Source organism: Pinus tabuliformis, chromosome 3_2 (assembly GCF_031772625.1).
Source record: "Pinus tabuliformis cultivar Carrire ecotype Pingquan chromosome 3_2, CPIR1, whole genome shotgun sequence".
Lineage (NCBI taxonomy): Eukaryota > Viridiplantae > Streptophyta > Pinopsida > Pinales > Pinaceae > Pinus > Pinus tabuliformis.
Genome location: NC_142302.1, coordinates 1,228,610,660 through 1,228,754,838, shown reverse-complemented (window position 1 = coordinate 1,228,754,838; position 144,179 = coordinate 1,228,610,660).

Here is a 144,179-nt window from a genome sequence, read left to right as displayed (position 1 = left end):
ATATTATGTTTTGGTTACAAGTTAATATCATTCACTACATGTTGTATAGGTCTCTCCCACCAAGTGCTTCACACTTTACACTCCCTTAAATCACAATATCAATAACTTCGCCATATTGATTTGCGGAATTAGAAAATCTATTTAAATTACATTAATAACACAAAATACCACTTGCGGTGGAGGGAGGTCAGTCCTTGTCACTTGAAGTGGGAGGATTCTTAGATTCCTTAGTGAATGTCTTCTCAGGTTGTTCTTAGCTACCGGGACAATCCGAGAACCAACATTCTGCTAGCATCATTTTCGGGGAGAGAATTCTCAAGGTTTCATTTTCCTAGTGACTACATTAATCAATTAAGTTTGTAACCTACTGGTGAATAGGATCACATTTGTATGCAACTTAAACATTTTCAAGCATATATTTCTTTGTTTTAACCTAGAAATTCCTAAATACTTATATTATTTTTATTGTTTCAATGGGTTTGTATTGGACTTTTGTGGTATCCAAATTATCTGCTAACATACCTAGTTTATTTCATGTTCTTGATCATGATAACATTGATGATTATAAAGAAGGAAACTTTGAAGGAGAATTAAAGCTATTTGAATGCAAAGAAGAAAGAGGTGTGTGATAGTGTTTTCATTAATTCTAATATTGATTCATTTAAGGTTCATCTTGATTACTCAGGACAACCTATGTATGATGAGTACGATGATAATTATTCAATTGTAGGTTTAAATTCACAACTATCGTATAACTATGATGCTTTTCAAGTTAATAACCATGGCAAACATAACTATGTAACTAGCAACAAACTTGTTTATGATGATTATGCACATGATAATGTTATGGTACATGGAAATGTAAATGAACTAATTCTAAAATTTACTTTAACTAATACACCTTTATTTATTGCACCATATATACATCATCCCTTTAATAACACCATCCAAACTACACATAACTATATAAAATATTCTTTTTGTTGTTATGATGAACATGAATTTCAAAAACATTTAAGTTGCCACATGGTTTGTCTTGGCATGTTCTTAGATTTCCTGAGAGGCGCATAAATTGTGAATGTATTCCAGATACGTTTATGTTAGAAATTTTTTGTCATTTAAATAATCCCACAAAGTATCATGATTTTATAGATGATGGGATTGAATAGGTCTTTAAAATAAAATCATCTTATCATTATATAGATATCAACTCCTTCCTAGCGAGTAAAATGAGTGAAGCATCTTACCCTTTCTTACAATTCCTTAACATATTACTATTTTCGGAACATAGAGGTAAGAGTAGTTGAGTTGATAAATTATTGTTATGGTTACATTGGTTGTTTGATTTCTTTGAACAACTTAAATCTTGAAAATACTAGTGTATATAAATTATTTTGTATAAATAAACTCCTTTTATTACACATAACTTTGATGTTCTTAGGTTTAGAATGAATAAAGATGAAATTATGTTAGACTTTAAGTATCTGTGGTAGATTTTTGGAATAGAATTATTTACATCTTCAAGAATCCTTATATGACCATAACTGGAATAGAACATGGATATATGAGTCCTTAGTATACAACATATTAGCGATTTTAGAATACATATTTAAAAGACATTATTTATAAATTAAGGTTGAGGAGTAACAATCTTTCTAAAGGGCTCAAATCTCAATCTCTCTAACACTTTCAACTTCATATTGAGCATTTTTTACCACATCTTTCTTTTTCTACTACTTACACCATAAATACTATCATGGATTGCATTCATTCATAAGTACTTAACTATAACCATAAGGCTTGGATTTCAAAAAGTATAATTTAAACTCTAGTGGAACTAATTAGTTACAATCTTGCATGAGACCTTCCCTAATCACCAAATTACCCTAGGGACAAGAACCTATGTTTTATTGGGTGGGGCATGTTAGTATCTATATCGAGGATATAGACGCTTGCTCGCAGTGGAGAAAAATCAGTGGTACCAGCTTAAAATATAGCGTGTGATCCTCCCACTCCTTCTGTTCAGGTAACTTCTGATGGGGCATGATAGTATCTCCGTCGGGGCTATAAACACTTGCTAGAAATGGAGTGAGGTCAGTGGTGTTGGATTACTTCCAATGCGCAACCATCCCATCCAGTAAAAAAAAAATATTTCATAAAATAAATTGAAAGAAGTTCTCTAACATGAAGAGTAAACAAGAATGTAAAAAATTCCTTATCTTAGGATAATGGATGACTCCACCAGGGTATTGAACAGGCTTCATGGTAGCAAAGTGATATATAATTATGGAAACTCATGTTATGCAAACAAAAAGGGAAACAAATCCTTGATAACTAGTATCCATAATTTTAGTAAAACCTTATTATGAAATGAAAGTCATCCTTTTGAATCATAATTAGTACTATGACTTCTACAATCTCTTAAACATTAATTGTAAGTATGTAATATTTATATATGGCGTGGAATTCTCTTATGAAGAATGAAACAAATATCAATATTGTAACACCCTCCTCCCACATCTACCCAAGCAACTGGCCAACTGAGGTAAACATGTGACGAGAGGCCACTATGATATGATTCGAACTCCTAAGTCATGTTAAGGAATTAGAACTGATGAAAACACACCATACAGACATTAATCATCAGCTACATGACCCTCAGGAACCAATCCAATACTTTAGATAGCTTGCCTTGGGTTTCCACTGAACTTTTGGAAAATTTAAGGCTTAGTCGCTCCCATGCTATAGGCATGAGTGTGACCAGCAACCTAAAGTCACTATCATAGGCTTGTCTACGAGTCACCAGAGACAAAAATTATCACTTATATGCTAGAAACTGTGGGATTGGAGACACTTTTTCAAGCCGAGAGCCGAGGTCACTTCCCATAACTGAACCATTTCTTCATATCAGTAAAACAACATGGAAATGATAGTACTAAAGAAAATACTTGTTCAAGACCTTGACTAGACCCCTACTAGCCATAACAAGAATTTTGTCAAACATATTGTAAATGTGTATTCCACTGGTGTAATTAATAGTTTGAGAATATGGGTCTCATACTTAGTCGAGAATCACTAAGAACCATTGATGCCTCAACAAATCAACTTCGATTCCATCCATTAGGTCATAGATACATTGATCATTCAATTACAAGTAAAAGCATGATGAGAGCCATACATGGCTAGTCTCATAAAATACATACATCACCAACATAATAGAAAAAGAAATACTCATGGAAGTACAAACATATAGACCACAAATAATCCATCAAAATTCTCATAGAAATACAAGGCAAAATACCCTTTCATTAATGATGCAAAATCCAAACCTGAGATGGGACTTCCACATTCCACGTGACTGTAGAATGTATAAGCCAAATATCTCTTCATCCATTCACCCTCGTGCCATATTCCAAGCATGAATGTGGGATCTCATAGGACACATCAATAAAAAACCATTTGGGGCTTCCATAGGTGATCCACCTCAACCCCTCAAATAGTGACACACATCACGGTAGGACATCGCAAAACCATCATTAGATCAGTCTCTATCCAAGCCTTCCAGGGCTCGAGAGTGCTTTTCCAGCCAAGGCTCCAAGACTAGTAACTCAACCCAAGTTGTTCCAGGGCTCCAGAGCATTTTCCGACCAAGGCTCGAGGACTAGTAACTCAACCCCAGCTAAGGAAACATGAGAACCAACTAAAAACGCAGAAATGAAAAATAGACCCAAAACCACCATGTATATCAAGGAAATGGCAAGGCTAGGCAGTCCACTGTCAATCCAGACCATCCTCTGTGCCAATGATAGATCACAACCAAAAATCCATATGCATATTCCATGCATGCCAAAAATAGTGAAGGAAACATACATGCAACTTGGTACCTGCAAGAAAATCTATGTAGTTGTTAATCCTGATTCCTTCTTGCACTTTCTTGCTCTTCCTTTGCTTTCTTTCTCTAAGAATCCATGTATGCCACACCCTCCAAGATTTCTCCAAGAAAAATCTAAGCCTCCAAGAGTATGAGAGAGAGAAAGAGAATAATGAGAGAACTCCAAAAACTAAACTGACAAAAGGTTCCTAACTAATCCTAAGAAGCCTTTTTGTGAATGCGGCCTCTATTTTCTTCATTTTCCATTTTCCTTCATTTTACTCCTCACATGCAACATATAACCTTTCACCTCCCTTTTCTCCTGATTTCCATTATTTTCGTAAATAAATGTGCCACAATGCCCTTTTTCCTTTCCAAAGCTTTAGCCATTGCCTTTGCCAATTTCCTTAGCCATAAACAACCAAATTATCACCCCCAGGATGTCTTGCCCAGCATTCAACTTGGAATAAGTGTCCCATCACCTGTGGTTATTATTTTCCTTTATTTACTTTTATTACATGGAATTTTCATGAGGATTGTTATGAAACAACCCCCCCTCCCTTGGGGGATACCATCCTCAGTGTTAAATCACGCATATAACTCATCAACCTATTGAAAGAAGACATACTTCTCATGGAGCTTTATAACATAGCTCGATGCAGTATTTACAATGAAATATTTTCTCAAAATAAAACATCATGACAACATGATAACATACCGCATAATGGAGATTTATAACATAGCTCATCTTCAATGTGATTTTTTCTGAAAATATTTTATACATCAACATAGCTCATGGTTGTATTGACATCCATATACATGTGTAAATATAACAACAATACCAAAAATATATACCAAAACATATATCAAAATATACACTAAACACCCTATCTATGCATATATCAAAACATCATATAGCATATACGAAACCATCATAAACCATATATAAACCACCATAAAGCATATACCAAACCACCATATCAAAGATTCTTTTCCTCAACTGCAAAACAAGGAAGGATACATAGCCCGCATCTGATCTGCCATCTCCCATGTAGCTTCATCGTGTCGAAAGTGCTTCCATTGCACTTTAACTTACTCTATTTATTAGTTATGAAGAATGAGCACCTTTTTCTGCAATATAAACTAAGGCTCCAACTGGAATTCTCCATTTTGTTCCACCTACAATAAATACTAGTTAATAATATGATCAACATCCTTAACATACTTCTTAAGCAATGATACTTGGAAAAATCATGGAATTTCATTGTTGGAGGCAGTGCAAGTCTATAGGCTATTGGCCCAATCCTTTCAACAATGTTGAAAGGTTGACAAAAGCATGGTGCAAACTTGGCACAATATTCAATCTGCTAGGAGCTCTTCTTTAGTTTAATGCGCAAGTACACCTGTTCCCCAACCTAGAGCTCCTTGGACAACTTGTTCTTATATGCATAAATATTTAACCTATCCCATGTTGCCTTTAGATTCTTCTTGATTACCTGCATTTCCTGTTCCATGTCTGCCAACATATTTGGTCCAATCAACACCTTGTTAACTGTATCACTCCATCTAAAAGGTGTGCTACAACTCTACCCATACACTGCCTCAAAAGGACTCATCCTCAATGAATCCTGATAACCATTGTTGTATGCGAACTCTACCAAAGGGAGATACTCTTCCCACTTCCCTTGTTGATGCATCACATACATCCTCAACATGTCCTCTAATATCTGACTGACCCTCTCTATCTTTCCATCTATTTGCGGATGATAAGATGTGTTGAAGGCCAACTCTATACCCAAATCTAAAAAAAACTCCTTCCAAAACTTGGAAGTTAACTTCACATCCTTGTCTAACACAATCTTCTTTGGAACACCATGCAATATAACCACATCTATGATGAATACCTATGCTACATCGCAAGCTGAGAAGGTAGACTTCACTTGAATGAAGTGTGCAACCCTTTTTAACCTATTGACAATGACCATGATGTAATCATGATGTCTCACTGTCTTCAAAAACCCTGTGATGAAGTCCATGGAAATGACCTCCCATTTCCACCCTGGAATCACGATCGATTGTAGCAGTCCATTTGGATGTTTACACTCTGGTTTCACTAGCTAAGAGTCGAAACACCTCGCCACAAACTCTGCTATTCTTCTTCAAATTCGGCCAATAGTAGAATCTCTTCACCACTATCAGTGTATTCTGATAACCTAGTTGACTTGAATAATTTTTCCTGTGAAACTCTCTCAATATCACCTTCTTGAGCTTACTGTTATTTGGTACATATATCCTGTGTTGGAACCTGAACAACTCATCTGTTGTAAGAAAAAAATCCATACCTTCTGCACCTGCACCTGTAGCTGTACCTATACATGTACCTGTACTACCACCTATACCTATAGCACTACCTGTACCTTTACTTGCACCTGTACCTATACCAGCATCATGCTACAACCTATGCATAATATCCATATACCTAACATCCTACTGACCTACCTGCAACATCCTATCCTATAAGTTTGTCCCATAGGAGCTCATAGCTACCAAGTGATTTACTTGTACCCGTATTCTAAGAGCATCCACCACCCTATTCTCTTTGCCTTTGAAGTACATGATCTCGAAATCAAACTTTCTAATTGTGGCCAACCATCTAGCCTGCCTGGCATTCAAATTCAGCTTCTCAAACAAATATCTCAACCCAATGTGATCACTCATAAGTACAAATCTCCTGCCAAGAAGATAATGTCTCCACATATTTAATGCATGTATGATCACTACTAACTACATATCGTGCTAGCAAGTTCTTCTCATTCTCGTTTAGTTTCTGTCAATCATAGTGCTATCACTCCAAAATTTCTTCTAAGTTGTTTAAAAAAAGAAATGATAGAGGTAACCACAAACCAACTTTGGAGATGAGGATCTAGCCTTCCTAATCTCAGAGAGGGCTCTCTCTTTTCTATTTAACTATGTTTTAGTTAATTGGTTTTAGGCTAGTTATGATTGTGGTTGGGTTTTTGATTTTAATTTTGGTGGTGGGATTACTTACTTATATGAATAGAGGGTTGCTTTTACCATTGGGCTATGGGGTCAGCATGCTAGACAAACAGGATTGATGGTGGAATGGTTTCCAATCGGATCCAGGGATCAATTAAGGGTTCCTTAAGCTGGAATATGAAGAGAAATGAAAGAGGTCAACCGGGATGGGAGAGAAATTAAGGGTTCTCAAATCCGGATATCAAAGAAAAACATATAAATGATTAATTGTGCAAAACAGAGTGTACTTAAAATTTTTTTGAGTTAAATTTCTAGTTAATTCATTCAAATTCAGATAACATTTAAGTTTATCAAACACATAAGAAAGTAACAAAATCAGACAAATTAGATACTTCACTGGAATATCTCATCTTATGAATCCTGTAGTGCAATTTTTTTCTTGCTCTAGTTTGTTGACTTGAAAATTGGTACAATAACCCTTAGATTTAAGATCAAAATAACTCTACAAATGTATAGCAATCCACACTCAATACCTCGAATTAGGAAGTATTTATACACAAATATTATACAAAATATCCCAAACTGTCTTGGGAACTAATCTAGAAGAAAGAAATATCTTCATGCAAGAAGATAGAAACAACTATTGAACTGCTTCTTGATGTCCCTGTTATTTAGGTTTTGTTGGCTTTGATATTTTTCCCTTTAATCTGCTTTGTTGTTTAGTCTTCATGCTGGATTTTATATTCACTTTGACCTTTCATCTGATACACTTTCATATGATACACTTTGACCTTGCTGACCTATCAATATCCTTTTACTGTGTCCTTTTACTTTTATTGTACATTTCATATTTTTACTGTACATTTCTAAAGTAAATCATTTAGCTTCGCCCATGTCTCAGAGTCTGGTAATTGGTTATTGAGCATTTTTCTGTATATCTCATTTGCCTCTGTATATTTGGCAAAAGTAGGCTTATTTACAAAATGGTGTTTTACCTCATGCTAGAGGTAATTTGTTTTTTCAAAAGTTTGATACAATACTTTTCTGGTTGGTATTCCATTCATGTATGAAGTTTTTACTTGATCTTTGGCTACTTCCCTGATCTTCTTATTATAATCTTCGTGTGTAATTATCTTATCATTTATGACTAAGGGATTTGGTAAACTCTTTTGCCTCAAAACTTCAAACTTCATCATGAATCTGTCAATGGCCAACTGCATAGTTTGGCACTTATCCTCTAAGTTCAACATCAAATTCCTCTTGGTGAGGACTCCTTTAACTTCCAAAACTGTACATGTTCTATCAGGCATCTCCAATTCTTGTAGCTCGTACTTGTTCTTAGAGTTGAGGAAGTGAATGATTCTTGCAGCTTCCTTTGGCATGCCTACAAGTTCTTCTTTAACCCTCCAAATGGCTTATGTAGCCTGCTTTATCAAATCAATTTGTTCAAAAATAACCTGGATGGATAGCCAAATATCATTGACAGAGTCAATGATATTGGCCCACAGTCACTCCTTAGCCTAACCTAGAGGTTCATTGAGTGTTAGTTCCTTCTCAATGCTTTTGATTCTTTCAGTCATTCTTGTAGACTTCTACTGTTCTTCCTTGTGCATGATTTTGGAAAGTCTATAATTTGTCTCCAGGCTGGTCACTTTCTCCTTAATCATGTTCATCTCAGTGGTCTGAATGAACATTTCTTCCATTACCTTGACCAACCTGTTTGCTTCATCACTTGCTGAGCTTGTTGTTGTAGATCCTGTTGCTGATGTAGTTGGTGTAGATGGCAGTGGTGTTGTGGCCATTGGAGCCGTTGGGGCCAATGATGCTGCCAACGTAGAAGGTATAGTAGTGGTAATTGTTGGGATGAAAGTTGCAGGAGAATCATCAAGAGTAGCATGTTTGAGCTGAATCAAGCTATCCAATTCTTTTTCCATCTCCTTTAGCTAATCATTCAGCTGCAGCACTAGGTCCATAATCTCTTCATGATTGGTCTGACTCTCAAGGACCTCCTTTGTCTATGGGTGTTGTAAATGAAGCAGCTTAAGCTGTTTCTTGATGGCTGCTATGTCATCATTCTTCTTTTTGATCAGTTGTTTAATAACCTTAATGTCACTTGGATCATGCCCCAACTCAATGACCAAGTCCTCTAATGACTTTATCCTGTTGTCTTTGGCCTGTGAAGTGGCCTTCTCCAATTTGTACTGAGCTATCACATTGTTCAGTGAATCTTGCAGCTTGTGGGTAGCCATGGCCTCTCCTGTAAGGGTGGAGTAAATCATTTCTCTGGACTTCTTGTGGAACTCTATCTGGTCAATGGGATGAACATCCATGGCCATCACCTAAAAATGGTCTTCTTATAGTCAGTCGAGGTCTTTGGTTGCTGCATAGTGGGCTGCAAAAATGACACCTGCATCTTTCGTACTTTGATGTCAAAGGCTAACATCAATCTACTTTGGTTGGATGGTGTATGTTTGAAGTATTGGGCATATTTCTTTGCCTTCAACTTCTCATTCCTCATCTTTATTTCTTTGAACCTGTCTTTGATATCCTTTTCCCTATCATTTGGCCTCACAAAGGAAGAAACCTCAACACTTTTTTGTCTTTCAATCAATTGAGTGTTGGAGGTTGATGGCTGTTGTGTTTCACCTGATGTAGTTGTGCCTTTGCTCATTTGTCCCATTGTTCCAGTGTCAGTTATTTCCACTGATTCAATGTTCTCCTCCTGTTCAAACACAAGATTCAACTTGGGCCTTTTCCTGGGCTCAAACTACTCATTTGTAGTCTCCATGGCAGAGCTGGATGCCTCTTACCTATTCCTCTTTGTATTTTTCTCCTCATTGGTTGGGGTTTAAAACACGTGAGGATTAGTCATTGGTTCCCCTAGCTCTGGAACCTACAGGAAATATCTCTGGTGAAATTGTTTTTCAAGATCAATCAGTGTGTTTTCAACATCCACAACTATGTTGTCCATATCAATCAATGTGTTTTCCACCCACTCAAATTGGTTGGAAAACTGTTCAATGTCAGGTCTTGGGTGGTGGATATATGGTCCCAACTTGATCCTGAGTCTAGGTTTATTTATAACTCCATGAGGGTCATACTTCCACATGAAGCTGTTGCTGAATTTCATCTGTTGTAGTATTTTGTTAGCCTCTGGTCTAGCCTCTCTATTATTGCAAATTAATGGGCCCAATTGGTTCTTCATCTTAAACTAGGTCTTCTTCCTAGAAAATAGGAAGTGGACATCATCAGAATTAATGATTTGTCTGAAGTACTCAAGTGAAAATATCCTCATAGGGAGGTATTTGTGCAACTTATAGAGGGCTAATTGGCATCCATAAACTCTAATTTCAGTGTGGTTCTGGTACAAGTACTAGTCCCCCACCTTGCTATTCTTTGCCAATTGTAGCACCCTTTTGATCTCTTAGCTAATCCTAGGTTGAGTATTAGAAGTCAGCATGTTCATAACTAGGTATACAAACTTGGAGTCTATGAAGTCTTTGTAGGTGAATGTTGTGGAATACTTCTGGACCAAGGGTTTCAAGTAGACCAATGATCTCTCGTTTCCCTTGGTGTCCAAACTCTGGATACTTACAGGAACTTATCTATTTGGTAATACAAAACCATATAAAACAACAGTGGAGAGTATTTGAAGTATCTTTCAGTGGGAAGTTTGGTGAATTGTTAATGAATTATAGGGAGCTTATCTATTTGGTAATACAAAACCATATAAAACAACAGTGGAGAGTATTTGAAGACTCTTTCAGTGGGCAGTTTGGTGAATTGTTAATGCATTATGTCTGCAATGAACTGAGCATAATTGTACATGATAGCAGGAGGCTTTCTTGGAGTAAAAATGGTCAGGAAGGCCATGATGACCTCATCCACATGCTCATCTGAAGTGTATCCAAGGATGCAGGAGAGCATGGTGATTATGTGTCTAGCAATTTCTGAGAAAATGGTAGCAGCATAGGGTGGAGTATCTATAGGAGTATGATGGTCTTCAATGATGAAAGTCTAGAAGATTTTCTTTATCTTAACCAAGTCTATTATGGTGTACAAGTAAAATAGGTCTCCAATGGATAGAGGGGTCTGATTAGGGCTAGGTTGGATTTGTAGCATTTGGTTGATGGACTCTGGTGTGATGGTAAATAAGAACTGCTGGTTTGGGGCAACAATAGCCCTTTGGCTAGGGATATAATAGGCATGAAAAAAATGTACTATATCAGGGAATCAATGGACTTTTGGAAATGTGTATTTGGGTAAATTGGATTCCCAAAGTTGGATGTCATCTGCAAGGTTTAGAAATCTATCCTTCAACAGTGGATCTTTGGAAGGTTGGTTGGGGTAGCAGTGTCTTTTATTTGGAAATCCCTGTCTGCTAGTGCCAAATGGTCGATGTCTAGGTGAGGGGTTGATACATGTCTCATGTCGAAAGAGGTATGAGCAGCGATTTTTAAGGGGAAAGGTGTGAATTAGGCTTATACAGGCTATGGAAGTGAAACTTTGAAAACTCTGGTGGAGTAAAAGGGTAATTTGGAGTTTACAAAATAGGTATTTGGGTGGAAATAATCTCAAATTCAGGGAAAATAAATTAAATTAAATTAATTAATGTTTAAATTGACTGTACGTTTTCAAATTTGAGAGGGCCATTCTAGTTTGTTCTCAAAAAACCTGGAAAGTGGTGGTTTGGGCTACAAACTGGTTTCAAAGGTGACTGTAGAATGTACGGTTTCTTTTGTTGTGCACTAGATGGCTGAATTTGGTGTCTGGAGCGTGTTCAGAAGGTAATTAGCGGTCAAATTCAGTTGCAGAGGCTCATGGTGGCGTAGGAAGGCTTAGGTAGCTTTTACAGTGAAAATGAGTGAAAAGAGTCAAAATGGGCGTCTTTGGCCTTTTAACCAGCAACAGTTACAATTTGGTGGGGAATTCATAATGAATAGTGGATGGTTTAGCTTTGGGTAGGGAGGCGGTTTCAGGGGCCATCGCACCGCTTTTGGTAGTTGGGTGGCATTTCTCCGAGAGCACGCGATTTCACCTGGAGCTGCCACGTAGCTGAATGGGGGTCGAGAAAAACCGTCAATCTCGCGTGCTCTCCAGCTGGTAAAGATCGGAAATGGAATCAACACGATATGGATGTGCACTGTCAGATCTGGGGGTGAAAGATCTAATGGTTGTCACGTGGTAAAACAACATAGAGGGAATATGGTTGGAGATTTGCGGGGCCCAGGGAATTAATTACAATTAATTGTAATTAATTAATGAATAAAGTGGGGATTAAAATACAATGACTGGGATTAACAAAATGGGACCAGGGTTGAATGTGGTGGGGTTTTCTTAACAACACCAAGGGTGGTGGGTTAAAAGGGTTTATGTTTGGGAGTTAATTAAATAATGCGGGGGGGGGGGGGGAAAAACTTAGGATAAAGGGTTTATATGGGTTTTTAGGGAAATTAATGAGGGGGAAGAGGATTTTTTCAATGGGGAGTGGGTTTCACACTAGGGAAAAGGGGTTTACGGTAGGGGGATGACCTTTGGAGGGTAATTTGCTAGGGAAATGTGTGAAACCTAGGGGTAAGGGTCAAAATGAAGGGAAAAGGGTATATTCATAAGAAATGATGGGATAATGGAGAAATTAGTAAATCTGTAGTGGGGGATAAAATGAAATCAAGGGAAGTTAATTAAATCAGCTTGTGAACATCCTTTCACTTTCATAACTACTCCTGCACACTGAAACATAGGATTAAGCATGATAAATGTGCTTATGCTTTAACAACCTTGTACTTTTGCAACCTTTCTTGTACCTACCCTTTACTTACCCTAACATTTTTTCTTCACTTTATTGGGTGCATTTAAGCTAGCAAACCCTTTCTTTCCTTTTCTTTTGACAAGTAAACTATCTACTTCTAACCTTATAACTTCCAATGGCTCAGATTAAGCTTATGAGCACAATTTTATTTCTCTACCTAACTACTGATTTGCCAAGATTAAATAGTTTGGCTAGATATTTATTCTCTATATATAAAAATGAAATTTAAAGCATGAATTAGTTAAGATTAAGCTATTTGACTATCATGTGTTGTGGCATCTATGACAAGCTGCACACAACCACTATTTTGCACATAAAAGTAAAAGCAGTGGCACTTGAATTTGCACACATTCATTATCTGTTTTTGTTTAGGGTTCATATTTTTCACTTTTTTAATCTTTTCTTTTTATTTTTGTCCTTTGATTATTCTTTTAGGACATACCCTCTTTACATTTTTTATTTTTTAATATGGAAAACATTTTTCATAAAGAAAAAGTATGTACACTATTAGAAGACTAAAGATATTCAATTCAAAATTATGAATCCTATTATTATAGGACCCTAACACATAGCATACTACCTATCCATCCTGCATAAGGACTTCGCCAAGTCCTCTCTTGCAAGAATATATGCATACTACAAACGCTTTGTTCAGATTCGCAATCTGTAGCACTGGTGCATGCATTAACAATTGCTTAAGTTGTTGAAAGCTGCCTCACACTCCTCTGTCCATTCGAACTTCTTACATTTCCTTTGCAATGATGTAATAGGATATGCAATATGCAAGAAGTTCCTGATGAATGTCCTATAGTAGCCTGCCAAACCCATGAAAGATCTCACCTCATCAACATTCTTAAGAGCTACCCACTCCATGATGGCCCTTATCTTCTCTAGATCAACTCGAATGCCTTCCTTGGAGACAACATGTCCCAAGTAGTGTACCTCAGTCTAAAAGAAACTACACTTGCTGAGCTTAGCATACAACTGATGATCTCTCAACAACCTCAACAATGCTACTAAGTGCTTGGAATGCTCTTCCTCATTTTTAGAATATACTAATATATCATCAATGAACACAATAACAAACTTATCCAAATATGGATGTAACACGCTATTAATCAAACACATAAATGTAGTTGGAGCATTATTTAATCCAAATGGAACAACAACGAACTCACAATGCCCTCACCTAGTCCTGAACACATTCTTGTAATTGTCCTCCCCTTTGATCCATACTTGATGGTATCTAGATCTCATATCAATCTTAGAGAACATTTCTTCTCCCTTCAGATGATCGAAAAATTCATAAATCCTCGGAAAAGGGTACCTATTCTTGATAGCCACTTTGTTCAAATTCTTGTAATCAATGCATAATCTGAGAGTACCATCTTTCTTCTTCACAAGAAAGACGGGTGTTCCCCAAGGTGATACACTTGGCCTAATGTATCCCTTGTCTAACATTTCCTTTAATTACAACTTTAACTAAACCAACTCAGGTGTGCTCATCCTATAAGGTGATTTTGATGCTGGAGCTACACCTGGCACTAACTCAATAGAAACGTCTACCTCCCTATGAGGTGGAAACTTTGGAATGTCCTAAAGAAATACATCCTTGAACTGTTGTAAAACTTGGTACCTACTCAACACATCCATATCTCAACTTCCTTACCCTTATCACTAGAAATGTGCACTGTGAATAACTTACACCCTTTCTTGCGGCTATTCTTTTCTTACATAGCTGTCACCATCCTAATTGATGTATATTTATTATTACCCTGTAAGATTCTTGGTTCCCCATTATCATCAACATGTTCAATGGCTTTGTCATAAAAAACTACATTGGTTCTATGAATATACAACCAGTCCATGCCTAACAACATATTGTATGAACCCAACAGTAATACATTCAAATGTGTTGCGGTAGGCATACCATTCAAATAAAATACACAATCTCTTATCCAATGATGAATTCGCTTCTTTGTACCTATAACCAAATGCACTAACTAGGACTCTGCATGAAATTCCTTACTCAAACCATACTTATCCACCAAGTTAAGACTAAAATAGATATAATTAAATCCAGGGTCAATAAAAATAGAAATAACTTGATCACAAAACTTATCCATTTCAATGATAGATGTCTGATGCTCTTCCTGTTTATTTTCGAATTCTGCGTAAATACGTGGAATACTCTGACCAACATCTCCAACAGTCTGTGCCTCCTACGCACTATATATATTAAGTCTACCACTCTCGTACTATGGATCATGTATGAATCATGCAATTCACCCAATCCACATTTAATTGTCAGATCGGGGTTCTACCAGTTGTTTAAAGGCTAACGTGCACTGTATGAGAAGACCAAATTTTCCCTACCTAACATTGAACATTAATTATAAATTCATCAATGTGTAACAACAAGCAATACTGTAACAATAACAAGAGCAACAAAAAGTAACAATTGTATGAACAATAATAGTAACAACAATTAGGACTCACAACAACACACTAAGAAAACCCAGTCTACTTATAAAAATCGATTCATTGATATTTGACCAGTCCCAATTTAACCAGTTCCAATTTGAAACTCGACTTATTAGGTGTACCACTCTGGTCACCAGTTCCGATGTTTAAATCTATGGTTAAGACATGCTTCCTTTTACGTAATCTAGATTATAGCATATAATATGATTTTTCTTATTTCAAAGATAGGCGAGTAGGACATGCATTTCTAGACCTGATATTTTAGAACTAAGTGAAATAAGTAGGAAATGCATTTATGGACCTATTATTTTAAAAATCAAACCTATGTAACTTCTTTAGGAAACAAGAATTAATGTGAATAGAAGAGAAGAATAATAAATTGCACCCATTTCAATGATGCGACTACAATGCCATGGAGACTCAATTGTTAATGTTGTAAGAAATTACAGTGAAAAAAATGATATTGACATCCAAGAGGCTTTAGAGTCCATGGCGGCTTTTGAAGTATTTAAACTCATGTTTTGCAATGATGATAAAGGTGTTTGGGGGTACATTGATAATTTCATAGGAGTAGCAATGACTATTTATTGTGTGATAAGGTTGTGCAACAAGCATGAGATTATCATGGGTGATTTTGGTAGTTGGTTGTTTATATGGATGGGGAGTTTCAAAGGAATAAATGCATAGTCTTAGGGTGCAAGTTTCATATATTTTGGTTTTAGTAGCTCTACTTCTGCTTACTTTTTTAGCATTGGTTTTATTAGCACTACAAATGATATATGATTTAAAATGCACATATAGAAATAGAGCATAAAAGGTTTGAGCTAGGACTCAAAGAATATTTCAATCAGATCTTGATGAATATGCAATAGGTACATTGCAAAACAAATACAAAAGGCCATGTCTAATATCATGTGAATTTCATGTAAGAGCATGGCCATCATAACTCCATTATGAAAGCCATACAATGTTAGCAGACATGGAGAAGCAACCAAATTATTGCTCTCTGCTACCTATCTATCATATTCTACAACAATCTACAATTTGATCAAGAGATATCATCAGATTAGAGGTAGATAACCATGAAGCTAAAAGAATTGTAAGAATAAATCATTGAGAAAGAAACAACCCCAATAGCACTATTATTGCCATTTTTTGGATGACATGTATGAAACTCCAATTGGAGATATAAATGTTTGACAGGGAAAAGTATTTTGTGCATAATATTCAACAGTTGATCCTTCAGCCGTAACTGGGGATGAATGGAAATCAAAATAAATTATGTAGCACGAGAAACTTCCAAGAATGTTTCAAGTTCTATTGAAGAGGGTGCAGTTGATGTTATGGGTTCACGCTCTTACATTTCCTTAAGAATTTCCTTATTAAAATTTATTGGAGGGAGCTACTTACTTAGAAGAACTCTATATTAATCATCCTTGAATTCCCCCCCGATGAAGATTTCTTCCCTTCCATTCCTCCATAATGAACCTTATGATTAAACTTATTAGATGACTTACGTTAAAGCTTAACATCTCCAAGAGGGCCTTGGGCTTGGCTTGGAATTCTATAGAAAGTATTTAATTTTTTTAATGTCCATTTTCAATTTGAAATTGATGCATTTTGTAGGCAACAAGAGTCTCAAATTGTCTTACACCTTTGAGACAAAATTTATAGAGAGGAGGAACTTTAAATCATTATGCCATAAAAAAATTGTAATAGTTTTCTTAGCTCTATCCTTTCGATAATATGCCAATATTTTCTAGCCTAAATACTGTCAAGTTAACTATGGATGTCATCCTCCAATGTTAAAAAATAATGAGAAAAATAATCAGAACAATAGGCACAAGGCAAGTTACCTTTTCTCAGGAATCTCAAACATCCTCCGCATTGGATTTTTTATTAGTGAGACATGTTCCAATAGGGTCACAACAATGACATTTGGTACCTTTAATTGCCACAAAAGATCTGCTTCTACGGAATCACTTTTCAGATAGCCATCCCTGCTTCTTGCATCAATTTCAGCCTCTAAATCATCAGTAGTTGCAGCTTCATAGGGAGTTTTTCGCCCACCAAATTCACATTTTTTTTTCTAATAGGTCTTCTTCTTTTAATTACCCACTGCATCTCATGAATCTGTTTCCACCTACTTTTTCATAGTACACATTGTTGTAGTTCCCGTCCATAAACAAAATGAAGTCCTCTGAAATCAATAGGATGATAGAAAACATTAAAAGTTTGAAATTTGAAGTGTGTGCTAAAAAGAAGATGAATATTCTAGACATATTTTAAACATTGACAACAAATGATTTTGTGCTAGAGCTTAGAAGCATTAAGCATATCACTTGCATAATTTATAAAGTAATAAAACTGCAAAACATGCCGAGAGCTATGAGATTGTAGAGGATTAGTAACCTTTGCTCACTAAGTGTTTTTCCTCCATGAAAGGTGCTCAACCCATAACTTCATGGGTTCAAAAATACTGAAATACAAAACAACCTTACTCATATACGAATAATAAAGAAAAATTCTTGTAAGAAAGATACAAGGAAAAAATATGAGGAAAACAAAAGTAATATACTAAAGGGTTCATTTAAGTAATTTTTTCTTCATTTCAAGGTCTCCAATAACATTGATATTTAAGGTCTCATTTACAGGTCATTCTCTCTGGCTATGGATCTCAAATGAATTACAGAATTGAACTTTAACATGGGTTTCCATTATGAAACAAGTTTCATTTTCCTAACAGATGTTGAATGAAAGTATTAGTACAAATATTCTTCAAGCTAACATCCCACTCTACCTCCACTACAAAATGACATTATTTTGAATTTAATGAATCGAATATTAACCAGAGATTAAATCAGAGAAACCCTAACTCATATTCACCATTAATACAAGTACAACATTGAGCCAAAGAGAAACAGGAAATGATTGTAAACATAAATATGGAACAAGGAACCTTCAAGTACATTTCAAGGAAGTTAAAATCTATGGAGGATTTCAAACACTATCCCTAATCATTTTTCATTGTTATCATTTTTTATATCTTTAAAAAATCCTAAAAAATAGAGCCATGATTTTTATACTTTTGATTTCTTTGATTTCTTGAAAATAAAGAAACAGGGATAAAAATTGGAATTATTACAACCAATAGAATATTAATGGATACCCAAGTCTAAGATACTCATATATCATCAAGAAACTTGGAAACAACCATCACACTAGTTATTTGAAGTCTATCTACATTCCGAGAAGTAATCGAAAACCTTGAATTGAGTTAAAACAAGCGGTCGATATACGCATATGAAACTACAAAAACGAGGGGAATAAAATGCATATACTTAAAAAGTTTCTCCAATATTGCTCAATGTTGATGTCTAGAATTCAAATGCCATGGAAAACCCACAGCCTTGGTGGTGATAAGCATTGACTTGAAGATGTTGATTGTCTCTCATTCCTTACCACAACGGGATGAGAGGATGGAAAGGATATAAGGACTAATTGGTTCTGCATAACTAATATCAGAAGCTAAAAATGAGTATATGTCATATCGAATCCTTCTTAGCAAGACGTGCCTCATGACAAGAGCCATTTGTGTGAAAATATACAAGAATTTATGTTTCAAAGGGATTATGCTAAGAACAATAAAACATGTAAAGGATGATGGCATCAAAATCTCCCTACATACCTGCATTGTTTCTGGCAAACTTCACATCCATGTCTTACAGAAGTGCACAATCGACCTCAATCACTATATTTTCCTTTCAAAGAGACCAGACATAGTCAAAGTGGTTTTCTATTTCTGTGAGTGGACCTAGAAATACAAAAAAGAACTAACTTGAATTGTCTTCCATGGATAGATGAAATCATATATTTTTGTTTTACCAAAATTGGGGCAAGATTGCCCACAAAAGGGTTTCTTATTTTTCAACTTGTCATTAGAATGAAACCCAAATGGGATTCAACAAACCATCATAACTTCAATAAAATACACTAAAACTACAACTTATGATGGATTGAGAGAGAGATTTTAATAAAGTACCCATGGGTTTCCCAATGGTGGCCTGGAAGTGGGTCTCTAAAAGCTTGGAAACCTCATTACAAGCTCTTATAGATTAAAAAAGTATTCATACAACTCTCAGACCACTACTCCAAATCCTTCCGGGTCCTTGAAAGAATCATGGCCAAATATGAGTCTTTGGTATACTAGCTACTGACCATGGAGGAGCTATCATCCGTCTGAGGTTTTGGAGACTTTTCATTCTCATGATGGACCCTCTCGTGCTCATTTTCAATATATGTGGTAGTGGTGACAGTGGTGGTATCTTCACACTCCGGCACCAACTCCTCCATCTCAGCCTCCCATTCCTGCACACGCCCACACTCCTCCTATGAAACTTTGAACCTCATTAGCGTTGTTGCTTCCCTAATTTCCCTCATTTCCCTCCTTTGCCGGTCAACAAGATTTTGCACACGACTAATTCTCAAGGCCTTTACCAATGGACATGGAAAAGGGTCGTAGACTAGGAATATGTAAACATTAATATTCTTTGTATAATAAGAATTAATATGAGGGAAATGCATAATAAGATATTATAAATATATAATACTAATTAATACGAGTGAAGGGCATAATAAGAATTAGCATGATGAAAATTAAGATGAAGGAAAGGAAAAAAGCTTTTTATCTCTAAAATGAATCTTGTTATGTTTAAGGGTTATGAATTTGGCATTGAAAAATGACATAGATCCTCTCTAAATAATCTTAGTGGTATATGGGATATCAATTCTATTAGGAATTTTTTCACACATGTATAGGAGTCAAGGAATGTACCATGAGTAGGGGAGGTAAATAAGGGCATTGTGCCCGATAAGAAGCTTTTTAGTATCAAGGGTTATGAGTTAGACTTAAAAACCACATAGATCTTCTTTGATGGATATTTGGTCTTAAGTTGAGATATGGGCACCATATGAGGTATTTCTCACTACACGTGGGAGTTAGTGTCTATGTTATGGTTAGGAGAGGAAAACAAGGGAATTAGTCCCTAAATTAATCTTTCTCATGCTCAGTTGCCATGAAAAATACCTCTAGTTGGGAATATAGGCATTCGATGTGTTTCTCATAATAAGAATGGGTCTCCTGGCCTTTATTATGGCCAAGGAAGGAAATTAAAAAAAGGGAATTAAGTCTTAAATAATTAGTGGTTGTTAAAATGGTTTCAAATCACCACATTAATTATATTCTATAAGGGAAATTCATTCTTTTGCCTCTAAGAGGGATGTGTCTACCATTCAAAGCTTTTACACACCACTATTTATTCTTGGAGCCTCATCATTAGACCTTAATGAAATTAGGAGGCTTTCAAATCACATATGATTCGTACAAGTGTAGGCTTTTTTCAAAATAGGAACATAAGGGGCTTATGCCTTATTTGAATATTTGATGATTAATGTTTGTGAAGTAGTTCTCAAAGAACCACACATGACCTATGTAGGGGATCTTAGGCCTCTATGGGGGATCTTTAGTGAAATTACTATGTTTCACATAGTAATAATGGGTCTTAGGCTTATACCATGGAAAGGGATGAAAGCAACGACCTCAAGCCAAAAATGAAACTTATTTGGCTTACACTACATGAAAAAGACCATAAATAACAATATAAATATTCTTTGAGGGATTTTAGGTCTCCATCTAGGATAAGGGTTCCATTATGAGGTTTTCCACATCGCATATGGGAGTTAGGGCCTATATCTTGGCCAAGGAATGAAAAAGTGCCTTAGGCCTAAAACACGTTTTTCTCATGTCTCATGTCCATGAACCAGATATTAAAATGAGAATATGGGCATAATTAGTATGTTTTGCATAATAAGAATGGGTTTTATGGCCTCTACGATGGATAGGGAAGGAATACAAGATCCATAGTCCCTAAACAAAACTTCTCTAGTTCAATGCACGTGAATAAGGCCTCAAACCATGACCACAAATATATTATCTAAGATATATCTGGTCTTCACGTGCGTTATGGGTGTTATTTGAAGGTTTTTTGTGCCGTAGTTGGGTCTTGGGGCATCTAAGTTTGGCCCCAATATCATTAGAAAATTTTTTGTACCATAAATGGCACTTGGGACCTTAACCACGGTCAATGTAACACTTTAATATCAAATTGCAATTTTCCATTTTTAGAGTGGTACAACTAAAAATGACTAGCATAAATGGCTAATTCATATACTTGTTTTACTTGTTAGTCAGTCATATTTTTCTTCTTAGACTATATTAGTCATTTACATTAGTCACTTTTAATTTTTCCACTTATTATCAAGTCATATATTTTAGTCCTAGACTAAATTATTCATTTAAGTTAGTCATTTTTAGTTGGGTCACTTATTATCTAGTCATATATTTTATCCTTAGACTAAATTAGTCATTTAAGTTAATTGTTTTTTGTTGTGTCACGTAAAATTGGTCAAATTTAGTAGTAATTCACTTGAAATAATTGTGGTGACTAACATTTTTAGTCGTGTAGTCACCAATATCTCATTTTGTACTAGTGACGATTATGCTTTCTGATCCTCCATCCAATGAACATGATCAACATCGATGGAGAATCCAAAACATTGTTGCAAATCCATGTCGTGCATCTCCATACATCCATTGCAGGTTCACAATATTCCTAGAAGAAGTCTTATTAGAAGGATTCCATGTAAAGGAATACTAGTATAGGTATTACTCTACCATTAATTATCTTTCATCCTCTATTTACAATAATTAAATGCATAAATTTTACTTACTCCCTTCTATTTCTCTCAGGTATGAATGGAAGTATAAAGGATCTACACATATACACGGCATTCTATGGCTAGAAAATGCACCTAATAAGGAAAACCTTGATTGGATGAATGAATACAGTGTTGTCGCTACAAAATCCTCGTTCGCTACCTATGTTACTGCTTGGAACCCTTGAGATATCCATCAAAGAAACCTAGGGATACATCAATCTACATTTAGTGATCCATGTCTCCTTGCAACAAATGATATCCTTGATTCTATCTAGCTCAAAGACTATGAGGAGCTTTCTGACTATGTCCAATGCCACACACATTTTCATTCCTCTACATGTCTTCACAAGAAGAACAATATTGAATCTTATCAGTATGGGATCCCCTGGGAGCTACATGAATCCTCTTCCATGCATATTGATGCTTTTGGCAGGAAAACTGATAGCTCTGCTAGAAATGATTATAGGCTTAACAGCCACAACCTCACATGCTTACTATTTGGAGGGCCAACATTGACTACCATCCTATCTTCTCACACCATATTGTTTAAAATACATTTCTAAATAAGCAGAGAAAGAAGAAACAAAGTTTGAAAGTTACCACCAAATTCTTTCATGCATTGCAAAAAGTACTCCGTTCGATGCCCCTACTGTCACTATTGTACGTAAGATATTAACTGAAACAATTTTTGATAGGGACATCAGTTCACTAGAAACATGCCACATGATTCAAAAGCTCTCCCTAACAAAATGTATTCATTATTTTTTCTCCCTAAATGTCAAGTGAACTATCTTTAGACGTGTTTCACATAACATTGATGAACAACTTCCAACAACACCTTTCATCATTTCGTACATGAAAAGACATCCTTCACTCAACTCATTGTCTCTTATTAAAGTTGCACGTTCTTGGAGGTTCTACTCTCGTCGGAAAAAAATGCCATGGAAGCATATCTTTCCTTCCATGGTCATGCGTGTCTTGCCTCAATGCACCTCCATTCTATGCCATGATGCAACCTTCTACGCAGACTTTTGTTGGAGTGAGCGCATTTTGTATTTCCATTTTTGTAAACTACCTAATGACATTGACATAACCGATGATGAGATTTTTGGACATTGGCAAAAAATAAAAAACACATATCGTGTATGGCATGTTCATCGTGCACCTGAAGAGCCCCTCCCTATTGACTCGGATGATGATTCTTTTCCTATAGTCCAATCCCACCACTCTATGGATATTAAAGAATGAAAATTCCTTTCTCAACTCCACCCAGGTAACAACATCCTCCTTGATGAGCTAGATATGCTTGTCCATTGTGACTTTAATGCAAACCATAATTGGGTCCATTCTGATATCCCTTTAAATTTGCAAGAGATAACCATTCGCTTCATAGAATTCAATTTCTCCTTCACACAACTTTGCGATCTCTCCCCTCCAAATTCTCACTCCCTTGCTTCATATTCCCCAAGCCAGAACTTTACTTTCAACATCATTTTTAATCACTTTTCAAGCAATTCCTCCACCACACTGCTAAAATTGATCATCGAAGTTATTGTTGGGACATGGAAGTCTTACCTAAATTGTTTCCTCAAGAATATATTTCTCGCCAACTCTACCAGTGGGAAAATCCCTCTACTCATGCTTGCTCCAACACGTGTTGCAACCTTCAACATAAATGCACTAATAATACACTCTAGCCTTCGAATTATTGTATCCTCCATTCACCCTTTAGAAGGCGAGTCCCGCCTAAAGCTCCAAGAACAACTTTGACTTTTCAAATACATTCTCATTGATGAAATGAGCTTCATTGGCCTCAAAATGCTTGCTCAAATTGATGAAAGCTTATGAGAATATTTTCCCTCTAATTGAAACACCCCATTTGGTGGTCAATCTATAATCCTTGTAGGTGACCTTGAATAATTACCACCAGTAAAGGATACACTAATATATATGGGCACATCCCGTGGGAATGCACTTTGGCAGAGTTTTGATATAGTTGTCACATTCTCAACTGTCTTCCACCAACAAGGAAACAGCCCTGAGTAGATTACATTTCACCAACTCTTCTCTAATATTCAAAATACAGTCCCTATAACGGATGATTGGAAATTTCTCATGTCACATACAAAATCCCTTCTTGAATCTGAGGAGAAACAAATGTTTCAAAATTCAATGCACCTTTATGCAACAAATCAATTTGGTTGCAATGCAGAATAAAAAAACTTGAATATGCCAGTTGCATGTTTCTATGTTGATCAAAGAAAAAAACATACTTCCATTACTCAAGAGGATGAATAACTTGATTCAAAATTGATAATATGCATTGGAAAACAAGTTATACTTACAAGCAACTTATGGGTGGAAGCACGCCTCGTTAATGTAGCGCTTGGGAAAGTTGCTGCAATTTATTAAACAATTAATTCTGGACCCCCCCAATTTCCATCAATTTTTGTGTTCAACTTCATTAAATATAAAGCTCTGCCATGGGATGCTTCAAATAAAAATATGTGCCAATCCCCCCATAAAAAGAGGCTCTCATACACAATTTCTAGTTCACATGGCATGGGAATTGACAATTCACAAATCATAAGGCATGACTTTGTAGAAGACAACGATCGACCTTGGCAATGTATATCGCCAAGGGCTAACTTTTACAACCATATCTAGAGTTAGATCATTGTGTGATCTTTGCATTTCTCCGACTTTTTCTTGCTCCTCGTACTCACGCATGCAAGAAAATCCTCATGTGAAACATAGTCAACACAAGGAAGCATACATTGCATCTAAATCTATCTAGAAAACTCTATGAAGACTTTCCCTTGTAGGTAAATCAACTTCCTTAGCATTTAACTTCAAAATGTTTCATGTACTCTATCATTCAAATACATTTAAATGTGTATACTTATTAATCTACAATTTCATCTGCATATCTTTCATATTAATTATCTACTACTAATTTACTTCCATGTTTTCCATTTTAGTTAATGAACTTCTAAATATTTTCTAACACCTTTTCTTTTGTCTTGAAACAAAAAAAAAACAGATGGATACAAACTATCTCTCTATGCTCTATGGATTTTTCCACGAAATACATCAACAAGAGACTTCACTTCTGGATATACAAACAATATTCCTACGCCCTCGTAGAATACCTCTATATCGCATGTGTCTAGCTCTCTAACTACTTGCATGACTTTCATTTGTTTCCTCATCCATACACATGAAAGAGATGCAATTAGACAAATTTGAGTAGATTGGAAATTACACAATCCTCACCATTTTCCAGTAATATCTTCTACACGGTGTTGCACATGCCATTCATCGATATATTTTTATGATTAACTTGTACCTCATGTGCTTCATCCACATACTCTACATTCCACTATTTGCCTGTACTTTCTTTTTATAGTTTCCTTTATATAGTTTGTAATTTTGATAGCTTTTGCACTCCCAAACAATGTCACTCTAATGTTGTACCTATCCAATATAGAAGGATTTAAATAGATTAAAATAAATGCCATGATGTTGCATATTCAAATAATGTATAACATTGATGGTTTTTATATAACAAAATATGAATGTAGCATCTTAAATATTCTATTTAAACATATTACAACAAAAATATTCAAACTTTGATTTGTTTTTTGGGTGGTTCCTTCAAATTTTGACCTATATATACAGTTTCGATAGATTTTTCACTCCCAAACAATGTCTACTCTAATGTTGTACTTGTATGATATAGAATGACGTAAATAGACTAAAGTAAATTCCATGATGTTTCACATTCAAATAATATATAATATCAATGGTTTTTACTTCACAAAATATGAATGTAGCATATTCAATATTATACTTAAACATATTACAACATAATTATTCAAACTTTAGTTTGTTTTTTAGGTACTTCGTACTAGAGAATCCTAACCATCTGCCCAATTTTTAAAAGTTAAACGAGCCTTAAAGATTGCACCTCATTTCTTATTGAAGAGTTATTTGTATTTTTCCTGCAAACATGACATCGATTTTTCCTCACATAGGTTTATCAATTTTCTGTTTACTTTACAAATGGGAAAAATAAACCAATAATGCAATGAAATCATACAAACTTCATGTTTTAAAATCGATGGAATATAATCGAAAATTCATGTCATGACATTTTTGTAGAGCTTGTGTGGATCACATAAATCCATTCTTGTACCAAATAATCATTTTTACATTTCCTAACATGCACATTGACATATTAATTGAGTCAACGATACAATTAATATACGATTTGTATTCCATTGTTGAGTATTCAACCATTCTACTTAGAAAACTACCAAATATAAACATGAATTTATAAACAAAATAAAACAAACTACAATATTTTCCAACTTAACTATCCTATGGCATGCATTTGAACCATTTTAGAGCATTTGCTAGTATTAATGTTACTTATATGTCATGTACGCAAAATTTTTAATTCAAACCAAATCAAACCAAGCAAAAGAGATTATATATCTTATTCAAGTTTAATGATCTCTTAGTGTAATGTCAAATTTTATTACATTAGTTTCAATATATATACTAATTTCAATTTATTTTATTTTCATTTTCAATTTATATGTTAATTTTTTTTTTTTATATTAATGTCAATTATTATCAAATTATTTACTTATTCCTCTTGAATTTAAATATTTTTTTATCAAATACATTATTTATATATTCATATTAAATTTTTAATCCAAAATATATTATTCATTTTATTTATATTAATTTTCTAAAAACAAAATTAAAACATATTTGATTTTTTTCATATTAATTTATATAAAACTTTGTATAATATAATTTAATGTTATTATTATTTTTAAAATAATATTAAGTATATCCACAATCAAATTAAAAAATAACATAATATACATTATAGTTTTTTTAAATACAAAATAATAGGAAACTATGATCTTAGATTATAATTTTTTTAAATACAAAATAATAGGACATTATGGTATTTTAAAGTAGATTTCACAATAGAAGTATGTTTGGTTGATTGGTGTGTAATCACATAATCAGATTTATCATTAAAATATACTAGTCAAGAAGAAAAAGAAAGGAGAACTAGACCAATATAAAACTAGAAACCTAATGAAAGAGTAGGAAATGAAAGGTAAGCTAACAGTTAAAAAAAAGAAAAGGAAAAAATATAATATTATAATATAAATAATTTAAACAACATTGCATAAATACTCAAAAGATATTAAAGTAGTTATATAATGGATAGGTAAATGATAATTAAATTAATAAAATTTGACAATATAGTATATATTAATTAAGACAATAAATATAAAAATATTAAACACTAAAAATATTTTATAATAAGGGAAAAATGATATTTTTTTTCATTTTTTCTAAGTTTTGGATTTTTACATTTTTGGGTTGAATTTTCCTTTCCTACCCTCTCATTTTATTTTAATCTTGTATTTATTTCTTATTCTCGTTTTTTCTTTTTTCTTTTTTCTTTTTCCTTTTTAAATTTTGGCTTTTTATAATTTTGAGTTGAATTTTCCTTTCCCACCCTCTCATTTTAATTTAATCTTATATTTATTTTTGGTTCTCTTTTTTTTCTTATTTTTTCTTCTAAATAAATAATGAACCTAGTTATTTGATTAGAAAAATAAATCTAAATATATCTATTGTAAAATTTATTCTCAAAAATCATAATATCGTAACTCATTCTCACAAAAATCACATCAATAATTAAAAATAATATAATACATATTATAATGCTTGAAAATAAAAGAGATAAAACTAATAATTAAATAATTAAATAATTTCTATAATATATTTTTAATCAGCCTCATCCCTAAATAATTATTTAACCATGAAAATATATGAATTGTACTCTTAATTCGCATTATAATTATATCATTTAAAATTATATGCTGTTTTTACTTAATAGAAACAAAGTTCTGTTACACATTTAAAATAATACGTTTTTATCAATAGAAGCAAAGTTCTTTGATAGAAGAATGGTTGATTTTTTTCGCAACCTTCGTTTTGATGCACCAACATTTTCAATTATATTAAGGAAATTTATTCTTTTTCGCATTATTTCAAACATACATGTAATATATATTTATTTATAATTATAAATTAATTTTTAAATTTATGCATGATAATATTAATTGTGCTTTTGCACGTAATTTATTCACTTAAATTAAAATTCAATTCTCATAAACAAAATACTTTTCATATAAATGTTTATCAATTTAAATTTGGGATTAAGATACATCAATATATAATGGTGTAATGTGTAATGGTGATTAGGTTATTTTTATTTTTTATTTTTAATTATTATTATTATTTTTAATTAAGTTTATCACGTAGTTATATGAAGGACTATGCGATGATTTGCAAATTCATAGGATTTTGGCCAATGGAGAAGGACCTGATCAAGTGGATCCAGCAGAAATGGCAACCCAAAGGCCATATAGAACTCAAGCTGGGAGCCAGAGGCTTCTTCACAGTAATCTTCTCAAACCTGCAAGATAAGGAAAGAGTATTTGAAAACGACCCATATTTTCATTATAATGCAGGATTGTTCATGAGATATTGGGAAGAATGCTACAATCCAGATAAAGAGAAATTCCTGGCAGCCCCAGTTTGGGTACAACTCTTCGGGCTCCCAATGGACTTCTAGGATCTAGAAATATTGGAAGGAATCGAGAACACAATAGGAAAATTTGTCAAAATAGATGAAACCACAAAAAGGGGCCAATATACCTCATATGCTAAAACCTGTGTGTATATGAATATATCAGAGCCCATCCCTGAATCAATCAAGCTAGAATATCATGAAAAAATCTGGCAACAGACCTTGGACTACGAGCATATCCTGTTCAGATACCGAAGGTGCCATGAATATGACCAGTTATTTAAAGAATTCCCGTTGAATCAAGAAGGGCCAGATCTAAAAGAAAAATAAATGAGACCCCCACAAGAGGGTAATGAGGGATTCTAATAAGTGAAGCATAAGAGGAGGAACCCAAAAGGATCACATAACCCAGAAACCATCAATGAAACACAACTAAGCAGTAAAAACAGATATGAGGTATTGCAAGAAGAAGCAGAAATAGAAAATGAAGCAAAACTCATGGATTACCAGGAAAAAGGAAAAGAAAGCAACTAAAGTAAATAAAAAACAATGCCAAAGAGGAAAGCCCAAATAGATCTTATAGACAAAGAAGAACAGGTAGGAATGGATCTCAAAATAATGGAAGTAGATTCAGGAAAGGGTGTTATATGTAATTTGCATCTATGCATAAACACATTTTCCCTAGGTGGGTAGCTACACCTCGAACAACAGAAAGAGAGTAGTTTAACCTTTTCTTATAGTAGATATATGAGATGAAGGAACTTACTTGTAGATTTTCGATTCCTTAATCCCCTTTGGATTGCTCTCGTCGCTCCCACTTGAAGTAAACCTGCTCAATTGGTACCTATATCAACAGAAACATAAATAAAAAATGATCAAAGCACATGATCTATCTACTATAAACCAATGGAATCGAAGACATTGAAACACATAATCATCATAGATATGAACAAGAATACGAGAAAATGAATAAACTCTTTATTAATGTAGAAGGAAGAGTTTCACCCAACATAGTGCGATCCTGTGCCACTCATCCAGCTTCAGTCCAACCCTCATCACATCAAAAGCACACCAATCTAGTAGCATAACATTTCTTTTCATGAACTCAAATCTCAAACCAACATAATTTCTCTACAATCTTCAGATTCTAGCCCCTTGATCACTATGATGAGTGCTCAATGTTGGCATTATGATTCAAGTGTTGTCCTTGATGGCAACTCACTTAGAGGTTGGTACAGGTGCTCAGAGACTGGTACAGGTGATGGCAACTTAACTAGTGGACAGATCTCAGTACAGCAGGACAAGAAAGAGATATACGCAGGTTTAGCAAGGAGAATCAGCGTGTACACGCAGGTTGGCTTCAGTAAAAGCGCGTACATGTGAAAACGTACCTTTGGTCAGTGGCAGTTAGTCCTTGGAAGTTGTGCCTATGGTTTTGGACCATGGTGTCTCGACGGACGTGTCGATCCCTAGTTTCGAGGTTGATGGTATTGTGTTACTATGGTTTTGGCTCTTGGTATTGAGCAAGGCCTAAGGCTATATAAGGAGAAGATCACTAGGCCAGAGTGAGTGTGTGAGTGGTGAAGATCTGAGGAAGTGTGAGATCCAAATGCTGGTTATGGGTTGGTGATCTGAACCAAGGTTTCACTCATGTGGAGGATGATGAACGATGGAACGAGATCTCAAGGCTTGGAATGATTATCTTCATATGGGTTGACTGTGAATAGACTAGATCTATTGACGCATGTTTATTGTTATGATCTGGGTATGTTTTGATGTCTGATATAGCTGCGGAGTTTTAAGTTTGAATTTACAGATCTGTACGCGGGTTGTCTTTTGTAAAAGAGCATATACACGCAGGTTGGGTTTGTCAAAGTAGCGTATACAATGTGAAGTATGAAGATGGATTTGGATCTGGTTGTTGTTATGTTGTCTGTGCTCTTGACAGGGTTTCAGTGATTCAGTATTGGGTGATTCAGAGATTGATGATGCAGTTTGTTCTACAATGGTGATTATTTCATGGATCCAGTATGAAAATGTATGAAACGTGGTCCCGGGTAGCTCGTAGGCCGGCACCTACGTACTGGTAAACATATCAGCCAGTACAAGAGCCAGGGGGTTGTAGCTCCCTTCCACTAGCAGCTGGAAAACGAGTAAAGAAGCATTCTGTAGGTAGGCACCTACGTACTAGTAAATGGATCGGCTAGTACAAGAGCTAAGAGGGTTGTAGCCCTCTGCAGGTTGTAGCCTGCGTGCTGGTAAAGGACTGCACCAGTACATTGTAAAAGAAGTTCTCATTAAAGAAGAAAGAGACAAATTGCAGCAGGTGGTTTTCACCCACATTGGGTTTCCACCTTATATCATGGTGTTCATGTGTGTGGCTTTTGTGTGATGATCTGTTCTGTTATACTGCACCTGTTTACTATTAATACGCTTAATAATGTTCTGATGCATTTACTGAAGATAAGATTAACTGAATCATAAGATCTCTGGATATACGCTAGTTTCATTAGACACAGTCGCGTGTACACGCGGGTTCACTTAACTGAAGTCGCGTATATGTTTCTGAGCACGAAATTGAAAAGTTTTATCTGATCTGATAATACTGATTCACCCCCCCTCTCAGTATTATTTCCAACAATTGGTATCAGAGCAGGTCCTTCAGAGAAGCTTGATCGCTTGAAGGAGATTCGTAGAACAATGGGGAAGAAAGCACGTCAGAAGAAGAAGACAGCTCAAAGGAAAAATGACAACCTGCCGTTGAGTGGAAGCAAGTGTTCAGATCCTGAAGCATCTCAGATTGAAGATGGACAAGCAAATGAAGCATCAGATCAAATCATAGATCAACAAGATCTACCTAGCAAAAGGGAGAATGCCCTCAAGGAAGAAATCATCAGATTAGAAGATCAGTTAGAATGTGCCTCCAGAATTCGAGAAATGCTGCTAGCACTGAATAAAGAGCAAGAAAACGAGATCCTCAAACTAAGGCATCAGTTGGATGAAGGAAGGAAAGCTGAAGAGACCTTGGAGAAGCAATGTCTTGAAAAGGAAGAACAACATCAAGTTGAGGTAAATATCCTGAAAGGTAAAATAGAAGAAAAGGATAAGCTTTTACGATTTCAAGATAGTACTAAAGTCTTGGATGATATTCTTCATAGTCAAAGATCTCCTGCTATCAAGACTGGTCTTGGTTTTCGTGGATATGTTGAAGGTGAATCTAGTTCACAAGGTGAGGCAAGAAACTCTAATGAGAAATCTGAAATGCCCAACAAGGAACAACCAAGGAAAGAAATTCCTCAAGGAAGATTCTTTACTCCTAACTATGGACGTGATAGACGATTATTTCCTCCACTGAATAATGTTGAATGTTATGTATGTCATAATCTTGGACATGTTGCAGCCATATGTAGAAGAAGAAGGTTTCAAGACCATCATGCAGAAAGATCATCACATTCGAGGTACTTTAATGGATATTGTTTTTCTTGCAATATGCTTGGCCACAAAGCTGCTGATTGCTACAGGAGGAATATGAAACATGTAAGATGCTATGCATGTAACAAGTTTGGACATAAAGCAAGAGATTGCAGGAACAAAGCTCATGATAAGAAGAAATCATCAACATGCTTGAAGATATGGAAGAAAAAGGAAGTTCAGTCAGAAAAATATGGCACAGCACAGGGTACTCAGCACAGCACAGACATAACAAACTCAGGGGGAGCTGAAGGTGTAAAACTTCAGTGTTCTAATTCTCATACGCAAGTTTCATGAAGGAAAGCCGCGTATATACGCGAGTTACAGGCTGCAAAGTCGCGTATATGGAGAAAGGGCAGCAGAACAGACCCAGGTTCAGTCATGGTTGGCTCAGGCTCAGGGGGAGCAGAACAAACTCAGGAAATGGTTCAGACATGGTTGGCTCACACTCAGGGGGAGCAGATTCTTCAAATAATTCATTGTTGGCATTATGGTTAGAAGTTGTTGATAAAGTCTATGAAGCTAAATGATACATCTTGCTGTTTAGGAATGGTATTGCAGGCTGATGCTTATGGTACAGATCATGATGCTGCTGGTGGCTTTCATAAGTCTTGGTCTAGATATTTCATCACTATGTCATGTATCTCTTTTATGATGTCAAGGTCATGTAACGGCCTATGTTGGTTTCCCCACTATGCAGGGATGAATGATGAAATGTTCATGTATTATCATGTATCTTCACATGGTTAGGTGGATGAGTCAATATTGGTATATCCCCACTAGGTTGGGTGATGAATGTATGTTGAGTCTTTTGGTGATAGGAAGGTCTTCTATGATGTATAAGTCTTTGTTCTTCTTGAAGAACATCTTTTGCAGATCTTGCCTACAGTCAAGGGGAGCATGAACAACACAATTCAGCAAGAGCAGGATGGATAGATTGGTACACTTTGGCATACACAAAGGGGGAGCACATTTGGAGATTTCAGCATGTACTCAGGGGGAGTATGGACAGCAGTATGGACAGGTATACCAAAGAAGAGAATATCTTGGTCCACCCTTTGCCCTTGATGTCAAAGGGGGAGAGTGACTTGGTGTGGTGGTTGCCATCAAGTCCAAAGGGGGAGATTGTTGGCATTATGATTCAAGTGTTGTCCTTGATGGCAACTCACTCAGAGGTTGGTACAGGTGCTCAGAGACTGGTACAGGTGATGGCAACTTAACTAGTGGACAGATCTCAGTACAGCAGGACAAGAAAGAGATATACGCAGGTTTAGCAAGGAGAATCAGCGTGTACACGCAGGTTGGCTTCAGTAAAAGCGCGTACATGTGAAAACGTACCTTTGGTCAGTGGCAGTTAGTCCTTGGAAGTTGTGCCTATGGTTTTGGACCATGGTGTCTCGACGGACGTGTCGATCCCTAGTTTCGAGGTTGATGGTATTGTGTTACTATGGTTTTGGCTCTTGGTATTGAGCAAGGCCTAAGGCTATATAAGGAGAAGATCACTAGGCCAGAGTGAGTGTGTGAGTGGTGAAGATCTGAGGAAGTGTGAGATCCAAATGCTGGTTATGGGTTGGTGATCTGAACCAAGGTTTCACTCATGTGGAGGATGATGAACGATGGAACGAGATCTCAAGGCTTGGAATGATTATCTTCATATGGGTTGACTGTGAATAGACTAGATCTATTGACGCATGTTTATTGTTATGATCTGGGTATGTTTTGATGTCTGATATAGCTGCGGAGTTTTAAGTTTGAATTTACAGATCTGTACGCGGGTTGTCTTTGGTAAAAGAGCATATACACGCAGGTTGGGTTTGTCAAAGTAGCGTATACAATGTGAAGTATGAAGATGGATTTGGATCTGGTTGTTGTTATGTTGTCTGTGCTCTTGACAGGGTTTCAGTGATTCAGTATTGGGTGATTCAGAGATTGATGATGCAGTTTGTTCTACAATGGTGATTATTTCATGGATCCAGTATGAAAATGTATGAAACGTGGTCCCGGGTAGCTCGTAGGCCGACACCTACGTACTGGTAAACATATCAGCCAGTACAAGAGCCAGGGGGTTGTAGCTCCCTTCCACTAGCAGCTGGAAAACGAGTAAAGAAGCATTCTGTAGGTAGGCACCTACGTACTAGTAAATGGATCGGCTAGTACAAGAGCTAAGAGGGTTGTAGCCCTCTGCAGGTTGTAGCCTGCGTGCTGGTAAAGGACTGCACCAGTACATTGTAAAAGAAGTTCTCATTAAAGAAGAAAGAGACAAATTGCAGCAGGTGGTTTTCACCCACATTGGGTTTCCACCTTATATCATGGTGTTCATGTGTGTGGCTTTTGTGTGATGATCTGTTCTGTTATACTGCACCTGTTTACTGTTAATACGCTTAATAATGTTCTGATGCATTTACTGAAGATAAGATTAACTGAATCATAAGATCTCTGGATATACGCTAGTTTCATTAGACACAGTCGCGTGTACACGCGGGTTCACTTAACTGAAGTCGCGTATATGTTTCTGAGCATGAAATTGAAAAGTTTTATCTGATCTGATAATACTGATTCACCCCCCCTCTCAGTATTATTTCCAACACTCAATTTATAGGAAATGGAGGTGGTTTTTCATAAATGAGGGCACTGAATGGCCTTCCAAACTTGGAATTAGTTTCCATGGAGCAAGGGATGAGAGGATAGGAGGTTAATGGATCCTTAGCCTATCCAGTTTCAAGCTCATAGGAGGAGATAAGAGATGGGATCCTTCTAGAATTATCTATAATCAAGGAATATTCCCAAAACCCTATGCAAATTTTGTTCAATCTCGCCTAGTGCAAACAAAAAGGGCCTAAGTTCACTACAGTGCAAGCCAAAATGGACCTACCTGCTTTGCAGCATGGTTACCCATGACCAAGGCTGTGCTAGTGCCCCAAGGAGGCATTTCAGCAAGGCTTTAGGCCAGGAAACTTTCATGGAAGGAAGCATTCAATGTGATGACTTGTCTAGGGCATGTAACAACTGAATTAAGGTTTGATGAGCCCTAATTGTACTAATCTGAATATTGAGAGTGATGTGCCCAAATAGACATGTAATAGTTTCCCCCTAAAACATGAATTCGAAAATGATAATGTCAAGTGATATGTTTTATGATGTGATGGGGAGGACCTAAAGCAGACGACAACTTGCATCGATTACAATACATAACATCATGATATTTTGAACTTTTCATGACTTGCTGAGGGAAGGCATACCCATACTTAGCATATAAACTTTTCATTGCATGTACATATACAATCATCTATAGATATAGACCCATGATAGGATGACCATCTGTGTAAATCCATTGTATAGATGATTTAGTACTCCCCTGAAATCTGATCTGAATTTGAAACTACTTGTAAATTGTTTGCAAGGTATTCCATTCAGAAATATACATGTTTAAAATATTTCCATGTCTTGCAGAAAGAAAACAAATAAAATTTTCAGCTGTTCATGACCCATTTCAGCATAGCAGATTTATTTCCTTTTACTGTTTAACACACTAAAATGAATTTTTTCTACAAAATAAATCAACCACAGATGCAAAAGAAGTTGATAAAGTAGTTCACCCCTCCTGGGCTACGTCTGCTGGGTCCAAAGCCCCCAAATGGGCCTGTCCTTGTTTTAATTAAATGCTCAAATTGAATATACAGCTGAATAGAAGCATCTACAGGTGGAATAGATGGTAAAAATGGATTCAAAACACTTGAATCCTTCAGGATTGACTATTGGATCACCTCCAATGGATACCTGCAACCCTATACAGTCTTCACAAAATTGGGCCCTAGTGGCTCCTAGAACTTTCACGGCTCCAAAAACTCTACAAATGACCTCAGACGGCTGTAAGACCTGCACCAATGGCTTTAGAATGTCGAAAACACCCAAAATAAAAAAACAATTCGTCCAAAACCGCCTTTCCTAGCCAAAGTTATGGCCAATTAAAGTTTTCCTCCAGTTATGCCTAGAAACACTCCAGCTAACTTTAGTTGGAGTCTAGCTAGGCCCGCCAATTTTGGCGCTCCGCCAATTCCACCACCAGTCTGACTGTAGTTGCATTAACAGTGCATGTGACCATTTCCCCGGATTCCGCGCTGGTGGTTAGTGCTGGCGGTTGGGGCTTAAGCCCTTGGTTCTGGGCCCGCGTTCATATGGTATGGGGGGCTGGCCCTTAGGGGCTGGCCCCCTTTGGTTTCCGCCCAACTGAAGTTTAGACTTCATATAAAATTATGGCGCCATCCAAAATAAGAACTGTCGTGTGGTGCAATGGTAAGGCGTGGGGCTTGTTGTCAAGAGGTCGCGGGTTCAATCCCCCATCCAACCAAAATTTTAATATGCACCCAACACTTGCTGACGTCATCATGAAACACGTGGCAGCCTCCGGGCCTACCACGTGGCAGCTTCTGATTGGCTGTAAAAAGGGAATATTCCTCAAAATATTCCAAGGAATATTCCTTTTTTAATTTATTTTTTTTTGAAAAATTACAATTTCCAATGTTATTGACAAATTCTTCTTTTTGCCATAACTTCCTCATACGGCGACCATTTTTCGAACCGTTTGCGGTGCCAGAATCAGGGGAATGAGAACATTCCTGTTGTTTAACTTTGAACTAGTTCTGAGCATTTTAAATTTTGAGCATTTTACGACACTTAGGACATGAGCACCTGATCAAAATCGCAACCCAGATGGATGAAACTAGATCCGGGGTCTTCTCTCTCGTTCAATTGTTCACTCAAGTACGAGTATAACCATGTGAAAATGTGATTTGAAGTCGAACATGGGAAGACACCATATAATTACTAGCCAATGATGTAAGTCGTTAACGGACGTGAGAAAGATAACCAATAATGATAATTATTCTCAAGGTATTGCAGTACATTATGCATGGTGTGAATAGATGTTTTGATGTCGAACACCATACAAAGTCTTTTGGTCGAAGGCCAGTGATGTCAACCTTTTGCTGGAAGCAAGAAACTTTCCATTGATGTATGCAAGCCTCAAGGTACTGAAAGGGGGTTTCTAAGTAAACTTCTTGGAAAAGGTGTTGATGTTGACAAGAAGCGAATCATCGCGGGAGGGCCTCGATGTATCCCCCATCAACGATAAGAAATGAGTGTAATAATTTTGGAGACAAAATGTGACTGATGACACAAGGTTCAAGAATGGTGGTCATGAAAATGAAGGTTTATGAGTATTGCAAAGGATGAAGTTTACAGAGTGACTTCTCTTGAACATGTCGGCGACACTGAATGAATTGGAAACATTGACCCAAAACCAAAGTGATGGATGGTGTGATAGACCATAGGTATGATAATGATCAAGCAGATAACCGAACCCAAACAATCATGGAGATGAAGTGAAAGTGTCATGTTCAAGAGAGACATGCCGCCATAAAGTGATTTACCCCTTTTCCCATTTTTCCGAGTCAGTGTTGACCACTACCTCTTTATTTTTTAACAAGCTTGAGGAGGATAACATATGCTTGTAGTATAATTCCACCCTTCGAGTGAATCCATCACTATGTGATGTTTTAACGAGCCTAGCGAAGGTGAAACTCAGTCTTGTCATGATGGACAATTTTGCCACTATTTGACTTTTAAACGAGTTTAACAACAATGAGAACTCGGTCCTTTTCATGTTTAGAGAGTTTGAAAAGGGACAAAAATAAAACTACACAAGTTATTTTTCGTAAATTTGTCTCTCAAGTCCGAAAAAGCATAAAATAATACAAGATAGAACCTATTGACGATGTTCGATCAACGTATTCCTTTTTCGTAAGTAATCTATCTTAGTCTGGAAAAGGGTTAAACTTATATTGAGTAGATGTCGTTTCCAATCTATTTACGAGCTGAAAAGGACAAGTGCTCGACAACCTTTTCATGTTTAAAAAGTTGGAAAAGAGCTCAAAGAGGACTCCTCTTAGAGGAATGAGTGGTGTCTAGGACAACAACTGGTTCTGGCGATGTTGGAACATCTCAAAACATGTTGATATGTGTGAAGAGGCTTGTTAATAAGACCACTCATTACAACTGTTCGCCAAAAAAGGGTAAAACAACCAAGTGAAAGTGTATGATTGGCCAAGAAGATAGTGACGATGGAAGGTGAAAAACCAAGGCTCATCTTACGGAAGAGGCTAATAGAATGGAAATCACGAGGGTTAAAATGGAGATGGGTTCATTTTTTACAAAAGCTTGAACGATAGGGAACTATGTTTGGATTAAGTTTCATGTTTACACAAGCTTGAAATGAAAAACTATACTTAGATTCAGTTTCATTTTGCACAAGCTTGAAATGAAAAACCTATGTTGGGATTGGTTTACATACCCCCAACATGATGACTCGATTCTAGGTGCATGCCCCCCAAGCTTCATTACATTCACCTAAGTAGACTACTCGTGGCTATCACGTGGATGGAATGAAGGTTCATTTATGATATCAGGTGAAAGACTCAACTGGGATTTTATGAGATCTAATCAAAGACTCGAATTGGAACTTTACTCTAGGGGACCTTGTTTCATTTTTTAATGAGCTTGACACAAGACAAGGAACTCTGCTCAGATTCCTTGTTTCATTTTTTAATGAGCATGACACAAGAAAAGGAACTATGCTCTCGGACCTGTTTCATTTTTTAATGAGGTTGACACAGTAAAATAACTATCCTCATATTCCTTGTTTCATTTTTTAACGAGCTTCACACAAGGCAAGGAACTATGCTCATACCCTTTGCTTCATTCTTTTACGAGGTCGACACAAGACCAAGAACTATACTCATATTTCTTGTTCACAACCCATAGGAGGTCATGACTTCTAAGAGGTTCTCATCACATGGGAGAATAATGCTCTGGAAGGGATATGTAGCAAGGAATCCACTAAAAAGATCTGGTTCCCATACCCCTAGTTCATAATGCACAACATCACGGAATTTTCAATTGATGTAGGTATGGAATGGGTTGCCACATAATTGATCCGTGGTGGGGAAGATACCATTGGGACAAAATAACCATTTAGGGAAGATGGTTAACTGGAAGCCATATTTGGACAGGGAAATGAAAGCTAGTCAACAGTGACAATTCTACCTTCATGCGAGAAAAACATCACTCGAAAGAGTGTTGAAACAATAGCTCCCATGTCATAAACATAGTCGCACCCAAGAAGTAACTTGTAATCTAAAGGGCCTGGGACTACCATCACATTGAGATAAAAAAAATTTCCTCCCAAAATAATAGGCAACTGAGGAAGGATCCCTAATGGTTGACTGATTCCTTTGTTAAAAGAAAATAGATTCTGGATAATAGGCACAAGTGGTGCAAATCAAGCACTTTCCAAGCAGTGGAAGAAAGGGTACTCACAGATGCACCTTCATCTATAATAGTGCTAGATACAATCATATAATAAACTTGTATTATGATCTGGAAAGCCACATAAGAAGGAATACGACATCCTGTGAGTCGATTCCAATCAAAGGAAGTGACCAAACTACTTGGAGGGGGTATCGTAAGAATGAGAGAATTACCCCCTTGAGTTACGAGAAAGGGAGGATTGTCCTCCTGTCTTGATGGAATAGGAGGGTTGTCTCCAAGCTCACTAGAATCTGAAGAAATGAAAAGAACCTGAGTGGTATCATACTCACTCTCTATGGGAAAGGTAGGATTAACTGAAGGTGAAATCATGTCAACTATTTCCTCGACTTATGATTGGCCAGGTATAGACTCATGGGATTCACATTCAGAGAGAGTGGGTTTTACTGACGGTTGATTTGGGTCAGTCACTTCATCAACTAGTGAAGGATTAAGGGAGAGTCTCCTGTAACTAGATAGAACTCGCTGTGGAAAAGCAAGATGGTTAGCGAACACTTTTTGGGATTCATTTAGATAGGAACAAAGGTGAATGGGGTGATTCCCTTCGCACGACCTACAGGGAAACTTAACTTTACCCTTCTTTCCATGGACTTTACTACCACCAGTTGATGGTGTGTCACCAGCATGATATCCAAAAGTTGATGACACAGGATGATGTGAATGAGAAGACCATTTTTATAAAATATCAGGAATACCAGAACAATTTCGAAGAATATGGTCTCCCGTACAAAGTTTGCAAGGATATCGAAGTTTGTGAGGCTTATACGAGAATTTCTCATTATAAGTTGCATTTGAAGTAATGGTTGCTTGGTTTCCCCCTTCTGAATTTTCTTCTTCTTCTTCTTCTTCTTCTTCTTCCCTTTCTTCTTCTTCTTATCCACCTGGTTACTAGTGTCAATACTTTCACCAGGCGAAGAGGAAGAAGGGGAGGAAGAAACAGATGAGGAAGAAGGTAAAGGGTCAACTTTAGGATGAAATGGAGGTTGATTTTGTCCAGTTGTAGGAATATTTACTTACGGGGCCAAGGAGGTTGAGAACAACCATACTGGAAAGCCAATGGTAAGTCCCGGAAGGGACAATGTAGCCATATAAGGAGCACTAATATTTTCGAAAGGAGTAAAAGGACTAGGATTCACATCAAAAGGAATTCCTTAATCGGTAGAATCCATAGTTGTTTCCATATGTCTCAACCTAATATCAACTAAGGAGTGATGTGGAGGATTTTATCCACGGTCAGTTAATTAAGTGGTTAAGAATTTAAAATTGTCCAAATATTGTTCCATTCCCTTTAATTAACATGGGGCCATCATTTAACTAATTTAAAATGTTATCTATTTAAAGAAATTTCTTATTATTTCATCAATTAACATGTTTTATTAGTTATTAGGTTATGGTTCTTTAATTAAATTAAACATAACATACTATCCTTTAAGTTAACTAACTAACTATTTATCTATTTAATTTTAATAAAAAGGCCTAATAATAGATTATTAATACTCTAGCATATGGTAATAAATATAACTAAACAAACTTAGAAATTAATCAAATAATTGAATTTTCCTCTCCCTATTCCTTGGTCTTGGTGCCCAGTCAAACTTAGCCATTGCTTAGTAGCCATTGGTCTAGCCTAGTTGACATGTCAAATTTAGCCAGTTATAACCATTTGAGGACTTGATCCCTCTATTTAACATGTATCCATGATCTGGTTCTTCAACTTGTCCTGATGATGAACCACACTCCTTGGTTTGAAATGCGTCGAAAAATGAATTATGATGTCATTTTCGTTGAAGACTCTTCTCATAAAGAAAGAAAGTAGTTTAACCATTTCTCATAGTAGATATATGAGATGAAGGAACTTACTTGTAGTTTTTTTCTTCCTTAATCCCCTTTGAAGCGCTCCTGTCGCTCCCACTTAAACTAAAACCGCTTAATTGGTACCTATATCAACAGAAACCAAAACAACAAATGATCAAAGCATACATGACCTATCTATTATAAATCAATGGAATAAAAGACATTGAAACACATATTCATCATAGATATGAACAAGAATATGAGAAAATGAATAAACTCTTTATTAATGTAGAAGGAAGAGTTTCACCCAATACAGTTCGATCTTGTGCCACTCATCCAATTTCAATCCAACCCTCGTCACATCAAAAGCACACATATCCAACAGCATAAAATTGCTTGTAATGAACTCAAATCTCAAACTAACAGAATTTCTCTACAATCTTCAGATTCTAGCCCCCTTGATCACTATGATGAGTGCTCAATTTATAGGAAATGGAGATGGTTTTGTCATAAATGAGGGTATTGAATGGCCTTCCAAACTTGGAGTTAGTTTCCATGGAGAAAGGGATGAGAGGATAGGAGGTTAATGGATCCTTAGCCTATCCAATTTCGAGCTCATAGGAGGAGATAAGAGATGGGATCCTTCTAGAATGGTCTAGAATAGAGGAATATTCCCAGAACCCTATGCAAATTTCACTCAATCTCTCCCAGTGTAGGTCAAAGAGGGCTTAAGTGCACTACAGTGCAAGCCAGAATGGGCATGCCTACTCTGTAGTGCAGTTAGCTCTGACCAAGGCTACGCTGGCATCCCAAGGAGGCATTTCAGCAAGGCTTCAAACCAGGAAACTTTCATGGAAGGAAGCATTCAATGTGATGACTTCCGTAGGGCATGTGACAACTAAATTAGCGTTTGATAAGCCCTAATTATACTGATCTAAATGTCGGGAGTGATGTGACCATATAGACCCGTAACAAACGGGGAGGAGTTAAGCATGGAAGAGGAATTCCTAAAAAAATTGTTAAATGAATGGAGGCACTTGGATGAAAGATTTATCCTAGAGGATCAAAAGAAATTGTCCAAGGAAACCTTCCAGCAATACAAGGCCAACCAAGGGTAGAGACAAGTAGAGATCACAGAGCAACTGGGCAATAAGGAAAACCCCAGGAATATCAAAATAGAACAAAAGGAGGGAAGAAAATAGGAAGGAGGAATATAGAAGAATCAATCCAAATTATGGGAGAAATGTTGGTAAACACTAGAAGGGTAGTATTGCTATCAGAGGTATTCCAACAACTCAACAAAGTTACCTAATGATAGTACTATCTTGGAACATAAGGTTCGTAAACAACCGGGGAAAAAAGAGATACCTACTAGATCGGTTGGAAAAGGAAAAGCCTCAAATAATGCTTCTCTAGAGACAAAGATAACATGAGAGAAATTAGAAGAGATTCTAAGGAGAATGAAACCAAGATTTGAAGTAGTTGCCGTGGACGTGAAAGGAAGTGCAAGGGGCATAGCAATCATTTGGAACCTAGCAGAGGTAAAGGCATATTATTGGATAAGAATGCCGAGAATCCTCACAGGTCGATTCCAGAATATAGGGACCAAATAATGGTTTATGATCTTAGCAGTATATGGGTCGCATATTCCAATTGAAAAGGAAAACTTTATACAAAATATAAGGACACTAAACCAAATGCACGATGAAAAACTTTGGTTGATTGCAAGGGATTTTAATCTGATAACCACCCTAGATGAAAAGAAATGAGGGATTAGAAGAGAAGAACCTGAAATGGAAAAATTTAGGGATATACAAGAAGAGCTCCACCTGGTATATATACCTATAATCAATGGAATGTACACGTGGAATACCGAAGAGGAGGAAGTCGTCAAATAGTGTCATGATTATATAGATTCTTGGCAATTGAAAACTTCATTAGTAGAGATGTATGCTATGAGGCATCCATCTTTCCATGCATGGGATCAGACCATTGTCCGATTAGATTGGAAGTGGACTTGAAACAAGGGCAGACCAAGAGACTCTTTAGGTTTGAAGCATTCTTGTTGCGAGAACCGACCTTCTTAGGAAAACTGAAGGAATGGTGGAAATAAAGTAAGAAACAAGGAAGAAACAAAATGCATACATTCCAAATCTGCCTCAAAGAAATCAAAGACAAAATAAAAAAATGGAATAATGAATAATTTGGTAACATACAATAGGAACAAGAATTGCTACAGGAAAGGATGAAAAAGGTGCAACAACAGACAGTAAAAATGGCCGCACTGAATCCCTAGTGGAGGAAGAAGGATAACTGCTGAATAGTTGGATGAAAGGAGGTAACAGGAAGAGACTATGTGGAAACAAAAACCGAGAATTCAGTGGCTAACGGAGGGGGAAAATAACACTAGATTGTTCCACAAACTGATGATTCAACATTGCCAACATAACATGATTTTAGTTGACTAGGAAGGAAATCACCTTATTCAAGAGGAAGAAATGGAGAACTTGCTAGTCCATCACTTCCAAAACATTTGATAAAACCTAATCTAGATAGAATAGAAGATATAAACAATATTACTAGGGATATCCCTCAGCTGGTTAGTAGGGATCAGAACCTATGAGTGAGGTGGAAGAAGTGATCAGAGGACTAAAAAAGAACAAATCTCCGGGCTCGGACGACTTCACAGCAGAATCGTTCGAGGCAACCTGGCTGATTTTAGGAGAAGATATCTTAGTAGTAGTGTAGGAGTCAAGACAAACGAAAATGATGCACCTGGCCTTGAACTCCACTTTCCTAGCTCTTATCCCCAAAACATACCATTTAGAAGAGCCTTAGGGTTTAGACCTATAGCTTTATGCAATGTAATATACAAAATTCTAGCTACAATAATGGTAAATCACCTCAAACCGATCCTCCTAGGCTTAGTCTCACAAGAGCAGATTGGTTTTGTAAAAGGAAGGCAAATTGTGGATGGGATAGTCATGGTTCAAGAGGAAATTCACTCTCTGAAGAACCTAAAAGCTAAAGGAATGATGATATAAAAAGCATATGATCCGTTAAGCTGGTCAGACCTCCAAGGAATCCTGAAAGCCTTTGGCTTTGATACCAGGTGGATAAACTAGGTCTATTCTATGACATCAACCCCTGTGATTTCAATCCTCCTGAATGGAGCTCCGTCTGAGGAATTTAATGCAATAAGGGGGGCTAATACAAGGAGACCTGATGTCCCCTTTATTGTTCATATTGGAAGCTGAAGGATTAAGAATATATGTAAAAGAAAAGGTGCAAGGAGGTCAATTTAAAGTCCTGAAAATGTGGGGAAGGACCTCCAATTAACACATCAACAGTTTGCTGATGACATAATGATGTTTGGGAAAGAAACCCTCAAGGAAGCCATAGTGTTGATAGACATCTTGAACGATTTCACGAATTCTTCAGGAACACAGATCAACAAAGAGTAGTCATATATCTTCTTCCTTAATACAATAGCCCAATCCCAAGCTTTCTGGGTGAGAAAAATGGGATTTTGTATAGGAAACCTCCCCTCAAAATATCTTGGGATCCTGCTAAGTCTAAACCCAATTAGACTGGAAAATTGGAAAGCACTTATGGAAAAAATCTAAGGGCGGCTTCAAAACTGGACATTCAGGACTCTAAATATGGCAAGTAGATCCATACTACTAAAAGCACTGCTTCAGTCAATCCTGATATACAAATTATCAAGCTAAGCTGTCACTAAAACTCTATGCAATGGAATGATCAACATCTTCAAGAAATTCCTGTGGCAAGGGCCACACACAGTAAAAAAATGGTCATTTCTATCTTGGATTTGGCTATGTAAACCAAACAAAGTGGGTGGGCTGGGACTTTGAGACCCGCATATTCTAAACTAGGTAATGGGGGTAAGTTATGGTGGAAATGGATTCAGGGAGGAACAAACCTATGGAAAGAAGTATGAGGGAGAAAATACAAAACGCCAAGATCGATAGAAGGAAGATTACAAGTCCATGAAAACATAAAGGGTTGGTTATATGGAATCTGACATCTAGAAATAGAGAAATGATAAGAAACCATAGCTTCTTGGAAATTAGGGGAATATAGAAAGCTAGATTTTGGAAAGAGGCGTGGTAACAGAGAGAGAAAATATTCAGTAGGCTAGACCTACCAGACATATTCCTATATACAAAGAACCCATCAAATCAGCCAATGAAAAACTATTGGGAAATAGATACAGGGGAACAATGGAGAAGATGGAAGAGGAAACAAGATTGGCCTGGAGCACCAGAATAGAATTAATAGGCAACCTACGAGAAGGAGATGGAGTCTCAAAGAATAGTGATAGAGGAAGGATTGGAGATAATAAGGTGGGGATATAGAATCAAAGGGATGTTCACCATCTAAGAAGGATACTACCTGCAAGCAACACATCATCAACAACAAGGGTTACCCATATGGGAACGAATATGGAAGGACAAATTGTGGCCCAAAATAGCCTTCCTCCTATGGGTTGTCTTACATGGAAGAGAACTAACATGGGATCAACTATAGGTAAGGGGAATGCAAGGACCATCAGTCTACTGAATATGTGAAATACAAATGAAATCGATGGAACACCTATTAAATGATTGCAACTACAGTGAATTTCTATGGCAACATCACAAACGACTATTCGGCCATAGGGACAAGGATCAATCAAGCATGAAAAAAACAATGGAAAAATGGCTAAGGAAGCCTTACCAGAATCCCATCTTGAATCAATCCCAGCAGATATCCCTTGGGTTCTTGCTTTGGGTGGTGTGGAAGGAAAGGAACTGAGGAATTTTTAAAGGGGAAAAGAGAACAACATTAGAGTTATGGGGAATGGTAGTTTAGAACATTCAAGAAATGATTCTTGCTGAGAACTGATACCCATATGATTGGGAATCCAATCCATAGGAATGTTCTATAATGGAAAGGTTAAGCATGAACCTAAGCATGTTGATGGAAAATTAATGGAAATAGAAACCTACTCCTTGTGATTCCCTAATCCCTTTTCTGTTTCCCCTAGAAGAGTTCATAAAACTAAACTTCGATGGTGCAATTAAAGGGAATCTGGGGGTTGCAGAATTAGGAGGGGTGTTGAGAGACCATCAAGGTAAAAACATTTGACTGTATGCTATGGATTGTGGAATAGAAAGTAAAAATGAATAATACCTCTATGCACTAAAGTGGGGGCTAGAAATAGCTCGTAGAGAAAATATCCAGAAAATAGAGGTGGAAGCAGTCTCGAGATTGGTTATAGACATAGTGAAAAAAATTCAACAAGGAACCAAATGGGAGGAGATAAGCCAAAGTTGGAGGATGGAAAGGTTGTTACAGGATATAGGAAAAATAATACAAAGGATAGACTATATCATTCTAACACATGTTCAAAGGTCAGGGAACGTGGTAGAAGACTGCCTAGCTAACTGGGCATGTCACAAAACCGGTAGCAACCTTGATATATGGGGCGACGACTTAAGTCAAACAGAAGGAATGAGTAATCTTTTGGAAATTCTAAGAATAGATGATAAAAAATGAGATAACCCTTGATCGGGGTGTGGTGGGAAATGGCAAGCAGAGGTAAGAGAGGCAGGATAGATGACAGGGCACTGATAAGCATAAATGGAGAACTAGGAAATACAGGATGACAGGAGCAGCCAGAAGTGGGAAGGCAATGATGACAGGCAATAAATGGAAGGTAAGTGGGCACTTAATTTGAGACCCACATGTGAAGGAAAGGGAGGCGACCAGTGGAGAAAAGAAAGTGGAGGGTACCTTGGTAGTGAGGATGGGTAGGTGGGAGAGAAAATTAAAGGAAATTGTGGCAAGGTTGATGGGAATTTGCATGTAGGAAGTGAAGTTTGAATGAGCAATTGGAGTTGGCAAGCGCCGAGAGTTGGGAGGCATCGACCAGCATTCAACCTTCGCTTGCAAAACCTAGTATGTGCCCTCAACCTTCCCTTGCATTGGTAAGGAAATAATGATATGGAATTTGAGAAGAATTTTGATCGTAAGAAGAAAAGTAATGAGTTCTATAGAAGAATGTTGGTTATTTGTTATGGTTTCCCCAGTCGAAAGAAGGTATGAAGCTTCTAGGATCCCTTGGGTTATTGGTCTGTCAACCTGGGGTGGGGTAGACCTGATAGCTATCCAGGGCAAGGGGGAAGGGAAAATTGAACCTCGTATGAAGGCAGAAAGGTCTTGGGGTAGAAGGAGACTATCAGGCCAAATTGACTCAGAAAGTAGAGTCATCCTGAGCGTATTTCTCTGTATATGTATGAGGAATTTTTTATGGTATTTAAGGAAGGTTATCTGGATTGGGTGGGAGGGAAACAAAGGGAACTTCGAGAGGCCTAGTGCAAAACCAGACTCTAGGGAAACCTCTAGCCTGCTTGACTGGGCACACCCCCTCATATTAGGGTCATTGTAGGACCTATAATAAGCTGGGAGAAGTTGGGGAAGTAGCTGGCCCTTCAACCAGGGAGGGGACAAAGATCGAACCCATATTTGGTTAAGCATCATCAGAGGGATTTCATAGAGAAGTTCAGGAATCTCGCTACCTAGGGACAAAACTTTTGATCTGTGGGATAGGATAAGGAAATTTAGTGCTCTCTAGGGCAGCGAAAGCTAGGAGAGAAAGATCTCTGGGAGGCCCGAGGGCAGGGTTGGTAGCATAGGATGTTTGAGGCTCAGGGAGGTCTTGAGGGATTCTGTCAAGAGGGGAAACCAACTGCCAAAGTGTAGCAACCCTAAAGATGGAGGAACTTTCCCTATCTTGCTAGCCTATGAGGGTAGAGAGGGGCACCTGGGAGTCATCTGGGGAACGAGAAACAGAGATGGAATAGAGTGGAGGACAAAGATTGCACCAGAGCAGTCTCAACCTGAAACTGCGAGGAAGAATGTTGGGAATTCGGGAAGGAATAAGGCCAATTCTCAAACCATAAAACAAAGCATGAACACAGGGAAATTTGTCAAAACAAAGGCCAAAACTCAGATCATAAAATATTATTCGTATACTAAGGATAACCTTATTCTGGCTTATAATGTCTTAATTCTGGTTTACATTATAGGTAGCATAAACACCAGTGTTCAGAAGGCCCCGATGGAACAGAATTTGCATCAAGCCAGTGCTCATTAGGCCCCAGTCCAAGAGTGCAAGAACTGTAGGAGCAACGAGAAGACAAAGATGGCTAAGGAAGGAAAACAATAGGGAAGGAAAGGGAATAGACGAATGGGAAAGACAGAGAAAAAAATGAAAGGCCTAGAGCCATCCACAAGCAAACCTCTGAGGAAAAGAGGAAGGAAAACAGGACAAGAAAGTATGCATAATCTCATTAATGCCTACTATGTAGGAAACCTGGTTGAAGTTAAAGCACTCATCTCTGAATGGGAAAGAGAGTTAAATGCCAACATCGAGAATGAAGAGATTCAAGCAAAAGAATGGGAGACAATAATTAAGGATCCAAGAAATACCCTAGGTCACCAAACATTGTTTCGGCAGACCATCCAACAATATTGGGTTATGAAAAACATCCTCGCTAAAGAAATGACCACTTATAAGGAAAGAGAAGAACCAAAAGAGGAAAGACAAGTGAAACCAAGCCTAAGGGATCTCTAGAAGGAGATTTAGCCAGTTCAAATGAAAGAGTATCATAACAACCTCTGCCTGAATAGAATTGAACAACAACTCCATACAATGATGCAAAGTGAAGCACCTGGGTCGAGTTCGAAAGCCTCGACCCCAGTTGATTCCTCAAATGAATGAAGCAGAAGTCTAGTTAGTCAAGTTTTGTTTTTATGTCGGTTAACATTTAATTTTTAGGCATGAATCATATAGAAGATAAGGTAGCCAATGTAGTCTAGATGATAAGAATTACTCTGTTTAAATTTTGGACAATGTTTGATGCAGATAGGTGGCCAACAAACTTGGTTTCCTGCGGGTAGGTTGAGGCCACCAGTAGAATTTTGAAAACCAATGACTATATGTTTATGAAATATTAATAGAAAAGGGAGAACTACCAAGCTTACACAAAAAAGGAACAAGATGGGTGAGTATGAGGACTCATCGCCTCCATAATTGTAGGTTGTAACCTTGTACATAAATTACGTGCAAACAAATTCTTAAAACATAAGAAAATATAATGGCGAGAACATAAAAAAAATATACACAAATATTTTCCCTTGGATCCTAAAACTGGGACTACTAGATTGATTTTTCATTATATTCATTTAAATGTTACAATACATATGTATACATGTCAAAGCATTCATAAAACCCAATCCACTAACCCTGGATTAGAACATAATCGTAGTTCCCTTGACTAGATCTACAAAATATCATGGGAACAAATCCATCATGCCTAAAACCATGTGCAAAACCCATGCATAAAACCATGGGTAGGTTTGCCCACCATATTTGGGTCTGCCCCCATCCTTGGGTTTGCCCAACTATTATTTGGTTTGCATAAAAACAATTTTAGGATAAGAGAGGCCACAATAACGAAGGTTCATTAGTGATTAAGTTGATGACGGGTAAAGAACTCACTCTCTAGGTGATTCCTCAGTGAGTTAAGCACTCGAGCTTCAACCCAAAGGCTACTGCTAGTGGTTCTTTAACCCTTACAAGTACCTAAGTGATTCTCCCTAGTCCAACAAGTTTATCAATCCACAATCTTCTAGTAGGTTCTTCAGCCCTATAGGCAAGCCACTACCCCTCTTAAATAACTCACCCAACAAGCCTCACTCAAGGGGTTACTCAACTGGTACTCCTTTTCTAGGATTTGATTCAATGTTCAAGGTCACTTGATCTCCCTTTCGGCTCTATGTTCTTACACAAAAATTTTAAATCTCACATTTTTTGCAGATGCCTTCTCCCCGCATATGAGTGAGAGAGAGAGAGCTTGTATAAGATGATGATGAATGTTCTCCTTCCTTCCTTAACGAAACAAGGTACCTTCCCTCGCTCTCCAAGATTAGCACACCATTCCACATCCTCACAATGCAACCCATGCATGCCTTTAATTTGTTCCTTTTCTTTCTTGTGGTTGGAGTTGAAGGACACTTGGACTTGTCCTTATTTCTTGAGTTAAATTTAATGCACAATTAACACATTAAATTATTTTTAGCCAACCAGGACTCTTATTTAAAAACAACCATTTCCTAAAGAAATATCTTACCTTAAGCGATGAAATATTTGTCCCTATCTCAACCATTTAAAAATAATTAAAATTATTTACATGAGAGTAATATTAACCAAGGGATGTCATTATAGGATGACAGGAATTAGGATATAGAAACATACTTAGGATAACAACTATATCCCAAGATGTCAAATACCTAAAGGTTATACATTATGAATTTATAATTTATATGAGAAACATGCTAACATTCCCCCCTCTATCATAACTATGGGAAATAATACAAGCAATGCAACATAAACTGGTACCATCTCTGAGTCTTAATGTTGAAACCCAAATTTGAGCCTCAATAAAAACTACCTAAAAAACTACCAAAATTGGATGTCGAAAACTCCAATGAAGAGAACACACCAAGAGAAGTGAATTAGTTGCAAATTTGAAACATTCTTGAAAATGCTTAACTTCAATTTAATGCCAAGCTGCAATGCAAAATGATCCATCTATCCTTTTTTAGGTTGAATTCCATCCAAGTCAACAAAAATGTCAACAAATTTCTCTTAAAATCCCATTCTTATATCCAATGTATGATTAAACTGAAAAACATTAAACCACAATTGTTTCGAAGTTTACTTTCCCATCTGGAAATTTCATTGTGTTATCGAAACTTTTAGTTTGACAACCATCTTTAATTTCATCATCAATTCTCCCTTTGTTAGCTGAAACGAGAGGCCAATTCACTTGATTTTTGAACTCCCCCACCTAAGGTGTAGAAGAGTTTCACAATTTTACTCCCCATTTCAAACACATGAGAGTGCCATTTTCTTTTCCACTTTCAATTTCAATATATTTCTTCACTTGAGATTAATTTTTTCGATAAAACTATTGTATTCACTTGGTTGTTGATGACCACTCCCAAGGATAAATCCTTTCATAGTCAATCTTCAAACTAGTAGGTTATTTTCTTTTGGAGCATTTCTCTGATGAATGATTCTTCCCACCACAATGGTGACAAGGATGGAGATCAAAACAATTATCTTCCACGTGACCATTGCAATTGCAATCTTTGCACTTTTCTTTCTCCTCATTGTTGTTTGATGTTTGATTATCCAAAAAGAATGCATTATCTACTTGATTTGTTTTGAACAATTTGGAATATGCAAATTTTTGTCATATTTCTCATATCCCAACCAATGTTGATTTTTGTTGCATTAGATTTCTTCGCAAGATCTAACGATTGACTTGAAAAACGAAGGTTGAACTTAATCATGCAAAACTCCACCATATTTTACACTTTTTGATGCAAATTTATGAATGAACGAAATGAAATACATATATAAACAGAAACAAATAGCTACAATGAATACAAAACTTCAATTAATCAATAATAAAGTATCAATTTGTTTTTACATGCAAAATGGAAATAAATTGGCTTGGACAATGGTAGCTTATCTTTGAGAAGAGATGTTGTCAGACCAGGCAGTAACTCCTCAACCAAAATTGATTCCTATATCTTATTCCTTTGGGTAGGTCTTCATTATATACATGAGGGAGAGGCTATTCACTTCATCTCCCGATGACTGTTCATATTACTTATTTTTTATTTACATTATATTCACCCAATCCTAATGATTAGGTGTCAACATTCCCCACCCCTAATCTAAAGGGATGTTGGTGAGTCCAAGCATCATTCTGAATTGTTCAAGTTTTTCTCTTCCAAGCGCTTTGGTGAAGATGTCTGCAATTTTCTCATTAGCGGAACAATGATGGAGATGGATTTTTTTGGCCTCAACATGATGTTGAATCAGATTATATTTAGTATTGATGTGCTTCGTTCGATCATGGAACTTTGGGTTCTTGGCCAACTTTATTGCAGAGGTATTGTCAATCATGAGTGGAGTTGATTGCACTTGTTTTACCTGCAAATCTTCAAGAATTTTCTTCAGCCACACAATTTCTTTTGTTGCTTCAGCTGCTACCACGTATTCTGATTCGGCTGTGGAATCTGCTAGAACTGATTGTTTGCGTGATATCCAGGAGACAACTCTTGATCCAAGACTCGTAGCATATCTTGAAGTAGATACCCCAGTTTCTTTGTCTCCATCAAAGTCTGAATTAGAGTATCCAATCAAGCTGAAGTTTTCCACCTGTGTATACTTGATTCCAAAGTCTTGAGTTCCCTTCAAGTACCTTAGAACTCTTTTTGCAGCAAACCAATGTCCCTCACAAGGCTTTTGCATAAACCTGGAGAGGATTCTAACAGCAAACAAAATGTCTGGTCTGGTAGTAGTTAGGTAGTTGAGACTTCGTACAAGTTGTCTATACTTTGTTGCATCCTCAAATTATTTTCCTTCAATAGATGTGAGATTTAAGTTTTGTTCCATTTGAGTAGTAAGAGGATTGCATTCTGTCATGCCAAACCTGTTCAACAGATCTCCAATGTATTTCTTTTGAGAAAGAAATATGGACTTCGGATGTTGGGTTACTTCAATACCAAGATAGTAGTGAACATAGCCCAAATCAGTCATTTCAAAACTTTTCCCCAATTCCTTCTTTGTGGATGCAATGTAGCTTTCATTGTTCCCTGTCATCCAAAGATCATATACATATACCACAAGATATAAAATTGTTTTGCCAACTTTCTTGATAAATAAAGTTGCATCATCAAGATCATAATGTTTGAAATTGAGTTTCAGAAGATGCTCAGTTAGTTTTTCATACCAGGCTCGCGGTGCTTGTTTGAGGCCATACAAGGACTTCACAAGTTTGCATACTTTATGTTCATGTCCTTTCACAAAAAATCCTTCACGCTGGGACATAAAAACATTCTCTTTTAGATCTCCATTCAAGAAGGCAGTTTTTACATCCATTTGATGGACTTTCCAACCATTCTGAGCTGATAGGGCAAAGAGTGTTCGGATGGTAGCCCATTTTTCTATGGGGGCAAAAGTCTCCTCATAATCGACCCCTTCCTTTTGTGCAAAACCTTTTGCCGCAAGCCTAGCTTTTTGCTTGTCAAGTGAGCCATCAGCTTTTATACTTGTTCTTGTAGACCCACTTGCAGCCAATTGGTTTGTTTCCTAATGGAGGATCAACTGGCTTCCAAGTGCCATTCTTTATGAGGGCATCATACTCCTTTTGCATCGCTTCTTTTCATTCATCATGAGAAGCAACTTCTTTGAAGTATGTTGGTTCAAAATATGTAGACAAGTTCAATTCACAATCATAAGAAACATCCATATCAACAGGTGAATTAGAGTCATCTACATCACCTCCATTTCGCCGGTTTGAATTTCTAGTTCATGTCTTTCCAACTTCATCAAGATGAACACTTTCAAGTGTCTTTGTCAGCCACTTTGGGGGACCTTTCTCAGATGGTCCAGGCTGCTCCGTTGATTGAGTTGGGACTGAATCAATATTGAGTCTCTCAATTCTATCAATCACATCACTTAAAGCATCATTCGTTGTTGGAGTTTCATGTGTGGGAGAGTGTACTTCAGAAGAATATTCCACATGTTGATCTAGTATAGGAATCCCCCCTTCAAGATGTGGAATCTGATTATCAAATTCTTGAAATGATTTTTCATTTGGAAATCTATCCAAGAGATCAAGTTGCGCTCAAAAACATTGTCAGTTTTGGATGATTCAAGAAAAATTACATCTCTAGATACAACAAACTTTTTGTTTACTTCATCATAGAGAAGATATGATTTGGAGGTGTTTGAATACCCCAGGAAGATACACTTATGGCTTCTAGCACCAATTTTTTTTCTATGTACCTTTGGTATCAAGGAATAACAGGTGGAACCAAAGACCCTAAGATGATTTACTGAAGGAACATGTCCATACCACATTTCATATGGAGTCTTGTTTCTAATAGCATTAGATCGACATCTATTCTTTATATATGCAGCACATAGAACATCATCAGCCCAAAACATTATCTTTACATTTTTGAAGAATAGCATGGATCGTACCATATTTAAGATTGTCCTATTCATTCTTTCACCTACACCATTCTGTTGGGGATTATAAGGCATAGTTGTTTGATGTTTGATCCCATGTTGGCGAAGAAAGTTTTCAAATTCATTTGATGTGTACTATTTTCCATTATCAGTGCAAATATACCAAATATTAGATTGTGCATAATTTTCAATCCATTTATGAAAGTTTTTAAATGTTTGAAAAGCATCAGATTTGTTCTTCAATAACCCAACACATTCTGGTGTAGTCATCAGTAAATGTCATCATATATTTATTTCCATTTGTAGAAGGAATAGGCATTGGACCACATAGATCTGAATGAATGAGTTCAATTTTTCTATGTGCTCTTGAATGTGAATCATGAAAAGACTGTTTTCTACGCTTTCCTAGAATGCAAGCATCACATTGCTTAAGTTTCCTAGGAATTATAGGTAAACCAGCAACACCATTTTTTTTCAACAAGCAGAGGCTATCATAGTTCAAATGTCCAAATCTAGCATGCCATAATAAAATTGATGGAAGAGTACCTTCTTCATGATGAGAATTGTATGAGAAATATTGTGCACGAGCAGAGGTTCCTTGCAGCTTGAGACGCCTTTCTTCTTCTATTCCCCTCATGACAAGTGAGTGGTCTGATGCTTTTCTCACCTCAAGCTTTTCATCAAACATATGAATGGAGTGACCTTGCTGGCGGATGTGAACCAAGGACAACAAGTTTCTCTTCAACTATGGGAGATATAGAACTTGGTGCAGAAGAAAGTATGGAAGACCAAGCAATTTAAGCCTAATTGTGCCAAGTCCTGATGGCTTGATTTTTGATTGGCCTGCAAAGTATACTGCTCCATCAACATTGTCAGTAAATTCTTCAAAAATATCTTTTCTATGAGTCATGTGGCAAGTTTCTCCCGAGTCAAGCAACCAATCATCTTTCCAAGAAGCAAGTGAAGCATTAAATAAATCTTCATTTACTCCAATATTACATTGTGTCACAACATAGTGAGCGGATTCAGGTGCTTTACCTTTGTCTGTATCATCAGTTTTACCTTTTCGTTAGTTTCTTTGTTGCTCAATTTTGTCCCATGGTAACTTGCATGTAGAGGCATCATGTGATCCATTTCTTTTGCAGCATATGCAGTGAAAATTTTCCTTTTCTCCTTGAGAGTGTCTGCCCCCTTGCCTCTAAAATATCTTCCTCTTCCTCTTCGACCACCTATTCCTCTTGAAGAATCTTTAGCAAGATTCTTTTCTTTATGAGCAAGGCACACAACCTCTTCATAATATTCAGAGGCTGTCTTCTTTCCAAAAGCTTTCTCTCTTTCAGCAAACATTTTCACAAGAGAGTCAAAGGTGATATCTTTGAGATTACCATTTTCTTGCAATGACTCAAGATAATTGGAGTTAGTAGAATAAAGTGCCTTGAGAAAAGTGATAAGAGGAATATCCAATTCAACTTTAGTGGATTTGATATCATGCATTATAGACTTTACTTCAAATGCAAGAGCAAGAAGATCATTATTTTGCAGTTCAAGAGTGAAGAGTTTAATCATGAGTTGAACAACTTCAAGTGCAAAATATGAGTCATAGAGTTCTTTCAGCTTTTGTAAGGCTTCAAAAGCAGTTGAAAATGGCGAAATATGGCGACTCACCTCTTCATTTACAGATGTTGCGATTAATGCATAAGCCTTGTTGTTCTTGTTTTCCCAAATGACGAGCTCTTTTTCTGATGTAGGCTATTTTGGCTCTGTGTGTCCGTCTCCAGCACACACTCCTTCCACAACTCATTGTAAATGAGTGTGTGTTTTATCGTCTGAGACCACTCAAGATAGTTCTCTTTGCCAATGAGAACTATTCCCACAATAGATATGATTGAATGCATACTGTAAAAAATACTTCTGCTGATAGAAAAATACTTTTGTTGATATACAATAAAATTGTACTTTTGGTGGTAAATTTTTAAAAAATTACAATTCAAAGGGGCATTCTCTCCATATAGGGCTTTGTACTATCTCTGTCTTTATTGAAAATATAAAACATTTTCCAAAGAAATATTCAGATCAGCTATGCACTCTGAAAAAAAAAATTCAAATCTCTTCCTCATCAATTTTTCCCCTTTTTTTTTTTGCAAGTTATAACAAATAGTAATCAGCACCAAAGTATGGAAAAAATTGCTTCATAATTTTCCAATTCTCTCTGACTGATACAAGAGTAGCATTCTTCAAAACAGTGCAACGCAGCGTTTTTGAATTGTTTTACATGGAAAAAGAAACAAAGCTATCGGAATTTGGTCTTCACCAATCTAATCTCAACGCATGTCTCAAATAGTTATGAAATACCATGCAGTCAGCGTACCAAAAACGACTCAATACAATGTCATGAACAATGTACAGAAACGGCTCAATATAATGTCATGAACAACGTACAAAAATGGCTCAATATAATGTCATGAACAGTGTACAAAAACGGCTCAATATAATGCCAAAAACTCCAATCGTATACCATGCAGCAGGAATGTCAGCGTACCAAAAACAACTCAATATAATGTCATACTATGCTCCCATTCCAAGTGAGAGGCTGCATTCAGAAAACTATTTCGGGTAGAATTGTTGTTGCAAAAACACATAGTTGCCCTATTCGTTTATATGTCAAACTCATAAATCTACATAAAGCAAAACGTTGGATGCAATGCATCAGGTTCTTCTTGTTAAACATTGTGCTCAATACCTGATGGCATGCCGCTGGCGGATGGCAGTTGACTATGTTGAGAGTCTATGTCTAAAAGCAGCTTTCGAGGCCCTCTCAAAGGGAAACTATGAGGAAATGGTGCGCTTGTGCAAGTGAGTTGTCAAGCAACCCGGAGGCCAAAACAATTATGAAGCTCTCGTGCTTCTAGGCAAGGCCCTCTTTTGCGGGAACCAATATGATCATGCTCAAACGATCACGCTCAAATTGCGTACCGCTGCTCGCTGTTGCATATACCTTACTGCCTGTTGGAATACCCTTGGCCTTCAGAACCTTATCAGGCCAATGTTAACAAAGGAGCAGTGTTCAAAACAGTTCAACGCATGGAATTTAGCAAAAAAAGTTCAACGCATGGCATTTCAACGGATGGTTTTGGAGGGGACAAAGAGTGGCAACGACTGTGGAGAGGATAGAGAGTGCAGTAGACAGTGGACAGAGAGCAGTAGGAAGTAGATAGAGAGCAGTAGGCAGAAGGGAGTTACAGCTATTTTGGGAGTTGGCTCTGATACCATGTCAGACCAGGCAGTAACTCCTCAACCAAAATTGATTCACATATCTTATTCCTTCAGGTAGGTCTTCATTATATACATGAGGAAGAGACTGTTTGTTGGGTCCCTATAATACTAGTGATTACCCCATTACTATTGTAGTTATACCCCTTATTTATATTGTTGTGCCCCTATTACCCCCATGTTGTTATTTCTGTGCCCCATAGAATCCCTCTATTGTTATTTTTGTGGCTTTATATTATTATTGTTAGGTCGGCTGGATTATATTGTGACTCCTTAGACTCCTATATATAGAAAGGAGTTTTTGTCATTTGTATCATCGAAGAATTGTTCATTTATGTAATGTAAAGGAGGTTGCCCCCTCGAAGAGGCTGAATTCTAAGGCGTTGATCTATCGTTTCTATCTTTTCTTGAGCTGGATCCATAACATTTGGTATCAGAGCTTTGGATACTAGGGTTTCGCTGCTCCAAACAGGTCATCATGGAATTTTTGCTATAAATTTGTTTCTGTGATGTTTCAGAAGTCGCAAACAAAACCCATTTGAGAAGTAATCGCGCTGAACCTTGGGTCCAAATTTTAGAGCTTTTCGCTTGATATTTGTGGAGATATGATATGAGGAAGTTGGTCTTTTTGCAGACTCCTGAATTACATTCAAAATAGGTGACCTGGGGAAAATCGTCATAACGTTCTCTCTGGGGATCGGATTGAAATTTCGTAAGAAGGCATAGAAAGAGGACAGACTGTAGTTTCATGTATGTGTGTTTCAAATTCAAGGGTTGAAACAGTGACTCGTGGCACGTCGTACAAGTTCGCTCTACTAAATTATTCTAAAAGCAAGTCACTGTGGGAGATTTCACATAACTCTTCCTTGGAGAATCCAATTTGGGTCAGACTTGTGGCATTGGAAAGAGGACACAGAAGGCTACTACAGATCACAATTTCAGAACTAGATGATTCGAAATTACAGAGATACATCAGATTCAATATCAGGCTTCTATAAAGTGAAAAAAGGTGTGTAGTTTATTTTATTTTTTTTGTAAGCTTGGTTTAACGGAATTCAAAGGGCATAGTAAAGCATTATTATCGGTAACTAATGCCCCAAGGAAAGAAAATGCAAACACCTAGTAAGGAACCTAAAAGCTCTAGCATGACTCATGAGGAAGAGGAAGAAATGCTACATGATATATCAAAATTACAAGAACAAGTGCAACAAATGTCACTCTCACAAAAGCTAACAGAAGCTAAGATAAGTGGCGTGGAATCTAAGATAAGTGGCGTAGAATCTAAGATAAATGGCATGGAATCTAAGATAAAGGGCATGGAAGCTAAGATGGATGATTCGAAGACAGATTTGAAGAAAGACATGGTAGATTTGAAGACAGATTTGAAGGCAGACATGGCAGATTTGAAGACAGATTTGACAAATTTCCTACAAGAAATACTTACTAATGGTGAAAAGGTTGTAAAGGAAACTCATGATGTGAAAAAAAGTAATGTTAATCATGATTCCATAGATGCTAATGTTGGATCGAAGACCCACCATATTCCAAAAATCGATATTAGGAAGTTTGATGGCAAGGATCCCGCCACATGGGTATTACAGATGGAGCAGTTCTTCGATCTCAATAATGTGCAAAACACACAAAAGGTACGTATGGAAACTGTATATTTGGAACCAAATCAATTTGTATGGTATCAATGGCTTTGCTCTCGTAAAAAATTTATCACTTGGGCAATTTTTATGGAAGAATTGATAGCACATTATGAAGATACAAAAAGCAACACTTTTTTTAGCCAATTGATAAGTCTCAAACAAAAGGGTTCAGTAATGGAGCACATTGAGTAGTTCCAAAAATTGAACATAAGGGTAAAAGATATTCCAGAGGAGCATAGGATTGAAGTGTTCATAGGGTCTTTAAAGGATAATATCCAACATGATGTTCGCCTTTGGGAACCTGATTCATTAGAGAAGGCATTCAGGTTAGCAAGAAAAATGGAAAGCAAAATTATGGCAACCAGGAAGCATACCACTCACAACTATAAAGATGGAAGTGTTGTTGCCCCTAGTCTTCCACAACCTATAAGGTTGACACCACAACATTTGGAAGAAAAGAGAGCAAAAAGGCTTTGTTATAGTTGTGATAGCAAATACACTAAAGGTCATAAGTGTGCTGAGAAGAAATTATTCTACATAGATTGTGAAGAGGAAGAAGAAAAGGAGCAAGAAAGGTCAAAAGAAAAAGATATACTCTAGGAACAAAGTCTAGATGAAGAACAAATAAATCCGACCATATCTTGTAATGCATTGGCGGGAATTACCACTCCTCAAGCCATCAAGATAGAAGGACAAATCAAGAAGAAAAAGGTAATAGTGTTGATTGATTCAGGAAGCACCCACAATTTTATTCATTGTAGGGTAGCAAAAGAATTGAATTTCTTCCTATATCCAGCACCAGAGTGTCAAGTGATGATTGCAAATGGAGGAACAATAAATTGCTCTAGAAGGTGCCATAATATCAAGCTATCCATGGGAGAATATGTATTGACTAGCCCAATGCTTTCCATTCCAATGGGAGGTGCTGATGTTGTACTAGGAGTCCAATGGCTACAATCCTTGCGTACAATAGCTTTTAATCTTCAAGAATTTTTCATCAAATTTTCTACGGAAGGAAAGGAAGTTGAATTAAGGGGTATTATAGGGAAACCAGGAAAGATAATCAGCTCTAATGGTATGACAAAGCTTCTAAAAAAGGAGCAAAGAGGTGTAATTGAACAATTATGTTCGCTAGATGTTTCCACATCAGAATCATCTATTTCTCCAGATCTCCAAAAAGTCCTGGAAAATCATTCCAAGTTATTTGAGACTCCCAAAGGTCTCCCACCTATGCGGGATCGTGATCATGCTATTCATCTGATTCCAGGAAGTGTTCCTCCAAACATCAGGCCGTACAGATATCCCTATGTCCAAAAAAGTGAATTTGAACGTATGGTTGCAGAAATGCTAGAGGTTGGTATAATTCAACCAAGTCAAATTTCTTTCTCTGCTCCAGTAGTATTGGTGCACAAGAAGGATGGATCATGGCGCATGTGTCCGAATTATAGGGAGCTCAACAAGCTCACTATTAAAGATAAGTTCCCCATTCCTGTCATTGATGAATTACTGGATGAATTGCATGGATCAATTTACTTCACCAAGTTGGATCTTCGTTCGGGATATCATCAAATCAGAATGAAGATTGAAGACATTCTGAAAACGGCATTTAGAACTCATGAGGGTCATTATAAATTTTTGGTCATGCCTTTTGGCCTTACTAATGCACCTTCAACATTTCAAGGTTTGATGAATTCAATTTTCAAACCATTCCTTAGAAAATTTGTGTTAGTATTTTTTGATGATATACTAATCTACAACAAGTCTTGGAAGGATCATGTTGAACATGTTGACAGGGTGCTACAACTATTGGAGGAGAAACAATTATATGCAAAAGGATCCAAATGTTTCTTTGGAGTCCAGGAGGTGGAATATTTGGGTCATATTGTATCTCATGAAGGAGTTAAGGTAGACCCTAGCAAAATTAAAGCCATTAAGGAATGGAAAATCCCCACATCCATAAAGCATCTGTGAGGATTTCTTGGGTTGACAGGGTATTATCACAAGTTTGTTAAGGATTATGGGAGAATAGCAGCACCTCTAACAACATTATTGAAGAAAGATGCATTTTCATGGACTCCGGAAGCAACAAAGGCCTTTGAACATCTTAAAAAGGCAATGTGCCAAGCACCGGTCTTAGCTACACCGGACTTCACAAAAACCTTTATTGTGGAATGTGATGCTTCAGGAAATGGAATTGGTGCTGTTCTAATGCAAGATGAAAGACCCATTGCTTTTGAAAGTCGTCCAATCAAGGGAAAGTTTTTAAGCAAAGCTATTTATGAGAAGGAAATGTTGGCAATACTCCATGCACTTAAGAAATGGCGACCCTACCTAATGGGAAGACATTTCCAGGTAAAAACGGATCATGATAGCCTTAAATACTTTTTAGAACAAAGATTATCCTCTGAAGAGCAACAAAAGTGGGTCACAAAGATGTTGGGTTATGACTTTGAAATCATCTACAAAAAAGGGAAGCAAAATGTGGTGGCAGATGCACTCTCAAGAAAGGATGAGGATGTGGAAGCATTGTTGTGCGCCATTTCTATTATCCAACCAGATTGGATAAACGAAGCAAGGGAGGAATGGAAGAATGATGAAGAAGTGTGGGAACTTATTCGAAAGCTACAACAATATTCCAGTACGTCTGATACATTTAGCTGGCAAAATGATTCATTATGGTACAAAGATCGCTTATACCTCTGTAAGAATTCCCAACTAAAACAAAAGATTCTTATGGAATTGCACACTTCTCCCTTAAGAGGGCACTCGGGATTTTTAAAAACTTACCACAGGGTTAAGAAGGAATTTTTTTGGGATGGCCTTAAATCAGATATTCAAAATTTTGTGGCGGAATTTTTGGTTTGCCAACAAAATAAAGTTGAAACAATTAAGACACCGGGTCTATTACAACCTTTATCCATTCCAAGCCAAAGTTGGGAGGAGGTTTCAATAGATTTTATCACAGGTTTACCCAAGTCTGAGGGAAAGAGTGTCATCATGGTGGTAGTTGACAAACTTACCAAGTATGCACATTTTTGTGCATTATCACATCCATTTAAAGCCAGTACAGTTTCTACTGCATTTATGGAAACAATTCAAAAGTTACATGGAAACCCAAATATTATTGTAAGTGACAGAGATCCTATTTTCACTGGAAATTTTTGGACAGAATTATTTTCTTGTCTTGGTACTCAATTAGCTCATAGCTCATCTTATCATCCTCAATCTGATGGGAAAACTGAGATAGTAAACAAATGTTTGGAAGGATATCTTCGTTGCTTTGTATCTGATAAACAGACACAATGGGTCAAATGGTTGCCTCTGGCTAAATGGTGGTATAACACTTCTTTCCATACAGCAACAAAAATGACCCCATTTATGGCACTTTATGGGTATCAACCACCATCAATCACATCATATTTAAGAGAAAATTCTAAGGTTCAGGGAGTGGAACATCACATCGAACATAAAAAACAGGTCCTCCAACTCTTAAAGGATAACCTCGTGTTGGCACAAAATAGAATGAAGCAACAAGCAGATCAACATCGCAGTGAAATAAGTTTTGATGTAGGTGATTGGGTATTCCTACGGCTACAACCATATAAGCAAATGCCCCTAAAGCAAGCTAAGAAGGATAATAAATTATCACCAAAGTATTATGGTCCGTACAAGGTGTTGCAAAAGATTGGTACTATGGCATACAAATTGGACCTGCCTGCAGCTTCTCGATTGCACCCAGTTTTCCATGTTTCATGTTTAAAGAAGGTTATAGGCGACAAGCTCCCAGTGCAAACAATATTGCCAGAACTTGATGAGGAAGGAAAAATTATATTGGAACCGGAAGCAGTCACAGAAACAAGAACTCAACAGCTACGAAATCGATCAATTTCAGAGTATCTTATCAAGTGGAAGAACTTGTCCGCTGAAGATTCCACATGGGAGGATGAGAATTTTATGCAGAAGTATCTAGAACTACTCAAGCATTGAGGACAACACTTTTTTGAAGGAGAGGAGCATGTTGGGTCCCTATAATACTAGTGATTACCCCATTACTATTGTAGTTATACCCCTTATTTATATTGTTGTGCCCCTATTATCCCCATGTTGTTATTTCTGTGCCCCATAGAATCCCTCTATTGTTATTTTTGTGGCTTTATATTATTATTGTTAGGTCGGCTGGATTATATTGTGACTCCTTAGACTCCTATATATAGAAAGGAGTTTTGTCATTTGTATCATCGAAGAATTGTTCATTTATGTAATGTAAAGGAGGTTGCCCCCTCGAAGAGGCTGAATTCTAAGGCGTTGATCTATCTTTTCTATATTTTCTTGAGTTGGTTCCATAACATTGTTCACTTCATCTCCTGATGACTCTTCATATTACTTATTTATTTATTTACATTATATTCACCCAATCCTGATGATTAGGTGTCAACAGATGTGGTGGCTACATGCCTTCTGAATTGTGTGACAATGAGGCTTAGAGGTATTTTTATTATTGAGAAACAATGGAAAATCACAAACATCTAAAAACCTAACCCTAGGAGATGAAGTGCCAAAAGTCTGTGGGTCACGTTGGGGATAGTAGGTACATCAACTTCCCAGGGTTGTAATTTAGGCATATGACCTTTGTTTGATGTGTATGATACCTCGTTAGAAATATCTATTCAAGGAAAACAAATTTCGATTGTAATCCCTCGCTTTTAACTATGAATTTATCCATTTTCCCAAAAAATGTCATTTACGACTTGAAAGAGGCTTCAAAAGATTAGGACCTGAAAAAATGCCAAAAATAATAAATTCTTCTACAATTAAGGAAACCGAAAGAAAAAATTGTGGGGTCCAAGTGGAAAAGGCAGGTGGCCAAAAATATCCACTGGATCACTAGTCTCGCTAAGTGGTTCAAAATCATCATCTTCATGGTCATTTTCCTCCTCAAAAAGAGGGTTGTTATGAACCATTATTACTTCAAAATTATCTTGTTGAAGTTAAACTTAAAGAAGATGAATTTGAGTTTGGAGAAGATCAACTTGAGCTTTCTTTACTTGCAAACAAGTTACTACTAACTAGAGAGTATTTTTGTGGATAACAATTGTGTTGTCTTCAATTTTGATTATCAAAGTATTCAATAATTCCAACACTGCAATATTTTGTTCCATTTGAACTCGCTCACTTGAAATCCCTTGCTTGAATTTGCTTGCTTTTATTCACTTGAGCTTCTCACTCATTTGTATTCTTGAACTCGCTCATTTAATTTTTTCTTGATTTTTTTTTTTAGGAATTTGAGGTGTCATATACCACTGAAAATGCACCCAAAATAGTGATTTTTACAATGATATGAGTTTCAACTACTCAACCTTGTCAAAATTTGACTTTCAATGACTCAAATAGGTGTTAGGTTCAACTGAAAGTGAACTTGATAATTCTAATTCAACTTGATTTTAAAGTTGACAATTATGAAGAGACTATTGTAAGTTACACAAAAATTGATAAGAAGTTGAATTGATGTTGATGTGGATAAAAAATTGAATGCTTGAATATGAGTGACAACTTGATTGGACACTTGATTATGGTATTCACAACTACCTGATTGCAATTTATTTGATTGTATGTGTTTGAATTATTAACATTAATTTTGTGCCTTGATTCATTAATTTTTGTGATTGCAGGGGCTCAATGATCCTTAAATGTGTTTTGCTTGTAATAATGTCTAGGTAAGAAAATGCATCACAAGTCCAATGGAATTGAAGCACACAAAATTCCTTTCATCCAGTTATTCAAATTTCAAGCCAACTGAATGTCTTAATCACCATAAAAAAAATATCTATTTTATTAAATATTGGAGACATTTTATGAACAACATAATCAACGTGACAACAGATTCTGTGATTTAAATATGGGTAAGGGCTTTAGAACCATGTTAACCACACTTTCTTCCAACTCACAATCCATAATTCATTACACCACATTGACTTATGCACCACAAGTTTATCACAACATTACAACTTGATACTCCACGCACTATAGGCTACAAGTGTTCATGCTCTACACACTTCTCCACATGCAAGATTCAATGTTGTTTAATGTAAGCTCGGTCCACGAGAATTTTCAAATTCAATTCTCAAAATCTATGTTTGATTTTTGTGGCAGAAACCTTCATATTACGATTTTGTATCCAAATTCACTCCACACTTTAAAACATTGTTGCATACAAGTCCACGAATGCTCTAGTTTATGAAGGCACATATCTTTGACATTAATTCTTTCATTCCTCAGTAAATGTTGCTTATGGTTGCACAAAAGACAATTGATTGCATACTAAGAATTGAGTCAAAGTTGAATGAAGCACTAATTTTATTGTTGATTGCTACAACAGTTGTTTTTGACCAGTCACACAATGAGAAATCTCCCAACCAACAAGTGATAGCTCTTAATCAATGATAATGTTGGTCAGCAATAGCCTTGCACTCTTTATAACGAGATCTATTTCCCTTTAATACTTTTGCAGCCAAATTCAAAGGCTTCACATTTCTTTCTCTCTGAACAAGAAAAAGTGAACCATTCCTTATCCCATTTCTCACATCTCCAACATGAGAAAGAAACAACCAGATTATCTAAAAATTACAAGAGGAATAAATTAAATAAAAATAAAATAACAATGTTGAATAATGAAAAATTAAATAAAAATAAAATAACAATGTTGAATAATGAAAAATGTACATTGAGATCATTGAATGTACACTCATTTTAGCACACATGTCAATTTTTAGCACATGGATTTAAGTGTATATGCAAATTTTTATTTCTATTCAATATACATAAAAATAATTGTTGATTTCAGTATACATCCCAATTTCTAACACATGATTTTAGTGTATATGTTAATTTCAATTCTTATTAAATTTCTATTCAATGTCAGTTTCAATTTCATTTGTAGTTTCATTTATTATTGTTTCTATTTTTATTCAATTTCTAATGCATTGATTTCACATGATTATGCTTGAAATTAAGTTTCATTTTCTATTTCTATTTATGTCAATTTCTATTTTGATTTCAATTTATATTGAATCTTTAATGCATACATTTTAGCATGCATTTATCAATAAATGAAGAAAAATGTACATTGAAATCAATGTGCTAGATTTCAATATATATTTTCAATTTCTAAGCCAATTTTTATTTCAATCAAATGTCAATTTCTATTTCATTTTTTATGTCAATTTCAATTTCAATGTCAATTTGTATATGTAGTTTTATCTCTATTTTTATGTCAATATTATTTAATGTCAATTTTTATTCAATTTCTAACACATTGATTTTAGTATGAATTAATAAATAAATGATTAAAAATATACATTGAAATCAATGCCTAATTTTCACTATACATAGCAATTTCTATCTCAAATTATATGTCAATTTCTATTTCTATTTTTATTTTATATTATCAATGTTATTTACTTAATGTATACACACTAAATCTTCCATGGAAACTTGTCCACAACATATGAGTATCTCATCTAGCTTTTTCAATTCTACTCCTATACATAAACTAATTTTCATGACTTGTAACCATATTTTTCTTTTTTATAAATTCAACAAAGAATGTGTGAGAGTTATACCTCAATTTAGGACATGCTTCTATTGAAATCAATACATGTGTTGTGTATATTTTAAATCTTATTTCAATTTCAATACCAATTTGTATATTTATTTTTATTTCCATGCTAAATTTTATTCAATTTCTATTAAATTAATTAATAAATTATAAAAAAATATACTAAAATCTATACATACACACTTAAATCCAAGTATTTATTTCATTGTACACATTAATTTCTATGTTAATTTGTATTTAAATTCCTATTATAAGTTTTTTTATTTTTTATTTTTTTATTTTCTTTATAATGTTACTTATGTATCATATACACATAGAATTTTTCATTCAAACCAAATCAAACCAAGCAAAAGAAATTATGTATCTTATTTAACTTAAACGATATTTTAGTGTAATGTCAATTTTTATTACATTAGTTTCAATGTATAAGCTAATTTCAATTTATTTTCAATTTTAATTTATATGTTGATTTTTATTTTTATATTAATGTCCATTACTATCATATTCTTTACTTGTTCGTCTTGAATTAAAATCATTTGATGCAAGTCTACCTTGCAAAAACCCAGAATCTCTCCATTCTCAGGCATATAAAAATGCATCTCCAAATATTTGCCCAGACAAGACTCCTTCTGGCAATTTTCACATACCTGAATTGCGGAAGCTCCTCAATCATATGCATTAAAAGTCATAAAATCAAAAATCTTCATAAAAAGGTTATTATTCAAATATTGTTTGACCCTTAGTTTTACTTCCAGCATTCTGCATAAACTGAGTCACTGCATAAAGTTTATAACGCATTTGAATCTCAACATCCAACTGACTTACCATCCATCCATCATTGAATTGACAGTGCTTTCTCTGCGCCCTTGACTCCTTGTGTAGGATTTTTAACATAAATTAGCATCGATTTATGTAAATCGATCTGTCTTCGTCTGTCGAATCTGCCACTTCTGCAAAACATCATTCCGGAAATTATATAATTTAACCTCTGCATTATTTATCACATCTGGCAATCAAACGTTTCGTCTGAGTTAGGATATGATCCATCAAATGGATTAACCTCTTGCACCATTTCCAGGGCTGAGCCACATTCTGCAAATACCATGACATTAAAATCGATTTTTTTTTAAAACTTCGCTATGGTTCCATTTATGTTTGAATTGACACAACGTATACAACCATTCCAATTTGCAACTGTAAAACACTTTTCTTCGGCATTTCAACGCATCCACATCAATTTTTCATCATTCGACTTCCAGATCTACATTCCACTTAGTAACGCGATCAACGATCAACCGAGTTCCATCTAAGAAAAACAGAGTTCTGCCAGTTTACCACGAAATTAGAATTATCTTTTGGTTCTCCTTCACACAGTTCTTTAACTCATAAATTCAGTCTTAAAATTTTTCTAACAAATGTATTAGGCAATTCAAATTCCCAGTTACAGAAATTTTAACACCCAATTTCTAAATCCACCAATAAAGCTCTAAAACACACTTATCATATTAATAATGAAAATACTTATAAACTGTTCTGCCCAGATATTCAACATTCATGGGCCTTATAATTGCCGGAGGCTTATAAACGTTTTCATATCCAAGCCTCACCTCTCCTCCCTATTCTATTCTAGCTCTCCCTTTTTTTTTTTGAGAAAGGAAGTTATACATCAGTCATACCTAACTACTTTTTCCCACACATGAAGAATTAGTTATTTAGTTATAACTCATCATCATTTAACTAAACTAGACCAATTTTAACTACCTACCCTTATTGAAATTAACACAAATTTAACAACTAAGCCTCCCTCAAGTCTTGCATTCAGCGACAACATGTGACCACCCCGTCACATTGCTGGCCCAGTCTAGATGCTCCTGCATCAAACTCTCACACTTGAAAACATTCATGATCTCCTGATCATGTGATTTCAAAAAACGAACGAAGGGAAATAAAGTTCCGCTTGGATCCCAGACTTTGTGCTGGAGTTGTCCATATGCTTTGCTCCTCCGTTTAGGCTGCATGTCAGCTGCTTCCTGCTTCATCTTCCCTCTCTGGTTATAATAGTTTGGAGCTGAAAAAACCGTAATAAGTTTGCCATCGTGTTTAATCTCATAATCTTCTTCTTTAACTTCATGAGACCTGACCACCTGCACAAGATTGTTTTCTTGGAAAAATGTTTTGGTCACATCTTCTCCAAAAGACAAACCAAAAAGTCGTTTGCTGGGTCCACGCCCTTTATGGAGATGTGGATCACCCCAAAGTATTCCACACATCAAACCCTCTTCAAGGGGCTCGTGGAATCAAACAATTTCTTTGATATCTTCTCGTCTTATACCATCAACGCTAAAAAGACTATTACGGACAACAAAAATCTTGTCATTGAGGACATGAGCCAAAGGCATGCGGCAAAACACTTCAACGAAAAGCTCAACCATGCTTCCTCTATACTTGGACTTGATTTCACCCTTAAAACTATGAATCTGGTTCATACTCTTGCTTTCACGGTTTCCTCTTGCAAAATAGAGTCTAGTTGGACACATACACTTGAATACGAATAGCACAAGCATATCTTCAACATGGATGTCATCACAAACAATGAATTGCTTTCCATTTGGAATGTTGATGTCAACCAACGATGGAATCGCCTCCAACAAATATTTTATTTGCAATAATATTTGAGACGCACACCTTCCGCACATATTTTCCTAATTCTTGAAGTCATCCGTCACTGTTATATTTTTGCCTTCTATTCCATGCTGTTGCTCCACCTTTATTGAATGAAAATTAATGGAATCATCAAAAGAGTGATTCTCAAGACCATTCGCTGAGATGACCTCAATAAATCTAACAATTTTTACTGTTGTTTCGGTCTCTTCAAAATTTCTGGCGGTGTCAAGATCATTTGGACAAATTCTCTTACCGTGCTGAAAATATTTTTATACTTCGCTGATCACTTTTTCTGATGCTGCCAGCCTTTGCCTTCTGGTCTACTTCAACATCAGTTCCTTTATGTTCTCAATCTTCACTTCTAGTCGATCTACTTGCTGGTATTCTTCATTGATTCTTCCTTCCTGCTCTAGCTGGTTGCTGCTATCTAGATGCATCTTCCTTTGTCTCACACATCTACACTCTGTGTCTCCTTTCAACAGAGTTTCAACTTGCTGTGCTGGACTTTTTCCTTTCATCAACACTTCAGTGTGTTGATTTAACTCTTTCAAAGAGTTTTCAAATTTTTCCCCTGCATCATCTATTCCAATAATGCTTCTTTGCCTTGGTTCATAGTTGTGAACTTCCTCCCCTGCTTCTGCTTCTTTTACTGCAAACTTCTTGCAGTCTTCATCAGGTACTGGTGATTTTATCCATTTCTCCAGCAACTCTAACTCCTTCTCCTATACATTAGCTTCTTGATGTTGCTGCTTTCTTTTCCTCCTTGATCCTGTTGTTGACTTCTTGTCATTGTCAGCGCTTCTTCCTTTTCTTCACCTTTTTCTTGGTGAACCTCTACTTCATGTCGTCTTCTTTAAGGTACGTTGATCAACTCAACATCTTCCACGTCTGACTCAATCTTGCCTATCATCATGACAGCATGATGATCTTCTGCTAAGTTTTCAGAAGTCATGGTCTTTTCTTCATGAGCTTCTTTGACAATCTTTGTTGGCTGTCCCTTTTCACCTTTATTCACTAATATCTTTGGGCTCTCATATTCCACCTGGTTTTCGCTTCCAGGACTGTCAGCTATATTCCATGTGGGTGACATTGGATCATTTGAAAACAATGTTGAGGAGCCATTGGGCGGAGAGGAACGATAGCCAGGACCACATTCTTCCTGCCAAGAAACGTCTCTACCAACTATGGGCGACCCTCTATCACCGTGAAGACAAGACGTCGGCAATTTAACCCTTCCTCCAATTGATTTTATGTCTCCGCCTGCTAACTTTTCAAGGAAACCAGCTTGATACGCATCCCAAACCACGGAAGCGGAACAGGGTGCTTTATTTAGAGCAGTAGTGTCAGAAATTCCTCTCTCTTTCACATGGCCCTTCTATTCATTCATCTTCATATGATGATTTAGGTCTTCTTTGCTCACATTGTTCATCCTTAGAAAACTTTCTTGTTTTCCCTATTCATATTTCGCAACATTGATAAGGATATCACAAACATCATTCTTTCCAAAGTTCCTTTCAGCTGCAGCCACATCTGAAACTTGAACAACATCACTATCAGAATGGGTGTCCTGCTCTTTAAGAAGACCATTTTGCTCCCTAATATTTGGTCGAATTCTTTCATCTTCATTGGTAATACAGTTACCATCGGCAAAGCTACCGCCAAGAATATTTTCTATCTTGCTAGGAGCAATATGTAATAATTCTGAATTTTTATTTTGGCTGATAATGACCTGCTCTTGCTGCATAGCTTCAGATGCTACTGGCCCACTAGATATGGTTTCACCTCTAGGATTTCCCCCCTCCTGAAATGTTGCAACCCTTTTGTTCAACTCTTCCAATTTTGCAAGAGCTTTTTCCTTCTACTCTTTTGTCCTCTCCTCCTCTTCTTTTTGAGCTCCTCTCTCTATTGCAACAGCTTCAAGTACAAACGCATCACTGCTTTCTTCTTCCGAGTATTTATCCCCTGAAAGATTCTTCCCCATACTTGTGACAACTTCACAAGATTGCGCATCCTCCTCAGTAAAACCTGTAGTCACAACACAATTGTCAGCTACAAAAATACAAGGTTTTACATTATCCAACCGATCTAGATTTACCCAATAGTTCAAGAAATCATCAATGATCTCCTCTTCTGTTTCACTAATGGAAACCTCCAATTTCAACTCAGCTGCTCTGAGTTCTTCATGACTCAACTGTATACTCATCATCTGCTCGAGCTTCCTCAACTCTTTTGTTAACTGCATGTTTATCTATTGATCTCTTTTCTGTTGTAGTCTCTGCCACTTCACTCTCTCCTTCATGGTTCAACCATGTCTCTGGTCTTGCATATTCTCCTGTAACAACTCCATCAATAACTCAAGATGCACTGCTATCTCAACTTTCTCTTTCTCATACTCTTCATCAGTCAACTGCTATCTTATGCCACTTACCTCACCAATCCCTTCCTTCGGATCTGGTCTTTTGGTAATCACCGGTCATCTACTAGAACCTTTCTAGCATCTCTCCACTGCTCCTTCAGGCTTCACTCATCTGCAACATTATTCAACCTCTGTTGAATCTTCAAGTTCTGCGACATTCACGTAGAATCCTTTGTTGGACTCCTCTGTCACTGCTCTACAGCTGCGATCTGCTTCTTCCTGCTGAGACTTTCTTCAATCTACTTGCAACTTGAACTCTGCAAACAACTTTCAAACCAGAGAAAATATCATCTAACAACTCACCTTCAAGACCCTGTTGATCTTGCTTCACTTCCTCAACTGCACTTGCATATCTACACTGCAATCTTCATCAGTTCCAAAATCTGGCATTCATTCATCACATGCAATTAACTCAATTAAAAAGAAACTTGCTTCTTGACATAGAGCTATTCCTGCTCTAATACCACTTGATGCAGGTCTACCCTGCAAAAACTCAGAATCTCTCCATTCTCAGGCATATAAAAATGCATCTCGAAATATTTGCCCAGACAAGACTCTTTCTGGCAATTTTCACATACCTGAATTGCGGAAGCTCCTCAATCATATGCATTAAAAGTCATAAACTCAATAATCTTCATAAAAAGGTTATTATTCAAATATCGTTTGACCCTTAGTTTTACTTCCAGCGTTCTGCATAAACTGAGTCACTGCATAAAGTTTATAACGAATTTGAATCTCAACATCCCACTGACTTACCATCCATCCATCATCGAATTGACAACACTTTCTCTGCGCCCTTGACTCCTTGTGTAGGAACTTTAACATAAATTAGCATCAATTTATGTAAATTGATCTGTCTTCATCCGTCGAATCTGCCACTTTTGCAAAACATCATTCTAGCAATTATATAATTTGACCTCTGCATTTTTTAACAAGTCTGGAAATAAAACGTTTCCTCTGTGTTAGGATATGATCCATCAAATGGATTAACCTCTTGCACCATTTCCAGGGCCGAGCCACATTCTGCAAATACCATGACATTAAAATCGATTTTTTAAACTTCGCTATGGTTCCATTTATGTCTGAATTGACACAACGTATACAACCATTCCAATTTGCAACTGTAAAACACTTTTCTTCGGCATTTCAACGCATCCACATCAATTTTCCATCATTCGACTTCCAGATTTGCATTCAACTTAATAACGCGGTCAACAATCAACCGAATTCCATCTAACAGAAACAGAGTTCTGCCAGTTCACCACGAAATCAGAATTATCTTTTGGTTCTCCTTCACACAGTTCTTTAACTCATAAATTCAGTCTTAAAATGTTTCTAACAAATGTATTAGGCAATTCAATTTCCCAGTTACAGAAATTTTAACACCCAATTTCTAAATCCACCAATAAAGCTCTAAAACACACTTATCATATTAATAATGAAAATACTTACAAACTGTTCTGCCCAGATATTCAACATTCATGGGCCTTACAATTGCCGGAGGCTTATAAACTTTTTTCTATCCAAGCCTCACCTCTCCTCCCTATTCTATTCTACCTCTCCCTTTTTTTTTTTTCAAAAAGGAAGTTATACATTAGTCATACCTAACTACTTTTTCCCACACATGAAGAATTAGTTATTCAGTTATAACTCATCATCATTTAACTAAACTAGACCACTTTTAACTACCTACCCTTATTGAAATTAACACAAATTTAACAACTAAGCCTTCCTCAAGTCTTGCATTCAGCCACAACATGTGACCACCCCGTCACATTGCTGGCCCGGTCTAGATGCTCCTACATCATCATTTTTCTCAAAATACATTATTAATATATTTATATTAATTTTTTTATCCCAAAATAGATTATTCATATTATTTATACCATTTTTCTAGAAACAAAATTAAAACATATTTGATTTTCTTCATATATATATATATATATATATATATATATATATATATATCAAATAAAAAGATAACATAATATACACTAAGTTTTTTTTTTTTTTTAAATAGAAAATAATTGGATATTATGTTCTTTTAAAGTATACTCCACAATGAAAGTGTTTTGGTTGAATTGTTTCTAATCAGATAACCAGATTCATTATTAAGATATAAGAGATAACCAGATTCATTATTAAGATATAAGAGTCCGGGAAAAAAGGAAAGTAGAACCAAAAATAAATATAAAACTAGAAACAAAATGAGAGGGTAAGAAAGGAAAGGAAAGGAAAATTTAAAAAACCCTTAAAAGAAAAAGGAAAAGCAAAAAATATAATACTATAATGTAGATAATTTAAATAATATAATAAATCGAGAGATAAATACTCAAAAGATATTAAAGTAGTTATACAATGGATAGATAAATGATAATTAAATTAATGAGATTTTGACAATATAATAGATATTAATTAACATAATAGAAATAAAAATATTAAATACTAAAAATATTTTATATTAAGGGAAAGAGGATATACTTTTCCTTCGTTTTCTCTAGGTTTTGGATTTTTATAGTTTTGAGTTTTTTTCCTTTCCCACCCTCTCATCTTATTTTAATTCAGCTCATATACATAAACTAACTTTCATGGCTTTAACATAGATTTTTGTTATTTTACTCCGTGGCTTGAACCCAACAACCCAATACATGAATTCAACATAGATCTTTCATTAATGATGCCTTTGTAAGTTTTTCGATCTATGATAATAACAACATTCCGTACCTTATTCTATAATATTAAAACTTTGGGTCCAAGGTTTAAACGAATCTAGGGAGCTGGATTGCTGTGCTTTGATGGGCTGTGTACACTAAAAAATAATTAAATGGGGAATTCTTTCATGATGTACGGAGCCAGGAGAACGATGATATTCACCCTGTGTGCATCTGTGTTGTAATACATATCAAGTCTTACTGTTGAAGGAGTTATGATTTAATATGTTATATCTTAGTGTTTTTCCAAAGCTACGACATTTTCCTTACTATTATGCTCATTATACAATTTTTTGTATCAATAAGTTCTTTCTATCCAATATTGATTTTGCGGGTATTTCCAATTTTGTTCTCTGTTCAAAATAAGTATTTTGATTTTGGTTTTCGAATGGGGTTTTTCATTCAATTTTGAGTTCCATACCCACCTCTGTGAACTTATGCCACATTTTACCTAATGTTATATTCATTATACATTTTGTGTATCTATAAGTTGTTTATATCCAACATTGATTTTGTGGGAATTTTCAATTTTGTTCTATATCAAAAACAAGTATTTTGATTTTGGTTTTTTCGTTCGGTTATGAGTTCCATACCCACCTCTGTCACCTTATGCCATAAGAAGTCTACTAAAAAGGTATTAGAATGAAAAACTGATGAGAACGAGTACCTTGTTGGAGACTATGGTATGGTTGTTTGGTTAAGGATTCATATCTATGTGTAATGTTTCAAGTTTTGAGTTTCAGGTTGAGCAATGAATCTGAGAAAGTGGTTTCATTTTCATAGGTTGTGTTCTCGTATCCAGGATTAACATACACATTTGAATATTGGGTTCCCCTTGATCAAGAGTCATGACAAAGAATAATATATTATATTTATGCTAATTTATTATTATCACTTTCTTGTCAAAGTTGTTGCAATGAATTGTAAATGATGACGACAAGAAGTTAGCATTGGAGGGATACTTTCTAGGGGGGAATTTTGCATTTATAGTTATGTTTCCTATTTTCTTATTTTTCCCAACAAATAAGAAATCTTACCAGCCCTCACTGCATTTTTCTCCAAACTTCCCATCGATGATTCCCCAATAAAACTGCTTTACTCTTGGTAATCATGCTTAAGGAGTAGGATGATGATTATTAATGCCATTAACATTAAGAATCCCAATTTTAACCATCACGCAATGCTAACAAATCAGCATGAGGCAATTTTATCAAATTAATTAGCTTCAAAATTCTTTTACCGCAATGCATGATAGAACGTGACTTTGAGGAATAATTAATTGTTAATGCCATTAGCATTGAGAACCTCCAATTTTAAATATGAGGTAATGTTAGCAAAATCAATTTTCTTTGGAATACGATAAAATGTGATTTTGGGGAAGTCACTGGCTTCTTGTTTAACTTTTCCTATTATAGGTCCCAATAAATTGTCTTCAAATCAACAACTCTAACCAAAGATTGTATATCTTTTTTCTTCACTATTCTTAGACCTTGCAATAAAGTGTAATATTTTACTTGATTATTGGGTGAGATATTGAGTCCCCAAGCAAAGGTGTTTCCTATTTTCCCTTTGGGGTCTAATAAGACCTCCATCCTTGCCTGCCAACACATTTACAAATTATTCATGCTTAATAAATTATGGCATCCCAGGTCTGCCTATAGAGAAACAATGTTGTTCGTATGAAGTCTGCGAGAAGACACCATATTAGCTGTGAATCCCCACACCGTGAATCGCACAAAATACGACCAATCTCCTCTTCGTTATATGATAAACCAATCTAAAAACCCCTCAGCCCTGTCCAAAATTCATCCAATACTATAAGAAAATGTATTTCATTTTTAAATTTTTAATATTAAAAGTAAACATAATCATTAAATTCAAAACTCACCTTTGTCCATATTTACATGGTGTAACACCCCTCCCTTGTGTGTTTGACCTTGTAAACCTAAGTTTAGAAAAAGCCAGGTGTGATATGTAATATTGGAAAACAAACATATTATTAAACAAGTTAATAAATGGATCGCTTTGAAAAGGGAGACACCAAGAGATGAGATTCTTGCCAAGTCCCATTGAGGAATGGGATAGAGACAAATCTTTCATGATAAAGCTTCTAGCTGTGATTCTAGATAAGCTTGGATGGATTGGAGATAAATATCCATCAAGGAAAAAACATAAAATCTTTGAGGGAGATAAAGGAAAGCTTTTATGAGGAAAAGCCTCATGGGAGATAAAGACGAGCTCTTCTGGAAAAAATACCTAGGCAACTGCAAAGATCCATAAAAGCAGGATGTCATAAATGGACACTAAATCATGAAAGAGGGTATTAAATACTAATCACATCAATCAACTGGAGGCATTTGATCCATGGAAAGAACCTCGGCTAAGGGAGAATCAAAGGATTAATGGTTGGGTGGTGGTGCTCCGCTCTCCAAGTGAGGTTTTAGTGGGTATCACATGTGTGGGATGTTGTGTATGTTGGTCTCTTATCCTTTATGACAATAAACCATTTGGTTCAGTTGTATAGATGTTATGTGATCTATATGTACATAATTGTAGTCTTATGCATGTGACTCTTAATGTATTCATGATAGTGGTGGAGTCATATGTTAAAGTAAAAATAGTTGTTGAATCTTAACTTGATCATTAGTAGATATAATGAAGGAGTTGCATGGGATTATCTGAGTTAATGGATTTTACGAGATAATTTTATGCATGCATATGAAAATTATAGCATATGAGTGAAGTCCAAGCTAAAATTAGTAGAGGAGTATATTATGTGAATTGGATGTGAAAATGAATATGTGTTACTCTTCACTTATGTGCCATCTTGATAATGAATAACCATGAGGTATTAGTTCTTTATTCATAGGTTATAGGATTGGTGGTGTTACCTATATTCATGCAATGTTTTCATTCTTATGTATGTTACGTTATTGCCTCCAAAATTAGAGTTAGTGGTAGAGGCATATTAGGTGGTTACTATCACTTTGGCCATGAAACTATCTTACTGTTGATAGGTTTCGCATGGGGCCATCATTGTGAATAGATCTACTTGCACTAACATGTTTATGGTATGTTCATGAATATTTGAGATAGTTGTTGAATCTAAACATGGTCATCATTTTAATTTACTACAGGAGCATAACATGCCTTAATGTTAAGTGATAAATGTTTATGCATGTGAATGAGTTATGATATAATGTTTAACTGTATAGTTTATGATGGAATGAGTTCTATTCCATGCATGATGCTTGTGTAGTTATGTTTTATTTAATAGTGATATCACTAACCCGTATGACTTTACATGAAAAAACCATGATCATGTTAGCTATAGTAGACTTAATGTCCATTGATGCTTACGGGGAATAACCAATGAATTTTATGGAGTACATGCCATGAGTAATATTTTTTCCCAATTCGTAGATTGAGTTAAATGATGAACCTAAAAGTCCACATTGCAGAACCACTTCGATGCTATTAAATTGACAAGGCCATTAGTGCCTTGTATAAGTATTAGTGTTTACATAATAATAGTAAATGAAAAAGAAAAATTTACCAACACAGGGAGCCTAATTTCTAAATTTTAGGGTAGGCTCAGGAGGTTCATTACAAATGGTATTGGAGCTTCAAGTTCAAACCTTTCGGCCTATGGGCCAATCCGTCTCTATGGAATATGACTAGGAATGAGAACTAAATAGGAAAATTAACCCAACATTTTAAAAGGGTGAAGTTTGAAAAGTAGATTATGTTTCCTTGACATTACAAGGAGTAGGAATTCAAATATTAACATGGTTATTATCAAAATATATAACATATTAGTATTTTAAAGCATTTAAAACTAATAAGGGTTTTTATGCATACAATCCCTATAAAATAAGGTTTGTTAAGGATGAGTTGAAATATTAAAATAGGGAATGTGAAAGCACATGTTATATGCTCTATATAAAATATTATGATCACATACCGATCAGTGGATTCTATGCATATAGAGGAGCAGTCTTGATCCAATAAAGGTAATGATGCTAAGGTTCTTACCTTATTTTTAAGTAAAGTAGCTGATTCGGGGGCTAAATCTAGAATACGTTCTACCAATCGATCAATAATAAAAGGATTAGCAGAACCCTAACCTGCTCTGATTAAATTGTTGGCATTATGATGCATGTGTTTTACTTGATGGCACCAACTCGTAGAAGATCAACTCACTTATATATATCTAGATGAATCTACGGAAGAGATATCAGATGAAAATTCTCAGTATGACAAGTCCAAAGGGGGAGATTGTTGGCATTATGACACAAGTGTTGTCCTTGATGGCAAATCACACAAATGATAAATTATAGTGCAGCAAATTTATTTGATAAATTATAGTGCAACAAAGTTTCCTTCATGTAGAGAAAAGTTCACGAACTTTTATGCAGAGAAAAGTTTATTCCATGTAGAGAAAATTTCATGCACTTTTATGCAGAGAAAAGTTTATTCCATGTAGAGAAACGTTCACGCACTTTTATGCAGAGAAAAGTTTATTCCATGTAGAGAAAAATTCACGCACTTTTATGCAGAGAAACGTTTATTCCATGTAGAGAAAAGTTCACGCACTTTTATGCAGAGAAACGTTTATTTCATGTAGAGAAAAGTTCACGCACTTTTATGCAGAGAAGAGTTTATTTCATGTAGAGAAATGTTCACGCACTTTTATGCAGAGAAAAGTTTATTTCATGTAGAGAAAAGTTTACGCACTTTCATGCAGAGAAAAGTTCCCTTCTTGCAAGAGAAAAGTTCACGCACTTTCATGATTGGTTCATGGTATTAGTCCGACAGTTTTTGATCCTATGGTTTTGGTCCATGGTATTGCATCCAAAAGTGTTGATCTCACGCACTTTCATGATTGGTTCATGGTATTAGTCCGACAGTTTTTGATCTTATGGTTTTGGTCCGTGGTATTGCATCCAAAAGTGTTGATCCCAAGTATTCGGTCCGTGGTATTGTGTTATTATGGTTTTGGCCCGTGGTATTGTGAAAGGCCTAAGACTATAAAAGAGGAAGGAAATCATTTGGCAAAGCATCATCTGAATCATTGAATATCTGATAAAGTGCTAGATCTGGAATACTGTGATTGGGTTATGGTGCAGATCTGGATCTGAGCTAAAGAGGGATCTCACCGGTTGATGGAGAACAAGATCTAAGGATAGATCGGGATCAAATGGTTTGAAATGAACTATCTCTATATATTTGATTATGCTTATTCTAGATCCGTATATTGAAAAATGATCTGAACTGGGTATAACTTAAGTTTGAAATTGCTGCAAGTCATTTAGAGATCTGTATGTGGGTTGGCTTTGGTGTAAGTGCGTATATATGCAGGTTTGGTTCATTGTAGTAGCATATACAATTTGAGCTATGATATTTGAAGTCATAGGTGGTTCTGGTTGTTGATGGGTTCTGATGACAGTTTAAAGGTGTGAGTATTCTGCATATCCTGTTTGGTTGATTGTGTTTAGCTTTAGTATTGATGGATGAGAACTAATATTGGATCAGGATCATATTGACTCATATTTATGTGATCTGATGGACTAGATCTGGGTGCTAACACATATATTATCCTTGTATATGTATTGATCTGGTGTTTGGGTGATTCAGAAGATTGATTGATTATGTGGTTCAATGATATTAATGGGTCCAGTATGAAAATTGGATGAAACGTGGCCTTTTAGATTATGATGTTGTGCTTCAGTGTATCGAGTCTGAAAATTGATGAAACGTGGTACCTGGAGGAAGAAAGAGAAGGTTGTAGCCTTTTGTAGGTCCGCACCTACGTACTAGTACATCAGCTAGTACAAGAGCCAAGGGGGTGGTAGCTCCCTTCTAGTAGCAGCTAGAAAACAAGTAAAGGTTGGAGCATCTCAGCAGGTAACAGCATGTGCAAAGGGGGTTGTATCTCCCTTCCAGGAGAGTCTGGAGAACGAGAGAAGGTTGTAGCCTTCTGCAGGTAGAAGCCTATGTACTGGTATAAGTCTGCACCAGTACATAACTATTGTAAAAGGTATTTCTTATTAAAGAAGATTGAGACGACTTGCAGCAGGTGGTTTTCTCCCACATTGGGTTTCCACCTTATATCATGGTGTTCATGTGTGTGGCTTATGTGTGATGCTCTGTTTTATTTTACTGCACCTTTTTACTGTTAATATGATTGATAATGTTCTAATGCACTCATTAAGGATCAACTAACTGAATCATAAGAAGTTGTGGAAGTAGCATATATGAATCTGAATATGGAAATGAAAAAGTTTTATTGATGTGATAATACTGATTCACCCCGCCCCCTCTCAGTATTATTTCCAACAATTGGTATCAGAGCAGGTCCTTTGGTAGAAGCTTGATCGCTTGAAGGAGATCCGTGGAACAATGGGAAAGAAGCTTAAGAACAAAGCTCATAAGAAGAAGAAGACATCTCAGAAGAACTATGACAGTGGGAGAATCGATTGGGGATTAGGTATAAGAAGCTCTTCAGATTCAGATTCAGATTCGGAATCATTTTAGAATGAAGATGAACTATCAGGTATGAATTTGCTACCCTCTGATGCTCCGGCTATCTATCCATTTGGAAAATATGGAAGTGATAACGAAACAACTGAATGTGCTCTTATGGGTGAGGAAGAAGGATATCAAATAGAAGCAGAATTTAACATGTTGACAAACAAAATTAGTGAACAAGAAAGACTTCTGAACATAAAGAGTGGTGCCCTCAAAGAAGCTGTTACTAGACAAAAGGCTCAACGAGAGTTATTCAAGGAGAAATATCAAAAGTTGCAGGTTGAAGCAACATCTCTAAGAAATGAAATCAATGAAAAGAAAACAACCATCAAGAAACTCAGAGATAGATCCAGTTACTATGAAAGTCTTGAAGCCACGATCCGCTCTCTAAAGGAAGATCTTGAAGAATCAAAGAAGCAGAATAAAGATCTAGTCCAAGATATTGAAAAACAGGGAAACGAAGTTATCAGCTTAAAATCTCAGTTAGAATGTGCCTTCAGAATTCGTCAAATGCAACAGGATCTAAATGAAGAACAAGAAAAGGAGATTCTCAAGATAAAGCATCAGTTGGAAGAAGAAAGGAAAGCTGAAGAAGACATGAAGAAGCAATATCTAGAAAAAGAAGAACAACTTCAGGTTGAGGTAAATATCTTGAAAAGTAAATTAGAAGAAAAGGATAAGCTCTTATGTTTTCAAGATAGTACTAAAGTCTTGGATGATATTCTTAATAGTCAAAGATCTCCTGCTATCAAAACTGGTCTTGGCTTTCATGAATCTGTTGAAGGTGAATCTAGTTCACAAGGTGAGGCAAGGAGCTCTAAAGAGAAATCTAAAATAATCAACAAGGAGATAAGAGAGATGAAAGGTCAATCTCATCATCAACCAAGGAAAGAAATTCTTCAAAGAAAATCTTTTACTCCTCCTATGAATAATGTTGAATGTTCTGTATGTCATAACCTTGGACATGTTGCAACCAGATGTAGAAGAAGAAGGGTTCAAGATCATCAAACAAACAGATCATCTCAGTCAAGGTACTTTAATGGATATTGCTTTGCTTGCAATATGTTTGGTCACAAAGCTGCTGATTGCTACAAAAGGAATATCAAACATGTAAGATGTTATGCATGTAACAAGATTGGACATATAGCAAAGGAATGCAATAACAAAGCACGGACATCACACCAAAAGGAGAAAACATCATCACACTTGAAGATATGGAAATCGATCTAAATTCTTAGCATGTAAATTGCAAATATGAGACTAATATGGTATCTCCAGATCCACTAAAAATGGTTAAAATTAAAATGGAAGGCATAAGTTAAGTTTGACATATACCCATGTTTTTCGTTGACCCTGTTGAAGTTGGGGCCAATGTAGGATTTGTTTTGTGTGTTCCTATTTTCCCTGATATAAATTCCAATGTGACAGTCTGTTCCGAACAAACATTCAGAAATATAATAGTTCATGGTATTAGTATCCTCGGTGAAAAGTCTGCCAGGATTATAAAAGAACTGCAAAACACTAATATAGTAGGAGTCGTTCACTATGGTGGTTGTCGATATAGAGCCATTCTTATGAAGTGTCTATGTGATGGGGCAGATCCTTCTATTCTTTATGAGTTAGTAAGGGGTTACATGGACTACACGCCACATGCCTGGAATGTTATTCTTGTCAATAGAGAAGGAAAGTGGGTACTTGTAGTGTAGTCCATAACAAATGCAAACCTTGATAGTCATGGATTAGGTACAAAGGCACCACCCGTAAAAATAAATAAATTTAAGCCTCCTTTGTACTCTCAACCTTGAGAGGTGTATCGTTTAGGTTCTTTTATTTAATTACAGATTGGTCGAATTGAGTAGGAGAATTTGGTATAAACTAATGTTGGTTCTCTTACCATACCTTCCGTTAATAACTTTCTTTGCACAAATTTCTACGAATAAGTTAAGCAATGACTTCTACTCCATGAGACAAGCGTTGTACTGTGTAGGTGGTGGTAGTAGTGGAATGTGAGTTAACATGCTAATAAGTATTTTTATGGAAGTTTCTCATAAATGAGGAATTTAAATTTTTTATTATTATATAGGTTATCAAAAGTAAATTAAGTTTGAAAAGTGATGCTTAGAAATATGCATAGCATGTAGAAATTTGACCTTTTCATCCATGTATGGGATTTGAGTTGCTTGAACTATATTTGAGGTTATATTTTTTAGCATACATGCATGGGTTGTTATGTGCCAATGATAAATAGGAAAACTATGCATGAATAACTTAGGATTAATTTTGGGCGCGGGATTCCCCAAGGGAAGTTTTGTGGCTTAAAGCCCAGTTTTTGCATAAAAGTTGTAAATCTGATGTAAAGACTCCACATTTTGTGGGCGTGGAGCGTGAAGTTGTAAATGAGTCATACGGTTGTCCACCCTCAATTTTGTAATGTAATGATGTCTTGAGAGATCTACCCATGGTCTACGGACCATGGGATTGTATAAATAGAGCGAGGCTCTAAGTTGTAAAAGTAAAGAGAAAAAAGGAAGTCAATGAAGGAATGATGAGGAATTGAGTCTTGTATGAAGTGTAGAGTTGAGTCTTTGGGTCATAGAGTAGGAGAAGGCTCTGTAATTGAGTGCGCAGACCCCTGCAGTTGAGTGTGCAGAGGCCTAGTAATCTGTAGCTGAGTGCGCGGACCCCAACAGCTGAGTGTGCAGGGCGAGTTGAGTCTATAACCATTGAATCATTAATAAAGAGAAGTTTTACAATAATTATATGTATTTATTTCCTATCTTCTGTATCAAATATATTGGATATAAATTGCATTTTTGTTGTCTATATGGTGCGCGAACATATATAACTATGTTGATTAAGTAAAGGTGAGATAAGGTATATGTTTACGTGAAGTTAACTAACAATTGTAAGAAGATAAGTAAGATACGTTGTGTAACTTGGGGAAATAGCACAGATCGTTGCTATAGCAGCGTGAAATCACCTCAGCCCCTGGGTAAGGCTACGCAAAAGGCGATCCTAATAGATTGTAAAGGTCTCGCAGGTTAGGACAGTACGCGAAGGTAGGCATAGGTTAATTAAATCAACTGCTCAGACATCTCCAGGGTGTAGAAACTTGGTTCCAACATCCCCCCATACTGCTTCGGGTGAGACTTCAGTCCGCGCACTGCGGGATGATGCCAAAAGGGCCAATAGTGTAGGGATTTGTTTGGCTAATTAACTCCGAACCTGGGTCAGGCCCCCTCAAGCCAACAAATGGTTCCATTGCTGGGACCAGAATCTACATAGAGATGTATGATGTCATATCATTGGGATCCAACTAAGAAGGAAATTCAAGGTTGGTTAGACAAGAGGATTTACGAGTTTGTGGCACGGGAGAATAGGAACCCACAACTGAAAAAATAAGAGTGGTTAGACTGCTACCTGTACACAGAGATGCATGAAATCTTCTTCGCATTTTTTCCTATTGAGCTGTACGAGTGGATCACGAAGCTAGCAAATAGCCAAGGAAGGTGGAGACTCGAAAATCCTATTGTGTGGACCCCATATTTAGTGTGAAGGTTGGAAGCATCAGAGGATAAGATCGTGTGCGCTGTTGATCACTGGCTCGATCGAATTATAGGAGGATTAATTACTAAGTTTGCAGTTGATACTTCAGTGAGCTACAACGAGGCATAGTGATGCTTTCTCAAGGGACCGCGAGGTAAGTACATAAAGTATTTGAATAATTGGAGTAAAATGTTATTGTGTGAAAAGAGGGTTATGAAATTACCTTGATGTTCATGGCTACATGAAGTGGAAAAACTTACAGGAACGAAGGAAATAAGGGGCCAAAAACTAGCCCCTTGATTTCACCTCCACGAGGGGACGAGGAAGAACTCACAAAGGTCTCGCCGCGAAGTGCGATTCATCTGATAAGACAAAGAATTCTGTGAATACCACCCCCACCCACACCACCATCAGCTTCACCGCCTTCACCTCGCATCTTCGCCTGTACCACCTCTGCCACCACCACGAGTCAATATAGCAAGCATGATAAAGTTCCCTGTGTTCAAGGGATTGGGAAATAAGGATCCAGACCAATTTTGGTTCGTGGTAAGAGACGTATGGTAAGCGCAGGGAGTTATAGATGACAGTATAAAGAAAGAGACATTGGTTAGCACCCTACAAGACCACGCGATGACCTGGTATATTAAGCACTCCAATGATAATCCAAAACACAATTAAGAAAAAAATGCAATCAAGCTTTAAAAAATGAAATCAAGCTTGATTTTATTTTTCCTAATTTATCTACTTGTTTTTTATTTTTATTTTTAAGTATATGAATGTTTCCAATGGAGCCATGTATGTAACAAAATGATAGATATACTCATATGCAGGTTTGAAATATATTCCTTCATACGTACGCATGTATGAGAGACCAACTGTCTTGATTGAGATGATGCTAGAAGATATTGAAGAATGGAATATTAGGATCCAATGACTGTCTTGAACCAAGATTCAATATAATCTGGTCCTCCTTGGCTTCCTTCTATCATGCCATGCAAGTCCTCACATATGTGATCTCCATTCATAGAATCTAGTGATAGGCATGCATGAAACTTTTCAATCTTAGGTTCCAATAATTGTTCTTTATCGATGGGCATCCATGATTCTTGGATCTTATTTGAATCTTCTTCTTCTAGTTATTGTTATTCAATGGTAGCTGGTAAATCATTTTGCAATACCTCAACATTGTAAGTGGATTGAGGTGTTTTATTGTTGGGGATTCGAAATGGTTGTGTAGGTGGTGGAGTGGGAATGGATCTTTGGGGTGTTTGTGTGTGTGATAATGGGAAAGGTTGAATTGAGATTAACTGAGGGTGAAATTGATGATGTGGTGGAGGTGAATGGCATGGATAACATTGATATTGGTATTGAGGATAGTGAGGGAAAGATTCAGTATATGGTGGATTTCCTCTATAAGGCTCTTTCCAACCTTCTTTCCAAGATTGGTTTTGAGATTGGGATTGAGATTGCCAAGGTTGCCAAGGCAAAGGTGTTTGCTAATTATTCTGAGATTGTTGTGCATAACCCTGAAATTATGCATAAGGATAATGCATCATATTGGGTTGATGAGGCTACCATGGTCCTGTTGGAGCTACATAACAAAGTTTCTCTTTTTCTTAATTCACTCCATTATCCTTTTGGTAAACTCCCTTTAACCCTGGTAATGATGGATAATCTTTAGTAGTATGTGATCCTGGATAAATTTTACAAATTTTAATGTTATCAAGTGGAAATTCATGCAAAGAAACATTTTCAACTTTTTTCTTGTTTTTCATTCTTAGCATCTCAATTTGTTCATTTAAATTACCAAGAATGTTTAGAAAATTGTTAAGTTCAGTTTGACTTACCAATCCCATTGTCAACTTAATTTCCCTTTCCATAATAGGATCTTGAGGGGATCTTGCATACTTTTCTTTTCCTCTTGATATGCTCTTACACAAGTCACAAATCTCTTGAAATGAAAATTGACAAACATCTCCTTTTCCCACCAGGTTAAGAAGATCATTCCATTCATCCTTTATAGAGTTTAGCAGGAGAGTTTTTAATATTTCTGATCCTAAATTATGCATTTTAGATCTTTTGATATTATAAGTAAATCTCTCCAGTAGGTCTTCTAGATTTTCATCCTCTTTTTTATTCATCTTAAAGACTTCATTTCTAAGGTCATGATGTTTGTAATGAGTTTTATATTTTTCGAAAAATACTCTTTTCATATAATCCCATGTCATTATAGAATTTGTTCCTAAAGTCATGAACCATCTAAGAGATTTATCCTTCAATGTTGTTGGAAACAAATTTAATTTTTGAATGTGTAATGAGTAGCCATAAGATCTACAAATGATTTCAAATTCAAAAAGAAAAGTTCCTGGGTCTTCTGATCTCATACCTTTGAAGTTAGGAAGTATGGATGGAGGGATTTTGTTCATTTGAAAATTGACATCAATTTCTTGAATTGGAAATCCAAAAGGATCTCCATCCATTTCTTCATCCTCGTTTGTCATCTCTTCTACCTGCAAAAATAAGAATTCATGATGTTGATGTGTGGCTCTTACTGCACCACATGATATAGTGGGGGTGGTAGATGATTGAAGGTTTTTTTTTTTTTATATATATATTTTTATAAAAATGATATGTAACTAAATGATTTATGCATCTAGAAAAAACTGAAGAAAAATGAACTCTAGACTGAAAGCTATTTCCTACGCACACTTCCCCCGCAACGACACAAAAATGTTGAGGAAAATTAATTAGCTATCATTTAATTGTCAACCCGGGGGTTTCGTAAAACTTGCGAAGCATGTGTGCACTATATATGCTAGAAATTAACTTCGAGTTTAGATCAATCTAACTATGAAACGAAATAATGACAAACCAAATTCACCTATTTTAATTCAACAATCAATTCAAAAGAAATTATAGTACAGTGCGTGAAATTGAAATCTTAATCTATCACACTTACAGGAATTGAAATCTCAATCTACCACACTTGTAGGAATTGAAAATCACACCACTCTTTTAGAAATGAAATTGCATGAAATGAAATCTACTCTAGGGGATCATGTGTTCATTGTCAAATTAGGATCCTATGGAATGAATAATCAAAACCACATGATATGAAAGAAAATAAAAAAAATCACTCTTAACCTCTCACACAGGAAAAGACATGACAGAAATAAATCTTAATCTATGAAAGCAATAAATATTAATCTATGAAAAGCAATAAATCTTAATCTATAAAAAACAATAAATCTCACACATTATTGGTGGTCAATCCAAAAGCATGAGGGATGGAAAGTTGAGAGGATCCAAATACAAGCATAACCAAATCAAAGTGAACATCACTCATGAGCATGGTGCCAAATCCAAATTGTATATTCAAAACATGAACATTTCCCCAACTTTAAACATGCCTTTGAAAAGAGGAGGCTCTCCTATTCATACAAAAACATAATAAGCTACCTCATTAATGGAGGTCCATTATTCTCTCCCTAAATCCCTAGAAAATCTCATAGAGTTACAACTCAAATAGATAATGATGAGACACATATCCTCTTTGACCTTTATCGAAATCTTCCTCCATATCTTGAAGGGAATTCGAATTTGAGCATTGGAGGCCACATAAGGGTGCCTTGGAAGCTTCCAAATGACCTACACATGTCATGAAACTCAAGCCAATTTAAAGTATTTGCAAGTATATGTATTTTTTCTAAGTTTTAACCATTTAATTCACTTATAATACTAGAAATAATTAACTTTTGGAAAACAAAAATGGAACCAATATAATTTTGAAAATGGAGGCTAATGAAAGGTTATATGGACATGGAGTTGCAACATGTGAGTGAAATGGTGGCGATAAAGGTGAAAGTGGATGATATTTTGAATACATTTTGGAGACTCTACAAGAAGCTAAGAGATAAATTAAATCCTTATTTATATTCCAAGATTTAAAGAGCAGCAACACGGATTGAAGGGGATTTAAACCCTCGAGAATAAAACTCTCATTGAAACAATCTTGTGAACAGAGCATTTTGTAAAGAAACAACTGAGCATTTTTTAGAATCGAAATATATATACAGAGTTAAATAATGAAATATGAGCTGCTGGTCCAGCCAAACTCAATAAACATGAGACTCAAAGAATAGTTTGTTACCGCTGCGGCCATCCTCTGTTTAAAACTAAATATTTATAAACTGGTAAAACCCAAGGAAACCCTCTTCGCATCAAAATTATAGCTATCATAAACAACTAATTATTACTAAAGGTGAACCTCATATATATGAACAGGTCTTGTAAAGACAATAAAGTATAGTAGTATTTTCAACACTTCAATAAGATAATTAAACAACCTAAACATTAACCCTCTCTGAATTATGACATTCAAGAAGAAACTAGTATCTGCTAGAACCCTTAATGGCAAGAAATGGCATGCACATACCTAAAACAACTAACAAGAGCAGGGCATAGCAACATGAGAGAAAAATGGAGGTGGTGCCTCACATCCTTGTTTGGAGCACCAGAGGAGCTCTGAAGGCACCTGCAACAAACCCATAAAACACATTACTCCTTATGACTGTGAGCAAGAAAACAAAACAAAACAATTTTGCAAATAGTCAAAGTAACATTGGGGATCAGATACCTGTCAGGGCCACGCTGCGTGTCAAGTCGTCCATAGGAACAGAGACTTGAGGTTGTCTCAAGCTATATAGAAGCCGCTTTGGATAGCTTGTAAGGGTTTCATATGAGGAACCTGATAGCATAAGGCCAAACCAAACAAACTATTACAAAACACAACAGTTGAACATAGTCTCACCCCTAGCTTAACCAAAGCTGCGAGAAGGAGCCTCCACCATCGGATGAGCTCGAGATAGCCTAACCATCAGTGGAGCAAGGATGCCGAGGAGGAACACCCAGCTGGTGAGAAAACAATAGATATACCGAGAACTTCTCCTGCCAACGCTTGGGAGTACAATCGGGATTAGACTAGAGTTAGTTAAATTTTGTCAGTTATAAATGTCAAGTACTCGAAGTACAGTAGCATTCAATTGCTAAATAATATGATGGGTATGGTATTTTAGATATTTCAATGTGTTTTGATTTATATGCTATAGGAATTACTATAGCTTTATGCGATTAAAGTTAAAAAAAAAAATTAAGTGGAGATATGACAAGTGGTATGAGAGCGCTCAAGTTACAAAACTAAGCCCTTTGGAAACTAATGTATAACAGTTGAGTGATTTTTTTTTATTTTTTTTTTCCTGTATTCAATAAAAGAAGCCATAACAGCTAGCATGAAGATAAAATGCAACACACTGCATGGAACAATGACAGGTCTAGGACCTGCAACTTTTCAAGAAACTAAACCTGAAGTATGGGTGCAATTGGGAGAAGAACCATGCAACACCAATACCGCCATACTGGAAATGGTGCAAGAGCTGAAAAGTGAAATGGAACGACTAAGGGCAAATAATGCAAGGCTGATGCAGGAGCAGGAGAAGATTATGAAAAGTCTATCAGATAGGTAGAATTAGCATCAACCAATCCCTAGCCCAAATCATGGACATATGATCGGGGAACAGGAATATTGGATAGAATATAGAGAGATGGAAGGAGGGGAATAAAATTAGGAAGAAAATTTTGGTAGTGCATCAGAACACAAAACACACAAAAGGCAAAGGATAGAACTGCAAGGAGAATTCCTGAAAATAAAACTGCCTCTCTTTGATGGTGAGCAGGGAGAGGCAGCTGAAGCCTGACTTATTAATATGAATAAGTATTTCCAGCTATATGAATACGATCATAATTTAAAATCTCGCTTGGCCATTTTCCACCTGTAAGGGAAATCCACCCTGTGGTGGGGGGAAGTAAAGACAGTGCATGGGGTGAATGAACAAATAACATGGGAAAAATATCAGAGGTGTTTTAAGGAAATATATTTAACTGAACGATTCTATGAAGAAAAAGTGAAAGAGTTTTGTGACTTAAGATTGGGACAACTGAGAATGGACGAGTTCATTACCAAATTTACATCCTTAATTCGGTATGTACCTTACATAAAAGAAGAGAAGGTGAAGGTGCAATGATTTATCAGTAGTTTGTTATTGTTTATGAAGGAGTGTCTCGAATTTGACAACCCAAAAACCATGGATGAGGTTATAATCAAAGCTCGGATATGTTATTAGCAAAGCATGCAGAAGGGAGATGTAGGAAGTAAGTGGATTGATAAAAAGGGAGTTAAATTCCCGATTGGCAGCAAGGGAACTTGGTTGGCAACAAGGGAACCAAGTCTGTAACTAATAAAGGACCGCACAAGGGAAAATTAAACTAAAATCTTAATAGAAATCAAACCAGATTTAGAGTTCCCAATCAATCTAAGACCAACGAAGAGTCGGGAAAAACTAAGGTTGAACATGCGGCAAGACCCCCAGTACAATGTTGGGGATGTCAAGGGCCACATTACATTTAAATTGTCCCAATCACAAAGGAACATAACATATTTCGTAGATTTAGAAGGCGTCCACTGTAGGAGAAGTGGGCCAAAGCATCCCAAAAATCAATGCTGCCCTTGAAGACCATCAAGCGGAGTACCAACCAACTATGGTGGAATTTGAACGTAAATTTTTTTACCAAACTAATTTGTTTTAATTGACCCAGGCGATACATTAAGTTATGCTAGTCCTAAGATAGTTAATCAGTGTTGATGGCAAGGTGTCAAGTTCAAAAACCCTGGGTTAGTACAGTTAGCCACAGGTGCAAAAAGACGAGTATTGGCCAAAGTCAACAATTGCACACTGAAAATAGTAGGTCAATCCCTAATGGCAGACCTGAATGTGTTTCCCCTAGGGTCTTATGATGTTTTAATAGGCATGGACTGGCTGGAAAAACACTATTCCCTCATAAACTATAAAACTAAGGCTATCCACTACATGGATGAGGAGGGAAAAAGGTAGGAAATACAAGGCATACTAAGGCCACTAAAAATAAGACCAATAACCGCCTCATAGTTAGCAAAATGTATTAGAAAATGATGTTAGATTTATGCAATTCAAGTAGGATATTCCAACTCAAAGGAAAAGCCTATTTCTTTACAAAATATGCCTGTAATACAGAATTTCTCGAACGTATTTCCTGAGGAAATTCTGGGACTCCCTCGAAAAAGAGATATAGATTTCACTATTGAATTGATACCAGGAGAAGCACTGGTGTCCCGAGCTCCTTACTGTATCAATATCCTAGAGATGACAGAATTAAAAATGTAGTTACAAGAACTGCTGGAAAAAAATTATATCAATCCCAATGTGTCACCTTGGGGAGCCCCAGTGCTTTTCGTTAAAAAGAAGGATGGAACTCTGTGCAGGTGTATGGATTACCTCCAACTAAATAATCTTACTATTAAAAATAAATACCCTCTACCATGTATAGACAAGCTGTTTGATCAGGTGAAGGGAGCGAAAATGTTTTCAAAGATTGATCTACGTTCAGGGTACCATCAGATCATAATTAAGGAAGAAGACATAGCAAAGACAGCCTTTAAAACTCGTTATGGACATTACGAGTTCATGGTGTTACCCTTTGGGCTGACCAATGCTCCCGCAACCTTCATGTGTCTCATGAACAGTATATTTCATCAGTACTTGGATAAATTTGTGTTAATTTTTATTGATGATATACTGATTTATTCCCGTAGTATTGAAGAACATAAAGATCATCTCAGAATAGTGTTGCAGACTCTTAGAGAACATCAGTTGTATACTAAATATAGCAAGTGTGATTTATTTAAGGAACATATTCAGTATTTAGGCCACATCATTACCAAAGATGGAATCGTTGTGGACCCAAAAAAGATAAAGACCATAATGGAGTGGCCCATGCCAAAGGACGTAGTAGATATAAGATCATTCATGGGTCTAGCTGGGTACTACAGGAGATTCGTCGAAGGCTTTTCTAGAGTGGCATACCCCATTACCTCCCTGCAGAAGAAAGGAAAAGCCTTCAAGTGGATGGTAGAATGCTAGAGGAGCTTTAACCAGCTTAAGCATTTACTAACCACTGCGCCTATCTTGAGCATTGTAGATCCAAATAAAGATTATGTAGTCTGCACAGATGCTAGCAAGGAAGGGGTAGGTGGTGCCTTAATGCAAGAAGGAAAAGTGATTTCCTACGAGTCTAGGAAACTCAAGGAGTACAAACAAAAGTATTCCGCTTATGATTTAGAGCTGACAATTGTCATTCATGCACTAAAAATGTGGTAGAATTATTTGATGGGTAAGAAATTTCTCCTAATGACTGATCATCATAGCTTAACTAATTATTTTAAACAACCGACTCTGAATTCCAAACAAGCAAGATGAGTCGAATTCTTAAGCGGTTTTGGTTTTGAGATTATGCACTTGAAGGGCAAGGAGAATTGGGTCGCAGATGCTTTGAGTTGAAAGGTGCAATGCATTTATGAAATCTCTTACAGTGAGATACATACCACCTTCCAAGAGTTGATCAAGGAGGTAGTTGGATGGGATCCAGAATATCGATCTTCATGGAAGCAAGCAAAAACTTTGAACAACCATAAACAACAGTTAGGATATGAAATAAACCATGAAGGTATGCTGATTTATAAAGGGAGATTGTTTATGCCTAACCAGAAAAATATTAAAGACTTAATATTGGACGAATATCATAAAAGCCCATATGTAGGCTACCCTAGATACCAGAAGCTGATCACCACACTTAGGAAAGAATACTTTTGGCTTGGCATGAAGAAGGATGTAGTTGAGTATCTAATTCATTGTCTAGAATGTTAGCAAGTGAAAACAAACCATCAACATCCAGTCGGAATACTGCATCTACTACCAATTCTGGAGTGGAAGTGGGAGACCATTTCCATCGAGTTCATTACAGGATTATCTAGGTCCTAAAATAAAAGTGACTAGATAATGGTGGTAGTGGATAAGCTAAGCAAGTCTTCTCATATCATACTCATGCAATCAACCTATAAGGATGTTCAGATCACCAATATGTTCATGCAAAATATTTTCAGGTTACGTGGATTGCCAAAATTCATAATCTATGATCATGATGTAAAAGTTACATTGGCCTTCTAGAAAGCCTTATTTGAAGGATTGGGCACACAACTAAATTTCAGCACTGCATACCACCCTCAAACGGATGGACAAACCGAACGGGTAAATCAAGTGGTGGAGGACATGCTGCAAACTTATGTTATGCAACAACCCTCCAAATGGGAAGATTACTTGCATTTGGTAGAATTTTCCTATAACAATGGCTATCATACGTCATTGCAAATGAGCCTGTTTGAAGTTTTGTATGGACGCAAGTGCCGAACCCCTTCCAGTTGGGGAGGGTCGGAAGATAAATTGATGCTGGGACCCAAGATGCTAAAAGAAATGGAGGAAATGGTCAAGAAAGTCCATTCCAATTTAAAGGCCGTTCAAGATTGAAAAAAGAATTTTGTTGATTGAAAGAGGAATTTCAGGGAATTCCAAATTGGAGATCACATCTATGTAAGGGTACGACCAAAGAAAAGTACATTACAATGGAGCGGATGTGCCAAGTTAGCACCTCAATTTTGTGGCCCTTTCCAGGTATTGTCATGAGTCGGACTAGTGGCCTACCAGCTTGCCTTGCCTAACCATACGTGTGTGAAAAATGTTTTCCATGTTTCCGTGTTAAAAAAATATGTTTACGATCTTAAACATATAATTAATTGGCAAGACATATAGGTAAATGATTTTACAATCTGCCAAAAGTAAAGCATTAATAGTTAAAGGAATTGACTAGAATATATTTTTCTCTGTAGGTCGAACGAGATGGTGAGTTCTTGGTCGAACCTTTGGTTATACTCGATCAGAGAGAATTAATAATGCGGAAATGAGTTACCACCCAGGTTAAAGTGCAATGGCAGCACTTTGGGTCAGAAGAGGCTACCTGGGAAGATGAACAAGTTATGAGGGAAGATTTTTCGGGGTTGTTTGCAGTAGAAAAAACATCGGGACGATGTTTCATTTTAGGAGGGGGAGATGTGATGTCCAGAGAAAAACCGTAATTATTTTATTTACTACAGTAAAAAAAAATGCTAGATTTTTATTAGCTATTACATTTGAATTATATATTATTTTTTGTTAATTAAGAATGAGAATCAATATGGAGTGTTAAAAAATCTTGTAACTCTCTTTCATATCAAGAAGTTGGGAATAGGTAGTTACCTAAGCCTAACTACTTCTCTGATTATGAATTATTCAAGAAGGGATCAAGAGGGTAATTTGAAGGTACCTGAGAGAACAAAAAATTGGAGAAAGGGAAATATTTTTCGTGCTGAAAGGACAAATGGATGGTGAGCTAAGTCTTGTGATGACCAGGTAGTTTTGGATGTTGTGACTGTTAAGTCTTGCAAGAAAGCATCAGTCTTGTGAGCAAGAGCTCGAGGGGAGGCTTGGACCTGAAGGCAAGTCTCATGGTTGGGAGGATAAATCTATAAAGTGAAGTAGTGACTTCAATAGTTAACTGACATAAGTCTGTATTCAGGTAAGTATTGAGACCTTTGTATTTAATTTAAGTTATAAATAATGCATGTAGTAATTCTTAAATTTAATAAATTGGCCTGTGGTTAACTGTCTGAGTTGTGCTAAAATTGAGAAATCATAATTAAGAGAAACTATTTAAACCCTAGGTATTAAGAAGGAGAAACAGTAAAAAAATTTATACAAAAAGATACAGTACTGTGAGATTAACAATAGGAAAATCTTTCGCTGTAAAAATATATTCAGATATAGTATCTATAAATGAGAGATATAGCGATTGATAATTAACTAAAACAGTAAGATAGCATTTCCGGAAAATACACCTTGACAAAGGAACAACCTTATAACAAAATATAGATAGTTGTTTCAATTAAAGATGGAAATTTTGGGAAAATAAGCATTTAGTAAAAGAGGAATTCATAATATCTAGACTCAGAAAGCATGTACCACAAGTTTATCTTATATGAAAATAAATACAACAGACCGAAAAGGTTTATATGGAAACAAATTCATCAGATAGAAAAGAAAGCATTTTGGCCAATCCTGGGGACATAACATTTCAATGTACGTAGATATCAACCATTCATTATAACTAAATTTAATAACATTCCTGAAGGGTCGCTTGCAACCTGCATGGGATCAGGGCAATGCTACCATAAAAATTCTCTATAACTAACAAAGTAACGGAGTCGTTAGGCAGAGATCACCCGTTAGGGGTTGTCTCTCTAGCCTCGACCGGTTTGGCACACAACCAACATGCCTTAATAACACGGAGAAAATGAAATCGAAACTGAGTTGGTCAAGCTTCCGACAAACAGAGCAATCTACACAAGAAAAGAAATAGATTTTTCCAATTTCAGAAGCTAAGAGATAAATTAAATCCTTATTTCTGCTCCAAGATTTAAAGAGCAGCAGCACGGAATGAAGGGGGTTTAAACCTTCACGAATAAAACCCTCACTGAAACAATCTTGCGAACAGAGCACTTTTTTAAGAAACAACTGAGCATTTTTTAGAATACAAATATAAATACATAGTTGAATAACTGGATACAAGCTCTCGGTCTAGCAAAACTAAATAAACATGAGACTTAGAGAAGAGTTTGTTACCGCTGTGACCATCCTCTGTTTAAAACTAAATATATATAAACTGGTAAAACCTAAGGAAAACCCTCTTCGCATCAAAATTACATTTATCATAAACAATTAAAACTTAACAAAGGCGAACCTCAAATATGTGAATAGGTCTTGTAATGACCATAGAGTCTAGTAGCGTTTTTAACGCTTCAAGCATATCATTAGACAACCTAAACATTAATCCTCTCTGAATTATAACATTTAAGAAGAAACTGGTATCTGCTAGAATCCTTAACGACAAGAAATGGCATACACATACCCAAAACAGCTGACAAGAGAAGGGCATAGCACCATGACAAAACATTGGAGGTGATGCCTCGCATCATCGCTTAGAGCACTAGAGGACCTCCGAAGACACATGCAACAAACTCATAAAACACTTTACTCTTTATGATTGTGAGCAAGAAAACAAAACAAAACAATATTGCAAATAGGCGAAGTAACATTTGGGATCAGATACCTGTCAGGGCCACGCTACGTGTCAAGTGCTCTACAGGAAAGAGCCTTAAGGTCATCCTTGAGTTGCAAAGGAGCTGCTTTGGATAGCATGTAAGGGTTTCATATGAGGAACATAATACCCTAAGGCCAAACTGAACAAAACATTACAAAACACAACAACCGAACATAGTCTCACCCCTAGCTTAACCAAAGCTACGAGAAGGAGTCTCCACCATCGGATGAGCTTGAGACAACCTAACCATGGATGGAGTGGGGATGCCGAGGAGGAACAACCAGTTGGTGAGAAAATAGTAGATATACCGAGAACTTCTCCTGCTAATGCTCGGGAGTAAAATCGGGATTAGAGTAGAGTTAATGAAATTATATCAGCTATAAATGTCAATTACTCGGAGTACATTAGCATTCAATTACTAAATAATATGACGGGTATGGTATTTCAGATAGTAACTTAATAAAGTTCATAAGCATGTTAGAATAGTCCCTTATGGTATAATATGTAAAGTTCATATGATATTTAAATGTGTTTTGATTTATATTCTATAGGAATTACTATAGTTATATGTGATTAAAGTAATTTTTTTTCTTTTTTCTTTTTTTTAAGTGGAGATATGACGTTGAAGGAATTAAAAAAGTGCTCATGGATGATTCTACATTTTTTTTGCCAGTAAATAAATGTTTAATTTTGTTGGCATTTTCCAAATAGTCCATCATATTTTATCATATTTTATTTTTAATTGTTGAGTATTCCATTACATTTTAATGAATTCAGAAGCAATTTATAATATTTTCATTTATTTCTAATCAAATTTAATAATTTGATTTGTTCTTTGGATAAAAAAGCAAGGTGAATGATGCGGAAAAATATTTACAAGTTTGAGGTTCGGTTGCCTTCTCAGTTTTCATGTTTTCATAATTGGAGGGTTGAAGGAATTCAAAAAGGGCAGGGCATATATCACCCAATTTCATTCTGGACAATACCATGGGATTTTGAACATTAGGGTTTTGGAATAGGGTTTCAATGTCTAGTTCCAGTTTGCCACTTACGTTGTGTATCAATCCTAGGGTTTTGGAATAGGGTTTCAATGTTCAGTTCTAGTTTGCCACTTAGGTTGTGTATCAATTCTAGCCCATCACATTTTCATGGGTCTATAGTGTTGCACATTAACTTTCAAAGGAAGACAAATTTGGTTCTACTATTAGCTTGGATGTCTATTGTGTCATTGTTAATGTCAATTTAGTCATTGCATTTTTCAACCATTCAAAATAATAGTTAAAGATTTTCAATTGTTGGAAAACTTCTTACACTGAAATGTCCACAAATTGTTCCAATTTTATTATTTATTTATTACTGTGGATTTTATTCCAAACAATGTTTAGAAAATAAGAATTATTAGATTGCAGAAAAGGCTAAACTATTGTGGAAAATTATATAAAAGGAAAAATATATATTTAAGTGAAATTCATAATTATGTGAGTAGTGATTCTTTAATTTAGTAGATTATACTCTTCCTGCTTGCTCAAAAGAGAAAATATGATGGGCAAATTCTCTTTGAATTTCAAACTATATTTATAGATATATAAATAATTTTTATTGAGATATAAAATTTCAAAATTTGTAAATATATAAACCCTTAAAATATATTAAATTGTATATTAAGTTATAATAGTTGCGAATTTAATAAAAAAATTAATTTAATCTAATATGATAACATTAAATAAAAATGGTTTGAATTGACTATTTTAGAAAAAATATTATTATTATTATTTAAATTATAGGTAATTCCTTTATATACACCACCACTATCAATAACTATATATACACCACCACTATGAATAACTATCAATAATTAGATGAAGCATTCACCGTTTGATTCCAAGTTCAGATTATTTTTAAATATTAATTTAATAACAACATTAAGCATTAATTTAAAAATGTTTAATGGGCTGCCAACTTGTAACGGAATAGAAACTTGAAGTTAGAAGGTCACATCTTTAGATTGATATGGGAAGACATGAATGCAAGCGCACAAACACATGGCATTTAATATCTAATTTCAAATGCCTTTGCCGGGAAGGAATACATGACCTCACTCCTTTTAATACTTTTTTTTGGAATGGCCTCTACGCTCATTAAATAGTGAGAAAAATAACAAGTATTAATGTATTAATTAAAACTCTAGCACAAAGTTAATATATTAAAATGTTAATACATGATTAATATTATAATTATTTAGTACATAATTAATATTAATTAAAATATCGATATATGTTTAAAATATATTGGTATATTAAAACAATTCAAATATATTTATATTAATTAATGAGGATAAAATATTAATTAACATATTATTAATTAATAATAATAATCAAATGATAATAATTTAATTAATTAATATTGATATTAATTAATTAAAACAACCCATTAAAATTTAGCACAAAATTAATATATTAAAATATTAATACATAATTAATATAATAGTTATTTAATACATAATTAATATTAATTAATCTTTCATGGGGTGATCACAATCGGTACAAGTGTCTCCAGCGTGGTCATTGGGGCTTGTTCTTTTGCCACGCGGGTATTAACTATTCTTTAATATGTCATCTTTGCAATCAATTCTCTTGTGCGATGATTTATTCCATACAGGGTTGTTAAATTTTATGTCTCCAGAGAGTTTTGCTCGAGTTTGGAAGCTTGGGTGATGAATTTGGATCAAGAGGAGTTTACAGGTGTCTAGGTCTGGTGCCATGGTGACTTTCTAGGGTTTTGGCCTTGGCTAAGGAGCGACATGGAAAACTGTGGTTTTTTTGCTTGCATTGGGTTCTGTCTACTGGTCTACCCCTAGGATCCTGGAACTCAAGCGGATGGTGCATGGTATAGTATCCACACCATTGTTGGTCTTAGGTTGTCCTCACGTTTTTGGAAGCTCGACGTTCCTCCCTCTAGTGAGTAGTAAGGTTTGTGTGTCTCTCACATCATCTATATGCTTATTATGTTGCAAGTTTTTGTCTCTATGTGTTGGCAGACGCTTTGTTGTGGCCTGAGTGTTCGCAGCTCGTCCTGGTCTACAATGGCATGAAGGTGATATCCTGACCTCTGGTAAGTTTAGTGTAGGTTTTAACCCCATACAGAAATTACTTGCATACGAATTCTAAAACACAGAAAATAAACAACGCGAGAGCATAACACATAAAACACATATACACAAAGATTTTCCCCTAGATCCCAAAACTGGGACTACCAACTTGATTTTTCATTATGTTCCTTTCAATGTTATAATACATATTTATACATGCCGAAGCATCCATACCAAGGACGGAAAAACCATTGTGTCCAAAACCATGGACAAAAAACCATCGCATCCAAAAACATGTGTGAAAATCATGCACAAAACCATAGGTGGGTTCGCCGAACCTAATATAGGGTCCAAAACCAAAATTTTTTGGGGCGCTACCTCGGACCCCATAGAGTGGGGTTACCTGCACCCCTCAAACCCCCTTGTGACTCCCCCCGCTACACAATCGGCGCAACGAAGGATTAACTACGTGGGCTAGTCATGGAAAGAATATAACACAACCCAACATTCTCCCACTTGTTGTTTTCTTTCCACAGGGAGCCACAAGAGAGCTTAGTCATTTATCTAGCCCTACAACACCCATTGTTTCTCTACACCAAGAGAACTTCTCGAGCTCACAGATTTTGTCAATGCATCTGCAGTATTCTTCAAAGTGTCCACCTTTACCAGCAACACCTTTTTGTCTTCTATCATATCCCTCACAAAGTGATACTAAACATCAATGTGCTTTCTCTTTGAATGGTAAGCAGGGTTCTTTGCCAAGAAAATTGCACTTTGGTTATCACAGTCTATCCTTATAGCTCCCTATACTAACCCCATACTTGAAGACAATCTCTGCAACCAAACTGCTTCCTTGCCTACATGAGTGGCTACCATGTATTCTGCCTCTGTAGTTGATAGTGCCACTACAGATTGTTTCTTACTCATCCAACTGACTGCAATTCCAAATAGGTTAAATACATACCCACTTGTAGATCTTCTTTGATCCAGATCTCCAGCCAAGTTTGCATCAACAAAGCCACATATATCCAAAACTCTGTCCAATCCTGGTCTTCCTTGGTAGCACAAACCATAATCACTAGTGCCATGCAAATACCTGAAAACCCGCTTCACTGATGTCCGATGCTCCTTCCCTGGTTTTGACATAAACCTGCTCAATACTCCCACTGCATGTGCAATGTTTGGTCTAGTACATACCATCGCATACATTAGGCTACTAACTGCACTTGCATATGGAACACGAGACATATCCTCTTCCTCTTATTGTGTCTTGGGACATTGTTCAGCAGATAACTTTACACCTACAGGAATAGGAACATTCATCGGTTTATTATCTTGCATATTAAACCTCTGCAATATTATCTTGACATAATTCCTCTGGTTTAACCAAAGCTTCCTCTTTGCTTGATCTCTATTAATTTCCATGCCCAAAATATAGTTTGTAGCACCAAGATCTTTCATGTCCAATTTGGAGGATAATTGGGTCTTCAAATCCTAGATAATTTCTTTGTCATTTCCAACTAGTAGCATATCACCCACATACAAGACCAGATAAATAACACGGTCCCCAATTAATTTAAAATAGACATAGTGATCTGCTTTGCTTCTGGTGAAGCCAAGTCCTCGTATAAATGTATCAAATTTCTGATACCACATCCTTGGTGACTGTTTTAACCCATACAAAGACTTTTTTAACTTGCATACCAGTTCTTTCTTACCCTTCACCGCAAAGCCTTCATGTTACTTCATGTAGATCTCCTCTTCTAGATCCCCGTGAAGAAATGTTGTCTTCACATCCATCTGTTTTACCTCAAAATCAAAAGCAATAGTAACAGATAAAAGTAATCTATTAGAATTCACCTTGGCAACACGAGAGAAAATATCACCAAAATCAATTCCTTGCACTTGGGAATAACCTTTTGCTACTAATCGAGCTTTGTATTTCTCCACCTTTCCTTTTGCATTTGTCTTCTTCTTAAACACCCATTTGCTACCAATGGGTTTCCTTCCAGCTGGCAACTCCACCAGATCCCAAGCCTCATTTTTGTCAAAGATGTTATTTCATCAACCGTGGCATCTTTCCAGAGTTTTCCATCCTCTGAATCTACTGCTTCCTACACAGTTCTGGGATCATCATCAGTAATATATAAAGAAAGATTTGAATAGAAAGCAGATGGACTATACCTTTCTGGCTGCTTTCTTTCTCAAACTGATCTTCTCACACCCGGAGTTTGTGGCTCTTCATCTTCTAATTCCTCCTCTGCGGTAGAGTTAGATTCTTCCTCCTTTACCTCAATCTCTATATTCTCAGGTTCCTTTGGTTGGAATTCATGTTTAATAACATCTTTCACCTCTCTAAATACCACATCTCGGTTGTACAGAACCTTCCTTGTTACTGGGTTCCAAAGCTTATAACCCTTTAAACCATCTTTATACCCAATAAAGATGCACTTTTCAGATTTACTATCCAACTTGGTTCCTTTCTCCTTTGGAACATGTACATATGCATCACATCCAAATACCCTCATATGTGAAAGAGAGGGTTTATTACCAGTCCATACCTCTTGTGGAGTCTTATCCTCCAACGCTGATGAAGGTGATCTATTGACTAGGTAACATGTTGTCTCCACTGCCTCTGCTCAGAATTCCTATCCTAACCCGACACCACTACGCATGCTTCTTGCCCCTTCCATCAACGTCTTGTTCATTCTTTCTGCAACTCCATTTTGCTAAGGTGTATATGGAGTAGTCTTCTACTATGCTATACCACACTTCTTACAGAATTCTTCAAATTCCTTACTGCAAAACTCTCCACCGTTATCTGTTCTCAGCATCTTTATATTCTTCCCTGTCTGATTTTCCACCAGAGCCTTAAATTCTTTAAACCTATCAAAGACTTCAGATTTCTTATTAAGGAAATATATCCATGTATTCCTTGAGAAGTCATCTATAAATGATACATATTACATAGACTTACCTAGTGATGGAACCTTCACAGGTCCAAACACAACACTGTGCACAATCTCTAATATCTGTTTCGCCCTCTTACCACCAGAGGGGAAACTCGATTTTGCTTCCCATATACACAATTTTCACAAAAATCAAAATCCAGAGAGATATTACTCATACCTTCTACCATAACTTTACCATGAAGTATTCAAAGGCCCTTCTCTCCAATATGTCCAAGCCTTTGATGCCACAACATGGTCTTCTGTCCAGAGACCACTATATTTTCTATTCCACTTTTAGGAACCACAAAACTATTGCACACATCAACAGCAGTGCTACCTTGTATCTCGTATAGAGTTCCAATCCGAACTCCTCGCATCAATTCCATTGCTCCCCGAACCATCTTGCAGGTATCCTTCTAGAACACAATTTTAACACCTGCATCATCCAACTTGCTTACAGAAATAAGATTTCTAGCCAATGCAGGAATATGCAGAACAATCGAAAGTGTTCTAACCCTTCCACCTTGCAACTTCAACTTTACTTTTTCGCGACCAACGATTCTAGATTTCTTGTCATCCCCCAAGAAGACATCACCACCATCATATTTCTCATACTTGCAGAACCACTCTCTATGGGGAGTGAAGTGAAAGGATGCACCTAAGTCAATCAACCATGCCTCATGATCTACATGTGTACTTGAAGAAGCCAAGTACACATCCACACCTTCATCTGAGGTGGTTTTCGCCTCTGCAGAAGGAGAATCATCAGATCCCTTTCCTTTGTTAGGAGCTTTAAATTTACAATCCCTTTTGTAGTGCCCTTCCTTTCCACATTTTCAGCACACCACCTTTATAGGTTTTCCTGGAGATTTAGATCTCCCACTCGATATTTGTTTTTGTTCTGGGACCGTCCTCGTACAGACAAGGCATCACCATTCTGGCTCTCCATATTTTTCTGCCTCATCTCCTCCGTTAGCAAGGATGAGACTATTTCATCAAACTGCAAGGCAGTTGCATTGCTACCTATTGCAATAACCAGACTATTGCACGAATCTGGTAGAGAACACGACAAACTAATGCACTTATCTTCATCTGAAATTTTGATATCAACAGATGATAATTGACTTACCATAGTATTAAACGCATTAAGATGCTCTGTCACCAAGTATCCATCTTTCATCCTCAGGTTATACAGCTTTTCACTCAGGAACAATTTATTCACCAGAGAATTAGATTGGTATAAAGTCCCTAACTTGTACCACAAAGCCTTTACTGTAGCTTCCCCTGATACATTCAGCAATACTGAATCTGAGACACACAATCGTATTGTGCTCTTTGCCTTTCGATCCAACTTCTTCCATTCTTCATCGGTCACTCCTATTGGTTTAGTACCTGGATCTACTATGATCCAGTGATCTTTATCAACAAACAAATCCTCCAACTTTAGTTTCCACAACTCAAAACTCTGACCATTAAATTTCTTGATCTCTATCTTTCCACTGCTTGCCATCTTCTTTCACCACCAGAATTGATCTCGCAGATCTCCCATTGAACAGGGTCTACCACAGGCTCGAGCAAAACCCCTCAACAACAAAGGCATCCCCTTGAAGCCAAAACAACTCTGATACCAAATGTAGGTTTTAACCCCATACATGAATTAATTGCATACGAATTCTAAAACACAAAAAATAAACAACGCAAGAGCATAACACATAAAACACATATACACAGAGATTTTCCCCTGGATCCCAAAACCGGGACTACCAACTTGATTTTTCATTATGTTCCTTTCAATGTTATAATACATATTTATACATGTTGAAGCATCCAATACCATGGAACGAAAAACAAACGCATCCAAAACCATGGACCGAAAACCATCGCATCCAAAAACATGTGCCAAAATCATGCACAAAACCATAGGTGGCTTCGCCCAACCTAATATAGGGTCCAAAACCAAAATTTTATGGGGCGTTGCCCCGGACCCCATAGAGTGGGGTTACCTGCACCCCTCAAACCCTCTGTGACTCCCCCTACTACACAATTAGTGTAATGAAGGGGGGGCTTCGCCCCACCTCTAATCCCCCGGTTAACTACGTGGGCTAGTCGTGGAAAGAATATAACACAACCCAACATTCGGTAGGTGGTCTTAGAGTCTGTTCTAGGTCGAAGTCACTAAAATTACTCCTCTTCTCAACCAGGGCTATGTTTTCTGCTCTAGTAAATTCCTTATGTCACAGGTAGGGTATGTCTCGTCCAGATCTCTGGTTTCGGTATAATCTTGCTCATCTTGTTCCATTACATGCTTTTTTGGTCTTCCAGTATCTTGTTAGTTGGCGTAGAGATTCCATGGTCTTGGGTTTTGTATTGTTTCTTGTAGGTCAAGCGATAGACTCTTCTTGGTCTTCACCCTTAATTGACCATGAGCCTCTGTTAATTCCAGTATGCCCCACCAATGGGACCGACCTCATCGAGGGAGGGGCCAGCATGCCTAGGATGGATGCCCCGTTCCTGGACATAGCTCGTCTTCCACCAACTCGGCTAGCCAGGAGACAAAGGGTGTCGAAGCTATTTCTCTAGTTCACTCTCTAAGTGACATTGAGGCCCCTGCTTCTATGGAGTCTATTGCTTAGAAGCTGTGGTACATCCAAATTTATTTGGCCATCCTCAAGGTCCACAGGTATGATGATCGAAATGAAATAGTGGCCTCTCTTACTGATATTCAACACAATGAAAATGAAATTATGGCTCAATTGACAGTCTCCCTCGCATCCATCATCGCACCAATGATCACCTTTGCAACTTGGAAGTGCGAGTGGAACATATTGATTTCCACATTCATGATCATGTTGGTCACTTTGCAGCTCCCCCTGTACTTCACCCCCACCCACCTCCTTGATGTGCAGTTGTCAGTTCTGGTCTCCTTTTTGGTTATTCCTAGTATGCTACAGTTTCAATGCCTTACGAAAAAAATGTATGTCAAGTGTCCTTTTTGGTATCCTCTAGTCCCTAATCTCAAAAAGTATGGTCGAAAGGAGAGTGCATGGACTGTTAAGATTGATTTTGTATGCTATGCTATTTTGAAGATCTAACGAAAGCTTTTTGATCGACAAAAAAATAAAATATTAATTAAAATATTGAGATATATTTAAAATATTTTAATATTAATCAATTAGAATAAAATATTTATTAAAATGTTATTAATTAATAATAATAATCAAATGATAATAATAATAATTATTAATTAGTAACATTCTAATAATATTTTATTCTAATTGATTAATATTAATATATTTTAAATATATATCAATATTTTAATTAATATTAATTTTTTTTGTCGATTAAAAAGGTTTCATTAGATTTTCAAAATAGAGTAGCATACAAAATCAGTCTCGATAGTCCCTCCACTCTCATTTTTACCAGACAATGTTAATGACATATTAATAATATAATAATCAACATGTTTATAATTTGTTGATTATAAATTAAAGTATACATTAATAAATGTTAACAATGTTTGATTATTGTTGACATGGTCAATTATAGTCAATATCGACATCATAGTAAACGATAGCCAACATGACTATTATGGTGAACCATGCTTACCAGGGGAATCATGGTCTATCTGTAGGTGACATATACTAAAGCATAGTGAACTATATTAATACATAGTGGATGGTCATAAAATTTAAATTATATCAGTGATGTTTTAATATAATAATAATAATGGCACATTACTAATATGTTAATCAACATGTTTATAATGTCTTAATTATAAATTAATTTATACAATTAACACATGTTAACTATGTTTGACTATTGTTGACATGGTCAAGTATATTGAATATGGGCATATAGTAAACAATAGTGAACATGAATACCATGGTGAACCATGCTTACTAGGGCATCACGGTTTATCTATCGGTGGCTTATAGTGAAGCATAGTGAACTATATTCGAGCATAGTGGTTGGCCATGGTTGACCACAAAGACCTTTAATGTATGGCCAAGGTTAGCCATAGTGAAACAATGGTTAGCCATCAACAACCACCATTGAAATTGTAACCATAGTAAAGTCATGGTCAACTATAGAAAAACCATAGTTGAAATAAGGTCAACCACAATGAAATTGTATTAATACCATGCACAACTATAGTCAATCATATTCAATTGTGGTCGAACATAATCAAACCATGATCAATCTTAGTTAAACAATGTAAAATTTTAATAGGCAATAATCATCATTAGCGATACAATCTATTTTCGGTTCAATTCGCACCAGTAGCACAAGTGCTACAGGGGAGATAGAAAGCTTCCTAGTGACAACCTTTGGGTTGATTGTACCCCAGTGCCTAGGACATCTTAAAGAGAGGAGTGCTTAAGAGATAATCTATGAGGGGTTTTCAACACTCCAATTGTCACATAAAAAAGGTATTAGGATGGCCTTGGTACAATATCCCTTTAGTGATTTATTTTCAAGGCAACACATGGATTCAAATTTAGGGGGTTTATTGAGGCAATCTCAAAGAGAAATGGCCTCTTCTTCTAGTGGATGACACACAAAAATGAGACAACTTGAAACTGAAGCTATAGAAATGGTGGAGAGGAGGAAAGGAAGGAGGGAAATAGATGCATAGGGTTGCAACAAACAGAATCCTAAGTAGTGATGTTCCAGTAGAAATATAAATTTCGATGTATAGGTTTGTAAAGAACACAAAATCCTAAGCAAAAATTTTCCAATAGAAATATGGAAGAGGTAGGAGGTGGAGTGATAGAAACAGTGAAGTACTTATTAAGATTTCATGCCTATAACATGGGTACCTCTATCACCAAACAATATGAGAAAGGGTGTGCTCATACATGTATTGTAGACTAATATAATAACACAAGTAAATATGTAGTTACTACAGTTACTATAGGCTATTGAACAACACAAGTAAATCTGTAATACACACAGGCATTGTTCTCTATTTAGCAGCTAGGGTAAATCCATAAACCAAGGAGAAACCAACAATCTCATTACACTATTTCAAAGAAGGAAAAACAACTTATGAAATGAGGTTACAGAAGGGAAAACATACTGCACATCGACATGCTTGGAATTAATAGGGAAATGCCATTTATCTTAAAGGGTCCAAGTAACTAGCCCCTAAATTCAACACGATATTAGGGAAGTCCCTATGAATAACCAAATTGAACCAAAATGGATTCTCAGAATTCACGCCCTAAGGGTGAGAAATTCTGGAACCCTTGATAATTGTTTCATCCCCCCATTTATAAGAAGAGGGGGAGCTTGGATTACAATTGCAACAAAATATCTGAGCCAGAGCTCTAGTTGTGTGCTTGACTAGATGTCTTGGCCTATGTAAGGCTTTGTTTCCCAAAATTATTAAAATCAGGATTTGATCCCTTCTTGGAAATAAAATGGAAATTGCAGAAATAAAGAGAAAGAAAAGGGAAAAAAAATATGATGGAGGAGGTGTCCCTTTGTTGTTCCAATGGAAACCTCTGGTTAGGCTGAATCTTTATCATTGTGCATCCTTCTGGCTATTCAGCTGGTTCCCTGTCGCTTCTTCCTTTACTATGTGAATGACTCATTCTCTGGAGTAGGGAGTGGGTCAAATGTAAGTGCTTGTAGCAGAGTAGAAACAGGGGCCTGTCTTGGCAGTCCTTTACTGGGTATCGGAGTGGAGCTCCATGCCATGCCATGAAGTCTTCCTAAGCCCGCCTTATGGCTCTACTGCTCTGCCACACTTTCATTTAACACTTATTTTGCTAACCCATCTACCTTAAGAGTCTTGTACCATAATATGGGGGTTGTAGGATAGCGATACTTTTACTCTTGAAAGTGATGCAAAAAGACGGGCTCTGACTCTCCTTGGCCCCCTTTGGTTTAGCCCCTTTTTGCTTTTCTAATCATATGACTGAGGGTTATAACTAGGGGCTTAACCCTTGGGCGCTAAGGTCTTTAGGCTCATGTCTGAGGAGATTTTTCCTTTGTTACTTCGAATACTACATCCCAACGCTTGATACACTTTACCTTTGGCATTTCCCCTTGACATTGTGATCGCCGATCACCAAGATCGGGCCTACCCAGGACATCACAATCATAACCCAGGAGAGGGAGACCATTTCACTTATTTCCATAGCGCGGACTGTCTTGTATCGATGCAAAATCCTTGTAGGGTAGAACACATGAAATATCACATCCGGGAAGAAACCCCCACATATCACAATCACAAGCCAGGTAGACTTTGGTGAAGGAGCGGTTTAATTTGTGCGATCACCGATCACCAATCTGCGGGGGGTGATGTCATCATTTCCATGTTTTAGCTTATGAATGGTGACACGTTTCACCTAGCAATTCTCCCATAGGACCCCTGAAAACACTAAATATTCATGCCATGTGTCACCTGTATTGCCATGTCACTTCAGTAATGCCATGTCATTGCTGTACTGCCACATGGAGGAGGGATAAAGGGGGCTTCCCATTTCTATTTTTGCATACATTTCCTTTGTTAAATGATTTTTGCCTTCCCCGACGATTTAACATTGAGCACCCGAATAATCAACAATTTGTGCTATTGATGTGTTTCACCCTCTCAATTCCTTAAGGATGGCCCATCACAGGACTGCATGACTACGAGATCGTGTGACTACAGGACTACGAGATTGTAGGACTGCAGGATCGTGAGAGTGAGAGTCTGCAGGATGATGGGAATGTGGGACTGGGGGATCATGGGATTGCGGGGTATGCCCATCGGCTATGTGTGGGATTCACTGTGCCCGAGGCCCTCCAATGTGTTTTTTCTCTTTCATTTCAAGGCAACATAATCCCCATCTTCAAACTTCTCTAACTTCTGTTCTATAAGTCTATTTTTGGACTTCTATATACCATTAGAAATCTTATCATGAGAACTATGCAGTGGAGAAGGTTTGATTTGACTTTGAGATATTTTTTGGCTTGGTAAATGGCTTCAAACTTCACTGGTTTCCTACACTCTAGGCAAATGATAACTTTATAAAGCAATGAGTGACAACATTGGCTCCAACTAGGGAGAGTGCCTTGGTGGAAAAGTGATGAGAGCATGCAGACCAATATCCTTCACCATTGGGCATGGAGTCAGAAATATATGAACTTACATAAAATCTCCATGGGGTTTTCCTCATCCATCTAAAATGCAGAAAAATAAATCATACCAGCTGGAAGTAAATGCTGTGCTAGTGAGCTTGTTTATATACATTCCTACTTATGCACAGGGCTCAATTCACATATGTGAGTTCAACCATACAATGGAGCTAGGACAATATTAGAGTATTGGGCCTTATGCCTTCATACTACTGAAATTCAAAAATCCCAACCAACATGCACCTTGAAAAATCCTTGAACAACATTTTTGGCATGTGCCCCTGCCTTGGTAGTTGATGCTCGGCCATTTTGATCTACTTCATGAGAATTCTAATTGGGTTGGGCTCTTCATAATGAGTGGAAAACATGTCCATTCACCCCATAAGAGTTTCGGATCAATGTTTTAACACATACCTTGGAATAGATTTATATTGTTGCAAGCCCAAGAAATCTACCAGGTAGTCAACCACTAGATCATGAAACTGATGAGGAAAATTAGTAGTTGTTTCCCTTTCTTGAACAATTTTCAGGGATGAATCTTTCTGCAACAGGTGGCCATAGACCTTGCTCGGCTCCTTAATTTTGGGCTCTTCTTGAAAAATATGTCGCTGGGAGCTCTCTCTCTACTTGTTTATAACTAGATCCCGTTGATAATCTGCAAACATCTCTTCCTCCTGAGAATTATACACAGCATAAATAGGAGGAGGTTATTGAACTTGTGCTCCAGGTGAATGATGTGCATTGTAAAATGGAGCCTCCTAGCTGAATTCCTCATGGGCCTCATCTTCTTATGCAACTTCCCATGATTGGAAGCATTGTGGCTCTGCAACACTTGACTCTTCACCAGAGTCATATTCATCATAGGAAGGGGAAACATCACATTCAGTGGAATCAGACCCCTCACAGTTTGTTGGAAACTCGATGACATTCTCTTCCTCTCTTTCTCACTCATTGGGTGATGCTTCTTGATGTGCGAGAATGTTTTCTTGGAGTGGATCTCCACAAACATCTTCAGCATGGTCATCAACCTCAAGAGTGTCTTCATCATTAAAATATGCACAACTATCTTCAAATAGAGCATTCGTTGGATACAGTCTTTTGCAACAGTGACCGTATGCTGTATGAAAACTTATTGAGGAAGATACGCTGCCATGAGGTATGGTTTTGTACCAGACTCTAGCTTCATCCTCTAAAGAATACATGCACAAATTCATTTGTACATCTTCAATAAAAATACCTTGTTGTTCCATGCATTCATGAAATTCTTTGAGGTGTTGGTCAGGCCTTCTATCTGTGTTCCCGTTGAATCTAGGAAAATAGGTATACCATTCATGAAATGAAGGGACATGATTGGGATAACCAACAATAGAAGAAAAATATAGTGGGCAAAATTTGTTAGCCAGGAATGTAGGAAGGGTCATCTCGAAAACCTTCCTAGATGAGTGATCTCAGGTTCAAAGGTATGGAAATATTTCGGCCTCCATAGCATCAGAGCGAGTATGCAGCTAGTTAAAAGACAAGATGATCAAATACAAACATGGACAGTGGAGTCATCAGGATGTTTACCATAAAATTCACAGTGGAGTCACCAAGGTGAGAGATCTTCAACTCACACTTCCCTTGCTCACCTAACAGAGGAAATGTAAAATTTTGCTATACCCAGGGAAAAATATTCTAATTCATTCCCTGGAAATGGCACCAGAAAGATGTTGTCACTTCAAATAACACCAACAACACAAGTGTTGTAGGGAAGATATAAATCCTTCTAGAGACAACCTCTAGTTTGATCGTAGACCAGTGCCTAGGACATCTTAAAGAGAGGATTACTTAAGAGATAATCTACAAGGGGTTTTCAACACTCGAATTGTCATGTAAAAAAGGTAATAAGATGGGCTTGGTTCGATAAGCCTTCATTGAGGTATTTTTGAGCCCACACATGGATCCAAATGTTGGGGGTATATTGGGGCAATCTCAAAGAGAAATGCCCTCTTGTTCCGGTGGCTGACACATAACAATGAGACGGCTTAAAACTGGAGTTATAGAAATGGTGGAGAAGAGGAAAGGAAGGAGGGAAATAAATGCATAGGGCTATAACAAACAAAATCCTAAGCAACTATGTTCAATCAAAAATATGGAATTTGATGTACAGGGGTATAAACAACACAAAATCATAAGAAAATATTTTCCAATAGAAATATGGAAGAGGGAGGAGGTGGAGTGATAGAAATAATGAAGTACTTATTGAGATTTGATGCCTATAACATGGGTACCTCTATCATAAAACTATGTGAGAAAGGTTGTGCTCATACATGTACCGTAGGTTAATCTAATAACACAAGTAAATATGTAGTTACTAGAGGTATTGTAGGATATTGAAAAACACAAGTAAATATGTAATACACATAGGCACTGTTCTCTATTTAGTAGCTAGAGTGAATCCATGAACCATGGAGAAACCAACAATCTTATTACACTATTTCAGAGAAGGAAAAACAACTTATGAAATGAGGTTACAAAAGGGAAAACATACTACACATCGATCATGCTTTGAATCAATAGGGAAATTCCATTTGTCTTAAAGGGTCCAAGTAACCAATCCATACATTTAGCATGATATGAGTGAAGCCCCCATGAATAAGAAAATTGAACCAAAATGGCTTCTCAAAATTCAGGCCCTGTAGATGAGAAATTCTGGAACCCTTGATAAGTGTTTCTTTCCCCCATTTATCAGAAGAGGGAGAGATTGGATTACAATTGCAACAAAATAACTGAGCTAGAGATCCAACTGTCTATTAGACTAACTGTCTCGGCCTATGTAATTCTCTATTTCCCAAAATGATTGCAATCGGGATTCGATCCCTTCTTGGAAATAAAATGGAAATTGCATAAATAAAGAAAAAGAAAACAAAAACAAAAATATGATGGAGGAAGTGTCCCTTTGTTGTTCCTATGTAAACCTCTGGTCAGGCCGAGTCTTTGTTATTGTGTGTCCTTTTGGATGTTTAGCTAGTTCCTTATCACTTCTGCCTTTACTATGTGAATGATTCGTTCTCTCAAGTAGGTAGTGGGTCGACTGTAAGTGTCTGCCACAGAGTAGAAATGGGGGCTTGTTTCAGAAGTCCTTTACTAGGTATCAGAGTGGAGCTCCATGTTGTGCCATTAAGTCTTCCTCAGCCCCCCTTACTAGTCTATTTTTCTACCACGCTTTAATTTAACACTTTCACTGCCAACCCATCTACCTTAAGAGTCTTGTACCATACTATTGGGGATGTAGGGAAAGGAGACTTTTGCTCTTGAAAGTGCTGCAAACCTATGGGCTCTGATGCTCCTTAGCCCCCTTTGGTTTAGCCCCTTTATTCTTTTCTTATCATATGACCAGGGGCTATAACCAAGGGCTTAGCCCTCGGGTGCTAAGGCCTTCAGGCTCCTGTCTAGGGAGATTTTTCCTTTGTTACTTATAATACCGCATCCCAAAACTTGATATGCTTTACCTTTGGCGCTTCCCCTTGAGATTGTGATCTTCGGGATCTATCCTACCCAGGACATCACAATCGCAACTCGAGAGAGGGACACCCTTTCACTTCTTTTCATAGTGTGGGCCAACTTGTCCAAACACAAAATCCTTGTAGGGTGGAACGCATGCAATATCCATCCAGGAAGAAACCCTTGCATATCACAATCTAAGGAGACTTTGCTGTAGGAGTGGTTTAGCATGTGTGATCATTGGTCTATGGGGGGTGCCATCATCGCTACCACATGTCACCTTGTGATTGGTGACATGTGTCACCTAGAAATGCTCACATAAGACCCCTGAAAATTTCGAATCTTCATGCTACGTGTTAGCTGTACTGCCACATCACTTTCGTACTGCCATGTCATTAACGTACTGCCACATGGAGGAGGGAGAAAGGGGGTTTCCCATTCCTATTTTTTCATACATTTACTTTGTTAAATGATTTCATCCTTCATAGATGATTTAACACTGAGGGACCAAATAATCATTGATTTGCATTATCGGCGCGTTTCACGCCGTGCAATTTTTTAAGGATGGCCCATCGCAGGACTGCGGGTCTTCTAGACTACAGGACTGCGGGATCAGAGAACTGCGAGACTGCGGGATCGTGGGACTGTAGGATTGCGAGATCATGGTATTGAGGGACTGTGGGGTCTACCCATCATCGATGTGCGAGATTCACTGTTCTTGGGGCCCTCCAATGTGTTCTTTCTCTTTCATTTCAAGGCAATAAAACCCCCATCTTCAAACTACTCTAACCTCTGATCTAGAAGTCTATTTTTGAACTTCTATATATTGTTGGAAATCTTACTGTGAGGTTTTCCCATCATCATTGTGCAAGACTCACTATGCCTGGGGCCCTCCAATGTGTTCTTTCTCTTTCATTTCAAGGCAATAAAACCCCCATCTTCAAACTACTCTAACTTCTGATCTAGAATTCTATTTTTGGACTTCTATATATTGTTGGAAATCTTATCGCGAGCACTATGCAGTAGAGAGGGTTTGATGCGACTTTGAGAGATTAAGTGGCTTAGGAAATGGCTTCAAACTTCACTACTTTCCTCCACTTTGGGCAATTGATAACTTTATAAAGCAGTGAGTGACAACACAATCATTAACCATAGTCATTCATAGTTGGAGCATAATCAAACAAATATAAGTTTTAATGTGGTTGTTCTAACATAACCACATTAATGGTTGACCATGGTTGATATACGGTGAAATTAATATAGGCAACCATAATATATCATGGCATACTATGATCAAGCATAGTCAAATTCATCAAACCATGTGCATCCATGGTGAAATTGGTCGAGCCATGTTCACCCATGATTAAACCACAATCTCCTATAGTCAATGTTTGAAATGTTTAATAATCTTAATATTTATATGGTTTAAAACACATTGGTTTGGTAATGTAGTTAACTAGGTTTGAATATGTTTCAAAATCAATTCTCTTCAACTTCAGTCAAACGTAATCACCTATTGTTATTATTGACTAATATTGAGACTCAAACATAATCAAGCACATTAGTCAAATGTAGCCAAACAAAGTCAACTTTACTAGTCAATGTTTAAATAGTTAACCATGATGAAAACTTGGTGAACCCTTTGTTTACCATATTTAACAATAGTTAACCTTGTTCGCTCATAGTCGTCATTAGTCAACGTTACTCAACCATATTCAACTATAGTCAACCATGGTTGACCAAAGTCAAACATTGTCACCTTATTCATTTAAGGTCATCCTTGGCGAGTGAGAATCGAGATTTAAAATGTTTCATAAAAACAATATTAATATTAATAAATTTGACTAATAACATCAATAATAAAATATTGTGAACTTGCAATGCTATAAAAATCTAGCCAACATCGCAATGTTACATGACATTACAATTTATCCAACATTGCAATGTTACATTACATTACAATCTGTTCAACAATGCAATGCAACACTACAAAATTGGTCAACCAAATTTAACATTATGGATGACTATCTTCGACTATGTTTGAGAGTCAACGCCCTCCAACTTCAGTAAAACATAATCACCTATTAATATTATTAATTAATATTAGTAGTCAAGCATGTGATATTGAAATGATGCATAAATTTATCCAACATCCCATTGTGAGAAATATTGTTGCAAATGTTACAAATATTGTCACAACGTTACATTACATTGCAATTTATCCAATGTTGCAATGTGACATTACAAAATTAGTTAACCACATTTACACTTGTTTTTTACTTTTAATATTATTAATTAATTCTAATAACCAAACATAGTTAACCACATTAGTCATACATAGAAAAATGAAACCATTAGTAACACATTTTCAACCACATAAGTCAACACATTTTAAAACTAATTCAATGATTAGTCAAATGTAGTAAACTATAATGGTTAATCAATGCCTCTATGGTCAACCAAGACCAACCATGGTCAACCATGGTCAATCATGGACAACCATGAGAAACCATGGTTATCCAAGGTCAACTATTGCCAACCATGAATGACTGTGACAACCCTACCCAAGGTTTTGGTATGAGCCACATTTTAAAAAGGATGTAAATATTTTGCAATGGTTAAAATAACTTAAAAAAGCAGACTCAGTAATGGGACACACCTTCCAGAGATGGAGACGAAGAATTACTACTTGGGATGTTATGGTTTCTTTTGCAAAGAAGAAACCTGAACTTCATGACAACCATTTAAGGCTAGATGGTGCATGAAGTGAAGGGATTGGCTCTTGAAATTAAATGGGTTGAGAAAAAGTAGTCAGGCCTATGCTTGTTTGATAAAATACAACAAGAAATATAGGATAGAATTTATGAAGCGCTGCAACAACAAGGACACAACAATAAAGTAAGGGGCATGAATGTTGACTAAGAAAAAAGGAGGCATTCAAAAAAAGAGGGCACTCAAACACTTAAGGGAGACCATTATTAGGACGGGGAGAGCGTTTGAGAGAACGAAAAGAGAGGGAGAGACAAAAATTCGAGGATAATATTATTTGTAGAGGGAAAGAGAAAATGGGAGCTCTAAGAGGAAAAATGGGTGTGAATAGAAACAAAGAAAAAACCCGTACTTCAGGAAGTAGAACGAAGCAAGGGTGACAGGAGAACCCGTAACAATAGCTTTCAACAAGCAATGATGAAGAGAAGAGAAGAGAAGAGAAGAGAAGAGAAGGGGATGAGTGCTCTGTCCCTGGAGGCTATGCATTGAGATAAAATTCCTAGAACCTTGTAACATCTTGGGTCCCTAGAGGTTGTGGGTGGAATGATATATTTAGAGCCCTGCAACAACTTGGGATTCCCTAGAGGCTTTGGGTTGAGCTAGCATCTTTGGAGTCCTATAAAAACTTGGCAAGAGACCATCTTGAAGCTGATACAGAGTCGAGCCTGAATCACAGTTCCTAGTTACGGCCCTGACCGATACAGTAGTTTCTCGACTCCCTAGGAGGGGGTGAAACATTGTATGTCCATGAGGGGGTGAGGCTTGGAGCATTTGGACTCCCCACGCAGGAAATAAAGAGACAAGAAACAATGGGGATTGAGGAAGGAGGTCCTCTAGACTCCTTGGAATATATAGAAGCTTGAGTGTTGTCCTAGCAGCAAGAATTCCCCCCCAGACTCTAGAATCTAGCTCGAGGGTGACAAGTGCAAGTAGCAGTTGTTGCAACTGTCTATGGCTAGGTGGAGAGTCATAGTCGCAGACAAAATTTCCTTGCAAACAAAAAGATAAGTATTTTGTGATTAATGTTTGCAATTAATGGGTTATGTGGCATAATCATTTGTAATAGATATGGATAAACAAGGACTTCAATATGTGTTGTTGTGTATATACATATGATGCAATTGTGAAGGGATATTTCCCTGATTTGTATGTTGATTATGGCTATGAATATGCATGTGTACATGTGTGTTGTGCTTACATGTAAAAGTAAATATGTTAACAACCTAAACAATGGTAATCACAAAGTATCTGAAGTTTAGAGTGGAAAAGAGCCCCATAGAAGTGTCGCCTAAGCTATACAGTAGAGGCCAACTCTTACTCCCAATGAAATGCTTAACTATGTTAGAAATAGCTCAATAACTAAACTTAATAAAACCAATGATCTATTTCAGGCCCAAACCATGAACAATTAAAAGAAGTGGGTTCTAAGACCCCTTGTATTAATGTACAATTTATAAGAAAGACCATATGTTGGTTAGAGTCGGTTATTGTACACATTGGGGTATTTGTTTACAAGTCGTTGTGTAGAGAGGCAAGCAGTATGTGTAGGTTCAAGAGAGAATTCCTGGGGCCGATCATGCCTGATTGTCATACTTCTATTGTATTCAACATTACAGGTGCAAAAGCCTTCATTCCCACCACTGGGATTTTAGCGATAAGGATTGTGTGTCTCCGCTAATAGCCAAATGCTATGGAAACCCACGAGCGACACTAAGGAGCTATTTAGAGAATTTGTGTGGACTATAGGATAGTTGGTGTGTAGCAAGAGAGGTGGAAGCCTCCTGAGAATGCTCGCACCAAGCACTTGATAGATAAGAGATGCAAAAGTGTCTATGCCGCTATGCGATGAATTCCTTACTCGAAGGTAGGGAAGGTCTGCGGGGTAGGAGCCCCTCAATTTAGTTATCCCCCGAGCTCAGAAAGGTAATGTCGTGGAACATCTTAATATCACTTTGATGGTGTGGTGATGCATTGAATTGGATGTAGAGGTAGAAGAGACACTTGAGACAAAGCTACAATCGATAAGACCATAATGAATAATTCTGCGTGATGGTATATCCAACTTTTGGGGATAGCATATAGATTACTACGTAATTCCTTGCATGGTGTAGAGTCGAATTCCATTGACCGAGCCATCATTGAATGATAAGGCAAGGGAATTACTTGTGGCATAAAGGGATGAAACCATGAACTTAAGGAAAATGATTGGATAAGTCTTGTCCTCTTGTACTTCACAACCGGAGGCAGGAAAGCTTGTGATTGGAGTGGACAGATTCTCCTCTTGCATGATCAGTCATTTGACATGGACTATCTGCAGTGTCTAGCATTCAGGCAGATAGCCAAGAGGTTAGATGATGGAAATAATGTTTTGATGGTAACATAACTAAACCTGTGTTGAGCCTGACTTAGGTGGATGTCAGGAGGTCAGACCATGTGATGAGTGACGGATGTGCAGTTGATGTTCTGACTCGACTAGGTTGAAGTTCATGGGTCGGGATGACAAAAGGAAGACAAATTGTGAGCTCTAAGATGAGATGACCCCGACTAGGTTGGAGGTCTGGACGTTAGGTTGTATGTTGGTAGATGGACATGTAGTTGTCATGCGGACCCCGAATGGGTTGGAGGTTGGGAGGCCAAGGTTTGACATGTGAGACAACATGGTGAAGTGGAAAATTCTCGTGTTCTTACAATTCTCTTACTTATTTATTGGACAAGCTCGTGGTGAACCACTGCGAGGTAGCATGAGATTGGTGAATGTCATTTCCAGCGCGTAATAAATGGAAATAAGGAAATATGTATAAATGAATGAAAGGAAATAAAAAAAAAAGAGAAATCGAGGGTGCAACCCTCCTAATCCCGTTTCCATGACCAGACAATGGGGATTGAATTTTCCAGTAACAACTCTTTTACCTTGTTAAGATGAGGGGTATGTTATAGAGTGTTATCATATATATTTAGGTTTAAAGCTAGATTGAATGGGATTCTTCATGTGCAAATAATAATAAAAAAATGGAGAATGCACTTGACAAAGTAACTTTCTAATGTTAAAACTTAAATAAACCTATTGATCTCTCATTAACGAAAGTTGTCTGAGAATACGATCGTGGTGATGTTGTTTATTTTTGGTTCATAGGTCATGGATATGTTGTTGCTTTTATTATCATGATGAAGAGATTGAATGACTGATGCATATAATTTATAAGTATATTTACATGCTAACATGATTGATTTCTTGTAGCAAAAGACTCCATGGTAAATCATGACCCTAAAGTTTGGATTATCTATTTCTGAAATGTCAAACAATCTGTATGATTAAAAGAACATCATGAGCAACACTAAACAAAAGAAGTTATGGTGTTGAGGATCACAATGGTTGAATATAGTTCTGATCAATCACAACATTGAAGTGATGGGGTCAAAACTAATGGAGGAAAGATATCAGTTGCCCAAGGGGGAGGGAGTCATTCCCCAAACTGGATGAACACCTTGAAAATATTAAAGGATGAGGTATGAAGATTTAATGTTGATAATGAGAGGCTGGTAAGAGCCTAAGAAAGGTAAGTAGAGATCAACACATTCATATTGCAAAGTATCTTGGATTATCAGAGTCAAAGGCTATCTGAGAGTAGGATGAGTCAAAGAGACTGAAAAAACCCTCAAGAACTAGAAGAAAATAGCAATGGAGTAGATGGTGGTATATCTAGGAAAAGGAACAAGAAAGGAAGTGAGGACATTATGCTAGGAGGTGAATTTGTAAGCACTCCAAGTGGAGGGACCAACACGTAGGTGAAGTACTCCAACAAGACATCTAAATTGGTTCCCTGGAAGAATCATCATTCCCAACATCACCATCACTCAGTAAGGAAGGAAAAGGAAAAGGAGCATATTCCTAAAGAGTTTAAGAGGAAAATGCACCCACATTTGATGGGGATATGAAGAAGGAAGAGGATGCAAAATAATGGTTGTTGGGAATGAGGAAAATTTTCAGATTACATGACTATTTTGAGAATACGAGGGCTAGGGTTGTCGCATATAGCTTGAAAGGGAAAGACAATATATGTGGTAAGAAATGAAGAATGTTAGAGCCATTATTGGGAATGAGTTGACATGGTTAGAGTTTGAAAATATCTTGAGAGAACAATACCTATCTTAGGGGTATTATGATAGTAAAACAAAAGAGTTCTATGAACTCAAAATGGGTCAGTTAACCAGCGATGATTATGTGATCCGAATCTTGGGGGGAGGCCCTCAAGATCTAAAAGATTGAAATGGATCTTGGGGGGGAGGCCCCCAAGATCTGAAAAATTGAAATTTCCATAAGAAAAAAAGGAGAATGCCCAATAAACAAAACCAAAAAGAAACTTTTTATTAAAACAAATAATAATTGTAAGGACTACATTGTGGTGGACAATTTGTCCTTTTACAAAATGTGACTTGTTACTTATAGTATTTTTCAGTTACAATACCACGAGTCAATTCCATGGGTGAATGAATACCATGGGTGGATGTCATAATACCACGGGTCAATTCCACGGGTGAATGAATATGTTATGAAACCAGCTCACAAAAAGATAGAAAAGAGAGATCCACGACTTAGAATTCAGCCTCTTCGAGGGGGCAACCTCCTTTACATTACATAAATGAACAATTCTTGGATGATACAAATGAAAATACCTCCTTTCTATATATAGGAGTCTAAGTGGTCCCAATACAATCAAAGCCTACATAACAATAATATTGTAGGGCACAACAGTAACAATGGTGGGCTTCTATGTGGCATAATAGTAACAATATGGGCACTACATGGGTACATCAATATAATAAGTGGGTTATACTAATAACAATAAGGGGTTACACTAGTAGTATAGGGGCCTAACATGCCCCTCTCCTTCAAAAAGCGTTGTCCTCAACGCTTGAGTAGTTCTTGATGCTTCTATATAAAATTCTTGTCCTCCCATGTGTAATATTCAGCAGGTAAGTTCTTCCACTTGATGAGATACTCTGAAATTGATCGATTTCGTAGCTGTCGGGTTCTTGTTTCTGTGACTGCTCCAGGTTCCAATATGATTTTTCCTTCCTCTTCAATTTCTATGTAAAATAATTTCTTCTCAGCACACCTATGACCTTTAGTACATTTGCTATCACAATTGTAACAAAGCCCTTTTTCTCTTTTTTCTTCCAATTGTTGTGGTGTAACCCTTGTAGGTTGTGGAAGGCTGGGAGAAACAACACTTCCATCTTTATAGTTGTGAGGGGTATGCTTCCTGGTTTCCATAATTTTTCTTTCCATTATGTCACAAAGCCCTTTTACTCTTTCCAATTGTTGTGGTGTTGCTCTAAAGAAGGTGTTGCTCTTTATATCCTCATAATGTGCTATCATTTCCTCCGTGAAAATTGACCACGTAACAAGTTTTCTACGAGAACAAAGCCCTTTGTACCATAAAAATTGATCTAGTTCTAAATATGAAGATGCAATACATACCTTTTGTAACAGTTGTACACCATGTATATCAAAATATTGCTCCATCTGAAGTATCCAATTTACCGGATCCTTGCCATCAAACTTCCTCATCTTGCTTTTTCTTGATTTTAGGAGCTCTACCTTGAAACAACTGTAACTCTGTACTTTCGAATCTTTAAGTTCTGAACTTGTGACTTGTAGTAGCCCTCTGTGTCCTCTTTCCAATGCCACAAGTCTGATCCAAATTGGATTCTCCAAGAAAACGTTATGCACAATCTCCCGCAGTGACCTAATTATAGACTAGTTCAGTAGATCGAACTTGTATGACAAGCCACGTGTCACTGTTTCAACCTTTGACTCTAAAAAATATATAAACAGAAACTACAGTCCGTTCTCTTTCTGTGCCCTCTTACGAAATTTCAATCTGATGCTCAGAAAGAAAGTTATGACGATTTTCCCCAGGTCACCTGTTTTGAGTGTAATTCAGGAGTCTGCAAAAAGACCAACTTCCGCAGATCATCTCTCCGAACATATCACGCGCAAAGATCTGAAATTCGGACCCAAGGTTCAGCGCGATTTCTTCTCAAATGGGTTTTTTTTGCGACTTCTGAAACGTCACAGAAAAAAAGTTATAGCGAAAATGCCACGATGACCTGTTTGGAGCAGCGAAACCCTAGAATCCAAAGCTCTGATACCAAATGTTATGAAACCAGCTCACAAAAAGATAGAAAAGAGAGATCCACGACTTAGAATTCAGCCTCTTCGAGGGGGCAACCTCCTTTACATTACATAAATGAACAATTCTTGGATGATACAAATGAAAATACCTCCTTTCTATATATAGGAGTCTAAGTGGTCCCAATACAATCAAAGCCTACATAACAATAATATTGTAGGGTACAACAGTAACAATGGTGGGCTTCTATGTGGCATAATAGTAACAATATGGGCACTACATGGGTACATCAATATAATAAGTGGGTTATACTAATAACAATAAGGGGTTACACTAGTAGTATAGGGGCCTAACAGAATACTATGGGTGGATGTCACAATACCATGGGCAAATACCATAGGTGAATGAATATCATGGGTGGATGTCACTTACAATACCATGGGTGGATGCCACTTACAATACCATGGGTGGATGAATAACATGGGTGGATGAATACCATGGGATGATGCCATTTTCCATTCGGATCATTCCTCCCTCCTTAAGAAGCAAGGGTCCCCATTGCATGAAGTTCCCTCATGCGAAGCCTTTGTTGAATATGAAGACCCACTCAAGAGAAGGCTTTTATGTGGTTAAGCCATAACCATGATGAAAAAAGATCGGAGGATATAGATACCGTGTAATTCTTGTTACCATCTATGATACTGACAGTGTGCGGCCTCGAAAATGGACTTCGATGAAGTGTGGGTTTGTGGATGACCCATAACCATGATGAACAAAGATCCAAGGATAGAGATACCCTGTCATGCTTGTGACCAACTGTGATACTAACAATGTGCGGCCTAGAAAATGGACTTTGATGAAGTGTGGGTCTGTGGATGACCCATAAACATGACAAACAAAGATCCAAGGATAAAGATACCCTGTAATCCTTGTGACCAATTGTGATACTAACAGTGTGCGACCTAGCAAATGGACTTTCATGACAAAGATTTTGTGCGGTTGACCCATAACCATGATGTTGGTTGTTGATGAAGTAGCAGGTGCCTACATAGACTACGGTGGGAGGGCACATCTCCAAATAACCCAAGCCAAATGCTACTATGTTGAAACTAATGAATGTGAAGCAGGTGCCCACTAAAGTGGGGTGGGAGGGCATGTCTCCAATGGGAACCCACTTTGAATGCTGCTCTAGAATTAAAATGGACATAACGCAGTCAATATAACTCATAATATTTATTATAACCTGTTTTTGGAAGTAGAAGGACCATTTTGCAACTTCTCCTATGTTGGAAATCCTTACCTAGACATTCTAGAATCTCATATTCAGGCTGCAATTTTTCTGCTGTCACAAAAGTTCTGAAAAAAATAGTTGATTTTAAATCAGTGATATCTCCCACACCCGAACTCTGATTCGACCCATTTTTTTTTTTAAATTGGGTGATTTTTCAAGAGGAGCTCAGATCTACAATATTTCTTTTGAAATTTTGCAAAAATCCTTCAAAAATGATAGGATATTTGTTTTCCACCAGTTGTCATCAGAAAAACATTCTACAACATAGCTTATTTTAAATTAGCGATATCTCCCTCATCCAGACTCTGGTTCAGCCAATTTGTTTTTTGAATCTTGGTATTTTTTCACAAAGAATCCAGGTCTAGTATTTATTTTTGTAAATATTGCACCAAATGTTTCATATCTGATTTGCAATCTTGCCGCCCAAAAACAATTCCTGCAAAAAAATGAAAAAAGAAAAATCCTTCCTTCTTGGGCCAAGAAAGTACTCTGTGGAGGTTGCAGTGCACACCTGAAGTTTATTGAATATTGCTGAAAAAAATTGAAACTGAAATATGCATGAAACACTCATTTCCATGGAATCATAGCCTGTTCTAATACCACTGATCTAGTTCTTGGGGGGGAGTCCCTCAAGATCTAAACGATTGAAATGGATCTTGGGGGGCAGGCCCCCAAGATCTAAAAAATTGAAATTGCCATAAGAAAAAAAGGAGAATGCCAAATAAACAAAACCAAAAATAATTTTTTTATTAAAACAAATAATAATTGTAAGGACTACATTGTGGTGGATAATATGTCCTTTTACAAAATGTGACTTGTTACTTATAGTATTTGTCAGTTACAATACCACGGGTCAATTCCATGGGTGAATGAATATCATGGGTGGATGTCACAATACCATGGGTCAATTCCATGGGTGAATGAATACTATGGGTGAATGTCACAATACCATGGGCAAATACCATTGGTGAATGAATACCATGGGTGGATGTCACTTACAGTACCATGGGTGGATGCCACTTACAATACCATGGGTGGATGAATACCATGGGTTGATGCCATTTTCCATTCAGATCGGTATGTCACCAAATTTTTGGGATTGTTGAGGTATGTACCATATCTTAAGGATGAGAAAAATAAGATACAAAGGTTTATCAATGGGCTACCTATGGAATTTAGAGATAAAATCAAATTGCTAGAACCTCAAACCCTAAAGGACAATATCAAGAAATTAGGACACTACTATGAACAAGAAAATTGCAGGCTTGAGATTAGGAGCATCTAGCAGGCTAAGAGCAACGTTGGATGTAATATGATTTGGCCCAAGAAAACCTAGACAAGAGGGAATTAAGGCACCCAGCTCAAACACGATAGTTTAAGAAAAACCCCAATGTTTCTAACAAGAAAAATGTATAGCAACCGGTGACAACATAACCCTGCTTTGAATTCCAAGAACCACTCAAGTGTTGGACCTATGGTGGGGACCCAGAAAGAAGAGATTGTCCACATCAACAAAATTTTGGACTAAATATCTACAACACTGAGGAGGCAAGAACAATGGGAAAAGTAGCTTGGAGTATTCCTAAATTTTATACAAAAGTGTATAATCTCCAAGGAGATCACCAGACGTCCATTATTGAGATGGAAGGTAAGCTACAACAACAAGTAATTTCCATTTTGATTGATCCAAGTTACAATTATAGTTATATCTGTCTAGAACTTATGGAGAAGTGTGGATTGGGAAAGGAGTTGCATCAAGAAACTTGGCTGGTTAAATTGGAAACGTGCACAACGAGGAGAATAGACCATTGGGTAAGTTCATGTTCAATTGACCTCAGTGGCATGGACATGATAGCCCACTTGAATGTGTTACCATTGGGTGGGTATGAATTATTATTGGGCATGGATTGGTTGTACTTACATGAGACCAAGGTAGATTTCTATGAGAAAGAAATAGAATGGTTGGATGAGCAAAGAACAAAAGGAGTGTTGCAGGGCAAGAAAAAATCCATATGAGTGAGGTTGATCACTGCCATGCAAGCCAAACACAATAGCACGAAAAAATTCATGTTGGTTGCAGTACAAGTTTTCTAGAGTGAGAAAGTTGATAGAAGATCAAAGGACAAGGAGGATGAATTACTTCAAAATTACCCTATTTTACAACAATATGCAAATGCTTTTCCAGTGGAGGTTCTTGGATTATCTCCTCACACGGAGATATATTTCTCTATTGAACTAGCACCAAGAGAAGCACCAACATCGAAGGCTCTATATAATATGAGCACGCCAGAATTTCTTGAACTAAAATTACAGCTGAAGGAGATGCTTGACAAGGGTTTCATAAGCCCAAGTGTGTCTCCTTGGGGAGAACTGGTTTTATTTGTAAAGAAGAAATACATAACCCTTTGATTTTTCATTGATTATTGATATCTGAATAAAGTAACCATTAAGAATAGGTACCCATTACCAAGGATTGATGATCTCTTTGAACTATTAAGAGGAGTAACAATTTTCTTCAAAAATGACTTAAGATCAGGCTACCATCAAGTGAGAATTAAGGAAGAAGATGTCCATAAATCTGTCTTTAGAACAAGGTATGGGCACTATGAATTTTTAGTGGTACCCTTTGAACTCACTAATGCCTTAACCACGTTCATGTGCCTGATGAACGGAGTATTGCGTCCATACTTGGATAAGTTTGTCATAGTGTTTGTTGACGACATTTTAATCTATTAAAAAATAAAAGAAGAACATGAAAATAATTTGGCTACAGTGTTACAACTGTTGAGAGAACATCAACTCTAAGAAAAGCTTAGTAAGTTCGACCTCTTCCATCCATAGATACACTATCTAGGGCACATCATCTCTAAGGAAGGCATATCAGTTGACCCTGAAAAGATCAAAGCCATAAGGGAGTGGCCAACTCAAAAGCATGTGGATGAGATTAGATCATTCATGGGATTGGTGGGATACTATAGGAGATATATTCATAATTTCTCCAAAATCGGTCATCTGATTACACCTTTTTAGAAGAAAGGGAAAATATTTGAATGGACAACACAATTTGCATAAAGCTTCAAGCAATTGAAATAATTTCTCACTAGTGTGCGAGTGCTGAGAATCATATATCTGGATAAGGATTTCGTGGTGTGTACAAATTCATATAGAGAGGGACTCAGTGGAGTCTTAATGCAGGAAGGGTAAGTAGTGTCCTATGAATCCATAAATTGGAATCAACATAAGTAAAATTATGTAACACATGATTTATAATTGGCAACTATAGTGCATGCTTTGAAAATGTGGAGGCACTACCTCCTTGGCAGGAAGCTCACACTCATGTCAGACCATAGTGGGAAAAAGTATTTGTTTGGGTAACCAAAGTCGAATGCTGGTAAAGGAAGATGGCTAACTATGCTCAACGGGTTTGATTTTGAGATTAAGCACATAAAAGGAAAGGAAAACATGGTTGTTGAAGCCTTGAGCCAGAGAATCCAAGTGAATCACTTCACAGAGGTAAGTTATTATGCAATATATTTAGAAAAAAGAAACAAAAGCACTGGAAAAATTGAAAAAAAGTACCATCAACTAAAAGAAAAGTTAAAATAAGTAGGCGAGGATGGGATCTCATTACTATGGATGGCTTAATCAGGTTTAAGGGAAAAATTTATGTTCCTAACAACAATGAAATATAGAGGCTAATAATGAAATAATTACATGTTAAGCCTTACTGAGGCTACCCAGGGTGTCAAAATACCCCCATAACCATCAAAAGGTACGATTACTAGTCAAATCTGAAGCAATAAGTGCCATATTTTGTAGCAAGATGCATGTAATGCCAACATATAAAGTGAAAACACCCAAAAGGATTGTTGCAACCTATCCTTATTCCAGAATGGAAGTGGGAGGTATTCTGTATGTATTTCATCACATGATTTCCAAAAAACACTCAGCAGCATGACACAATCGTGGTGGTGGTGGAAAAACTCAGCAAGGTAGCTCATTTTGTAGCAGTCAAATCCACCAATTATGCTAGTGATATAGCACAAATATTCATAAAGGAGATTGTGATACTGCATGGCATCCCCAAGTAGATTGTGTCAGATAGAGATGTTAAGTTTACTTCCAAGTTTTGGAAGGAACTTTTTGTAGGATTGGGAATATAATTAGCATTTAGTACCACCTATCAACCACAAACGAATGGAAAAACATAGAGGATTAATCATATCCTTGAGGACATGTTAAGGATGAATGTGATGCTTCAACCCACGAAATGGGAATAATATCTTCCACTTTTGGAATTTGCATAGAATAGTACACACTATGAGTCCATAAGGATGAGCCCCTTTGAGGCAATGATGGAAGGAAAGATGATACTCCCGTTTGCTGGTGTGATTGAGTTAACAAAGTGCATGTAGGACCTGATATGCTTAGGGATATGTAACAAAAACTTCTGATCATAAATAAAAATATGAAGCTGGCACAAGACAGATAAAAAAGCTATGTAGATAAGCATGGAGGGCATACAAAGTTCCAAGTGGGGGAACATGTCTACCTGAGTATTAAACTGAAGAAAAGTTCCCTAAAAATTAATACATGTGCCAAGTTGGCACCACGGTATTGTGGACCTTTTGCAATTCTTAAGAGGGTTAGACCAGTAGCATATACACTAGCTTTACCTTCGTTAGTTGAAGTTCATGATTTTTTCCATGTTTATTGACTTAAAAGATATGTACATGATTCTAATCATATGATTGATTGGTCTATGCTACAAGTGGAACCAGAGGGAGTGTACTAACCACAATGAATGTGCATTTTGTACCAGAGGAGTCTCATGCTTTAGAATCAAGTCGTAGAGCAAGTCAAGGTGCAATGGAAGCACTTTGGGCCAGAGGTGGCCACGTGGGCAATGATTGATGCCATGAAAGCTAATTATCCTTTATTTTTTTATGACTAAAAAAAGTGTGTATAATTGTAAATATTGTAGAGAGCTATGCGTATAAATCTCCATGGAAAACAATGTGTACCACTTTAATTTTGGCATTGTATAGGTGTGAATGAACACTGAAAGTAGCGTTCCCTCAAGGGGTAGGGGATTGTGAAAACCCCACCGAAGGTTCTGGTATGAGCCACATTGTAAAAAGGATGTAAATATTTTGTAACGATTAATATAACAGAAAAAAGGGGATTGAGTAATGGGACACAGATTCTAGAGCTGGGGATTAAGAATTGTTGCTTGGGATGTTATGGTTTCTTATTCACAGAACAAACCTAAAGTTAATGATAGCCATTAAAGGCTTGCTAGTGAATAAAGTAAAGGGACTGGCTCCTAAAATTAAATGAGCTGAGGAAAAGTACGCAGGCTCATGCTTGATTGAGAAAATACAACAAGAAAAAGTGGGAAGAATTTATGAAGGGATATAATAGTAAGGACGCAATAGTAAAGGAAGGGGTAGGAACGTTGACAATAAAAAAGGAGGACGCAATCAGAAAAATAAGACACTCAAACTCCTAAGGGAGACCATTATTCAAGGGGGGATAACGTTCGGGAGAAAAAACAAAGAGGGAGAGAGTCAAACTCATGGATAAGATTTCACAGAGGGAGAGATAAAATGGGAACTCTCAGAGGAAAAAGGGGTGATAAGAGAAACATAGAAAAAAACCCTACTTCAGGAAGAACATCAAAGCAAGGGCGATATGCAAACCTCCAACAACGACTTTCAGCAAGCAATGATGAAGAGAAGAGAAGATACGAGAAGAGAAGGGAATTTATGCTCTATAGCTAGAGGCTATGCTTTGAGTGCTAGTCTCTAGAGCCCTGAATAGCTTGGTTTTCTTGGAGGATATGGGTTGAGGTAGGATTCCTAGAACCCTGTAACAACTTGGGTCCCTAGAGGTTGTGGGTTGAGACAGGTGGTCTCTAAAGCCCTGTAACAACTTGGGTCCCTAGAGGCTATCGGTGGAATGAAATATATGGAGCCCTGTAATAACTTGGGATTCCCTGGAGGCTGTGGGTTGAGCAATATACTCTAGATCCCTCTAAAATCTTGGGAAGAGACAACCCTAAAGCCGTGACAGAGATGATCTTGAATCATAGTTCCTAGTTACTTCCCTAACCAATACAATGGTTTCTGGACTCCCTAGGACTATATGAAACATTATATGTGCATGAGGGGGTGAGGCTGGGCACCTCTAGACCCCCTATGTAGGAAATAAAGACATAAGCAACAGTGGGGATTGAGGCACGAGGTTCTCTAGAGTCCCTGGCATATCTAGAAACTTGAGTGTGGTCCCAACAGCAAAAATACCCCCCCTCCCCCCCCAAACTTTGGAATCTGGCTCAGGGGTGAAAAATGCAAGTAGTAGTGAATACAACTACCTATGGTTGGGTGGAGAGTCTTATTCCCAGACTCAGTTTCCCTACAGACGAAAAGATAAGTGGTGTTTGATTATTATTTGTAATTAATGGCCTATGTTGAAATGTCATTTGTAATAGATATGGATAAACAAGGACTGCAATATGTGTTGTTGTGTATATATCTATGATGCAATTGTATAGGGATATTTCCCTATTTTGTATGTTGATTATGGCTTTGAATATGCATGTGTAAATGTGTGTTGTGCTTATATGTAAAAGTAAATAATTCAACAATCTAAACAATGGTAATCACCGAGTATCTAAATTTCAGAGTGGAAAAGAGCCCCATAATAGTGTTTCCTAAGCTATAAAGCAGAGGAAATTTCTTACTCCAAATGAAATGCTTAACTGTGTTATAGATAATTAAGTAATTAAACTTAATGAACTTAATGATGTATTTCAGGCCCGAACCATGAAAAATTAAAAGAAGTGGGTTTTGATACCCCTTGTATCAATGTACAATTTATAAGTAAGGCCCTCTATTGGCCATAGTTGGTTATTGTACACATTGGGCTATTTGTTTACAAGCTTTTGTGCTGAGAGGCAAGTAGTACATGTAGGTTTGAGGGAGAATTCCAAGGGTCGATCATGCCTAGTTGTCGTCCTTCCATTGTAATCAGCCTCATGGGTGTAGAAGCCTCCATTCTCGCCATAGGGATTTTTGCGATAAGGACTGCAGGTCCCTGCTAATAACCAAAATCCTTGGAAACCCATGAATGGCACCGAGGAGCTACTTAAAGAGTTTGTGTGGAATTTTGGACCACTGGTATGTGCCAGGAGAGGTGGAGGCCTCCCGGAACCTCGCACTAGGCTCCTCATAGATAATAGATGTAGGAGCGCCTACACCGCTATGTGAGGAATTCCCCACTCAAAGGAATGGAAGACCTACGACGTACAAACCCATCAATGTAGCTATCACCCAAGCTCAGAAGGAGTAATATCATGGAATATCTTAATCTCACTTCGATGGTGTGGTGATGTCTTGAAGTCGATCTAGAGGATGAAGGGACCCTTAATACCAAGTCGGAATCAAAAAGACCACTTTGAAGAAGTCTATGTGATGGTAGATCTAGTTTCTGGGGAGAGCATAGAGAACAATACCAAAGGCTTTGCATTATGCAAAGTTGAAGTTGCATGACCGAGCCCCCATCGAATGATAAGGGAAGGGAGTTAATTATGGTGTAAAGGGACGAAACCTTGAACCTAAGGAAAAGGATTGGATAAGGCTTATCCTCTTTCATTTCGGAACCATAGGTGGGAAAGCTTCTCACTGGAGCAACCATATTCTCCTCTTTCTTGATTGGTCATATGATGAGGACTATCTGTGGGGTCCATCCAACTAGGTGGATAGCCTAGAGGTTAAAGGAGAAAACCAATGTTCTGATGGTAACATATGTAAAGTGGTGTTGACCCCAACTTATGTGGAGGTTGGGAGGGCGAATCTTGTGCTGAGTGACGGGTGTGCGATTGATGTGCTGACCTGACTTAGTTGAGGGTTGAGGTTGGGCAGGTGGAAGGAAGCCAAATTGTCAGCTCTAGGATGAGTTGACCTTGACTACGCCACAAGTTGGGAGGTTGGGTTGTATGTTGGTGGAGGGATGCACAATTGTCATGCTGACCCTGAATAGGTTTGAGGTTGGGAGGTCAGGAATTAGGACTAAGATGATGCGATGAAGAGGCAAATGATGGTGTTCTGACCATCTACTCACGTATTGATTGGATGAGCTCTGGGTGAACCACCACGTGGTAGCGTGAGATTGGTGATCACAATTTCGAATGTGTTAGAAAGGGAGATAAGGAAATATGTAGAAATGAATGAAAGGAAAAAAAACCAAGGGTGAAACCCTCCTAATCCCATTTGCATGACCAGACAATGGGGACTAGATTCACAAGTAACAACTCTCTTACCTTGTTAAGATGAGGGGGAATGTTATAATGACAATGGTCAAACATGGTCAACCAAGGTCAGTGAATGATATCGAATATGAACATGGTTAGAGTGGTCAAGTAAGGTAGACCATGATTAACCATGTTCAACCAAGATCAACTATGATCAATCATGGTCAACCATGCTTAACCAAGATCAACATCGTTAGAATCATCAAATATGGTTAACCATGGTGAACCTTAGCTAACCATAATGAAGCATGGTCAATCAAGATCTCTATGTTTAGAATGGTTGAACATGGTCAACAAAGATCAATTATGGTCAACTAAGATCAACCATGAACAACCTTAGTCAACTACAATCAACCATGGTCAACGAAATTGAACCAAGATCAATATGGTTAGAATCGTTGAACATGGTCAAGCAATGTCAATCATGGTCAACTGAGATCAATTATGATCAATGTGGTAGAATACATTGAACCATGCTCAACCAAGGTCAATGAAGATAAATATGCTTAGAATGGTTGAACATAATCAACCAATTTCAACTAGCTCAACCATGGTCACCCATTCTTAGCCCTAGTCTACCATGGTGAACCATAGTGAACCATGGATAACCATGATGGTCAATTAATATCTTTATGGCTAGGATGGTAAAATATGGTGATCCAAGATCAACCATGGTCAATCATAGTCATCCATGATCAACCTTGATCTACCATGGTCGAGCATCATCCACTAAGATTAACCATCATCATCCTAGGTCAAGCATGGCCAATCCAGCTCAACCAAGATGAAAATGGTTAGAATGGTCGGCCATAGTCAACCAAGGTCAACTATGATGAGCCATGATTAACCATGGTAAACCATGATCAAACATGATCGACCATGACTAACCATCGTTAAACATGATCAACCATAATGGTCACAATCATTCTCACAATGATACGTTACATTGCAATTTATTTAAGATCGCATTATGACATTGAAGAGATTAAGGTTTAATATTATCGTTTATAACTTGGATTTAGGATTTAGGGTTTATTCTAGTTTATCATATTGGGTTTAGGTTTTATAATATTAATCCTAGGGTTTTTAATCCCTTTTGTTTATAATATTATTCCTAGGGTTTATAATCACCTGGGTTGATTAATATTAATAATCATTTGTTTTTATTAATCCCTTGGGGTTAAAATATTGATCAAAAGGGGTTTTCATATTAATCCATTTGATTTATAACATTAATCCAGTTGATTTAATTAATCCCTTGTAATGGTGGTTGTTGATGGCTAACCATGGTTTGACTATGGTTAACCTTGGTCATCGAATGAAATGGTTTTACTATGGTTAAACTTTGCCGTTAATTAATATGTTGGTTTTATTAATACCTTGGGTTTATACTATTATTTTTTTTGGTTTATAATACTAATAACCCCTTGGGTTTAAAATATTAATCCTGTGGTTTATAATATTAATCCTAAGGGTTCATATTATTAATCCCTTAGGTTTATTAATACCTTTGGTTTATATATTAATCCCTTGGTTTTATAATATTAATCATTTTGTTAACCAAATATGGTCAAATATGGTGAATCAAGATCCACCATGGTCAAACATAGTCAACCATGTTTAACCCTAATGGTTAATCAAGTCTCTATGGTGAAAATTGTTAACCATGATCAATCAATGTCAACCATGATTAACCATTAAAAGCCATGCTTGATATGTGGCCAAACATGCTTGAATATTGTCAACCATTGTCAACCATTGTTGAATATAATAAACCATGGTTGAATATCTTCAACCATGATCAACGATTTTATAACATTAGGGTTATAATATTTGGTTCAATATTAGGGTTTGATATTGTGACATTGGAATTGCATGGAAATGTATCGAACATCGCAATGCCAAGATCATTGTCATAATGTGGCAAGCAATGTGACAATGATTGTCACAACGATACGTTACATTGCAATTTATCTAATGCCACAATACGACATTGAATAAATTAGGGTTTAATATTAATGTTATAATATTGGATTTAGGGTTTTTAATATCTTGGGTTTATTAATATTAATAATCCTTTGGGTTTACTAATCCCTTGGGGTTATGATATTAATCACAAGGGGTTTTCATATTAATCCCTTGGGTTTATAATATTAATAATCCCTTGGGTTTAAATATTAATCCCTTTGATTAATTAATCCCAAGGGGTTATAATATTAATCCTATTTACTAATTAATTGATTGGGTTTATAATATAAATAATCCCTTAGGTTTGTTAATCCTTGGGTTTACAATATTATTTGCTTTGGTTTTTAATATTAATGCCTTGGGTTTATAAAAATAATTCGTTAAGTTTATTAATCCATCGGGCTTATAATATTCATCCATTGGGTTTATTAATCCTTCGGTTTATAATATTAATAATCACTTAGGTTTACAATATTAATCCCAACGGTTTATAATATTAATCCCCTGAGTTTTTGAATATTAATCCTTTGGATTTATAATAATAATTCCTTGATTTTTTAATATTAATAGTTTAAGTTGATAATATTAATAATCCCTTGGGTTTATTAATCCCTAGGTTAGGTTATTAATTGAAATAATCCCTCAAGTTTAAAATTTTACTCTTGATTTTATAATGTTAATCCCTTGGGTTTATAATATTAATCCCTCACGTTTATAACATCAATCACTTGAGTTTATAATATGAATCCAAATGCTTTGTAGTATTAATCCTTTTGGCTTTTGATATTAATTTGTTAGATTTATTAAATGTAATGTTGAAACGGTCTCAATTGTTCCCAAATTTATTGATTAGATAATATTAATACTAGGGTTTAATATGAATCCATTGTGCTTATAATCTTGGTCAACCATGTTTATTTCAGGGTTTATAATATTTATGTTAGAGTTTATAATATTTATGATAGGGTTTATAGAAATTGAGTTTATAATATTTATCCCTTAGGTTTATAATCCCTTGGTTTTTTAAGGTTGATTCCTTGGGCTTATTATTACCTTGGTTCTATAATATCAATCCCTTGGTGTTATTAATCTAAGGGTTCATATTCCTAGGATATAATATTATTCATAGGATTTAAAATTTTAATCCTTAGCTTTTATGATGATGATGATGGTTAACGTCCACTAAGACCAAACTTTGGTCTATCGGACCAAAAGAAACAAATTATTTAGTTTGATTTAAGATTTTATTCCTATGCTCAAAAAGCTTGGAGAGAAGCCTCCTGAGCTCACTATAATTTTGACATTGTAAAAGGATAGGAAGGTCAGTATTGCGACAAAGATTATGAAACTGAGATCTAATGTGGTTGTACGCGGGGCACTCTAAGAGGAAGTGGTTTTCATCATCGATGTTCCTATTCTCACAAAGATGGTAGATCCTTTCCATCCATGGTGTTTTAGGAACTACCCAATGACCTGTTTCACTATGGAGCTCATGAGAATTCATTCTAATCTTCGCTATATTAATTTTCTTCTTCGAGCTAGTTAAAATAGAGAGAGACTTTTGATCTTCTAGGGTGGGGTTGATGACCTTCTTATAATAACTTAATTTTATTTTAGCCGCTAAATATTTCTCACGCCACATTTTTTCTTTGAACTTAGAAGTAACAATATTTTTAATGTTATTAATTTTTTGTAATGCATCATTCTTGTTGATCTCCCAATAGTTCAACAGGGTCCTTGTGTCTTTATACCACCGTCGTTTGAGCCTTAGTTGGTTTTGGCTGGAATTTAAAGCTAGCATAGGAAGTCTATGATCTCCTATGTTATTGAGTTTGTGCTTGTACAATAGAAGCCTAATCATAGCTAGGATCTCGATAGGGGAAATACCAACTTCTATAAGGAGAATAGGATAGGGTGTATTACTTTTAATTTTCAGGTTATACGTTATAAAATGCTTCTGGATTTGCTCAATCTTTCTCCAAGATTCTCTAAAGATGCTGCAACCCCAAACCTCACATCCATATAAGATAGTAGGAGTGAATAAAGTTTCAAAGAGGAACTTCTTTTTATCCCACATTACAAGGTTTACCGTTTTGCAATTATTTTCAAGACCAAAATAAGCTTTCCATCCCCCAATAATCATTTTCTTAATGCTATAGTTCCAGTTGAGCTTGCGATGAATATCAATTCCTAGGTACTTGTAATATTACACTTCCTCCAAGTTATTATTTTCATACATAAATCCGTTGTTCTTATAATCTTGGTCAACCATGTTTATTTCAGGGTTTATAATATTTATGTTATAGTTTATAATATTTATGATAGGGTTTATATACATTGAGTTTATAATATTTATCCCTTAGGTTTATAATCCCTTGGTTTTTTATGGTTGATTCCTTGGGTTTATTATTACCTTGGTTTTATAATATCAATCCCTTGGTGTTATTAATCTAAGGGTTCATATTCCTAGGATATAATATTATTCATAGGATTTATAATTTTAATCCTTAGCTTTTATGATGATGATGATGGTTAACGTCCGCTGAGACCAAACATTGGTCTATCAGACCTAAAGACAAAAATTATCTATTTTGATTTAAGATTTTATTCCTATGCTCAAAAAGCTTGGATAGAAGCCTCCCAAGCTCACTATAATTTTGACATTGTAAAAGGCTAGGAAGGTCAGTATTGTAACAAAGATTGTGAAACTGAGATCTAATGTGGTTGTACATGGGGTACTCTAAGAGGAAGTGGTTTTCATCCTCGATGTTCCTATTCTCACATATATGGCAGATCCTTTCCATCCATGGTGTTTTAGGAACTGCCCAACGACCTGTTTCACTAGGGAGCTCATGAGAATTCATTCTAATTTTTGCTATATTAATTTTCTTCTTTGAGCTAGTTAAAATAGAGAGATATTTTTGATCTTCTAGGGTGGGGTTGATGACCTTGTTGTAATAACTTAATTTTATTTTAGCCGCTAAATCTTTCTCACGCCACATTTTTTCTTTGAACTTAGAAGTAACAATATTTTTAATGTTATTAATGTTTTGTAATGCATCATTCTTGTTGATCTCCCAATAGTTCAACCAGGTCCTTGTGTCTTTATACCACCGTCGTTTGAGCCTTAGGTGGTTTTGGTTGGAATTTAAAGCTAGCTTAGGAAGTCTATGATCTCCTATGTTATTGAGTTTGTGCTTGTACAATATAAGCCTAATCATAGCTAGGATCTCGATAGGGGAAATACCAACTTCTATAAGGAGAATAGGATAGGGTGTATTACTTTCAATTTTCAGGTTATAAGTTATAAAATGCTTCTAGATTTGCTCAATCTTTCTCCAAGATTCTCTAGAGATGCTGCAATGCCAAACCTCACATCCATATAAGATAATAGGAGTGAATAAAGTTTCAAAGAGGAACTTCTTTTTATCCCAAATTACAAGGTTTACCGTTTTACAATTATTTTCAAGACCAAAATAAGCTTTCCACCCCCCAATAATCCTTTTCTCAATGCTATAGTTCCAGTTGAGCTTGTGATGAATATCAATTCCTAGGTACTTGTAAGAATACACTTCCTCCAAGTTATTATTTTCATACATAAAATTAGCGTAAGTGTCGTTCTTGGATTTGATAATCATAACTTTTGTTTTGTCTGTGTTAACAGTCATACCCATGGTAGAGCAGAAATCCTTAAGAAGCTTGAGTTGCTTATCAATATCAAATGGGCACCTTGCGAGAAGAACAATATCGTCAGTATAAAGAAGAAGGATGACGACTAACCTAGCTAAGATCATGCTAGCACATCCTACTTCCTCTAAATAACCTTCGAGCTTGTCGATGTAAATGCCAAATAGGGTAGGGGAGAGGGGGAAACCTTGTTTAACTCCGATATTACACTTAATATCTTTTGACCACCCCTCATTGCTCTTTAGCTTGGCAATTACATTCTTGTATAACCTTATAGCGGCAGCTCTTAACCTGAAAGGAACCTTTAGCTCTTCTAAGCTATCCCAAAGGTTGTTTCTAGGAACCGTATTGAAAGCCTTTCTAAAGTCCACAAAGCAACAAAAGTGATTGGATTTATCATTACGACATTCCTCCACAATGATCCTAAGCGTAACGAGGTGGTCTGTTGTTGAGTGATGCCTTCTGAAACCCTCTTGGCCTTTACCCCGTTTACCTCCACTCTCAAGCCATATGCTCAACTTCTTTTCCAAAATACTACCATAAAATTTGGCTAAGAGAGGGCTGATCATAATTGTCCGATAATTAGAGGGGTTATTTGTATCCCCACTTTTAAAAATACGGATAATGAGGCTCCCAATCCATGGTTTAGGGAACCCTTGCTTGACTGCTTGATTGAAAAGCTTGTGGATGTGGGGGATGAGGACATGACCTCCAATTTTTAAGATTTCCACCTAGTAACCTTCAATGTCCTTAGCTTTCCCATTAGCCAAGGGATTAACCCCAAACTCAATGTCTTCTAAAGAGAAAACTTCTTTCATTGTGAGCAGGGTTTCAAAGTTATCCATGATATTTGGAGATTCATAAAGCTTTTTAAGATAGGAATTTCAATCGTGTAGAGCAATTTTATTATTATATTTAGTTTTCATAGTCAGAATTTGCCTCCAAAATTTATTAGGAGCTACATTAGAGAGGTGTAAGAGATTCTCTTGTTTAATAAATTATTATTAAACTAACAATATTATTGTTTTAAGCAAAGTCTTTCGGTATAAATGACATAAGAGAAATATTTGGCCAATGCATTTCGAACCAACAAGTTTGGTTCATCATGAGGACTAGATGAAGAGGCACACCATGGCAAAGGCTTAAATAGATAGCAACATCGAGACATAATTTCAAGTGACGATATTTGAACACTAATATTTAAATTATGATATCATTTTATTAATATATTAAAAAAATATTATTAAGTAACGGCTATATTAAACGGCTAGTTTTTGAAAAACAATATTTAAATAATGATATTAATTTATTAATTTATTAAAAATATCAATAGGTAACGGCTATATTAAATAACTAGTTTTTTATATTAATAGTCATGTGGCTTTATCAATCCTTTGGGTCTAAAATGTTAATTCCTAGGCTCTATTAATCCCTTGTGTTTTTTGATCCCTTAGGTTCATAATATTTATCCCTTTGGTTTACTAATTCCTTGGGTTTATAATATTAAACGCTAGGGTTTATTTGTTACTTAAGTTTATAATATTAATAATTTCTTGGGTTTATAATTTAATCCCTTGGGTTTATAATATTAATAATCCCTTGTGTTTATTAATCCCTTGAATTTAAAATATTAACTCCTAGGTTTATTAATCGCTTAGGTTTTTAGTATTAGTTTTTGGGTTTATTGATTCCTTTGTTTTATTAATGGTTTGGGTTTATTAATCATTTGTATTTATAATATTAATCTCTTGGGTTTATAATATTAGTAATCCCTTGGGTTTATTGATCCCTTGTTTTTATAATATTAATCATCCATTTGGTTTGTGTATCCATTGGTATTATAACATTAATCCCTTGTGTTTTCTAATTCCTTGGGTTGGTAATTAATCCCTTGGATTTATAATATCAATAGTCCATTGAGTTTATTAAACCCCAATATTAAGGGTTAAATATTGGTCCTAGGGTTTAATATTAATCACTTAGGTTTATAATGTTTATCCCTTCGGTTTATTAATTCATTGGGTCTATAATATTAACATTCCATAGGGTTTATTCATCCGTTGGGTTTATAATATTAATAATGAGTTGGGTTTATCAATCCTTTGGGTTTAAAATATTAATTCCCACGCTTTATTAATCCCTTGTGTTCTTAAATATTAATTCTCATGCTTTATTAATCCCTTGTGTTTTTAAAATATTAATTCCCACACTTTATTAATCCCTTGTGTTTTAAATATTGATCCCTCGGGTTGTTGATCCCTTAGGTTTATGATATTTATCCCTTGGGTTTGTAATATTAAACGCTTGGGTTTATAATATTAAACCATTGGCTTTATTAGTGCATTTTGTTTATAATTTAATCCCTTGGGTTTATTAATCCCTTGAGTTTAAAATATTAATTCCTAGGGTTTACTAATCCCTTCTGTTTTTTTTATATTGGCACCTTGGGTTTCTTGATCCTTTACATTTATAATATTTATCCCTTGGGTTTACTAATTCATTGGGTTTATAATATTAATAACCGCAATGGTTTATCAACCCCTTGGGTTTAAAATGTTAATTCATAGGTTTTATTAATCTCATGCCTTCTTAATATTAAATCCTTGGGTTTGTTGACATTTTATGTTTATAATATTTACCCCTTGTGTTTACTAATTGATTGGGTATATAATATTAAACTCTAGGGTTTCTTAGTCATTCGAGTTTATAATATTAATAACCACATGTGTTTATTAATCCCTTGGGTTTAATTGATATTTTTAATTTACTTTAAGTAAAAATATGAAATATATTAACACTTTTGTTTTCTTTTTTTTTTTTTTTTTTTTCTATATAATACTACCTAAGCACCCACGGGGGATTTGAACCGGTGACCTATCACAAGGAGTGCTTTAACAATGCACCCATTCACCGTCAATCGAAAGCCCCATGGGTGAAAGATATTAACACTTATACAAATAAAAATACAAAAATTATTGACGATATTTCTAAGAGATATATACTTATTATAAATAATAATAAAATACTATTATTATGTTATATGTAAATTATACTATAGTTTGAGTTATAACTATTAATATTTTAATAAAATTTAATAAAATTTTATTATTAATAATATATTATTATATTATATAAATTTCGAAGTATGAATATAATATATTTTAGTTTATTATGATGATAATGGTTAACGTCCACTGAGACCAAACTTTGGTCTATCGGACCTAAATAAACTAATTATTTAGTTTTATTTAGGATCTTGTTCCTATGCTCAAAAAGCTTGGAGAGAAGCCTCCCGAGCTCACTGCAATTTTGACAACGTAAAAGGCTAGGAAGGTCAGTATTGCAACAAAGATTTTGAAACTGAGATCTAAAGTGGTTGTACGCAGGGCACTCTAAGAGGAAGTGATTTTCGTCCTCGATGTTCGTATTCTCATAGGGATGGCAGAGCCTTTGCATCCATGGTGTTTTAGGAACTGCCCAATGACCCATTTCACTATGGAGCTCATGAGAGGTTGTTCTCATCTTGGCTATATTAATTTTCTTCTTTGAGTTAGTTAAAATAGAGAGATATTTTTGATATTCTAGGGTGGGGTTCATGACCTCCTTATAATATCTTAATTTTCTTTTAGCTACTAAATCTTTCTCACACCACATTTTTTCTTTGAACTTAGAAGTAACAATATTTTTAATGTTTTGCAATGGAACATTCTCATCGATCTCCCAATGGTTTAACCAGGCCCTGGTGTCTTTATACCAATCTCGTTTGAGCCTTGGGTGGTTTTGGCTGGAATTTAAAGCTAGCTTAGGAAGTTTATGGTCTCCTATGTTATTGAGTTTGTGCTTGTACAATAGAAGCCTAGTGATGGCTAGGCTCTCGATAGGCTAAATACTCACTTCTATAAGGAGAATAGGATAGGGTGTGTTGCTTTTAATTTTGAGGTTATATGTTATAAAACACTTCTGGATTTGCTCAATCTTTCTCCAAGATTCTCTAGAAATGCTACAACCCAAAACCTCACACCCATATAAGATAATCGGAGTGACCTAAGTTTCAAAGAGGAACTTCTCTCTATCCCACATTACGAGGTTTGCCATTTTACAACTATTTTCAAGACCAAAATAAGATTTCCATCCCCCATTAATCATTTTCTCAATGCTATAGGTCTAGTTGAGTTTGTGATGAATATCAATTCCTAGGTACTTGTAGGAAGACACTTCTTCCAAGTTACGATTGTCATACATAAAATTAGCGTAAGTGTCCTTCTTGGATTTGATAAACATAACTTTTGTTTTGTTAGTGTTAACAATCATACCCATGGTAGAGAAAAAATCCTTAAGAAGTATAAGTTTCTTATCAAGATTAGATGGGCACCTTGCGAGAAGAATAATATCGTCAGGGTAGAGAAGAAGGATGATGACTATCCCAGCTAAGATTGTGGAAACACATCGTTCTTCCTCTAAACAACCTTCTAGCTTGTCGATGTAAATGCCAAATAGGGTAGGGGAGAGGGAGAAGCATTGTTTAACTCCGATATTACACTTAATATCTTTCGACCACCCCTCATTGCTCTTTAACTTGGCAATTACATTCTCATATAACCTTATAGTGGAAACTCTCAACTCAAAAGGAACCTTTAGCTCTTCTAAGCTATTCCAAAGGTTGTTTCTAGGAACCATATCAAAATCCTTTCTAAAGTCCACAAAGCAACAAAATAGATTAGATTTATCATTGTGGCATTCCTCCACAATGATCCTAAGCATAACAAGGTGGTTTGCTTTCTAAAACCTGCTTGGCCTTTATCCCGCTTAGCTTCACTTTCAAGCCATATGCTCAACTTCATTTCCAAAATAATACCATATAACTTGGCTAGGAGAGGGTTGATCATAATTTTCCGATAATTAGAGGGTTTATTTGTATCCCCACTTTTAAAAATAGGGATAATGAGGCTTTGAGTCCATGGTTTAGGGAACCCTTGCTTGACCGCTTGATTGAAAAGCTTGTGAATGTGAGGGATGAGGACAAGACCTCCAATTTTTAACATTTCCACTTAGTAACCTTCAATGTCCTTAGCTTTCCCATTAGCCAAGCGATTAACCCCAAAATCAATGTGTATATAGATAATATTACTAATATACTCTAAGTAAATATATAAAATATATTAGAAATTTTTTATGTAAGAACTAATATTATATTAATATACAAAATAATGCTAATATAATAAGTATAATTATATAAATATAAAGTAATATGGCTATCATTATTTATATAGTTATTATTAATAAAAAATAGTTAGCCCTTAACAAAATATACCTAACAGTTATAGATGTGGTGGGTGGTGGATATACGTTTAGGCTTATGTCAACCACATTGGTAAATGTGGTTGTTCTAGTATATAACTATGTGATGTTAAGCCCCAAGGGTTAGCTCAACTGGTCAAGTCCCCGTTGTTATGTACCTCGTCGATCGGGAGGTCACAAGGTCAATTCTCCTCGACACCCTTGGGGTTAGGCCCGGCTAGTCTTGCCAATGAGCTTTAAAAGATTCCCTTCAGGGTTGATCTGGCCAGATTTTTCGAAGGGGAAAAAAACTATGTGATATTATTATTATAATAGTTAAAAATATATAGTCATATAATTATGTTATGGATTATAGTTATAATTATACTACATGCTATGATATATATATATATATATATATATATATATATATATATATATATATATATATATATAGATATAATTATATATATCTCATTATATATATAGTTAAATATTATATACAATTTTTTTTTTTGTTATATATATAGATATATAATAAAATTTAATTAAATAACTTTTTTTGGATTTTTAATTTAAAACATTAATATTTTATTTAACTAATTAATTTTTTTAAATTAATCATATTATATTTATTATTAAAAATTTTAAAATATAAATTAATTTAAATTTAAAATAATAAAATTTCTTATTTGATAAATAGATTTTTAGCATGAGCAACAATATTCATGTAAATTTCAAGCTCTTAATTTATCTATTTATTGGTTATAGTTTGGTTGTTTCCTCTTTTGAATGTTTTTGGGGTATATTTTCTTCTAAATTTAAAATGCATTTTAAATAACAATAAATCAAAAAAAAATTAAAAATTGTTTCACTAAATGCTTAACGAACAACATTAAAACCTAATATAATTAGAAAATAAAGTTTTACCATTAAAAATCAGAAAATATTCATAATAAACATGCTACCATTGCAAGTAAGAGAAAAATTTAAAACTGAAATTATAGTTAATGAGATGTCTTTCAGATTAATCACATCATTAAGATTTGTTTGGTGTTTCAAACCATCTAATGTGGTTCATCCTCAGGACGAAGGTGAAAAAATCAATGGATCCAAATGTTTAAATAACATAGATGTTGGTTCCAGAGTTAACCGTTGGGAATTAGCCGTTAAGAATTAATTGTGAAGGAAATTAGTTGTTGAATTTTTTTTTTGTAAGCTGAG